Source organism: Zosterops lateralis (assembly GCF_965231275.1).
Source record: "Zosterops lateralis genome assembly, chromosome: 29".
NCBI lineage: Eukaryota > Metazoa > Chordata > Aves > Passeriformes > Zosteropidae > Zosterops > Zosterops lateralis.
Genome location: NC_139789.1, coordinates 6,208,760 through 6,314,441, shown reverse-complemented (window position 1 = coordinate 6,314,441; position 105,682 = coordinate 6,208,760). Strand labels below are relative to the sequence as shown.

At 61.2% G+C, this 105,682-nt stretch overlaps 7 protein-coding genes across 10 annotated transcripts; 2 read left to right on the top strand and 5 right to left on the bottom strand.

The window, feature by feature from the left end:
* Nucleotides 1-1,124: 1,124 nt before the first annotated feature.
* On the bottom strand, nucleotides 1,125-23,264 carry SH3GL1 (SH3 domain containing GRB2 like 1, endophilin A2). Of its 2 annotated transcripts, XM_083880011.1 has the most exons (10): nucleotides 23,166-23,264; nucleotides 8,513-8,581; nucleotides 8,337-8,409; nucleotides 7,665-7,808; nucleotides 6,150-6,283; nucleotides 5,073-5,231; nucleotides 4,578-4,681; nucleotides 3,790-3,914; nucleotides 3,249-3,302; nucleotides 1,125-1,868 (listed from the first exon to the last, which is right to left on the bottom strand). In XM_083880011.1, exons 1-10 carry the CDS (start codon nucleotides 23,208-23,210, stop codon nucleotides 1,672-1,674), a joined length of 1,104 nt encoding a protein of 367 aa, XP_083736137.1. In that variant the 5' UTR covers nucleotides 23,211-23,264; the 3' UTR covers nucleotides 1,125-1,671. The 2 variants fall into 2 exon arrangements, with proteins under 2 accessions (XP_083736137.1, XP_083736138.1); XM_083880012.1 differs by lacking the exon at nucleotides 3,249-3,302.
* Nucleotides 23,265-24,780: 1,516 nt separating this feature from the next.
* Nucleotides 24,781-38,166, top strand: CHAF1A (chromatin assembly factor 1 subunit A; the record flags this gene model as incomplete). The annotated part of the gene is made up of 14 exons (XM_083879767.1): nucleotides 24,781-24,829; nucleotides 25,013-25,815; nucleotides 27,490-27,546; nucleotides 29,322-29,563; nucleotides 30,019-30,079; nucleotides 30,504-30,572; nucleotides 30,915-31,138; nucleotides 31,272-31,440; nucleotides 31,597-31,677; nucleotides 31,755-31,844; nucleotides 32,049-32,313; nucleotides 33,065-33,540; nucleotides 36,543-36,630; nucleotides 37,886-38,166. 14 exons carry the CDS (start codon nucleotides 24,781-24,783, stop codon nucleotides 37,963-37,965), a joined length of 2,754 nt encoding a protein of 917 aa, XP_083735893.1. The 3' UTR covers nucleotides 37,966-38,166.
* On the bottom strand, nucleotides 38,143-44,997 carry UBXN6 (UBX domain protein 6). Its single transcript, XM_083879768.1, has 13 exons — nucleotides 44,960-44,997; nucleotides 44,908-44,926; nucleotides 44,761-44,859; nucleotides 44,332-44,492; nucleotides 43,982-44,046; nucleotides 43,715-43,840; nucleotides 43,381-43,478; nucleotides 42,984-43,059; nucleotides 42,814-42,898; nucleotides 42,076-42,295; nucleotides 40,987-41,117; nucleotides 39,914-40,059; nucleotides 38,143-39,348 (listed from the first exon to the last, which is right to left on the bottom strand). Exons 3-13 carry the CDS (start codon nucleotides 44,841-44,843, stop codon nucleotides 39,208-39,210), a joined length of 1,332 nt encoding a protein of 443 aa, XP_083735894.1. The 5' UTR covers nucleotides 44,844-44,859; nucleotides 44,908-44,926; nucleotides 44,960-44,997; the 3' UTR covers nucleotides 38,143-39,207.
* A 2,514-nt stretch (nucleotides 44,998-47,511) lies between these two features.
* On the top strand, nucleotides 47,512-56,798 carry HDGFL2 (HDGF like 2). Of its 2 annotated transcripts, none has more exons than XM_083879806.1 (16): nucleotides 47,512-47,640; nucleotides 49,162-49,238; nucleotides 49,321-49,459; nucleotides 51,014-51,193; nucleotides 51,530-51,646; nucleotides 51,788-51,859; nucleotides 52,088-52,229; nucleotides 52,766-52,841; nucleotides 52,930-53,215; nucleotides 53,658-53,752; nucleotides 54,115-54,185; nucleotides 54,535-54,605; nucleotides 54,748-54,849; nucleotides 54,948-55,161; nucleotides 55,809-55,932; nucleotides 56,098-56,798. In XM_083879806.1, the coding sequence occupies exons 1-16, from the start codon at nucleotides 47,569-47,571 to the stop codon at nucleotides 56,180-56,182; spliced, it is 1,923 nt and encodes a 640-aa protein (XP_083735932.1). In that variant the 5' UTR covers nucleotides 47,512-47,568; the 3' UTR covers nucleotides 56,183-56,798. The 2 variants fall into 2 exon arrangements, with proteins under 2 accessions (XP_083735932.1, XP_083735931.1); XM_083879805.1 differs by having other exon boundaries at nucleotides 56,095-56,797.
* Nucleotides 56,799-57,275: 477 nt separating this feature from the next.
* On the bottom strand, nucleotides 57,276-60,953 carry LOC310920041 (perilipin-3-like). 2 transcript variants are annotated; one of them, XM_083879728.1, is made up of 8 exons: nucleotides 60,738-60,953; nucleotides 59,789-59,846; nucleotides 59,393-59,588; nucleotides 59,024-59,106; nucleotides 58,497-58,932; nucleotides 58,199-58,389; nucleotides 57,990-58,112; nucleotides 57,276-57,901 (listed from the first exon to the last, which is right to left on the bottom strand). In XM_083879728.1, exons 2-8 carry the CDS (start codon nucleotides 59,837-59,839, stop codon nucleotides 57,557-57,559), a joined length of 1,425 nt encoding a protein of 474 aa, XP_083735854.1. In that variant the 5' UTR covers nucleotides 59,840-59,846; nucleotides 60,738-60,953; the 3' UTR covers nucleotides 57,276-57,556. The 2 variants fall into 2 exon arrangements, with proteins under 2 accessions (XP_083735854.1, XP_083735853.1); XM_083879727.1 differs by lacking the exon at nucleotides 60,738-60,953 and adding an exon at nucleotides 60,161-60,269.
* A 233-nt stretch (nucleotides 60,954-61,186) lies between these two features.
* Nucleotides 61,187-64,436, bottom strand: LOC310920359 (perilipin-3-like). Its single transcript, XM_083880274.1, has 7 exons — nucleotides 64,140-64,436; nucleotides 63,869-64,064; nucleotides 63,560-63,642; nucleotides 63,299-63,464; nucleotides 62,472-62,896; nucleotides 62,282-62,395; nucleotides 61,187-61,915 (listed from the first exon to the last, which is right to left on the bottom strand). The coding sequence occupies exons 1-7, from the start codon at nucleotides 64,164-64,166 to the stop codon at nucleotides 61,493-61,495; spliced, it is 1,434 nt and encodes a 477-aa protein (XP_083736400.1). The 5' UTR covers nucleotides 64,167-64,436; the 3' UTR covers nucleotides 61,187-61,492.
* Nucleotides 64,437-66,966: 2,530 nt separating this feature from the next.
* On the bottom strand, nucleotides 66,967-73,897 carry SEMA6B (semaphorin 6B; the record flags this gene model as incomplete). The annotated part of the gene is made up of 16 exons (XM_083880124.1): nucleotides 66,967-67,940; nucleotides 68,018-68,076; nucleotides 68,328-68,405; nucleotides 68,656-68,796; nucleotides 69,103-69,297; nucleotides 69,945-70,094; nucleotides 70,332-70,463; nucleotides 70,659-70,876; nucleotides 71,397-71,485; nucleotides 71,567-71,686; nucleotides 71,762-71,852; nucleotides 72,228-72,329; nucleotides 72,651-72,713; nucleotides 72,976-73,036; nucleotides 73,286-73,415; nucleotides 73,783-73,897. The coding sequence occupies 16 exons, from the start codon at nucleotides 73,895-73,897 to the stop codon at nucleotides 66,967-66,969; spliced, it is 2,718 nt and encodes a 905-aa protein (XP_083736250.1).
* Between the last annotated feature and the right edge of the window lie 31,785 nt (nucleotides 73,898-105,682).

The window sequence follows — 105,682 nt, the reverse complement described above, 5'->3', positions numbered from 1 at the left end:
TTGTGGGTCATCATTTTTTTTTCCCCCTTAAAAACCAGGAGAAACCATTACAAAACAAAACAAAACCAAAACAAAAAAAACAAGACCTAGCGAGTTGTCCCAGCTGTCAGAATCCACCCGAGGGGACTCTGGTGTCCCCGGGGTGTGGCCCTGGTCCCACCGGGGAGGGGACAGGGGGAGGACCCCCAGCACTCGGGTCCCTTGGGCTCCCTGCCCTGCTGGGAGCTGGGGAGGGGCTGCCCTGTGCCCCCACCCGGGGCCGGGGTCACACACGGGGCAGATCCTGACAGAGGAGTGGGGTCAGAGCTGGAGCAGCAGGGCCAGGGGAGCTGCAGCACAGCCCTGACACAGCCCTGGGGCTCACAGAGCGGGGCCCAGCCCCAGGAGGGGCAGAAACCACTTTTTGTAGCCAGGAAAAAGCCACGGCGAGCTCTGCAGCCAAATCCCAACCAGCACAGGGACAGCTGAGGGGTGGCAGAAGTGACACTGAGATGAGCCAGCCCCTTTCCCAGCAGTCCAGGGGCAGAGGGGGGCCTTGCTGGGCTCTGGGCAGGGTGGGGGCTCAGGTGAGGCACCTGAGGGCCAGGTGAGCTCCACAGGAGGGATCCTTGGGAAGGGGGGACGTGCAGAGCCCTGGGGAGAGGATCCACAACCTCTGCCCCACCACAGGACACCCCGGGCTGTGGCCCAGCTCCTCCTCCCCTCCAGATGATCCTCCAAGTCAGACCTGGGAGAGTTTGTAGCAGGAAAAGCCTGAGGTCCAGGAAAAAACCATGGGCAGAAGGAGCAGCCTCCCCTCTCGGGGCTGGGCTCTGTGGGGAGGGGCCAGGCGGGCAGGGGACATCCCTCCTGTCCCTCCAGGGTGGGCAGGGAGGGCTCTGAGAGCCCCAGGCAGGGCTCAGCACCTGCCCTGCAGGGCTGCCTTAGTGTTCTCGGGGTGGTTTAGTGTTGCTGTGCCCCAGCTCCCTCCCCTGACCCCTCTGGGATCCCACAGGGACCCCGGGGATCCCTGGGGATGGGGACTGGAGAGTGGGGCTGGGGCTGCCCTGCCCTGGGGCCGTGCCCAGGACACATCCCTGGTGTCCCACTGTCACATCCCTGTGCCCAGGACACATCCTGACTGTCCCACTGCCACATCCCTGTGTCCCAGGACACATTTCTGGTCTGTCACTGTCACATCTGTGTGCCCAGGACACAGCCCTGCTGTCCCACTGCCACATCTGTGTGTCCCAAACACATCCCTGCTCTGTCACTGCCCCACCCCTGTGCCCAGGACACATCCTGGCCCTGCCACTGTTCCATCTGTGTGCCCAGGACACAGCCCTGCTGTCCCACTGCCCCATCTGTGTCCAGGACACGTCCCTGCTCTCTCACCTGGCTCATCCGGGTGCTGGACCCAAAAGGAAGACGGGAAGTGGGGAGGGACAGGGACAGGGACAAGGACAAGGACAGGGCAGTGCCGGCGGCACAGCCGGGGCTGGGGGAGCGCAAAGTACCGAAGTTCAAGCACCAGAAGGACAAAAAAAAAAAAGGGAAAAAACAAAGAAAAGAACCAAATTTCCGGGGGGAAGGGGCCGCGGGACCCTTCTGGTTTGTTCCCTGGTAGCGCCTGGCCCCGAGGGGAGGCGGGAGGAGCCGGAATGAGCCGGGGACACTGGGGCCACCGCCCGGTCACTGAGGTAGCGGGACCAGCACTTCCACGTAGTTGAGCGGGAAGAAGCCGGACTGGCCGTGGATCATCCCCTCGTACCAGTTCTCGTCGATCTGGTTGGTGAGGGTGATGATGTCACCCTCCTTGAAGCCCAGCTCGCCGTCGTTCTCGGGCTCGAAGTCGTAGAGGGCTTTGCAGCAGGGCTGGTCCAGGGGGGCTGTGGGGACAGTGGGGACACTCAGCACGGCCCCAAACACCTGCCCTGGCACCGGGGATCCCTGCCATGGGCTGTGCATCCTGCCTGGATGGGCGGGGCTGCTTCCACCAGCCCCTCACTGCCCCTGCAGGGCTGTTATCCCTCTCCAGCCCCTGGCCCTGCACAGATCTGCCTCCAACTCGCCCTGTGCTGTTCCTGCCTGGACTCCCTGAATTCATTCCAGCCTCAATCTGATCACTGACAAGCCACTTGTCCCTCTGCAGAGGGGAGAAGCTGCCCTATAGCTCATGGAGGGGTCGCCCCACACCTGAGGGTGACAGGAGGGACAGGACCTGCCTCCCTGGGGCTTCAAATCCATCAGCAGCCCCCCAAAACTCAGGAGAAGCCCAAAAGTGTCATTCCCCCAGCTCAGCTCCAGGATTGAAGCTTCACCTTTTTGGCTGCAAAGGGATTTTCTGTGGGATTTCCTGCTGCTCACTCTGTGCACTGACATTTGGAGCTGGGAGAATCCCAGTGGGAAGGGACAGAGCTCAGAGAGACCTCCAGGGCCGGCAGGACCCCCCAGCCCTCCTCACTGTGCTGGGGCTTTGGGAATTGCAGCAAGGGCAGCCAGCACATCCAGCTGCTGAATATCCCTGGAAGTGTCCAAGGGCAGGGCTTGGAGCAGCCTGGGACAGCCCAGGTGTCCCTGCCCGTGGCAGGGGTGGGATGAGATGCTCTTGAAGGTCCCCCCCAACCCAAACCACTCCATAATTCCAGGACCCACAGCCAAGGAGGGCCCAGCACGAGAAGAGCCCTCAGCAATCACCACAAGCAGCAGCCCAGAGTGACGTGGATGGTTTTGAGAGAACTCCCCAAAGTACCAGGCTGCTCCCACCACCACCACCACGGCCCTGCTCCTTTTCCAGCACAAGAGCTCCAAGCCCCAGCCCAGCTCTGGGATCCCACATCACCCCACAAACCCCTGTGAGGCCCAGCTGGGACCACAAACTGCACGAGCTCCTCCCTCCAGCCTTCCACAGGGACAACGGGGAGCAGGAATGGGAGAGATCCAGGCTGGGGGCTTGTAAGAACAGGGAAATCCACTCCTGGAGGTGTCAGATCTCTCATGGGAAAGCCCCTGATCCCCACGGATCAGGACTTGCCTGGGAGCTGCTGCAGCTTCTCTGGGTGAGCCAGGCCCTGTTTTTTTTTGGGGGGGTGGAAAATCCCAAAAAAAATATTCGGGGAGAGCGTGGCTGGGTTAATTCAAGGGCTCAGCTCAGGCTCAGCACGGAGGGATGAGCAGCTCCAGGGAGCAGCAGGAGGAAGGAGGAGCAGCCAGGAGGGATGGGAAGAGGAGGGAACACACACAGAGCAGTGCAGAGGGAGGAAACTCACGGATACTCCTGACGGAGGCCCGGGACGGCTTGTCCGACCGGAAAGAGGCCGAAGCTGCTTCCAAACAAAAGAGAGACATGCTTCAACCACGGGGACACAGGGACAGGCAGGGATCTGTTAGGAGGGTCAGCAGGGCCCCCATGCTGTTAGGAACCCGCTGGGATCAGGGAGGGATGCAGACGGATGGATGGAAGACGAGGAGGGAGAGAGGCTTCAGTTTTTCCTGTCTGGCACTGACAGCGAGAGGCCCAGGCTGGAGACCCCCCTGGCACATCCCCAAAGCCAACACAGCGAAGGCTCCTGGGTCCCAGGAGGTAAGAACCCCCATCTGGAGGCATTCCAGAGGTTTTCCAGAGCCTTGGGCTCGTGCAGGAGCATCCAGCACACCAGGAATGTCCTGTGCAGGCAGAGCAGATGCCCCTCCTGCCCTCAAGGTTGCTCCATCCAGCACACCAGGAATGTCCTGTGCAGGCAGAGCAGCTCCCTCCTGCCCTGGGAAGCTGCTCCAGAGGCTCCAGCAAACACCTTTGGACAGCGTTACCTGAGACTTTGGGGGTGGGGTTGCAGGAGAAGCCCCCGTTGGACTGGTCGGTGTCCCTGAAGTCGTAGGTCTCCCTGGGCTTGGGTTTGTATTCCCTCTTGGGGCGTGAGGAGGCCTCCCTCATCCTGGGACAGGGAGAGGAGAGGTGGGTAAAGGCAGCAAAGAATGGGGCAGGGTGGGATCAGCACGGTGTTTGTCCTCCTGGGGGGCTGCAGGAAGGGGTTTTATTTATACAAGGATTTATTTATACAAGTCCCTGTGCTGGAGCCTTTGGAGGGTGGGACTTGCCCAGGGTTTGGGATCTGCCTTTGGGGAGGGCTCACACATCCCAGGAATTGCTATCCCAGGAATCCCATCGCTGTGGAATGCCCAGGAATTCAGGCCAGCAGAGGACACTCGTGCTGTAGTCTGAAAGCTCAGACTTGGCAGGATCCTCCCAGCTCCTCCCAGCTCAGAGCAGCCTCTGCAGTTTCTCCCAGGAGGGAAGAGCAGCAGGGCAGCACTGCCAGATCCCCGCCAGAGAGGGGAGGAAGAGGAAGGAGAGGTGGGACCAGCCTTCCTCAGCCAGGATTTGGGCTGGATCAGACACCAAACTAAATTCAAATCCCACCTGGAACAGCCAAAGGTTTTCAAGGCCAGGTTGGACAGGGCTCAGAGCAACCTGGGCTGGTGGAAGGTGCTCCATGAGCTTCCAGGTCCTTTCCAACCCCATCCATTGCTGCACTCTGTGATTCCAAGGGGGATTCGGGAGCCTCCAGAGGACCCACAGGGACCAGCCCAGGGCTCACCTGCGCTTGAGCTTGTCGGCGAGCTCGTCCAGGATCTGCACGGCCTGCCTGTGGTAATCCAGCTGGGCGTCCACCAGGGCTGACAGCTGGCTCACCTGCTCGATCTGGGCAAGAACCAGGCTGGGATCAGCACCTGGAGCCTCCTGCACTGCCCCCGGGGCTGCACTGAGCCGTGGGGAGCTCAGGGAGAGGTTTGGGATTTGGTTGAGGCTGAGCAGGGCATTTCCTGCCACTCGGAGTTTGCCATCTGGGAAATCCTTCCCAAACCCTTCCCAGCTGTGAAACCTCCCAAACTGATCACCCTGAGAGGCTGTTTGGGGCCAGGCATGGGCTCTGCTGGATCAGGGCTAACCAAAGCCCTGTCACCTCACCCAGCTCTGGGCTTTCTCACTCTGGGGAGAAGAGGAGTGGAAATTGGTGTGTAATCAGTGCCTCCCTCAGGAGATCCCACCCCAGGGACACAGAAACTCCCCAGCCCTCCGTTTCCACACTCACATCTGTCTCCAGGAGGTTGTGCATGCTGGTCTCTGCCACTTCCTTGGACTCCTCAAACTTCTCCATGGCCTGTCGCAGCTCCTCGTCGGGGATCTTCCCCTGGCGCTTCTTCTTGTAGTCGAAGTCCAGGCGCCTCCCCTCCAGCTTCTTGAGGTGGTGCTGGGGGAGGATGGAGACAGCAGGGAAGAGGGAAGAGCCAGAGGCAGCTCCAGTTACAGGCTGAGTTCACTGGCACCAGAAATCTGATCTCCTGTGGCTCCCACCTTTGCTGCAGGTGGGAGAGAGGCCCCGGGGTGTGGTGGGGGGATGATTCCAGACCCTTCGCACTGAGGAAAAGGCTGCAGGGCAGCCCAGGGTTGCTCCTCACAGAAGCCTTTTGGGAAGGTGAAGAGTTTTCCCGCTCCTCTGAGCTCCCCAGGAGCTGCAGGGATCTCGGGACAGCAGGAGTGTGGGCTCTGGGCACTGCACTCCTGGATTTTAGAGCAGGGATGTTTAAAGTAGCCCCAGGGAACTGGGGTACAGACAGGCACTGAGGCAGCACTTGGTGATTATTTCACCCAGGACACCACTGACAGTGAAAACTCCCTCAAGAGACCTGGCTTGGGAACTGGAGGTTGGGATGGATCCTGTTCCAAAGGCTGGACTTGACTGTGTGCAGCTCCCTGTTCTCCCAGTGAGACCTCAGAAGGCTCCTTGGGATGCTGAGACCTGAAGGGGAGCTTGGAGCCCAAATTTATCCCATCTGGGAGCTCCCAGCACTAAGAAAACCCATCTCAGCAAGCCCAGAAGGGGGTGTTGGGATGTATTCCCACATCACCCTCCATCAAACATGGCAAATGGAGAACCATTCCAACCTGCATCCAGCCTTTTGGGCTGCTCAGGAGCAGCGGGAGCAGCGCTGAGCAGGGAGGAAATACCAGAGAGTCTGGAGGGAGAAAACACACACACAGAGTGCAGGGAATTCCTGCCAGCCCCTGGTTCCCACCACTCCAGAGCAGACAGCTCCGTGCACCAACAGCCCCAGAGCACAGAGAGATGAGGAGGAGAGAAAATCATGGTGAGGGGAGGGATATTTACCTGGATCTCTTTCAGGTCCTTGTCACACAGGTTCTGCAGGGGATCAATGAAGTTCTGTTTGACCTCAATGTCCAGAGAGTCCTTCACCTCGGCCAGGCGCTTCATGGACTCACCAGCGTCCAGGAGAGCGTCCCCTGAGGGGAGAGCAGCAGGGAGAGGGGCAGGGGAGGAGGGATTAAACACAGCCCGAGGCCCAGGGGCTGCAGGAAGCCCAGAATCGTGGGATGGTTTGGGTTGGAAGGACCTAAAGCCCAGCCAGTGCCACCTCCCGCTGTCCCCAGGCTGGTCCAAGCTCAGAGTCACTCCCTGAAACCTGCTCAGTCCCATCCTTTCCTAAAGCTCTGGCCACTCTGACACTTTAGCCAGGGCAGGCTTGCAGCAAAAGCATGTTCAGTGCTGGCTTTTTAGTGCAGAGGAAACGTTTAGGGATGAAATTATTCCTGTGCAGCTTTGGCAAAACAACGGTTTCAGCAGTGCATGAACACAGGAAAACACAGGAGAGAGAGAGAGAGGGTCAAGGGAAAACATCTCTCCACTGTCCAGATGGAAAAATCAATAGACCAGAAGTGTTATTTCAATTGTAATAACTCTAAAAAACCTGGAAGGGAGGGATGGAGCTCCTCAATGCTGCTTTAAGGAGGCCATTAAGGAAACAGAGTTCAGTGTGTGCTCCTAAAAGCTTCCTCCTCCTGCTCTCCTCAGTCCCTGTGAGCCAGGATTGATGCAGAGCTCTGAGCTGGCCAGGGGAGGATCTCCAAAAATCCTCAGCCAGAGGTTTTTAATTTTCATGAGGCCAGGCAGCTCCTCCCTGGCCTGGCAGAGGCAGCTGTGCTGCCCTGGGACCATCGCGTGCGCTGGCCGAGGTTCCAGGGGATTAGGACTGATGTCAGCACGAGGCTTCACCTCCTCCTCCTCCTCCTCCTCCTCCCTGCCAGCCACACGTGGCCACAGGGAACAGCCACGCCACAAGACTTCCTTGGTTTCAGCCTCCCCCCCCCTGTGGAATTACAACAAGGTTTGGGTTGGGAGGGATCCTCCAGAGTTGTGTGAAACTCCCAATTTTGCCCTGTCACATTCCTGCTTTGCTGTTCAGTTTAGAGGGAAGGTTTTTATTTTACATGCAAATCTATCTCAGTGTGTGATAAGAAAGTGGATTGAGAGCCAGGATAGCTGGGATCACAGTGACTGAATGGTTTGGCCTATCCAATCCTACCCTCCATTATCCCAGCCTGCTCCAGCCTGGCCTTGGGCACTTCCAGGGATCCAGGGGCAGCCACAGCTGCTCTGGGCACCCTGTGCCAGGGGCTCACCCCCTCCACAGGCAGGAATTTTTTCCAATATAGCCCAACACCTCCTCTCTTCCCCTGGGAATCTGCCCACTCTGGAAGTTTCTGAACCCCTTTCAAGCCCCCCCAACACTGTTCAGTGCCACAGGGTTCAGCCAAACCCCTTCCAGAATCCCGAGTGACACCTGGGGAGTGAATCAGTCCCTCCCCGGGCCCAGGGGACACTCACCAAAGTTGGAATCCTCTCCCAGCTCCTTCCCATAGCGGATCATGCACTCCCCCAGCAGCCCCTCGGACTGGGGGTAGCCGGGGTTCTTCACCTGCCCGCGGATCTTGGACATCGTGTTCAGCATGGTCAGCTTGGCTCTGGAAGCTGAGCCACACAAACTCCTCAGCCTCTGCCACCTCTGCGTTCCCTGCATCCCTCAGCTGCTGCCAAATGGGGTTTTTTTTGTTTTGTTTTTCCTCCCCCCCTCTGCTACAGCCAGAGCCAAGAGGCTCCATTGTTTCCATCCCCCAGAAATATCCCTCGCTACGAGAAAAGGTTCTTTTCCAAGACACTAAAAGCAAAAAATAGTTTCCCCACGGCTTGGCCAAGGAAGGCCAAAGGAGTTTCCCCAGCCCTCCCAGGGTCCCTGGAGTGCTCCCTGGAGCAGCTGCCTGGAAAGATGCAGGGCTGACAGAGCCAGCCACCCTTTCCCAGCCCAGAAACACTTTTCCTGGACATTCCCAGAAAAACGGGTCCCCTCAAGGGCCTCTCTGGGCCTGAGGCAAAGGCTGCATCTGTTCTGTCCCTGCTCAGCAGCCTGGGCTCAGGGCAAGAGGGGTGCCCAGACCTCCAGCTGATCCAAACCTGGAGCAAAAGGGTTTCCCTGGAAAGGTGGGAAGGTGCAGGCCTCACCTGGGTTGGGCTGGAGGTACTCTATGGTTCTGGTCAGTACTTCTGTAACAGCCTTGCTGGTCAGGTCCACTTTCTGCAGGAGAGACCAGAGCCCAGTGAGGGTCAGCTCAGGCCTTCAGCCAATCCCACAGGAGCCACGGGGTGATTTTGGAAATTTCCTCTGGTTCCCCACTCACCTTTTCCATCTCCTTGAAGTCATCGTCCAGCTTGGTCCCTTCGGCCCCCCCGACCTTCTCGCTGACCAGCTGTGGAGAAAGGACAAGGGGGGAAGGTCAGGCACTGATTGAACCTTCCCCCCTCATGGAGGAATTCCCTGGGAGGGAAAAAAGAGCACAGGGATGGTCCACACAGCACCTGCCAGAGAAAGGAGGTGGCAGAAACAGCCAAAAAAACCCCCCAAACAGCCCTGAGCACCCAAAGCTCGGCTCAGCCAGGATGTTCCTCACCCACCAGCAGCTCCACAGCTCCCCAAAATCCCAGCCCACGGCTCCAACTGTGCCTGCTGCACAAAACAAGCAGCACAAGCGTCTCTCAGCTCTGTCTGGAGCCAAGGACTCTGTTTCACACACGGCAAAATCCAAGTTAAACAGGGAATGAACACACTCAGCCCCCGGCAGGCAGCACGGAAGAGCAAAGTCACCAACAGGACTGCAGCAGCTCAGGATCTGGGAAAAGGGGATAGAATTCTGGGGCAAGGGGATGGAATTCCTTGTCAGAGATGTTTGACCAGCTGGGGAGTCAGGGCTCATTGCATGGGAAGGTCTCAGCAGGTTTTTGAAGGGATCCCTCAGTCCAAGAACAGCCCCCGATCAGCCCCGCTACCTGCCCAGGGGTGACCAGTGCCTCGATTTACCCATCCAAAGGGTCCCTTTCCTGCAGCCCCAGGCAGGGGAGTGTTCCCTCCCAGCCCTGGGCAGGGGGGTGAGGGCAGCAGCAGTGCCTGGACACAGGAATTGGCCAAAATTGGAATCGTGGAATGGCTGAGGTTGGAAAAGACCTGCAAGGTCAGTGACCACAGTCACCTCTAACCCCTGTCCCCAAGTGCCACATCCATCTGTTTTCTGGACACCTCCAGGGATGGGGACTCCAGCACTGCTCTGGGCAGCTCTGCCAATGCCTGGCCACCCTTTTCCACGAACAAATTTTTCCCTGATTTCCAATCTAAACCTTCCCTGGTGCAACTTGAGGCCGTTTCCTCTTGTCCTGCTGTTCCCCGGGAGCAGAGCCCGACCCCCCAACCTGGCTCCACCCTCCTGTCAGCGAGTTGTGAGGAGCAATTAGTGATTATTTTGCCCCACACAACGGCAAATTCCCCATCCAGACATCCAAAGTGGTCTGGGAAACCTGGCACTGGTTCCCAGGGCTCCAAGCCTGCCCCGGGGCATTGCCAGGATTCCTCCTGTTTGTACTGAAAACTCCAGATCTGAAGGAACAATCAGGTTTGTTTACTCCGACATCAAATATTTGATTTTTATCGAGGCTTTCTTCCTCTGGAACACTCCTGCTCCCGTGGGGATACAAAATGGGGCTGGATGTTTTCTGAGGAAGAGGGGGAGGGATCCCTGTGGGGAATTATCCGGGTTCAGAGACACCAAACCAGGGGAGGGGAAGGGAGGGGAGGGGAAGGGAAAAAGAGATAGGAAAGGAAGGAAAGCTCTCCTGGTTTGCCCAGCTCTGGATTTCACTCTCCTGCTTTAATCCTCTGAAAAGGGACTTGGGACACAGCCAGAGTGAGCCAGGCTGGCCAATCCCTGTTCCCCATCCCTGTTCCCCAGTCCCTGCTCCCCAATCCCTGTTCCCCATCCCTGTTCTCCATCCCTGTCCCCCAATCCCTGTTCCCCATCCCTGTTCCCCAGTCCCTGCTCCCCAATCCCTGTTCTCCATCCCTGTTCTCCAATCCCTGTTCCCCCATCCCTGTTCCCAATCCTTGTTCCCCCATCCCTGTTCCCCCATCCCTGTTCCCCCATCCCTGTTCTCCAATCCCTGTTCCCCCATCCCTGTTCCCAATCCTTGTTCCTCCATCCCTGTTCCTCCATCCCTGTTCCCCCATCCCTGTTCCCCAACCCCTGTTCCCCATCCCTGCTCCATGTCCAGCCAGCCCCTGGAAGCAGCTCCAGGGGATTTCACCACTCCTGCAGGGGGAGAACCCATCAGAGTGTGATTTATTTCCTGCTTTCCTCGGCTGCCTGCAGCACTCCTGGTGCCAGCACACACCCCAGCCCCGAGCTGGGCAGGCACACTCTTCTCTCCAGCCTGGAGAAGGTGCCAGGAGCAGCTCCAGGCCTGCCAGGACAAGCCCAGCAGGGCACAGCTCTGCCCCAGCTGCCACCCCTGAGCCCTGCCAGGAATCCCACGGCCAGAACGGGATCCCTTCCTCCAAAGCTGCACCTCCAGAAGGCTGCTCTGCTCCCTGGCACACCTGGGGAGGGTGCAGCCATCCCAAACAGCTCCATTCCCATTTTTCCCCCTGGATTTGTGGCCTGGGAAGCTGTAAACAAGCCCTGCCAGGACTCTGCTCTGAGAATCCATCACCACAGCAATTCCAGAGGCTCCAAACCCTCTGGAGAGCCCAGAGAAGTGAAGGAAGCAAAACCCCCTCATTTCCAGACTAATTTAATCCTCCTTTTGACGTCCAAGAAATGCTGCTGGCTGCCCTGCTGGGAGGGAATAATAAGATTGAGGTTCTCTCCCCTGCTGGCTCTAATTAAACTGGGGAGGCGTCAGCACGGGAGGAAAGGAGGAGGGGGCTCCACCCCCACATCCCCAAACCCCTCGGGAGGGGACACAAACCAGCACAGATCCCCCAGACACGACCCTGGAAGGGCTGTCAACAGATCCTTGTTTAACCAGGAGCCAAATTCCCAAATTGCCACATTGTGCATCCCATGGTGCTGCCCCCAGAGAGCCTGGGAAGGATGGGAAGGATGGGAAGGATGGGAAGGATGGGAAGGAGGTCCCTGCCTCCCTCCGGGAAGTGCTGACCTCTCCAGGATCCATGGAAGGAAGGAAGGAAGGAAGGAAGGAAGGAAGGGTTTATCCATACATTGCTTGGCTTAAAGGAACTGCAAGGCAGTTGGTGGAATGCTGGTGCTGCAGATTCCAGCAGCCCTTCCCCCAGGAAGCAGCTATGGGGTTTTTTGGAGGGTTGTGCTGACAATTCTGCGCTTTCATTTCCTGAGCAGCCAGGAGAAGGTTTGGGATACACATCCCTGCTCCCCTGGCCGGGATCCAACCTCTCCCGAAGCCAGGCTGGGAAAGGGATGGCACCAGCAGACATGGAAATGGTTAAAAAAACCCCAACCAAACCCAAACATTCCCTGGGAGTGGGAGAGCAGAACAAGCCTGGCCTCCCTGGCCTGTGGATGGGGCACATCCAAGGGCTCGCCCAGGGAGCCTTGGGCCAAACACTTCCCAGAGCAAATATTGGCCCAGGGCGCTGCAGCTGGGTGGCACGGCCAGGGCAGATACAATCTGCTCCCAGCTGCCTGCTCCTGCCATTTCACCTGCAAATTCCACCCCAATTCCACCCCTGGGAGGGAGGGGAGGGCTGAGGCAGCCTGTGCACGCCAGCCCAGCAGCCAGGAATGCATCCCTCACTCCCAGCCCTGTTTGACTGAAAGGATCCAGATCAAAAATGCTCCCAGAGAGCTCCAACCTGAGATCAGAGCACGGGGAGGTGCTGAGCATTCCTGGGGTGCAGGGAGAGCATTCCTGGGCCAGCTGGTCCTTGGGGGAGCTCATCCAGAGGGATTGGACACTCTCCACCCAGGGCTGCTCCAGCCTCGCTCCACAGCTCCATCCTGGAGCTCTCAATCCACCCAGGGCTGCTCCATCCTGGAGCCCACAATCCACCCAAAGCTCCACAGCTCCATCCTGGAGCTCTCATTCCACTCAGGGCTGCTCCATCCTGGAGCTCTCAATCCACCCAGGGCTGCTCCAGCCTCACTCCACAGCTCCATCCTGGAGCTCACAGGGAATTCCCTCAGATTCCTTGGCCGGGACATGGGAATGGGAACAATCCCGACTTCCCCCCGTGCCCAAACCCACCGTGGGGGAAGATCCCAGAGAAATGAAAGAGCCCTGGTTGGAATGAGCTGCTGTGGGGCCAGGGTGGCCAGGGGAGAGGCAGGAACGCTGTGAGGGGATGGAGGGATGCACAGGGATCCTCCTGGCAGCTGGAATGGGGAAAGGAATGTGGGAATGCTGCAGCTGCTCCCAGCTCCAGGGTTTGGCTGGGATGTGCCTGGAGAAATTCAGGAGCACAGAGGATTTGGGAGCAGAGCTGGGCAGTCCCAGCTGGGGAATTCCTGCATTGTTGCAGGTGCAGAGGTGGAGAAAAAAATATGGTGGTTTTTGGGCTGCACCATCAGCAAAATGCCTGATAAAGCTGGGAAGGTGCCAGCAGCCAAACCCCCCCAACTGAGGAGCTCCTGGAAAGCTGGAGAAGGGGCAGATTCCAGCACAGCCACCCTGAAGGGCTCATCTGCCCAGCTCATGGATGAGGGAGCCTCGGTCCCTGTTATTTTCTGCTAATCACCAGCTCCTCCGCGGGATTTCACAGACCTCATTTTAATATTTTGCTCTCCAGCCTTTAAATATTTTAAAACGGAAAATTATCCCTAATTCCCTCAGCCTCAAACAAGCAAAACACACCAAGAGAAACCCAAAAAATCAGGTTTTTTTAAACTCTCTTTCTTTTTTTCCATCGCAGTCAGCCCTATTTATAACACATCAAACATTTGCCATCCTTGCAATCAAAACAGTTCCCCTACAGTCGACTGAAAAACCTTTTTCCTGCAGACTCTGGGGTATCAAAGCCTTCCTCTTCCTCCCCTCCACCCTCCCAACAGCGAGTTGCCCTCAAGAAATACAAAAACAAACCACAGAGGAGCAGCTCTGCCCTGGGTTTCCAGCCCAGGGGGAAAATCCAGCCCACAAACCCAGGGAAAAAAGGGGTGGGAATTGGGTTTTGGGTTTTGAACCCCCCAAAGCTCGGCACAGACACGGAGGAGAAGGAGTTAAGGAAAACCAGGGTTAGCTGGGATGGCTGGCACAGATTTGTGGGGTGCTCTGTAAAACCTAAATAGAGGCACCACCACCTCCCCAGCTCAGCAGGGCCTGGAGCTCACAGTTCAGTGACATTCAGTGACAATTCAGCTTCATTTTGGGTCATCCCCATCATCCCACGGAGCCAACGTGGCCCTGCCCAGCTCTGTGTGTGTGAGTTTGAGCCTGGGAACACAGCAAAGGGCTTCAGCCACTCAGACAGTGGGGCCTGGCAGTGGCAGGGCTGGAAAGTCCCAAAAACCTGCTGGAAAAACACCCCAGTCCAGCTGCAGCACCTGGAAAAGCCTGGGGGTTCTCCTGGAGTGCCCCACATGGCTCTGCTGCCACAGAGGCTCCCTGCAGGACCAGCTGGGCCTGGGAGGTGTCCTGGGCCATCCCCTGCACTCGTTTTGGAATGGTTTAAATGGGATAAAACCTGCTGGGCTCAGCCTATCCCTGGATCCAGCTCAGCCCATCCCAGGATCCAGCTCAGCCCATCCCGGGATCCCATCCCATCCCAGGATCCAGCTCAGCCCATCCCAGGATCCAGCTCAGCCCATCCCTGGATCCCAGCCCATCCCAGGATCCCAGCTCAGCCTATCCCAGGATCCCAGCTCAGCCCATCCCTGGATCCCAGCCCATCCCAGGATCCCAGCTCAGCCCATCCCAGGATCCCAGTTCAGCCCATCCCAGGATCCCAGCTCAGCCCATCCCAGGATCCCAGCTCAGCCCATCCCAGGATCCCAGCTCAGCCCATCCCAGGATCCCAGCTCAGCCCACCCCAGGATCCCAGCTTTCCTGGGCTCAGCCCATCCCGGGATCCAGCCCCGATTCCATCCCCAGAGCAGGAGGCAGCCGGGGCTGAGGTGAGCTGGGCACACCCACAGCACAGCTCACACTGATCTGAGCAACTCCTGACCTACTTTGAGGAGAAGAAAACAGATCCCAGTGTTTATTGTGCTGACTGGGGGAGGAACAATTACCTGCAGCACATTCCCAAGCTCCCAATGGCTGCCCCTGGATCCCTGGCAGTGCCCAAGGCCAGGCTGGACGGGGCTTGGAGCAGCCTGGGACAGCCCGAGGTGTCCCTGCCATGGCAGGGTGGGACTCTGTGACCTTCAAGGTCCCTCTCAACCCAAACCACTCTGACCCTGGGATTTCTCACATCCCCTCCTGGCAAACCAGAGGAGGAGGAGGAACAGCACCCAGAGCTCTCGGGCTCCAGCCCCTCTGAGCACATCCTGCTGCTGGCCCCCAGTGTCACCCCTGTGGATCCAGCCTGCCTGGGGCCACCTGGACACCCCACCAGCCTCTCCACTGTCTGATCCTCCTGACAACAAACAGCTCCCAGGGGCATTTCCCCTGTGTTATCCAACTCTCAGCCCTCTCCTGCAGCTCCTTCCCTGCGTTTTTCCCATTCCCATCTCCCAGTCCTGGCTGAGCCTGGCACTCAAAAGCCAGGGATGAGCTCCATGGTGGAACCACGGAATTGCTGCCTTGGGAAATACTCTGCCAAGGCACTCGAGGTGCTGGGGCTGCCTCGTGTGAAGGAAAAACGTGGCTGGGAACACCCCGAGCCTCCCACCCCCTCAGCAGCTGAGATGGGATGGGATCTCTCCCCTCCCCACAGCGCCACAGGAATTCCTCCATCTGGAGCAGGAAGGTCAGCCTGGAACAATGAGCAGCTCCTTCCCTTCCCTGCCAGGAGGAAAAGCTTCCCGGTGACCTCGGGGTGTAATCTCATCCTATGGAAAAGAGCAGGGAAAGAGCTGCACAGGCAGGAGCCACCTGCCAGCCCTCCTCCTCCTCCTCCTCCTCAGCATCGGGTGACTCATCTCCATCCCCAGCAGATGGGCTGCAGCAATGAGGACAGCAGGAATTAAAGGCAAACCCGGGATTTCAGCAGCAGCCAAGGGCACTCTGAGGATGCTCCGAAATGCAGCTGCTCCTTCCAGGCTTTGGGAATTCCTCCTCTGTGGGGCTGCAGGGCAGAGCTCACACCCTGCCTGTGACCCCTGGGCTACCAGGCTCCCTGCTTATCTCCCAGCTCCTTCTTCCAGCAGGCTCATCCCAAAGGATGGAGGTTTCCACAGGAGTCATGGAATGCTCTTGCTGCAGAGATGGGAGCACCTCCCAATAGCCATTTCCATCCTCTTTTCTTCTGTTGTCATTTCTCACACGCTCTGAACCAAAACCAGACACAATTTCTTATTCAGCTGGAGGGAAAAAAAATCACGGAATTGGGTCAAGTTCCAGGGAAAACACGAACATGTGGGGAAGCAGCAGCAACGATTTCCTCTCACACATTCCCAGTGACTTCAGCGATTGAGAGGAAGTTCACTAAACTGAGGGGGAAACGTGGAATACTGGCCTTTTACATCCAGACTTCCTGAGCAGCCTTCCCTGTGTCCTTATCCCAGTGAATCACAGCCTGGCTGCTCCAGAGCTGCTGAGCCATCACTCCTGGGCAGCTCCACCCAGCCCCAGCACCCAGGGGAGCAAAGGCAGCACATCCTCCTCGCCCTGGAGACTTGGAGCTGCTCCTGAGATGGGATGGAAAAGTGCAAAGCACTGAAAGTGCCTCCTAGGAACTGCAATCCTTGGGTTTTGGGGTTTTTTTACCAGCTGCAAAGATTCAGGAAGAGCAGCTTTGTCCTGCAGTATTTGGAGGGTGCTCTGAGGGATTCCCCCCCCCAAAAAAAAAAAAAAAACAAGGGGAAAAAGAGGGAAAAGGAGGGCATAAGACAGCTGTAAATCCCTGGAAAAAAAAAAATCCACCTTCCTGAGGTGCAGGGCACTGCTGGGATCACCCAAATCGAGGACACAGCAGGAGGTGAGAGGAGGAGCTGGGAAGGAGCCAGAAAACCTCTGGATTTGCAGGATGAAGGGAGAGAGCTGGGCTGGTGGGACACTGAGAGCTGGTGACATTCAGAGCTGTGGGGACATGGCTTTTCAACCACCAGGGAGATCAAAAAACACCCAAAGGAAGGCAAACTCCTGCTCCTGGCTGGGGCTGGGCAGGACAGCCCCGAGCAGAGCACGTTTCACACACACAGACATCAAAGGGGACACAAAGGGCTGAGGACACTGTAAACAGCCCCTTTCCCTTTGCTGGTTTCAATTCTAGGAAAAGCTCCGTGGCTATCGGGGCTGAGCACGGCATCCTAAGGGAAGGGGGAGTGACCCCAAACACCCCTAAAGCTGCCAGGATCAAACTCCTGCACCACGAGTTCCTCTCTCAGCTTCCCCAGGGACTCTCTCAGCTTCCAGCCCATCCAAGGTGCTGCTGAATCCCTTTTTTCCCCCCTCACTTCAAATTAAGACTCGTTTTGGAATGGTTTAAATGGGATAAAATCTCCCTGTCCAGCATTCAGCATCACTGGGACCTCCCTGCCCCTGCAGAGGTGGCCCAGAAATGCTGGGAAATGACATTTTGGATGATGTTTTATCCCAGCCAGGAGCTTTTGCCCCTTTTAGAACTCCCCCCCAGTACAATCAGGAGGAGCTTTACTGGGACAAGAGCTCCTCCAACATCTGGCACTGGGGATTTGTGCTGCCCCTGCTCCCTCAGAACCACGTCAGCACCGAACAAGATGGTTCCTAATCCAGGGAAAAAAAAAATCAGGGAATAAAAAAACCACCCCAGCACCTGCTCCTGCAGTGGATTTGCTTGGGGTGTAGGTAATTGTTTACCCCTTTTTCTGCCTTTTTCATTGTGAAAGTGGGAAAATTAAGTTTAAATGCAGCTGATCGTGGGATGCCAAATGAGATTTGGTCAGGAAAGTGGGTAATAAATTATCACTGGAGAAGAGTCTGGCCCAGCCAGGGGGTGCAGCCTGGGGTTTTCAGGCTCGAGGATGAATTATGAAGCATTTTCTCAATTAGGAAAAGCCCTTTTAAAGCTTTAATCATGCAAAATTAACCTTCTGTCTCAAAGACAGAATTTCATTATGGAGATGTTTAACTCATCTTTTTTTCCCTTTGTAGCAGAAAAGCAATTTAATTAGTGACAGTACCATGAACTTTATTAATAGCCAGGCATTAGGAGATCCTAAAAATTCCCAGTGGCTTTAGAAGGACTGGTTCTATTAATTAGCTGGTGGTGGCAAGGCTGGAAGGGGAGGGTTACAAGGCTTTTCTTGGAGCAATCCAGACTCTCCCGATGGATTCTTGGGCACCTCCAGGCACTCCCAGCCCCAAAACCAGGAGGAGGAACCCCCAACACCTGAGCCTGGGCCAGGCACAGCCCTTTCCTGCCAGAGGAACCTTCCCTGAAAAAGCCACTGAAGGGACGGGGCTGAGGGGAACAGGAAATCTGTAAAAAAAAAAATATTAATTATCACTTTTATAATCACAGGGAGAAGCTGAGATGGGCTGGATCCTGCACTAAATCCTGCCATGGAGCAGATGAGGAAAAGGGAAGCTCTGGGATGCTGTGGGGCTTTCCCAGGGCCATCACTTGGATCTTTCCCATCTGATCCAGGGAGGAAAGCTGGGACACAGCTCAGAGGGGGCAGAAAACACAGAATCAGCCTCCTGCCTGCTCCCACTCAGGCTGGATTGACCCTGCAGTTAAAGATGGGAAAGAGCAGGGACAGCGACCTCAGAGCCTTATGAAACACCCACCAGGGCTGAGTTTCCTGTGAATGAGTTCAGCTGGAATTACACAGCCCAAACCCGCCAGGATTAGGGATTTATTTTATTCCTGGCCTTTTCAGCAGCTCCCCCATCCTGCCTGGGGGAAGCAGCAGCAGGATCAGCCCCTCCACATCACAGCAGACACCAATCCCCCCTCCCCAGGGACAGGCTGGGGTTTGGCTCTGGGATTTCTGCAGTCTCGGGCAGGAGAAGCTGAAATTCCCACAGGGATGGGGCTGGGAGCCCTGGCAAAAGGCTCTGCCATATGCAGGGATGGGGGAGAGAAGGAAAAAAGGAAAAAAAAAAGTGCTAAAGAAATGAATCAGCTTTTACAAGACAGGCTGCCTGAGCTCATCCCCATTTTGCTCTTTCCCAGGAGGAAAGAAAGCAGCGGCAGGGAAAAGGGGGGGAGGAAGGATTTCCTCCAGGAAACCTCAGGAACTGCCATCCCCTGTGCAAGCAGCTGGATAAATCCAGGATTTCAACCCAGGGTTTGAGGCAGAATGACATGGATTCAGCATCCCAGGGCTGAGTCACAGATCCTGCCCTCAGAGTCCCCCAGCTGCAGGATAACACTTTCCCTGGCTGACATCAGCCACGGGAAGGGGAGCAAAAGGAGCAGGATATGGAGAGCTGGAGTTCCCCAGCTCTGTCTTCTGCCTCTGCCTTCCAGGAATCACAGCCCCTGTTACTGTCAGAGCTGTAAAAACGACCTTAAATAGGGGGAAAAGCCAATTTATAGGAAACAATCCTGGAAGAATGAAACCTGGTTGGTTCTGGGGCTGCTCAGCTCCAGCAATGATTCACCAGCTAAAGCAGGGATGAGGTTTTGATGCCAAATCAGACCCAGGAGAAGGAGAGGGAATGCACAGGGAAATATCCTGGCTGCAGGTTTTCCTCTGTGAGTGTCCAGGCAGCATCAGCCAGGCCTGAAGGGAGGCACAGGCACCTCATCCTTGTCTCCAAGAGCTCTGGGGACTCTCAGCCTCTGCTTTCCACCTGCCACAAGTGGAACCACGGAATGGAAAAGAGCTTTAAGACCACTGAGCACAGCCCAGCGCCAGGCCACCCTGTGTCCCCAAGTGCCACATCCACACGGGTTTTGAACCCTTCAGGGATGGAGACGCCACCACCCCTGCCCTGTTCCAATGCCTGACACCCTTTTCCATGGAAAAATCTGCATGAATATCAAATTTCAGCCTGGCTGAGGCCGTCCCCTCCCTCCTGTCACTGGCTCCCTGGCAGGCTGAGCCCTGCCCCTTTCCAGGGAGCTGTGCAGAGGAATGGGGACTCCCCTGAGCCTCCTTTTCCCCCGTGGATGTGCAAACACATCAGCAGAGCAGTTGCAGGCAGCCAGGGGAGGATGCTTTGGGATGGATCCCGGGTTAACTGTGCAAAGATAAACCCAGGAGCTGCAGGGCATCCAGCCCAGGTTGATGTTAACACAGAAACATCAGCTGCTGCAGGACAGAGGTTGGCAGGAGGCTCCAGGCTGGCAGGAGTCAGCAAAATCCCTCGATTTCCCAGCCCAAATTCCCGTGTACAGATAAGGAGCTTAGAGCCTGACGCTGGCAAATCCCTCCCACAGGAATTCCCTGCTCCCCTCTTTGCTCAGGGGGTGCTGAAATCCTGGCACAGACTCCCAAAAATGCTGTGGCTGCCCCATCCCTGGAAGTGTCCCGGGCCAGGTTGGACAGGGTTTGGAGCACTCTGGGATAGTCCAAGGTGTCCCTGTCCATGAAATGAGCTTTAAGGTCCTTTCCAACCCAAACCACCCCAAAAACACCTCCTGCCTCCTGCAGAGGCCAATGGGAGCAGGGCTGAGTTAATATAAAAAAAAAAAAAAAAAACAACCCCAAAATGAACAACGACAAAACAACAACAAAAAAAAGAGCTTTTGAAAGGTTCATCTGAGAAAGGGAAGGAAAACCCCACATCTGAAATGTGCTCCCATGTTTGAAAGCGGAGCAACAAAGTCACCGCAGAGAGAACCTCGGCTGGGGAGGGAAGAGAGGAAACCCAAAGAGAAGTGAAGGAAATCCCAGTTCAGCAGCTCCAAAAGGCCAGAGAAAAGGGGAAATGCCCTCTCTGCTGGCTGTGCCCTCAGTGCCACACAGGCTCTGGGAGCTCATCCCTGAGCTCAGCTCGGAGCAGAAGCCACGGCAGCACCTGGGGGAAGCTCCCAGGCCATGGAAACCATCCCAGGGCATGGAAACCCTTCCCTGCCGGCCCAGGGAGCTCAGGAATGGCAGGTCCTGCTGGGCTGAGCAGATCCTGGGCCAGGCAGGGAACAAGGGGCTATTTATGGTCAAAAATACCTCTGGAAGCCTTGAGAGCTGTCATCAAACTCAGGGAAACGGGTGTGTGTGTGTCAAGGGCTGCTGAGTTTTAATTAGCACTTGCCTTTTCTCCTTCTGGATGAGGAGGAGGAGGAGGTGGCTGGGCTGTGCCCTGGGCCAGCAGGAGCTCCGGGGCCAGGCAGGCCTGGCAGGGTTCGGGCTCAGCTCACACAGGCTTTGGGAGCACGTTAATCCAGTTTGGGGTGACAGCAGCGCCCAGGGCTGAGCCCCAGACTGGTTTGGGCTTGGAAAGGACCTTAATCCCGTTCTGTCCCACCCCAGCCACGGGCAGGGACACCTCCCACTGTCCCAGGGTGCCCCAAGTGTCCAACCCAGCCCTGGGCACTGCCAGGGGGTGGAAGGAACCCAAACCCTCCCGTGATCCAAAGCTGGGCTGGGAATCCTGGTGCTCCCACACCTGTGGGCTCTGCCAAGGGATCTCACACCAACCCCTGGATTTATTCCCCTGTCCCCAGAGAGCTCTGGGGCTGCTCCTGCTGCCAGGAGAGCCTGAGCCAGGCTGGATCACCCCAGCCCTGATGCTGCTCCCCATCCCTGGGGACACCCCCAGAATTCCCTCTGGGATTCCCCTGGGAACAGCAGCCCGTCCTGCCCACTGCCTGGGCAGACTTGATTTCAGGATTTACATCAGTTTGTACAAAACCCAAACAGTGCAAAACGAAGCTTTTTCTACACCAGAAGATCCCTGAGAATTCCAGGCTGGATGAAACCTTGGACCAGGCAAGGCAGGGACTTCCCACCCTGCTCCATCTCCAGGCTCTGCTGCTGCTGCTTCTCCCCCTTCCCTCTAAATGTTTCCTTATTTTTTTTTAGAGACCAGTTCGCAGTGAACAGGCAGAACCTGTTCTGGACACACTCTGGAGCTGCTCCTCATTTGCCAGCATGACTCGGATTTTTTTATTTTTTATTTTATATTTATTTTCTAGGCTACTCCAGGCTCTCTCCTGCGTGTGGGCGCCCGGCTGCCTCACCCAGGGGAGAACGTGGGCTTGGAGGAATCACAAGGATGAGGCTCAGGAGCCAAGCCCTGCTCCTTCTGGATCCTGGACAGGGATCCCAAACCCTCTGGGCTCCCTCTCTCCCCTCTCCTGGCCCTGTTTCTTTTTTCCTTTCAATTAAGGGCAGACGTGGAACGAAACGTAAACGTTTTAGGAAAGATCTTCCACATGTTGGGCTTTGGCAGAGTCTGGTGGGTTTGAAGGGAGCCAAAAAAATAACTAATCCTCCCCTTCCTTCAGCCAAGGGCTGAGTGGGAGCAGAGGGGGGAAAAGGGAAGAAAAGGGGGGAAGGAAAGGGAAGAGGAGACAAAAAAATGGCCAAACTGGAACCAGTGACTTCCAGTTTCCAGTCAGAGCATCTCTAAAATCACAGACACCTCTGCCCCTGCAAGGGGGTGGCAGCACCTCTGGAAGAATTCGTGATTCCTCAAAAAAAAAAAAAAATCAGGGTTTTAAAATGATATAAAATGACATTTTTGGGATTAGGAACATGCTAGTCCTGAGTCACTGAAGGGTTTTCACCTCCTGCCACCACCAAGGCACATCCTGGCCGGCAAAATCCTCCCACGCCGAGTTCCCAGCACGACCTTTCCTCATGGAAATCATGAAAAAACCCCACCTCACCATCCTTTAGCGGGTTTGGTGGGAAAAGGGGTGGGGGATGACTCCAGGAATTGGTTATTTTGCTTTGCTGGGTAAATCAAAGGGGATTTGGGGGAGCAGAGCCGAGGAAGGAGGCGACACACGTCGCACACAGGGGTGGGATGAGCTGAAAAGGGTTTTAAAAACTCAGCGATGGAAAACACGATCTGTGCCAAATTTATCTGGAATTTAAAAACAGGGGGCAGGAAAGCAGCAGCAGCAGCAGCAGCAGAGGGGGATTCGTGATTCCTGAATCATTCCCAAAACACATTAAAAAAACAAAAAACAACTCACGACTGTTAACAGGAAACAGCCTGGGAAGGATAATTCTGCTGGGGGGGGATTGGGAATGTTCACCCCTTGTTTGAGGGCGAGGGAAAAGGTGTTTATGGACCTTGTTTGAGGCTGATTCCCACAGGGAATCGTGGAATGGTTCGGGTTGGAAAAGACCTAAAATATTCCATCCCTTTCCTCCACAAACCCCAGCCCAGCCTGGCCTTGGACACTTCCAGGGATGGGGAATTCGGAGGGAAAAGCTCCAAGGACGCGACACAAACTCCGGCCTCGATCCTGGGGCTGCAATTCCCGACCCTGAGGAGCTTTTCCCGACCCTCCCCGGGGCCCTCGGGGCTGTCACCGAGCCCAGAGCCCGGCCCGGCTCCCGGGGCTCCTTCCCGGGGCCTCCTCCCTCCGCTCCGGTTCCTTACCGGGGGTTACCGGCAATCCCGGCCCTTCCTCCGGTTCTCCCGCTCCCATTCCTTCCCTCGGGGGGCTACCGGCAATCCCGGCCCTTCCCCCGGTTCTCCCGCTCCCGTTCCAGGCCTGGCCTGTCCCGGTTTAACGGGCGGGTCGCCCCCCACAAGTGCCCCCCAATGGTGTCACCGTCCGGTCCCCGGTGAAGGAGTTTCCCCGCCCGGTGTCCGACCGGAGCATCAAGCCCGGGCTGCCCGAGGGGTCCCAGCCCCGGGATCACCGGGGGGAAGGCGGAGATACGAGCCCGGGACACCGGGGGATGCACCGGGATGGGGATAACGGCGGGGACTGGGCACCGCCACAGGCCGGGACGGGTTTTCCGAGCCGGTAAAAGGAGAAGAGCGGCCTCCCCGGAGCCCAACGGCGGCGCGGCGGAGTGCCCGGTGTCTCACCTGGGTCGCTTTGTAGAACTGCTTCTTCAGCCCCGCCACCGACATGGTGCCGGTGCCGGTGCCTGGCCGGTGGCGGCGGCGAGGGGCCCGGTGTGCGGGCGGCGGGACCTGCAGCGGGGGCGGCAGGAGCCTCGGGAGCCTCAGGACGCTCCGCCCGTCCCAACCCGGCCCGTCCCCGCCGCCGCTTCCGCCGCCGCCCGGCCCCGCCCCCGCCGCCAACACCACCGAGAGGTCAGCGCGCCCCCTGCCGGCCGGGCGGAACCAACGGGGAGAATCGCTCTCCGACCGGGCGGTGGTGTGGGGAGCCGGCTGTGGGGCAGTTCTGTATTTCTCCTGAGGGAATTCAGCACCGCCCGCGGGGAGCGAACCGTGTGTGAGACACGGGGACAACCGGCCCGGGATCCTCGCGCCGGAGTTCTGAGGGGGAAAATGGGGCGATGAACGCTCTAAATGGGAAACTACGACTCCCAGCATCGCTCGCGGCAGCGGGTGCGCCTGCGCGGTGCGCCTGCGGGCTCTGATTGGCCGCCGGTGGCGCCGCCATTTCGCGCGTTGGCTCAAGGCCCATAGTGGCTTGGCGGGTAGCAGTGCTGGCTCCGCCCCCTCCGCCCGGTGCTGCGGATAGGCCGGGCTAGAGACCGGCCCGCTACGGTCCCATTACCGCCCGGTAAACGAGCAGGCCTCGGGTCCAGCGGCAAACACCCAGCGGCACCCCGCCGGGCCTCTACAAAGCCACCCAATCAACACCCGCAACGCTCCAGATCGACACCCTCCTCCACCAATCAGCGGCGCCAGCGGCGGCAGCTAATCAGAAGGCGAGACGCAGCAGGGGAGTGCGGCCCGGCGGGTCACGTGGGGCGCGCTCGGCCAATCAGCGGCCGCGGGACGCGGGGTCGCCCCGGCTCCCGCCAAGTACGAGCGGGACGGGCCGGGCGGGCCCGGGAGCGGCGGGGGCTGCGCGGGCCGGGCCGGGCCAGGCTGGGCCGGGCTGAGCCGCCTCGGGTTCGGCCGCCGCCGCCCGGCACCGCCGCCAGCCTCGCCGGGACAGGGACAGGTAGGGCCGAGCTGCGGGGGGTGCGGTACGGCCGGGGCGCGCGGTGTTTCCGGCGGCGGTTGGGCCGCGGGGTGCGCGGGGCCTGCCCCGGGTAACAAAGGAGGCGCCAGAGCCGCCGCCGCGCCCCGGGGATGGGCCCGGGCCCGCCCTGCAGGTTCAGTGGTGGAGTTACAGAGCGGTTTGGGTGGGGAGGGATGTGAAAGCGCACCCTGTGCCCTGGCAGCGGCACCTTCCACTGCCCCGGGCTGCTCCAGCCCTGCCGGGGGTCCCGGGGCTGCTCGGGGCACCCCGAGCCAGGCCCTGCCCGCCCTCACAGCGGGGAATTGCCTCCTCGCGTCTCTCTGGTGCAAACCCGCGCTCCTGGGGACATCCCTGCTCTGCCCAGCCGGGGGGACACTGGCTGTGGGACCCGGGGGGTCCGGGGTTCCTTTGCCTTGGGGGTGACAGTGGGACCCCTTTGTCCTCCCTCCCCAGCCCTGGGCTCTGCCTCAGCCCTCCCAGGGCAGCAGCAGCTCCTTGGGAACAGTCCTGAGTGTTGATCTGTTGTTTTCTCCCATAGCCATGGAGTGCAGAGACAAAGCTGCTGTTCCCCCACGGAAGCTTGTCCAAGGTAAGGCCCTGTCTCTCATCCTGCACAGTTTTCACAACGTTTCACGCCTCATATTGTGAAATACATTGGCTTGGCTGTGATTAAACCATCTCTTAAGTGGCTCATCTCAGTCTTAATGCTTCAAAAATGAATAAAACCCTCTGATGTTTCCTGTCTCTGAGTAACCTGGTGTTGCTGTTGCAGCTCGGCTGCCCTTCAAGCGCCTCAATCCTGTGCCAAGGGAGAAACTCGACGTGGATCCAGAGGTCAAAAAAGCCAAGAGCTCCCCAGGTGCTTTTATTCCAAGCAAAGATCCCTCCCTGGACACCTCTGGTGCCTCCCTGGACAACGTGGAGAACGACTGCCAGCTGGGCTCAGACGGGAATTTAACTCCAAAACTTGTGAACGGGAAAGGCCCCTTGGACCATTTTATCCAGAAAAACCCAGGGGGTGACACGAGTGACCCTGGGGACCTTCCTGACCTCCCCAAGGGCTCTGGCCACAGACTGGAGGACAGCACAGAGCTGGGGGATGCAGGTCCCAGAGCTGCTGCCACCGACTGCACCACAGGAAAAGAGCTGAGCTGCCTCAACTCCCGGCAGGGCAGCCCAGCAGGAAACTCTGGGGAGGCTGAGGGCTCCCCTGCAGCTGCTGCAGCCCAGGCAGAGGAGGATTCAGGGGCTGGGATCCAGCCACACCCGGGGCTCACACCCTGCAAGGACGTGGCGGGCAGGAAGGGCAGCCAGGGCGAACTGAAGGATTTGCTCTTTGAGGGGAAAGTGCCCGTGGTGCTGCTGGAGGACATCATGAGCCTGAAATCCCCCCAGGTGGCCTCTCTGGACAGCAGTGCCACATCAGGGAACGAGGCCCTGGAGTCGTCCCACGAGGGGGACTCTGGACTGAGCCATTCCTCGCTGAGCTCTGGCTCCTCACCCGAGGTGCTGCTGGTGGCACAGCCCAAGAGGAGCAGCAGCAGCCCCTTGGCTGCCTCCACACCTGCCAGGAAGGTGGGTCTGCTCTGTTCTGGGGCGCAGGAGGTGCTATGGTGTCACCTTGGGGGCCCTGGGCTTGTGGGAAAGGTGGTGCTGGTTAAACACTCTGTTGTCGGTCTTTGGGATCTTTAAATCCGACAGTTAGAGGGTTTTATCCTCCCTGCTGCTGTATTTACATCTGTTTAATGAAATTCCCACTTGGTGTTTTGCTCACAGCTTCCAAGAGCAGTTCTGTGCTTTGGGTGCTGTTTCCCAAGCTCTGCTCATCTCCCCTGGAAGCTGCTGTGAGAATATTCCCCCAGTGCTGAGCTTTTCCAGCCCAGAATTTCTGCAGCTGCCATGGAGAAGCTCTGGCACAGAGCAGCTGTGGCTGCCTCATCCCTGGCAGTGCCCCAGGCCAGGCTGGTGGGGCTTGGAGCACCCTGGAGACACTGGAGGGTGTCCCTGCCATGGCAGGGGTGGCACTGGGTGGGCTTTAAGGTCCCTCCCAACCCAAATCATTCTGGAATTCCGTAAAAAAGCTCTGGATTAGGGGGTTTTTGGTCACCTGTTTCAGTTTGGCAGCTCTGCTTCAGCAGGAGACCCCCAAACACTCTGATTTTTGGGGCAGTTTTGACAGAGAAGCCTCCAAGGGCAGCAGCAGGAGCTGAAACACCCCGGGGAAGGTTCTCCCAGCCCTCTTGTCGTGTTTATCAACTCAAACCATCAATCCCCCCTGTGTGAAAACTCACAGTTCTTCCATCTCTAAAGCAAACAGACACACTCAGGCAGGCATGAAATATTTCCCAGTGCAGCAGAACAACAGAAATCCCTCCTGGTGTAACCCAGTGCTGCCACTGGGGCTGGGTTTGCTCCTGGGTTTTGCTCTCCAAAAATGAGGGTCTGCAGCCCAAGCCGGGAGGCCTGGCAGGTTTGTTTTTCCTGGGAGGAAACAGCTCTGAGGAGCTTGACTCAACTTGACAGAATTGGGGTTTTTTGTAGCAGATAAATATAGAAAATAAAGCAGTTGGGCTGTGTTAGCCTGTTAATCACAATTTGAATGTGATGCTGTGAATGGCAGCAGGAGGGATCCAGTAAATAAAGTCACAACGTGCTGAAATATTGATAAATTAGGCCTTTAACCAGCCTATGGACAATGATCTTAAGCATAAAACGCCTTTTTCTTCCTCCTAGAAATAAAATATGAATTAGAAGTGTGCCCTGTTTGGAATTTAGGGTCAGAGAGCTGTTACTGGGGGAAGACCAAGTGCACTGTGGTGACAAGAAGAAACAGTGTTCAGATGTGCAAAACCATCCTTATATTCATAAAGTTACAGCTAAATATCACAGAAAAAAACCCAAAAAAACCCAAAAAAAACCCCCCAAAAAACCAAATAAACCCAAGTTTAGCTGGAAGGAAGTGACTTTGGCATATTGAAATGTTCCCTGTGGTTCAGAGCAGCTTCACTGGGATATTCCCAAAATGATCCCCTGGGGCTGAGGGGACCAGAGGGGTTTGTCCAGGGTGAGGTTTTAATGGCTAAAGGTGCCCTGGGATGGAAATGGGGAGGCTGGAGATGCCTGAGCTGTGTCCCCATTCCCTCCTCTGGGGGAATTTGGAGTGTCTGCGTCTGCATCACAATTTTGTGTCATTCAGGCTGGAAAAGGAGCACCAGGATCTCCTCTAAAACTTGCATTTTTTCATTCCAGGTACCTCAGAAATTCCACAGAAGTTCCGCAGAGAAGGAGAAGCTGAGATTGCAAAGAGTAAGGCATTATTTCCCTGACACCCAAACCTCCCCTGAGCAGCCAGAAAGTCTTTCCTTTTCTCCCAGCCCAGCTGGAACAAATCTTTTGCCTTTTTTCCTCACCCTGAGGAGTGTGGAAGAACCTTTAATGCAGCAATTAAAGTGCTTGGCTCTTTCCAAAGCTCCTGAACAGAGCTGTGGCTGCATTTGGGGCTCTTTGGGAAGAGATTGGAGAGGTTTAAGCCCCAGAAATGTTGGTTCTGTTTTTATTAATCCACTGTGGCATCATCCCTGAGGATGTCACCACTGGATGCCACCACTGGGAATGCTCAAGCTCCAGGTTCTGTTTGCTCTGCTGCAGCTCCTCAGGAAAACTCTCCTAATTCTGCTGCCAGTCACAAAATGCTGGATTTGGAGGAGGCTGTGAGGGGTCACTGGGCTTTGCAAAATGGGATTTTTGGGGCTGTTTTATCTGCCCCCTGGGGAGAGGTTTGTGCTCAGCAATTCTGCATCTCTCTCAATGGCTTTGTTTATAAACTTGTGTGTTTTATGTAAGTAAAACTCCTTGGTTTTTTTCCCCAGTGCCCCATATAGAATCCCAATCTGTTGTTTTTCTTCCCCTTTTCTATATCTGTGTTAAAAATAGCAGGGCTGGGAGGAGAATGGAGGCTAAAAACGATGCTGGGGGATGAACTAGACCCACCAGTGGGGAGCTGTCAGCTTCACACCAGCTCCCCCAGCACATTCCATGACTCAGGCTGACAGTGTTGTTTCCCTGCCATTGGCACCATTTGGCTGTTTTGGTGCCTTTCTGCAGTTATTTTGTGTTGTGGCACCTCTCAGGAAAAAGCCTCGATGTCAATGAGGGGAGATGTGAAAAAAAAATCAATAAAAGAAAACTGAAAATAGCCAGGGAGGAGTTGGGAGTGTCTGGGAAAGAGGCAAAGATCCTCCTTCTCCTGGTGACATCACAGGAAAGCTTTTCCTCTTTAATTTGACTTTTTTTTTTCTCTTTTGTGTCAGCAGTGCCACGGTGGGAATTGCAGTTTGTTTTGGGGAGGAAACAACATGAAAAGGCAACACTTCCAATAAAATCTTCCCCTCATTGTTCCCAAAGCACCCCTTGAACAAGCTCAGGGCACTGGGGGTGTCTGATGGTCCAAAGTGGAAGAGAACAAGGGGGATAATCTCCACAGTTTGGACTTTTATTATTATTCCCTGAGATCATGGACTAGCCCAGCTTGGGAGGGATGAGGAGCATCAAAATCTGATTTCTGTGGTGGTGGAAACCACCAGAAAACCCTTGTGGGGTTTAAGATGTCAAATCAGCTCCAATTCACTCGTGGCAGTGACACCACTGTGGCCTTGTGGTGACACCACAGCACGAGAGCTCAGCTCAGGAGAAAATATTTTATAAAGAATCTGAAATCTCCTGTTAAATAAGGGAACAATTACGATTTTCTATTTCCCATCTAATTTTCCACAATGCCACAGTGGTAACGAAGATGACTCAACACAAAGCCTCCTCTGAGGAATAAAAACACCTTTTTTTTGTTAAGAAAAAGGAATAATTAAAGCTTTCAGAGAAAAGGCAGCACGAGGAAGCTCAGCTGGCACCAGGGAGCTCCCACCTGCTTTCCTGGGAAAAAGATAAAGGTCCCCCCCTTTGCAGGAACTTTTGTGGCGCTGCAGGTCAAGCAGGGGGTGGGTTAGTTCCCTCTGTGGGGGTTTTGCTCAGGGGTTTGGCTCCAGAGAGGAGCAGCAGCTCCCTGAGGTGTCCCCTCTGTGTCCCAGGACCAGGAACGCGCCGACAAACTCCAGAAGCTGCAGGCAGAGAGGGAGGAGAAGGGGAGGCTGAAGGAAGAGGCAAAAGCTGCGAAAGAACGAGCCAAGGAGGAGGCCAAGAAGAGGAAAGAGGAAGAGAAAGAGCTGAAGGAGAGGGAAAGGAGGGAAAAGAAGGAGAAGGAAGAGAAGGAGAAAGCGGAGAAGCTGCGGGTGAAGGAGGAGAAGCGCAAGGAGAGGCAGGAGGCTCTGGAGTGAGTGCTGGGGGTCCCTGTGCTCCTTCCATCCCTGCCCTGGCCCTCCCAGAGGCTCCAGCAGGGCCTGGGGTGGCTCTGAGGTGCTGGAGGGACTCTGTGTCCCCATCCCAGCAGTGCCTTGTGCTGCTCTGAGCTTCCCCTCCTGCCCTGCCTCCCCTGTGCTGGCCCTGTTTGCTGAGCAAGTCACCTGTGGCTTTGGTAATCCCTCCAGTCTCCTGGTGCAGAGGGAAATTTGAGGCAGCCTATTAACTTTGTGGCTAAAATGGGTCAATATTTGCTCTAGAAGGAATGAACAAAGCCTTCTCTACGCTTAACCAAGTGCGGTTTTTGGCTGGATTGACAGATGATCCTCTGGTGGGGTCTGGGGCTGGGGTTTCCCACCTCTCCCTCAGTGCAAATTAAAAATAAACCCCTCCTGGTGGGTGACAATTCACACACTCCTTGTTTTCAAGGGCAAAACTCGAGGAGAAGAGAAAGAAAGAGGAGGAGAAACGGTTAAAGGAAGAGGAAAAGGTAAAAAAAACCGCTTTCTCTGGCTTGTCTCTAAATTCTTTCTGGGACTGAGATGGTGCTGCTGGTGCCAGCTGGGATGGAGCAGGTCCCTTTGGGATGGAGCCTGTCCCCTCCCTCACCTGCTGGGGCTGCTCTATCCACATTTTTCCCTTCACACCTGTTGGTTCCTTTGCTTTTACCCCTCTCAAGTGGTTTTTTGTGTGTGTTTGTGGGTGCCCACAAGTGAACCCTGCCCTGGCAGTGACACTGGAACCCTGCCCGTGCCAGGGAGTGACAATGAGTGTTTTTGTTGAGTCACAGGAGCTGGTGACTGCCTGAACTTTGCTTTGTGCCTGAGGTTGAGTCATGCATGAGCTCACCTGGAGTCCCAGAGCTTTGTCCTGGTTCTCTGTGGTGATGATTTGCTTTTGGGTTGTCGTTTCAGCGCATCAATGCACAGAAAGCAGAGATCACCAGGTTCTTCCAGAAACCAAAGACTCCACAAGCCCCCAAGGTGAGAGGGGCTTACTGTGCCTCTGTGTGTGTTGGTCTCTCACCCTCATTTCTTCCTCAGCTGCTTCTTAAGTGGTCAAAACATTGGTTTTTTTTCCTTAATTTCCTGCTCTCAGAAGTGTAAAGCATTTTAAGAGCCCCGAGCAGAGCCTACAGGAGACATTTGTGGTTGGTTTGGTCAATCTCAGCTCTGCCTTGCCTGGGAGATCTGCTGGAGTCTTGCACAGGAAGGGCTTGACCTAAATCTTCACTTAACCTCAATCTCCACCTCAGCACCAGGTTTCTCTTACACGTGGTTGGTGCCTCAATTCTCACTGTCCAAACCCTGACATTGATGTTTCAGACCCTTGCTGGCTCCTGTGGGAAGTTTGCTCCTTTTGAAATCAAGGAGAACATGGTCTTAGCCCCCCTCAGCCGTGTTGCCCTGGACCCAGACTACCTAGAGCAGCTGGATAAGCTCCTGCACGCCCAGAACACTGAACTTTCTTTCCTGAGGGAACTAAAACATCGTAAACCACGAAAAACAGGGCCCACCTTGGTCAATGACAGCAGTGACAGCGTGAACAGGTCAGTCTGGGGGGTTTGCTTTGCTTCTGGTTTTATAAAATGAGCTGCAGAGGTGGGAATTGGTCCTGGGGAGGAAGGAATTGGCCCTGGAGATGTTCTCTGTGCCCTGAACCCCCTTTCCCCCGTGTTCCAGTGACGTGGTGGTGGTGGACACCTGCCAGAGTGATGCTGTCCCCGAGAGGGAGAAGTTTGGCCGGATGAAGCTGCTGCAGTTCAGCGAGAACCACCGCCCTGCCTACTGGGGCACCTGGAACAAGAGAACCCCCCTGATCCGGGCCAGGAATCCGTGGTCCAAGGACACTGTAAGCACCTCAGCCTGCTGCATTCTTCCCCCTCTTTGGAGTGAATGTGTTTGGCCAAGTTCTCTGGGATTTCTGAGCCATTTTGTTCCCCTCAGTTTGGAAACCCCAGGCTGTGTTTGGTGCAGTGATGGACAGAAATGTTGGCATTTCTTGCAGAAGCTGCTGGACTATGAAGTGGACAGTGATGAAGAGTGGGAAGAGGAGGAGCCAGGGGAAAGCCTCTCCCATAGTGAAGAGGTGAGGGTCCTGCACTACTGCAAAAATCAGGCCCCACTTGCACTTGGCAGTGTAAATTCTGATCCATTTCCTTGCAGGATGACGAGGAGGAGGGAGAGGATGAGGACGAGGACGATGGGTTTTTTGTACCCCATGGGTACCTATCTGAAGATGAAGGTGTGACAGAGGTAAGGCAGCTGTGTGTTCCTGAACTTCCATTTCTTTGCAGTGAACTGTTAATGTCAATATTGGCAAGGCTGAGCTCCCTCACGCTCCAGGAGCCCTGTGTGGCTCAGGGAACACCAGGCAAAGCTGAATTTAAAAAGCTCTTTTTTGTTGATTTTATTTTTCCCCTGGCATGGGTGTAACTCCTTTGTCTCCCGTGGCTGCAGGAGTGTGACCCAGAGAACCAGAAGGTTCGTCAGAAGCTGAAAGCAAAGGAGTGGGATGAGCTGATAGCCAAGGGCAAGAGGTTCCACGTCCTCCAGCCCGTGAAGATTGGCTGTGTCTGGGAAAGGGCAGCAGCAAAGGACAGCAGCACCAACACAGACCTGAAGGTGCTGCAGCAGTTCACAGCCTGTGTCCTGGAGCCACCCGTGCCAGAGGAAGAGCAGCAGACACAGAAATGTAGCAAAAAAAGAGCAAAAGATCAGCAAAGTAAGACCTGAAGGGCTGAACAGTGTTTCCACACTGTTGTGCTCTGGTTTGGAACGGAGTAAGGGGGATTATTGAGTGTTGAATTCAGAATGACCTGTGTGTGACAAGTCTGGAATCCAAGGAATCTCTGAGAGCTCTTGGAAAGGAGTTTTCTGACAGTTGCCTCTCCAAAGAGTCTCGCTCTGGGCAATCTAGGAAATAAAGCCAACCAGACTTGGGCAAGCTCAGATTGAGGATGGGTTTGAACCTGTTTATGTTTGCGGGAAAAAGGGTTTGGTTTCTGTGTTGGGTTCCTTTTCCTGGACCTGATAAACACAAGGACATGAATAACTCACATGAAGGCCAAACAGGGGCTGAGGATTTCACTCCAGGGTGTTGTTATCATTGAGGGTGAGTTTTCTACATCAAATTTAGCTGCTGTTACAATCGTGGACTCCCAGAGTGGTTTGGGCTGGGGAGGGACCTTAAAGATCATCCAGTTCCTGCCATGAGCAGGGGACACCTTGCACTTGCTGCCAGCCCCATCCCACCTGCCCTTGGAGCTTTTCAGGGATGGGGCAGCCCCAGCTCTAAAATCAATCCTGCTGGGTTTTTTCCCCCATAATTTATGACCATATATGTTGCCTTTCCCAAAAAAATCAACCCCGCTCCGGAGCGACCGTTGCTGATTTACATCCCCTATAATTTATGATTATTTATTTTGACTTTCCCAACATTTTGACCACGCTGTTCCCCCTTTTTCCCCCTTCAGTCCTGGCCCACCTGCTGCCCCTGCTGCACGGCAACGTGCACGGCAGCAAGGTGATCATCCAGGAGTTCCAGGAGTGCTGCCGCCGCGGCCGCTTCAGCGACGTCACCGAGGGCAGCGACAGGAGCCCCCCTCAGTCACAGCACCCCCTTCCTCCTCCTGGGGAGGACAGCGGGGTCCCCTCCAAGGCCAGGCTCAAGAGGATCATCTCAGAGAGCTCTGTGTACGAGAAGAGGCCCGAGTTCAGGATGTGCTGGTACGTGCACGCCGAGGTGCTGCGCAGCTTCGGCCACGAGCGGCTGCCCGTGCCCTGCCAGTGGAGCTACGTCACCCAGGTGCCCTGCACGGGCAGGGAGGAGGGGACAGGGACAGGGACAGGCCTGCCTGTCCCCCAGCCTGCCCCCCCAGCAGCCAAGAGGAAGGCCACGACAAGCATGTCCATCACCAAGTTCATGAAGAGGCCCAGGGATGCCGAGCAGGTGAGTCGCTGGAGGGGCGTTTGTACCCCTGGGGCGTTCCCTCAGCTCAGCCTGTTATCCACTGTCCTGCACCAGAAAAAACATTTTTTTATAGGGAAAGGAGTGAAATGATGGGACTAAAAGAGATGGATTTCTTTTATGTGTGTCTGCAGCTTGGACTTCTCTGTTCCGTTGGAAACGTTGCTCTCCTGCTGTTCTTCCATTCTCTGCTGTTTGGCAGTGATTGCAGCCAAGCTGTGAATAGTTGGAGAGTCTGCCTGGCCCGGGTTTTACAGCTGTGTGCAATTTGTGTGCAGGTTTTATGTGTGCCTGTGGCTGCCAGATGTACAGCCCGAGCTGATGACTTACAGCAGTTGCATGTGAAGGGATTAAATGTGGTTCCCAAGTGCTGCAACTCAGCCCAGGGCAGTTTGTAAAGGCTCCAGCTCATCCTGACACACATAAAGCTGGATTTCAAGGGCTGGTTTAAAAATACAATCATTCATAGGGACAAGAGGAGGTGGAGTTGCAGTGGTTGCTGCTTTGGGAGTTGTGTTGTGGTTTTCCTGTTGTTGCTTCTGCTTTTCAGGGCGACCACAGGTAGGGCTGGAGCCTCATCATGGCTGAAAAATGGAATCATGGAATTCCAGAGTGGTTTGGCTTGGAAGGGAACCTTAAATCCCCTCCAGGGCCACCCCTGCCATGGCAGGGACACCTCCCACTGTCCCAGGCTGCTCCAACCTGGCCTTGGGCACTGCCAGGGATCCAGGGGCAGCCACAGCTGCTCTGGGAATTCCTTACCAGACCCTCCCCAGCCTCACAGGGCAGAACTCCTTCCCAAAATCCCACCCAGCCCCACCCCTGGCAGTGGGGAGCCATTCCCTGTGTCCTGTCCCTCCATCCCTTGTCCAAATCTCTCTCCCTGTTTGCACAGTTGGGTCCCCACAAAGCCTGGGGGATGCTCTGTTGAGGTTTTAGCTGCTGGAATTCAGGGTTATCACCCTTTTGCCTCCAATCCCAGGGCAGGGCAGGGTTTGAAATCCCTGCCAGGGGATTTATTCCTCCTTCCCCGTGCTCCAGGTTGGGAAAGAGCCCCAGGACGGTTTGGGTTGGGAGGGACCTCAAAGCTCATCTCATTCCACCCCCCTCCCATGGACCACAGATGAGGCTTTTTGATGCTTTTTATGCTTTGCCTTCCCAATTTATTCTTGGCTTTTTTGGCTTTTCTACTGAAAAAAAAAAAAAAAAAAGCTCAGCATTCAGGTATTGATAGAGATCAGAGACTTGTGAGAGAAGCTGTTCAGCCCCCAAACTCCATCTGCTTGGGGTTTTTTTTTTTTTTTCTTGTACACTAAATAAAGGCAGAGATAAAAAGTCTCTGCTTGGCACCCACTGGAAATTCAGCTTATAAGGGAGCAGAAATAGCAAAACAAAGGCTTTTTAGGAGAATTACATCAGCAGCCTGAATGCTTCAAAGCCTCTGTCAGAGCTGTGCAGGGGAGGGAGCAGAGGTGTCACAGCCCCGAGAAATCTTTTTCGTTCCCCATGTCTCAATCAGCCCCAGCTCAGGTTTTAAGGTCCCACCCAAGGTGTGGAGCCAGGCTGGGGGGGCAGAGCTGCCACATTCCCACCCCTCTGGCACGATTTCCTCTGCTGGGGGAGCTCACACACAGCAGGGTTTGTGTGAGTGAAGGTGCTCTTGCATAAGCTGTGGAGAGGAAAAGTGCTGTGCTGGAGTGGGCAGCACCTGCCCACGTGTGGGAGGGGTTTGATCTGAGAGCTGGGACTTTATTGAGAGATGGGAATTGAAAATTTTCTTGGCTTGGAAGAGTTTTTAGGGGATGGGCAGGGGAAATCAGGGGTTTTATTCCAGTTCCAGCTGAAAGGGAAAAATAAAACCTCAACAGACCCTCAAAGCTGGGCAGGTCCAGTTTGTGTCACCCCTTGGGTTCCGTGTTCTCCACTCAAAACAGGGAAATTTGGGCTTTTGCCATGGCAGGAAAAACCTGGGCAGTGAGGGGAGAACTGCCAGCACTCCCTGAATAAAACCTGGTTTGATCCTCAAAGACCAGGAGGAGTCGGGAGAGAACGAGGCCCAGACTTGACAAGCAACAGAAAATTCTCCATCTTCAGAAAGAAGAGAACACCCAGAGGGGCTCAGGAGGAGGAAAGGGGGTTCAGGAGGAGAAAAGGGGGCTCAGGAGGGACCTTGTGGCTCTGCACAACCCCCTGACAGGAGGGGACAGCTCCTCTCCCAGGGAACAGCAGGACAAGAGGGAACAGCCTCAGGCTGCACCAGAGGGGGTTTAGGTTGGAGATTTAGGGAACATTCCTGCACCCAAAGGGCTCCCCAGGGCTCTGCTGGAGTCCCCTCCCCTGCAGGATGGGGATGTGACACTTGGGGACGTGGTCACTGGTGGCCTTGGCAGGGCTGGGGAGCAGTTGGGACTCGCTGAGCTTTGTGAGCCCGTGACCCCATAAAAATAACAAACAGAGAGGGGGGAGTGTCACAGTCAGGGACACGAAAAGAACCACACTCACCCCTCAGGTAGAAGCAGGGAAAAGAAGACAGTTTGTTATGATTTAGGGTTTATTTGGGATTTGGTCAAGGATTGGTCAATGAGGGGAACACCTCTCTGACCCCAGTGGGCAATACCAAAGTCCATCACCGAGAGGAATGAAAACAATATGGATTGTTTTGAGAGACTTTGCAGGAAGGTGTGTAAACCATCATCAGAAGGCTTAGTTAGCATTATGGCAATCGGGGAGAGAGATTTCCCTTCCAGCAGCCCAGCAGGAGTGTCAGATCCCCTGCAGGCTGAGCTGTGGGGGCTGCTCTGCTCGTTGCGTAACAGGGGAGGATCCTGGAGCAGGAGCCTGGCCTGGTTCCCACTGTCTGTGCCACTTGTGCCACTGCAGATCAGGACTTTTGTCACCCCCAGTGGCTCAGGGGGCCGGGAACTGCAGCTTTTCCTGCCCTCCAGGTGTCAGGCTGTCCTGGCTCACCCCGTGCTCTCCCCCAGGCCGCAGACATGGACGGGTTCCAGGCAGACACTGAGGAAGATGAGGAGGACGACGACTGCATGATTGTGGATGTACAGCCAGGAAAAGGTGGGCAGGGAAATGGGGGCCAGGCTCTGGTTCTGTGGGAGCTGAACTTGGGGTCTTTCTGCCCCTTTTTTCACCGTCCTTTCAGCTTTTCTTTCTACAGATTTTGTTCTAGGCACTCCTGCTTTTTTAACCTTTTTTTCAAAGATGATTCTTTGCTATTTATGGCCTTTTCTAAGCTGCTCTTGGCTTTTCTACCCTCCTTTTCCCTCCCATTGCCTCAGTGGCACGGAGCCCTCGTGAGGAGCCAGCGTTACCTGGTTGTTTTTGAGAGCAGAAATGAACATGAAGGAGAAATATTGGAAATATTGGAAATATTTCTGCTCCATTTGCATGCAGAGCCCTCCCAGGCCTGGCAAGGTCTGGGGTCCTCACCCCTCTGGTGCCACCTCAAAAGCTACAAATTGTCTGAAGGAAACAACAACATCAGGGAGCAGCTTTGCTGCTTTTCTCCACGACCTGAGCAGTTTTTGTGTCCCAGTTATTCCCTGGCAAAGGCCTTCAAAGCCCCTCTGCTGCAGCATCTCCTCCCAGGCTGGGGACGAGGACATGGAGCAGCTCCTTTCATCTCCAGGAGCTTTTGGAGGTGCTCACACAGATCAGTGAGCTTTTGGAGGTGCTCACACTGACTCCAGGCACGCTGCTGTGCTCTCCAGAGCTCTGGGTTTGTTTTGTTTTTTTTTTTCCCTGCTGACAATGGAGCTCTCCCACCCTGTGAGTGTTTGAAATCCTGTGAGTGTTTGACCCATCCCAGGCATTATCTGGGCTCTCTCAGCTCCCAAAACAGGCAGTTTGGGCTGCTTTGACAAGAAGCCTGGCTTTAATCTTAATAAGCTTCTTTTGGTTATTATTACCAGGCTCTGGGATGAAAACCTCGCCTGGGGTTTTGTCACCTCTTGTTCTGAGGGTGGCACTGAGCAGCTTTCCCTCCCTCAGGCTCTGCTGACAGCACAGGCAGCTCTATTTGTTTGCCTCTGCCTGACTCCAAAGCACTGAAAAGATTATGGAAATCCTTTTTATGGTTGAAGTGATTTTTTTATTATTATTATTAATATTATGGATTGGTGATATTAAATATGAAGCCAGTGTTAAAAAAACAGTTTTTAAATAGTGTTGAAAAGGAGACTCACAACAGATATGCAGGAAGCTAAGACAGATCAAACATAAAGTACTCAAATTCTACTGGATTAATGAGAATATTTATTTAAAAAAACCAAAAACAAACCAAAACAAACCCAACACATTCTCTCCTCTGCAGGTTCTACAGCTTCAGAATCCAGTGGCACAAGAGCTTCTCACCAGGACAGCAGCAGGGTCAGCCCATCTAATCCAAATTGAGACTTTTAAATGCCTACTAACTCCTCTGTATGTATGTAGAACGAGCTAGACATTTTTTTTTAAAACCTTGTGTATCTTTGACCAAGATACTTGAAAGTATTCCACATTTCTTGTAAAGAGAAGACAGCACTTTGTTCTGCTTCAGACCAGATGGAAGCTTAAATTTTTAGTTTTAGCTTTTTAGCTTTTTTTTTTTTTTTTTTTTTTTAATAAATACTGCATATTAATCTGTCCTTAAATAAAGCATTATTGAAATTTTGATACTTCTTTGTAATGGAAGGTATCTTAAGTTATCTCTAAAAGCAGCTGAGGGCTTTTTGGAATAAGCTTTTTGTGATGCCACTGGGGAATGACTGTTGATAATGTTGTACAGCGTGGCCTTGGGTATAAAATGATGTACAATTATATATGAATTTATGCTCTTGTACCATCCTGTTTGTGGTCTTACTTGCTCCAGAGAACAGCAGCAGGGGCTTTACCTTTGGAAAAAAGGTAAAATGCATCATTTCTCTTATTTTGGGACAGGTCAGGGGTAGATTCTCAGTCTCTTGTCTCCATCAGAGCTGGGCTCTGTCCCAAGGAAAACTTTGAGGTATTAAAGGACTGAGCTTTGGTGAGACACAGAACAAACCTGCTGGGGCTTTCAGCTTTACATGAATTAGTTCTTTACAAGATTGTCTGTGACTGGGGGTTTATTCTCCTCCTGAGCAGCAGCAGCAGGTCCTGCTGTCACTCTCTGGGCTGTGAGGGGACAAAGGGGGGGATGCTGCCCCAGTAACACCCAGTGCCAGACTGGTTTGGCATCTCACACCTACAAACAACAGTGCAGCTCAAACAGCCAGGCTCAGAACAGAGTCTTCTTTAAATAATTCCATTTAATCAGACTAAGTAGTGTTGTAACTTTATCCAAAGAGCTTCTCTCCAATGGGAGTCACAGTGCACAGAGGCAGGAGGGGAAGCCGAGCTCCAAACCCAGCCCAGGCACCAGCCCCCACTCCCTGCTCCACCACCTCCTCAAGAACACCTCAGGCAGCCAGTCCCTGCTCCAGTTTGGTGTCCAGAGCCCCTGGGAGCAGCTCAGTGTCCCTGGGGACAGGCCACCCCTGGGAGAGGTGACAGGAGCTCCCGGCCCCTCTGCAGAGCTCCACCAGCAGCACCTCTGAGCCCAGCAGCTCCACCAGCCTCGGGGGAAGGAGGGACAAGTCTAACAAAGCCAGCAGCACTGGAGAAGGGCTATTTATTTCAGGAGAGAGTCCTGGCACCGTCCAGCAGCTCGGGCTTGAGGTGGCAGTGCTGATCCTGTTCCTGCTCTGCTGCTGCTGCTGCCTCCACATCGGCCATGACCGCGGCGTCCCAGGCCAGGCTGAGCAGGGCCGAGGGCACCTGGGCACGACAGGGAGGGCTCTGAGCACGGCCAGGGGAGGGTGTGACACACCAGGAATCCTGCAGCCCACCCCAGGCCACCCCAGTAATCCTACAGCCCCTCCAGTCCCACCCCTGCCTGGGGCAGGGACACCTCCCTGCTGTCCCCAGGGTGTTCCATCCTGGCCTTGGGGACTGTCACAGGGTTTGGGGCAGCCACAGCTGCTGCTCTGTGCACCCCTGGAGTTTAGAACCCCCTGTGTACATTCACAGGCTGCTCAAACTGAGCAGGACAAGGGTGGATTCTGCAAGCAGCTCCTGCTTTGGGGTTTCTGTTCATCCCCTCCCTCACCATCACTGCACAATTCCCCCATTCCCAGTCCCTGGAGCTGCTCTGTGCCCCAGAGGACTCTGCACTTCCCTCCACACTTCCCAGGCAGTTTCTGCTTTGTTTGTGCTTAAAATGAGGGCTCAGAGAACAACTTGGGGCTCTGAAAGGATTCAAACTCCCCCAGCTCTGAGCAGCAGAAGACTCTGACAGCCTCAAGATGCTCTGGAAGGTACCAACAATATTTTTTTCACTCACCAACCCACATTCATTGAAGGCCAAGTTCTCATCAGTCAGTTTGAGACCTCCAGGTCCCAGGAGCTCAAAGGGCAGCCAGTCATCTCTGAGTGCTTCTCTCACAAAGTTGTAGAGCACAGACACTGATTCTCGGGCATAAAAAGTCCCTGCCATGAGAAAACAAGGTGAGAGAGTCTGGCATTTACCAAAATCTAACCTTTTGTGGTCGGTTCCGTGGGGCTTCACCTGCTGATGCCGACTTGATCAACGACTTCCCTGACACACAGCCCAGCCTGATTTAACTGAAAACTATAAAAGCACAATCCCCAAAGAAAAATACTCAATTGTTGGGACCCCCTGCCAGCCTGTGACAAAGAGCTGGGAAAGCCTGAAATGATTTTTCCAGAGTTCTACCAGGAAAATTTGAAGAGCATTTAATGCTGTTGTACAGTCTGACATCACACGGGCTGCAGCCTCACGCTGGCTGCTGTCACACACTGATCTAATGAGTCCAGCTTGTTTCCAGAGGCCTGGGAAGAGCAGACTTTTAATTAATGATGCCTTGAGATTCTTCCTGCCTTAAAAACCCAGCCCTGAGCAGGGGAAGGTTTGGAGATGGGAAGAGCTCATGGACAAACGTTACCCCACTGTGGTTTTGGGGTGGTTTATTCCACTGTTACCCACTCCCACGACAAGTCCCCTCCTCAGAAGCTTCTGGAGGTGCCCCCAGGAAGGGAAAGTGTTGTGATTCTCTTGGAGAATGTTTTTTTCTCCCTTTTTTACCCCCTGGAGTCTCTTACCACTTAGAGTGACCCTCACTTCCTTCTTTGACCCCATGGGCTGTGGTCCAGCCATCTATTCCCTGACCAGGAGGTTATAAATTGTCTCCACTTCCTTTGTTCTACCTCTTTTCCCCCTGGAAATTCGAAGAATAAACACCTGGGACAAAGGTCCCGGGGAAAGAGCCTCTTCTGAGATCTCTCACCTCGTCCTTGGTATAATTCCCTCCAAATCCTCTTAATAACTGAGCTGGCTAAATCCCCCGGGAGGAAAGGGCAGGAGATGAATTTATACAGGACAGGAGCCCATCTCACCTTGGAGGATGTATCCATCGGGGAAACGCACCCGGAGCAGGGTGTAATTGTATTTCCTCATCTCCCTCTGCTCCTCCTTCTCGCGCATGGCCCTGGTCCTCAGCATCGCCGCCTTCTCCACGGCCTCTGTCCTGGGGGGACAGACAGACAGACACCCCTGTGTGTCCCTGGGGGAGAACCACGAGCTCCTGGCTCTCCTCCCCTGCCCCTGCAGCCTCACTGTCCTGGTTGTGGTGTAGGATGTGCACACAGTATTTATTCCATCCCCATCCCCATGAGCTGTTGGAACCAGGTGGGGCAGTGTTTTCCCAGGCCCCTCCTTTGGGCTCTTCTGCTCATGGCCCATCAATGCCTTGCCCAGGACTCACAGGGAACTCCCTCCAGGAGCTCTCTCTGTTTAATGGGCCATCAAGGAGCCACTGCACGACTCCTCATCCCATTGGGAGATGCTCCCAATGCCCAGGGGGAGGAGCCAAGCATTCCCACCTGGAGAGAATCTGGGATTTGGGACAGGACAAGCAGCCCTGAGCCACTGGATTCCCAGAGGAGCAGAGCTCCCAGACCTTTCTGTGGGATCACTGCTTCAGGAAGAGCCCCTCACCTGGGCTGCTCCCACTGTGGGGATTCACCAGAGTGAGACAGACTTAATTAGCATGTTTGGTTTGGTGACTATGGTTCTTTGGTGAGGACAAATAGAACTTTGAGCTTATGAGAAGATGAGATTAAAAACTTGCTTACAGAAGAAGAATAATTAATCAACTCTTTACAATAAAAATGTTAAAAAATGTATGAGTTGCTTGTATATTTTTTTAACCTAATTATTGTAATAGAAATCATTAACCTCACTAAAATAGTATATAAGTTCTTAAAAAACTTGAGTAAAATCAAATTTTAATCATAGTCAGTCTCCCCATCTCTCCTTCAACTGCCAATATCCCACCACACCTGCTCAGGTTGTGTTCTGACTCTGCCAGTGCTCTTTTGCATTATCGCATTAATTTTATTTTACCTTTTTACCTTTCTCCTTATTAAACCGTATTTCTGACTGGGAGCCTCTCACTCATTTTGCTCTCAAACCACAACACCCACCTGAGCCTCTGCTCCCTGCGCAGCTCCTCTGCGGTGAGGCTGAAGAAGTCTTGGGGCAGCTCGAAGCGCGCGGCCGCGGGCGACGGCCGGAACACGGTGAGCTGCCGGTGCAGCTGCGCCCGCAGGGGCTCCGAGCCCAACAGCTGCTCCTTGTGCTCCTTCAGCTCCTCCAGCCTGCCCAGCATCTCCTCCTTCAGCACGTAGAAATCCTCCGTGGTCTCTGTGGGGGTGAGGATAAAGGGAGTGAGGGTCTTGGAAAAGATCTCTGGGGAAATGTCACGGCTTTGACAAGGAATGAGGAGGGTCAGAGAGAGGGTGGTTTTGTCCCAGGCGTGGAGTAACATGTGGGGATTCACGAGACAGACTTAATTAGCACATCTAGTCTGGTGACTGGGATGCCCTGGAGAGGACAAACAGAACTTTGAGCTCATGAGAAGATGGGATTAAAAACCTGCTCACAGAAGAAGAATCGATCAACCCCCTACGATGAAGATGTTGAAAAATGTATGAGTTGTTTGTATGATCTTTTAACCTAATTGTTGTAGTAGAAATTATTAACCTTACTGAAATGGTGTGTAAGTTCTTGGATAAACCTGAGTAAAATCAGATTCTGATCATAAATCAGCCTTCCTGTCTCTCCTTCAATCCCTGATAGTAATGAGCTCTGTGGAGCTGTCAGCAAGCAGAGCTGCCCCCCAAAGCCCCCCAAAACTCCACATTAACACTGTGAGTTCTTGCCTTGTCCAGGAACAGGCAGCGTTTTTGTCTCAAACCCAACAGCCTGGAAAAATTTGTGGGTCCCTTCCAAGCAGCTTATCCTTTCCTGGAAGAAAAGGACAGAATTTAGGTGGAGTTTGCTCCAAGCAAAGGCTTCCCAGGGCTGAGCAGCTGCAGGAGTCTGAGCTCACCTGGAACACCTTGTTCTGCAGTTTGATTTTCCGGTATTTCTCCTCCTCTGGGTGGAGATAAATGTTATCCAGGTACCTGCAGGAAGGGGAAAGCAGTGCCTGGATCAAAGCACTCCAAGGTCAGAGAGGAAACAGAGAGGAAACAGAGACCTCACAGTATTTCTCCCAGAGAAAAAAAAAGCTGAAAAACCCATGAAAATAAAATACATCAATGCCTCAAACCAAACAACCAGCAGCTCCCAAACCTCGTGGATCAGTGGGACCAACCCCTCCAGGATTCTGACACCAGATCAACTGACAAATTGGGTGGTTCAAGAGTTCAGTTTTCTTCCAAAAAATGAAAAAAACACTTTTCCAGAGGCAGAGCAAGGAAAGGGAGGGGATGAGGGGCACTCACTTGGCCATGGTCTCCACACACGCCCGGACCTTCTCCCGGTCCTTGTTGAAGGTCTGGATCTCCATGATGGAAGCAGCCACTGGGTCCACGGAGAAATACTGGGGACAGGGAGAGGGAGAGGGGCTGCTCAGGGGGGAGCTGAGCCCAGCTCAGCCCAGCTGTTCCCCGTTTGCTGGAGATGATTTAACAGGTAAAGTGAAATTATCCTGGGGAAGGTTTTACAGGTGGGTTGGCGAGGTCACTGCTGGAGGGGACCCAGGGCACAAAAAAGGAGTTTGGGGAGGGAAGGGAAGGAAAAGAAAGGAAAATAAAGAGTTTGAAGGGAAGCACTCACTGCCTGGATGGCCTCTCGGAGCTGCTTCTCCCTCTGGTCTTTCCTCACAACAGCCCCAGTCAAGGGGCAGGTGAAATAAACCCCCGAGACAGAGGGAGCAGCCGCCCCTTCCTCCTCCTGCTGCTCCTGAAGGAGACAAAACCAGACACCAAACTGAGCACAGGGAGGATTTGGGGGGGTCCTGTTTATAAACACCCCAGCAGAGCCACTCAGGACAGGGAGAGCCCCCGAGAGGGGCTGAGCAGGGGAAGGCAGCACCTCCCTCACCTCCTCCTCCTCCATGGGGAGCCTCTTCTCTCCAGCAGCCGCCTCGGCCATCAGCTCCCTCCTCACTACAGCAAACAGACAAACAAACAAACAAACCACAGCTGGAGCAGAGGCTCAGGGCATTCCAGAGGCTTTTGGGACAGCCCAGGGGAAGGAAACACACCTGTCCAGGTGCGGTGTCCCAGCCCGGGAGAAGCAAACACCTGCCCAGGTGCGGTGTCCCAGCTCAGGGGAAGGAAACACCTGCCCAGGTGCGGTGTCCCAGCCCGGGGCTGTGCACTGACCCCATTTCCATGCCGGGTGACCCCATTCCCAGCACAGCCGCCCCAACCCGCCGGCCCCGCTCCTACCCTGGCTCTTTACGGCCTCCTGCGAGGAGGAGCTCGGTGTTTTTCCCCGGGGCTTCACCTCCAGCCGGGCCAGCGCCGCGGCCGCCGCTCTCTGCGCCTCATCCGTGGGGGCCTGGCGGGGCCTGGGGGCCGCCTCGGCCTTGGGCTTGTCCCTGGGGGGCCTGGAACGGGACATGGGGCCTGGTGACCACCGGTTCCCGCGGTGACACCCGGGCGGTGCCGGTTCCTGTCCCGGTCCGGTACCGGCCGGCGGAGCCTTTGGGGCGGCGTTACCGGCGGTGCCGGTACCGGGGGGTCCCCCCAGCCCCCCAGCCCGTTACCGGAGGGTCCCCCAGCCCCCCCAACCCCCCAGCCCGGTACCGGAGGGTCCCCCCAGGCCCCCAGCCCGTTACCGGAGGGTCCCCCAGCCCCCCCAGCCCGGCCCGGTACCGGGAAGGCTCCGAGAGCTTCTGGCCGGGCCCCGCCGTCCTGAACTTGAGGTCGGCCTTGATCTCCTGGAAGAACTTGCGCATGGCGGGGCCGGGAACGGGAACACCGGGACAGGAATACCGGGACAGGAACACCGGAATAGGAACACCGGGACAGGACAGGAGCAGCAGGACAGGACAGGAACACCGGGACAGGAGCACCGGGACAGGAGCACCGGGCCGGGACCGGGGCCGCCGCCGCCCCCCCCGCGTTTCCGGCCCGCCCGCGGCGTCACCGGAACGGGGCGGGACCGGCCCGGGGGGGGGGCGGGGATACCGGGATCGGCACCGGGATCGGCACCGGGATAATCACTGGGACCATCACCGGGAACACCGGGGGCTGGCGGCACCCGCGGACCCCAAACCAGCACCCCCGGAGCCCCGAGCGGGACCCCCACAAAGCCCCGGTTCCACCGGCGGCACCGCGGAGCCCCCCGGAGCTCAGGATACCCCGGGAACGGCCCCGGGAACAGCCCCGGGAACAGCCCCGGGAGCGGCCCCACCGGTGACACCGGCACAGGGACACACCCCGGGGACACCGAGAGGCACAAACTCCTGGATGGAGGCTGGACACACCATCAAGTGTGGGAATCATGGACTGAGACACGGATCTGCCCTCCACGGACATTACAGTGGCACAGGAGAGGCTGAGGAGAACATCCTGACACTGCTGGGATGGGGCAGAGCTGGGACACAGCACGGCCGGGACACGGCACAGACCTGGAATATGGCACAGCTGGGAGACACCAAGGCCAGGACGTGGCACAGAGTGGATATGGCACCGTCGGGATGCAGCATGGAAGGGACATGGCAAGGCCAGGATGTGACACAGCAGGGACATGGCACAGAAAGGACATGGCACAGCAGGGACGTGACACACCAGGGACAAGACACACCAGGGATATGGCATAGCAGGGATATGGCAAGGCCAGGACAGGACACAGCAGGGACAGGGCACACCAGGGATGTGGCACAGCCCAGCAGGATCAAGGCCTCACTCCCAGTGTGACAGGGAGCACTCCCAACACCCCCCGACACCCCGACACCCCCTTCACAAACCCCCTGCAGTGGGATTTCCCCTCCTCACACACCTCCCACTGCCCCCAGACCCCTGGGAATGATTTCTCCCCAGGACGTGGGCAGTGGTTTGGGTTTTGCTCTCAGTGGGCACCGGGAGCAGCCTGGTGTGGGCAGGGACTGTTTCCCTTCCCATGACCTTTCAGAGAACCCAATTTCACTTAAAACCAGGTTAAACCCCAATCCAGACCAGCTGCACAGGGTTTGCTCCAGCAGGGGCTGAGCCCAAGTTTGGAGCCCAGAGGGTTGGATTCCCCCAGGTGGCCCCAGTGACACTCCCGGTGGCCTGTCCTGGCCCAGGGACACGAGCACCCACCACTGTCCCCAGCCAGGGAAGGAATTGGGGCAGGAACTGCATCCCCAGGCCGGGGGGCTGAGCTGGGGGCAGTGGATGGGGCAGGATCGGGATTTGTGCCACCCAGAGCCCTGAGCCTCATCCCACAGCCTGACATCCCCCAGTCCTGTCACCCCACAGCCCTGTCACCCCACAGCCTGACACCCCTCAGCCCTGTCACCCCACAGCCTGTCACCCCCCAGTCCTGTCACCCCTCAGCCCTGTCACCCCACAGCCTGTCACCCCCCAGTCCTGTCACCCCTCAGCCCTGTCACCCCACAGCCTGTCACCCCCCAGTCCTGTCACCCCTCAGTCCTGTCACCCCACAGCCTGACACCCCACAGCCTGACACCCTCCCATAGTGTTCTCCCTCCCCTGATCCCAGCCCCGCATAGCCCCGGCCCCCCTTGGGTCCCAGTCCCCCATTCCTGACCCCCCTCAGGACCCTGTCCCCTCTCAGGTCCCAGTCCCCCAGTCCCTTTTCCCCCCTCAGGTCCCAGTCACTCCAGTCCTTGTCCCCATCCCTGTCCCCTCTCAGGTCCCAGTCCCCCCTCAGGTCCCTGGCCCCATTCCTGTTCCCCCTCAGGTCCCCAGTCCCGCCTCAGGTCCTGCTCCCTGTCCCCTCTCAGTCCCCTCAGTTCTTGTCCCCCCTCAGGTTCCAGTCCCCCAATTCCTGTCTCCTCTCGGGTCCCAGTTCCTGTCCCCAGTCCCGTCCCCCCAGTCCCCATTCCTGTCCCCCCTCAGGTACCTGTCCCCCCAGTCCCTGTCCCCTCAGTCCTTGTCCCCATCCCCGTCCCCAGTCCCTGTCCCCCCCAGTCCCCTCAGTCCCCTCAGGTCCCTGTCCCCAGTCCGTGTTCCCGGTCCCCTCAGTCCGTATCCCCTCAGTCCCCCCAGTCCTCTCAGTCCCCTCGGTCCCCTCAGTCCCCTCAGTCCCGGTCCCCCCTCAGTACCCTCAGTCCCCCCCAGTCCCCTCAGTCCCCTCAGTCCCGGTCCCCCCTCAGTCCCCTCAGTCCCCCTGGTCCTCTCAGTCCCCTCAGTCCCCTCAGTCCTTGTCCCCATCCCCGTCCCCCCCACACTCCCCTCAAGCCCCGCCCCCCCAGCGCCCCCCGCTTCGGCGCCTCCGGCGGCGCGGCCCAATCCCGTTATCCCGCCGCTCCGCCGCCTCACTCCTATTGGTCCTACACTCTGAGCGACGCGCAGTAGAACCAACCAGCGGCGCGGCGGCGGGCGGGGGCGGGACATCCTGCGTGCCGTGCGGTGCGGGCCGCCCCCGCCGCCTGCCCGGTGCTGCCGCGGCCTGGGCTGGGCCTGCCCGCGCCCGGTGCCCCCCGGTGCCGCCCGGTGCCCCCCGGTGCCGCCATGCCACACAGCTTCAAACCCGGGGACCTCGTCTTCGCCAAGATGAAGGGCTACCCGCACTGGCCGGCCCGGGTGAGAGCGCGGGGCCGCGCCGCTGAGGGGGGACGGAGCGGGGAGAGAAGAGGGGCGGGCGGGGGTCCCGCACCGGGATGGGGACGGGATCGGAGACGGGATGGGGACGGGCACAGACCCCTGTCCCCACCAGGAGAAGGCCCTGCCGGGATGGAGATGCCATAACGGTACCTGTGCCGGGATGGGGATCCCGTACCGGTTTGGGGACACGGACCGGGATGGAGGTGCCATAACGGGACCTGTACCGGGACAGGACGGCCTGTACCGGGATGGGGAGCTGGTACCGGGGTGGACGTGCTGTAACGGTGCCTGTCCCGGGATAGGAGGGTCTGTCCCGGGATGGGATGGGTGTCCCGTTGGGGATGGGGGACCCATATCGGGGTCTGTCACCGGCCGTGACCCGATGGTGGCACTGGGGGACCTGTCCCAGCACAGAGCGGGATGTGGGGTCACAGCCCAGCCCCGGTACTGGATTGCAATGTCCTGTACTGGGGTTGGGTCCGGTACCGGTGCGGGGTGTCCCCTTCGGGGATGGGAAATCCCATCCCAGCCCCTCTCCTGGGATGGGGCCCGGCCCTGCAATGGGGTGTCCCGGACTGGAACAGGGGACCCCAAATCAGCGGCTGTGCTGGGATCGGGGTCAGAGATCCCATATGGGAGCTCCTGTGGGACGGGAGCTCAGTACCGGGATGGGATCCTGCACTGGGACAGGATCCTGCCCTGTGGGGCTCTGTCCCCTGCTGGGGGCACTGAGGGGACACTCCGGGTGTGACACGGCTTGGGGGCTGCTGTGGGTGCTCACAGTGCAGGATCAGCGGGTGCTGCTGCTCTTTGGGGGCGTTATTTGGGGTGCTGGAGTGTTTTGGGGACAGGGACAGCGTCGTGTCACGGTGCTCCTGGAGAACAGGAGCTGCTTTGGGGTGTGCTCAGCTGGGGGTGCTTTGGGGGGCTCTGCGGGGTCCCCGAGGGCTGGCACAGTCACACACTGCCCTCGGATGGGAAGAGCCTGGCAGGTGGAGCCATGTGGGATTCGGGGAGCTCAGGGGTCTGAGCTGACACTGCTTTGGCCGCACCTCGCCGTGAGACCCGGGACTGCCTCTCCTGCCAGCACAGCCCCTCTGCTTTTATCTCGCTTGCTTTTTTGGGGGAAAGGGTCCTCCCTCCCAGCCCCGAAGACCTCCCCAGCACCCCCTGCTCACCCCGAGTCTCCCCTGCCCCACGGAGCACAGCACAGAAGACGGGGCTGTCCGGCCGGCCTCCAGCCAGGACTGACCCTTCGGCCTCTCCTCCATCGCCCCACGGCCCGGCCACGGATCCCCCGGGGAGGAGCACAAAACCCCACAAGATCTCGGTGCCGGATCCTCCCCGTTGTGCTGTGGTGGTGGAGAATCCCCTGCAGGGAAACTCGGATCCGTGGCCGCGGGTGCCGGACCCGACGCCGCTCTCTCTCCTCTCTCCTCGGGGGCTTGAGGACTTGTCAGCGCTGTCTCTGACCTCCTGCTGCTTTGGGTTTCCTTTCAGATCGACGACATCGCTGACGGCGCCGTGAAACCCCCCCCGAACAAGTACCCCATCTTCTTCTTCGGCACCCACGAGACGTAAGAGCTGCCTCGTTCCCCTCCTCTCTCACTGGGCTTGGCCTCCAGCTCCAGCCTCACCTCTGCTTTGTCTCCTCTCCAGCGCCTTCCTGGGCCCTAAAGATCTGTTCCTTTACGAAAAATACAAAGATAAATACGGCAAACCAAACAAGAGGAAAGGCTTCAACGAAGGCTTGTGGGAAATCCAGAACAACCCCCACGCCAGTTACAGTGCCCCTGCGGTGAGTGTGGGCTGGGCAAGGGGCTGGGGCTGTGGCCCTTCAGTCCCTCCCTGAGCTGCTCCTCCTCCTCCTCTGCTTCTCCTCGCTGCTGTGCCGATTGCTTCCAGCTTCCAGCTTGGCTGCCTTGGGGTGGAATTGGCTCCCCTTCTCCTTCCCTGCCCTCTCCCTGCCTCAGGAAGGCTGCTCTCCTCACCTTCCTCCATGGAGGGGCTTCCCTCGGGCTTCCAGGAGCGCTGGAAGTTCCCACTTGCTCTGGAGGAAGGTGGATCCAGGGTGGTACTTTGTGCTGCTTGCCCAGAATCGTGGAGATTCTGTTTGCAGAGCAAGAACTCGAGGCTTGCTTGTCCCTGGCTCCTGGATCTGCTTGTGGACTGTTAGAAATTCCCCTTCTCCATCCATTCCTGTGCCCTCCAGTGGGATTTGGAGCGGGCTGGGCCAAGGGAACAGCTCTTTGTCAGCTGCTCATGGGGGCATCTCAAGACCATGATTGGAATCCAGTTTATTTTGTAAAGATCATCACAGGAGGAGTTGGCTTCATGGGGCTGAAGAGGCAGAGGAAGGTTTATAGGGTGGGCTACAAGGTCAAGGTGGTCCCTGGAGGGTCAGCAGGTGCAGGGAATGAGCCCCCCAGGCCATGCAGGAGTGAGATTTGAGGGGCAGGGGTTGGGGAATGGGCCACCCAAAGCTGTGGATGTAGATTAAGGTGAGGCTGGGGAGGTGCTTGAAAACCTGGAGATTGGTGGTGGTGAGGGAGGCAGCACCTGCCATGGCCAGAAATCCTCTGGGAACTCCATCAGGGCTGAGGGACCCAGCGAGGCTGAGGGCTCACCAGCACCCACTGCATCCTGTGGGGAGCAGGAGAAGACACTGAAGTTTCCTTTGAGACCTGAGTGAGGTGCCAGGAACAGCCCAGGGGTGAGGAGAGGCTTTCCAGCAGCTGGAAGAACCCCTGCTCTAGGAATGTCAGTGCTGCCACACGCAGAGGAGCAGCCCAGAAGATGAAGATGAAGCTGGGGTGTGACGTCCCTCCTGATGGGCTGGAGAAACAAGGAGACCTCCAGGGAGCAGGACACAGGAGATCCCACCTGGGAAGAGCACGGTGGCCACCTGGACTCCTTGTGTGGACCTTTCCCGTGGGGAAGAGAACAGGAAGAGGACAGGAAGATCCAAGTGGAGGCAGAAGGAGAGGCTGAGCACAGCCACCCCGGCTTGTCTGGCGCCGTCAGGGCAGAGCAGGGCTGGGCTCTGCTCCAGGGGCTTTGGCAGGGTGTGAGGATGGGGGGGCAGAGGGCAGCGAGGCAGCAGCACCCCAGGAATGTGTCCTGGGTGCTCCCAGAGTGGGCTGTGAGGGCTGTGGAAAAGGGTGCAGCATTCCCCAGGAAGGACGGGTGCCATCCACAAGGATCTGTGCTGGGAGGGGAGGCTGCCCTGCACTGCTCTGCTCACCCACCTCTGCTCTCCTTCACTCCCCACCCTCAGTGCCCCCTTTTCCTCCTCTCCTGCCCCCTAAAAATACCCCACAGGCCCCCCTAACCCCTGTCCTCCTGCCTTTAGCCCGCCAGCTCCTCTGACAGCGACGTCCCCGAGAACGACCCCATGGCCGGGAGCGACGCTGGGGACGACGAGGACGACCCCGCCATGGCCACGGTCCCCACGGAGAAGGTGGACAGTGATGAGGACTCAGACAGAGGCAGCGACCACAGCGGGCTCAAGAGGAAATCCTTGGCCATGAAGGTGAGTGTGGGGACAGGAGGGTGGCCCAGCCAGGGGACATTGGAGAGTTTTCATTGGAGCCGCCTCAGGAGATTGTGATGGGGAAACCAACTCCTTTTGGATTGTCCAGTGGGAAATGGGGCCCAGCGAGGTTTGGGGGGTCTCAGAGCTGTCTCCCGATGGCTTTGGGGTGGCAAATCCTGGTGAGGTTGGCAGCCTGGAGGAGGATCCAGAGCTGCAGCTCTTGCAGGGCTGGTTGGGAAGAGTTGGGGAAAGCCCTTCCCAGGAAATAATTGGTTTCCATCGTGGGTGGAGGAGGAGTGGGCTTCCCTCACCTTGTCACCTCTCCTTTGGCAGATGCCTGTGACAAAACGGCCTCGGAAATCCTCCAGTGACTTGGATCAGGGCAGCCCCTCTGTCACAGAGGAGGAGAACTCAGAATCGTCTTCTGAGTCAGAAAAAAACAGTGACCAGGTGAGAGGATTTGGGGACACACTGGCCGGGTGGAGGGGAGAACATCCCTGTGGGAGTGGGGCAGAGTCTGGAGGGAACCTGACTGGCTCAATATCATGGTGACAGTGTTCCACATTTCCTCGTATTTCTGTTGTCCTCCAGGATTTCACTCCTGAAAAGAAGCCAGTGGCCCGGGCTCCACGGAGGATGCCAGCAGCAGGGAGGAAGAAGAAGGTAAAGGACCCCTGATCTGAAGAGTGCTGGAGAGAAATCAGAGTCTGTGCTGTGGGGAGGGAGGAGCTGGGGCTGGAGCACCTGGAGGGACCTCGCTGATCTCTTGGTGACCTGCTGGGGCTCGGGATGCTGGGATCCAGGACACGGCTGGGTTTGGGGGTATTGCTGGGATTGGGGCAGTGCCACCCCACTGCAACCCTCCATCCCAGCCCTGCTCTCTGCCTGCAGAAAGTGGAGTCTGGCTCTGACTCTGACTCCAAAGTGGACTCGGATCTGGAGATGGGCAACGCCACCGTGGACATGACCAAGTCAGACTCGGACTCAGACTCGGACGTGTCAGTGAAAAAGGCACCACGGGGCCGCAAGCCAGGTACCCCTGGGGCTGCCCCTGCTCCTGTTCCTAGTCCTGCTGCTCCTGCCCCTGGTCCTGCTCCTGATCCTGCTTCTAGTCCTGCTCCTACTCCTGCCCCTGCTCCTGCCCCTGACCTTGCTCCTGACCCTGCCCTTGCTCCCGTTCCTGCCCCTTCCTCTGCTCCTGCCCCTTCCCCTGCCCCTTCCCCTGCCCCTGCCCCTGTTCCTGCCCCTTCCTCTGCTCCTGCCCCTTCCCCTGCCCCTTCCCCTGCCCCTTCCCCTGCCCCTGCCCCTGCTCCTGTTCCTGCCCCTTCCTCTGCTCCTGCCCTTTCCCCTGCCCTTTCCCCTGCTCCTGCTCCTGCCCTTCCCCTGACCCTGACCCTGCTCCTGCCGCCACCTGGGGATGGGACTGTTGGAACTCGGGCATTCCCAAGCCTCTGGGGTCCCATCCCCATTTGTGAGCACATTCCAGAACCCCTCTTCCCCCACAGCTTGAGGCTGTTTTAACAGAGAACCTCCATGGTTCCTGCTGAACATATCCCTGTTATCTTACAGCCGAGAAACCCCCTCCCAAACCCCGGGGCAGGAAACCGAAGCCAGAGCGTGTCCCCAGCAGCTCCAGCAGCGACAGGTGAGCTCTGTGGGTCACTGTCACCCCTGGGCTGGGCTGGGGGGTCACACAGGAGTCACACAGAGCCCGCCCTGCCCTGTCCTGGCAGCGACAGCGACAGCGACGTGGATCGCATCAGCGAGTGGAAGAGGCGGGACGAGGAGCGGCGGCGGGAGCTGGAGGAGAAGAGGAAGAGGGAGCAGGAGGAGGAGATCCGGCGGCTCCGGGAGCAGGAGAAGGAGGAGAAGGAGAAGAGGAAGGAGAAGGCAGAGAAAGGCGAGGAGGTGCACTCGGACTCGGACAGCAGCGCCGAGGATGAGGCGGCCAAAAAGGGCCGGAGGGGCCGGGCCAAGGCTCCGTCCTCCTCGGACTCTGAGCTGGAGCAGGAGAAGGAGGTGAGTGTGGAGCTGTGCGGGCTGGGGGGTGCAGGGACAACCTGTCACCTCCATGTCAGGCCATCAGGGACCTCCAGGAGTGGCAGGGATGTGCTCTCATGGTTGTGGGTTACCCTCCAGCTGCCCACATGGCAGGGCTGGGACGAGCTTTATGTTCCCTTCCAACCCAAACCATTCCGTGATCTCCAAGATGCTCTTCCACCACGGTCATGGGGTTTGCTCCACTGTCCCCCTGGAGCCTTTGGGAGCATGTGGGGTGCCATGGGGTGACTGTGTGCCATGGGGTGCCCCTGGGCCCTGGGGGTGGCAGTGGGGTGACCGTGGGGTGTCCCTGGGCCCCGGGGCTGGCTGTGGGGTGGCTGTGGGTGCTGTTGTGGCGTGGCCATGGCTCTGTCTGTGCTGCAGTGGGGAGGGCTCTCCCTGCATTGTTCTCTCCTCCAAGGTAAAGAAGCCGGCGAAGAAACAGCCCTCGGAGTTGTCAAGGAAACCAAATCAGAAGGAGAAGAGGGGCCGAGCAGAGGAGAAGCCACGGAACAAGTCAGCATCTCCACGTCTCCCTGCCTCCCCTTTCCTCCTGGGAATGGGGCTGTTCCTGCACGGCTCCAGCCCCGGCACCCCGGGGTGGGGATGGGGCTGGTGGGGCTGCAGCACCTGCAGAGGGGCTGGGCTGGTTCCTCCTCCTGCTGAGCTCAAGGGGCTGGAGGAGCTGTTGGGGGTTCCCAGGACTGAGATTCTGTGGTGTTTCCTTTCTGGTGGGGCATTTCCTGTCAGCATTCCCGGGAAGCTGGGCACAGGGTGGAGGGGTTTTGGGTGCTCCAGGCAGTGCCATCCCCCACTTAGCCCAGTGGTGAGCAGGGGGTTCACCACAACCATCTTGCCTTTTCCTTCCCTTCCCACAGACCTCCCAAAGTGGAACGAGGCCGGAAGAAATCCGAGCCCATCCCCGAAAGGAGGATGGAGAAGAAAAAGGGTGAGAGAGCCACTGGTTCCCATCACAGAGGGATGGAGGAGAGGGAGAGGAGGGCTCCAGGGTTGGTTCCCCCATCCCTGGGACAGGCAGGGATCAGTGAGGTTGTGCCAGGGCTTTTCCCAGCACTGCTGTGACCCCAGGATCACTTCCCTGGCATCCCCTCTCTGTCCTGGCACACCCCAACCCATCCCCTCCAGAGACATTCCTGGGGCTGTGCTCGACTTTGGAAGTGTGGCAGGACACAAAGCCCTGCCTGGGAGTGACTCCAGGCCCCAGAGCAGATCCTGGGCTCTGGGCAGGGCTGTGGGCTCTGCTGACACCTCAGCCTGTGTCTGTCCCTCTGCTCCAGAGCCCACAGTGGAGGAGAAACTCCAGAAACTTCACAGTGAGATCAAGTTTGCGCTGAAGGTGGATAACCCGGTGAGTGCCCACGGCCTGGGACATCCCTGCTCGTCCCTGCCTGGCTGTGACACCCAGGAATGCTCTTCCTCCTCCCTCTGGGGGTGCTGGGAGGCCCCAGGTGCCCCCAGGGCAGCCCCTGACCCCGGTGCCATCCCTGCAGGACATCAAGCGCTGTCTGAACGCGCTGGAGGAGCTGGGCACGCTGCAGGTCACCTCCCACATCCTCCAGAAGCACACGGATGTGGTGGCCACGCTCAAGAAGGTAGAGCAGAGAGGGCTGAGCCCTCGCTGGGGCCAGCAGGGAGCTTTGCCTGGCCCCAGCCCTAATAAGGGGGTCCCTCCTCCTGCTCCCCGGGGCAGATCCGGCGCTACAAAGCCAACAAGGACGTGATGGAAAAGGCGGCCGAGGTCTACACCCGGTTGAAGTCGCGTGTGCTGGGACCAAAGATGGAATCCCTCCAGAAAGCCAACAAAGCCGGGCCCGAGAAGGACAAGGGGGAGGCAGAGAAGGGCCAGGAGAAGCTGTCGGGAGCAGAGACACGGAACGAGAAGGGGGAAGAGGAGACAAATGCTGGTAACATCCCTGAACGTGCCGGGAGCATTCCCTGCCCTGTCTGGGCACGTCACAGTCCCCTCCTTGGGGCATGTCCCGTCCTGCTGGGGACAAGGGACATGAGGGGGAGGCTGTTGGCCTCCTGGGGGAGGGATCAGCACCTGCAGGTCCTGCTTTGCTGCAGTGCCAGGAGGGGGAAAGGGCTGGGTGGGGAGGGCAGTGAGGGCAGAGGGCAAACCTCGAGCCCCACACCCAGGCTCTGGGGGCCTCCACGCTGGTTTTTGGCCCAGGATGGCTCCTCCCTGCCAGCCTGAGCTCTGGTCCAGGCATGAGGGAACGTGGAGATGTCCTTGGACACTGAGTCAGGCTCTTGCACAGGGAGTGGTGACTGGGATCTTCCACCCTCAGAGCCAGGTCTCAGTCTGGGGCCAGCCTGGTGATGCTGCAAGAGCCTTCCCAGAGGAACTGGCAGGGAAAATCCACCCTGACGGTGCCTCTGGGCTGTGGGACAGAGGTTTGGGGGCCCTTCTTGCAGCTGTGGGGGTCAGCCCAGTCCTGGGGTCCCCTCAGGCTCAGCTGCATGTCCAGGGACAACCTGTGGCCACAAGGGTCAGGATGGACGAGGGGATCCAAGAGCCTGAGCCCCTCTCTCTCTCTCTTCCCTTCAGACCTGTCAGGTCCTGTGAATGGTGAATCGCTGTCCCAAAAGTCAGAGGGCACAGAGGAGAAGGACAAGAGCCAAGGGGCAGGAGCTGGGGAGCTGGAGGCATCCACAGAGGAGCCCCACAACAAGTGAGTGTGGTGGGCAGGGCTGGGGGCTGCAAGGCCCCTGTGATCACTGGGATGGTTTGGGGGCATCCTGGGGGTTGTGGAAGGGTTCTCCCAGCTTGGGAAGGAGCTGGGACGTGGCAGAGGGGCAGGGGGCTGAGCTCTCCTGCCCCTGCTCTCCCCCAGCAGTGTCCAGGACTATCCCAAGGCCGGGCCCGAGCGAGCTCGGGGGGAGTCGGAGGCTGGGGATGAAGAGGAGGAGGAGGAGAGCTGAGGAAGCAGCTCCCACCTGCAGGAGGAGGAGGAGGAGGAGAGGCTGGAAGGGAGAGCAGCCTCTGCCTCGTCCCCTGCCCGAGTCACTTGACCAAGTCCCACGGTAGCCGATGTCCTTGGTCCTGCCCCGTGTCCCGTCCCTGCGGAGGCACCGCCCGCGGGGGGCTGTGCTGGTGTCTGTATTTGTCCCCCCTCCCTCCCACCACCCTTGTTTTTAATTTTGTTTTTGGTTGTTTTTTTTTTTTTTCCCTCCCCTCCTACCTAATTTCTTGTGATTTCAACCGACATGAAATGAAATATAAAGGGTTTTCTAATGAAAAACAGAAGGAAGCCCAGTGTCTCTTTCTTGAGGCATCTCTGGCTGGGACGAGGGGAGGGTCTTAACCCCCTGCCCAGGGTCAGGGCTGGAAAACACCCCGTGGGTCCCCCAAATTCCCTCTGACCAGGCTCAGGCTCTCAGGGGCTGCTCAAAGCCCCTTTCCCCACCATCATCATCCTCTCTCCATCCAGAGGCAGCTGCTGGAGCGGGATCCCTCTGCCCCAGGGGTGGCAGCAGGGCTGGGCACCAACTCCTTGGGGTAAAAACAGGGAAACGAGGGTGTGTTCTCCCCTAACTGTGCCAGGGAGGAGCTGACCTTGGCACCATCCTGCCCACGCTGGGCACAGCTCAGTGCTGGTCTCTTTTGCAAGGCTCCGGAGCTTTTGTCCGTGTCCAATAAAAGAATTCCCGGCTCCACCCGGCGCCGCCTCCTCTTTGTGCCCCGGGCCCGGGGGAGGCTGCCCCGACCTCCCCTCGCAAGAACTGCCCTGGGGACCTTTTCACTTTTTTCTTTTTCCAGCACTGATTTCACACTGGCTCCGTAAACAAGAACCCAAAATAAAGCCCCAAAACATCCCCCAGTGCCTCTTGCCCAACTGCTGGGAAGTGGGAGGCCCCCACCCCAGGACCCCACTCCTGATCCCACTGCCAGCTCCTCTCCTCCCACGGGGGCAGGGACAGGCTGGGGGGGCTCAGGACATGGGGGTCTCCAAGTTTTGAGGAGGGGGTTTTTCCTCCAGAGCCCAATTCCCCCCCCAAAGAAGCCTCAATCCAGTGCAAAACTAACCAGAATTGTTTATTTCTTGTGCTGTTTCGACCCTACAAGGCCGGGGGGGGGGTTGAAGGCACTGAGGACAGGGGGGGACCCCCAAGAGGCACTTGGGGCAGCCAAGGCACGTGAACTGCAGGTCCCCAGCCAGGGGACAAGAGACAGAGCTGGGGCAGGCAGGGGGGTCCCCACAGAGACAGGCACAAGGTGAGGGGTTAGGGGGGTTCAGCAAAGGCTCCTAACGAGGCTGTTCTTTGGGGGAAGAGGAAAGCGGCTCATAATTGTTGCTACTCCATCTCCAGCTCCGCCGGGCGCTTGCCCGAGGGGGCGAAGGGTCCCACCAGCCACGTCAGGGGGGCGTTGGAGGCCACGTGCTCCACCAGCTCGTCCATCAGGCGCCGGGCAGTGCTGGCGTGGCCGCGGGCTCGGGCCAGCACCGGCCCCGTCACGTCCTGCAGGGACCTGACCGAGGCCAGGGCCGCCCGCAGCTCCTCCACGTTGTGCCGGACCTGCCCCGCCGTGTCCTGCACGCTGGCGGGGAGGCCCTGCAGGCTGGACACCAGGGGCTGGCAGGAGCTCTGCAGCTGCTGGCTCAAGCCCTGCAGCATGGTCAGCGTGCCCGACTCCACTGCCTGCAGGGGGGACAGCAGGGGGGTGAGGGCAGGGCTGGGGGACACCCCGGGGTCACCCCTGGGGGACACCCCCTTGCCCTGCTCCTACCTCTGGCGGCAGCTGGTCCTTGCCACCGCCTGGCTGCTTCTTGTTCCACTCCAGCCACAGCTGCTGCAGCTTCTCCTGCCCTCCCTGCAGCCTCTGGTCCACGCTCTGCTTCAGGTTCTCCACCTGGGAGAGGGGCACAGCCAGGCTGGGTGGGGAGGCCACCAAGGGACACCCCAGGGTGGCACAGGGGGCAAAGGGATGGGGCCTACCAGGTCGAGGGTGCGCTGGAGCTGGGCCAGCAGGTCCTGGCTGCTCTGGCGGGCGCTCTGCAGTTTGCCCAGGGAGTGCTGCAGGGCTCGGTGCCTCAGCTTGGTGGAGAGGGAGCCCAGGCGCACGAAGTAGCTCTGCTGCTGCCTCTGCTGCTCGGGCTCAAAGCCCTCCACGGCCGTGGCCAGCTTGGCTGTGGGACAGGAGCTGCTCAGGGGGTGCCAGCACTGCCCTCACCACCCCACAGAGCCCCCCCTGCTCTGCCCCAGCCCCTCTGGAGGGTTGGGATCAGCTGCTCACCCAGTTCCTCGTCTGTCATGGGCAGGTAATGGTCCACCAGCTCCTCCGACTTGCCCAGCACGGAGCCCACCCCGCTGGCCACCATCTGGCCCACGGTGCTGACCCCGCTGCTGACCGCTGACCTGGTCATCTCCACGCCGCCCTGCACGGCCCCTTTGGTCATGTCCACCACACCGGTCACTCGGCTGGTCACCGCGTCCTTGGCTCCGGCCACTGCATCCCTGGCTCCGGCCACAGTGCTGGACACTGCATCCTTAGCCCCAACCACAGTGCTGGACACTGCGTCCCTGGCTCCGGCCACGGTGCTGGACACTGCATCCCTGGCCCCAGTCATGGTGCTGGACACTGCATCCCTGGCTCCGGCCACGGTGCTGGTCAGCACATCCTTGGCCCCCGTCACCGTGGAGGTGACCAGCAGTTTGGTGTCCGAGATGATCTGGGCAGAGAGACAAACCCCTGTTCAGCACTGGGGGGGCTCTGAGTGTGCTGCCCACCCCATCCCATCCTACCCCACCCCACCCCATCACCTTCTGGGGGGGCTGCTGCAGGATGGGCAGCTTCTCCTCCAGCTTGTCCAGCCCTTTGCAGGCCAGTTCATTGGCGGTGGAAACTGCAGGTGTGAAAAGAGGTGGGTTTAACACCCTGTGCCTCGCAGGAGCTCTGCCTGGGGCCAGATACCCCATCACCCCAAAATTCAGGGGACAAATGCAGGGAACCAAAATGCACCCCAAAATGCACCCCAAAATGCAGGGAATATTTTTACTTCCACCTTCTCCAGCTGTTTATTCCTTGGCCGTACAAACCAAAGACACAAACCCAAGTCCTCCCTCTCCCTCTGCCCCACCAGAGCTCGCTGAGACCCAACTTTGGGGGCTCCCCCACCCCTCCACACTCACTCTGGGGCTCCAGGCGGGTCAGGAGGGGCTGGGCCCCGCTCACGGCCGCCGCCGTCAGACTCTTCACCCCCTTCTCGGCGGCGTCGCAGACGGAGCGCACGCAGGGGTGGCTGCCCTTGGTGCAGCTGTAGGCAGAGGCCACCATGTCGTAGGCAGAGCTCACCAGGGGCAGGTTGGCCACGCGCGTCCCGATGCTCTGGGGGCGAGAAGGCTCAGGGTGATTCGGGGACCCCCCAAACCTCACAAGGAACGGGGTGTGCTGTGTGTCCCCCACACCCCGGGGTGGGTTTGGGGTGGTCCCACGGCCCCCCAAGCCCGTCGGAGGGTGGGGTAACCCCAATCCCTGTTTCCGGGCAGGGATCTCATCCCAAATTCCTCCCCCTCGCCCGCACTGACCTGTTGCTCGTCCGCCTTGGGCTGTGCCGGTGAGGGCTCGCTGGTGGCCATGGTGGCACTGGGGGGACACAGGGGGGACCGTGAGTGGGGTCAGGACCCCCCAACGCCCCCCAACGCCCCCCGAGTTCCCCCGAGTTCCCCCTCCCCGAGTTCCCCCTCCCCGAGTTCCCCCTCCCCGAGTTCCCCCTCCCCGGGACGGGGCACTTCCCACGGGGCTGGAAAATCCCGGGACGGGGCGGGGGGGGGTCCCTGGGACCGGGACCAGGACCAGGATTGAGACCGGAACCGGGACCGGGATCCGGATCACGATCAGAACCGGGATCAGAACCGGAACCGGATCGGAACCGGGATCGGAACCGGGCTCGCGCTCACCGCTGGCTGCCGGGCTCGGTTCCGCTCCGCTCGGTTCGGTTCGGTTCGGTTCGGTGGGGCCGGGGCTCGCCCCGCTCCTCCCGCCGCCCTTTATCGCCCCGAGCGGCCCCGGGCCCGCCCCGAGCGCACGTGACCGGAGCCGCCCCCGGGGCCCGAACCGGGCGGGGCGGGGCGGGGAGAGACCGCGGGGAACCGGGGGGGACCGGGGGGGACCGGGGGGGGGAGAGACCCCGGGGGGGGGAGAGACCCCGGGGGGGGGAGAGACCCGGGGGGGGAAAGAGACCCCGGGGGGGGGAGAGACCCGGGGGGGAGAGCAGAGAGACCCCGGGAAATGCCTGCCCTGACCCCCCCCGGGATCCCCCGGTACCGGATCCCCCGGGCTGGGCTGCACCGACACCCCCCGGGACCGGACACCCCCGGGCCGCTCCACACCGACCCGATTCCCCCAGATCCGGCTGCAGTGACACCCCCGAGCCCGGGATTACCGGCGGCGGTTCCCCGGAGCTCCCCCGGTACCGACCCCCGGGACAGCCCCTGCCCGGACCCCCCCCCGCCCCCTCCCCGGTGCTGCCCACACCTGGCCCGGTGGATGGGGCCGGTCCCGGTCGGTTCTGGCGGCGGCAGGAGGAGGATGGACAGTCCCGGGCCGGTCCGGTGTGGCCGCGCTGGGTTTGTGACGTCGGGGATACCCCGGGACAGGCCCGGCCCCCGGTGGTGACAACTGGGGCAAAGTTCAGCTCCAACGTCTGCGGGTCACAGTCCGGATGGGCTGGCAGCCCGGGGCTCCCTGTGGCACCTGTGGCACCTGTGGCACCTGTGGCTCCTGTGACACCCTGTGGCACCTGTGACACCCTGTGGCTCCTGTGGCACCCTGTGACACCCTTTCTCCCAGCACCCCGTGGAATCCCGTCCCCCTGTCCCACCCCAGGACCCCCTTTTTGACCCCCCTCGGGTCCCCCCCCGGCTCTGCCGCCCGTTCAGAGCCCCCCAGTGATCCCAGCACAGCACTGCGAACTCTGAGTCATTTTAAGGCAAAAAAAACTTGTTTTCTTCCTTTTTAAACCGGTTTGAAGCTGTTAAGACACGAAATCCCGGCGCTGCCGGGGCTGAGGGCAGCCCTGGATCCCGGACAGACTCACACTCTGTCCCTCCAAGTGCCACCACCCCCACTGGAGTCCCCAATGGTGACACTGGGGTCCCACCCGGGTCACCGTGTCCATCATCCCGTCACTCCCAGTGGGATCGCGGCTCGTGGCCGTGGCTGGGAGCTCCCCCAGCCCAGTGACACCAGTGACACCAGTGACACCAGTGACACCAGTGACACCAGTGCCATCAGTGGCTGCAGAGCCGGGAGGGGACATCCGGCGCTCCGTGCGTCCCCCCCACGGTGACACAGCCCTCCCACTTGGCCATATCCACCGGGACATCCTCGGGGTACTCCACCAGCGCGGGGGCGAAGGGTCCCAGGATCCAGGGCAGGGGCGTGTGCTGCCCGACGTGCTCCAGGAGCCCGTCCAGGCTCAGCTGGGCCCGGGTCACCGCGTCCCTGCTCCGCGCCAGCACCGCCCCCGGCAGCTCCTGGAAGGAGCTGGGCCTGCCCAGGGAGGCCTGGAGGGTCTCCACGCCGTGCTGGACGTGTCCTGCCGTCTCCTGGACGCTGCTGGGGAAGGCCCGGGCGCCGGCGGCCAGGTGGGAGCAGGTGGAGTGGAGCTGGTGCAGGAGGCCCTGGAGCATGGCCAGAGTCCGAGGCTCCACCTGCGGGGAGGGCAGTGGGGCAGTGGGGGATGGACCCCAACCCCTCCTGGATGGACCCCAGCCCCTCCTAGATGGACCCCAACCTCTCCTAGATGGACCCCAGCCCCTCCTGGATGGACCCCAGCCCCTCCTGGATGGACCCCAACCCCTCCTGGATGGACCCAGACCTGCACCACCCTCCGTGGCTGTTGTTCCACCCCTGCCCCAGGTGTTATATCCCTGCTCCAGGTGTTATATCCCTACTCCAGGTGTTCCACCCCTGCCCCAGGTGTCACCAGCCCAGGTGTCCCCTTGTCACCTCGAGGGACTCAATGGCCGCTGTCCCTGTCCCCTCCATCTGTCCCCCCAGGGTCCCCCCAGCCGTACCTCGTTGTCCTCCATGGGCACCGTGTCCTGCTGGCTCCACTCCAGCCACAGCCCGTGCAGGAGGTCCCGGGCGCTGTGCCGGGGTCCATCCGTGCCCCGCTGCTCCTCCTCGATCTGCGGGGAGGTTCAGCCAGCTGGGAGCACACCCGGGGCGGGCACGGGGCTGGGAGGGTCCCTGTGCCGTCCTTACCAGGCGGATGAGGTGGTGGAGCTGGGCCAGGAGGCGCTGGGCGCGGAGCCGGGCCCGCTGCAGGTCCCCCAGCGAGCGGCGCAGGGCGCGGTGGGGCAGCCGGGCCGACAGCGAGCCCACGCGGATGAAGTAGCTCTGCCACCTCCTCTGGTGCTCCTGCACGGCCACCTCCGTGTCCCTGGTCACCTCTGCCACCTCCGTGTCCCTGGTCACCTCGGTGTCCCTGGTGACCTCCGTGTCCCTGGCCACGTCTGTGTTGCTGTCCACCTCTGTGTTGCTGTCCACCTCTGTGCTGCTGTCCACCTCCGTGCCCGTGGTCACCTCCGTGCCCGTGGTCACCTCTGTGCCTGTGGTCACCTCTGCACCCCTGGTCACCTCCGTGCCCCTGGTCACCTCCGTGCCCGTGGTCACCTCTGTCCCTGCCCCTGTGGACCAGGGCTGAGCTCAGCGTGGCTGTGCAGGGCCCTGGAGGGAGCCCAGTGCCAGCAGCCACAGGATGCTTGGCCACCAGCTCCTGTGGAGATGCCACCCCAGGCCAGGTGTCCTCTGCGGTCACCTCAGCTGTGACACGGGGCCAGCTCTGCCTCGTGTCACCCAGTGCCAGGCTATAAATACCCGGGACTATATTTGCTCTTGGGTTTCCGGGTGAGAGGTCACCCAGTGCCACCCCGTGCCCTTCAGACGGGGACTGTCCCCTGTGTGGGGTCACGGTGGCCTCAGCCCTGTGGCACCACTGTGGGGCCACCACGTGTGGACAACGCCAAGGCAGCACCGAGCACCAGGGCAGAGCTTTGCACCCCGAGATTTGGGACATGGGGGGCACTCACCCAGCGCCCTGTGTGTCCCGGGGAGGCACCGGCCCAGCAGCTGCTCCGACGTGCCCAGCACTGTGTCCACTCCCGTGGCCAGCAGCCGCCCCACGCGGGTCCCCAGCAGCGCTGAGCGTGTCCCTGTCACCGTGCAGGACAGCAGCTCCCTGGTCCCCGCCACCACCTGGGAGGGGACAGCGCGGGGACAGGGCGGGGAGGGCTTGTCCCCTGTCCTTGCTGGGCCCCAGAGCCCTGCCCGTGTCCCCCGGGTGACTTTACCCTCTCGGGGGGCTGCTGCAGGATGGGCAGCTTCTCCTCCAGCTTGTCCAGCCCTCTGCAGGCCAGTCTGTTGGCGGTGGAAACTGCAGGTGTGAGAAGAGGTGAGTTTAGCACCCTGTGCCTTCAGGAGCTCTGCTTGGGGCAGGGTTTTGGGGTACCCCAAACCCTGCAGCTTCTCCAGCCCTTTATGACACAAACTGGGGACATGAGACCAAACCCTTCCTGTCCCGCTGCTCCACCAGGGACGGTGAGAGCCACTTTTGGGGTTCCCCCACCCCCGCGGGGTGCTGTTCTCCCCTCCACACTCACTCTGGGGCTCCAGGCGGGTGAGGAGGGGTCGGGCCCCGCTCGCCGCCGCCGCTCTCAGCGTCCTGAGCCCCCTCTCGGCGGCGCTGCAGACGGAGCCCAGGCAGGGGTGGCTCCCCTTGGCTCTCCCGTAGAGCGAGGCCGCGGCCCCGCAGGCGCAGCTCACCAGGGGCAGCTCGGCCACGCGGGTCACCGCGCTCTGGGGGGGGGACAGTGAGATGGGGACCCCCAGAGATACCCACAGACCCCCCAAAACCCCCCGTGCAGCCCCTACCTCGGTGTCCGGCCCGGGCTCCGACATGGCAGCGCCGGCTGCGGTGGGGAAAGAGATTTGGGGGTCACAGGTGGGGACCCCCTGGTGGGGATGAGACCCCCAGCACCCCCAGCCCCTGATCCCTGAGGGAGGAGAGGGGCCAGCTCAGGGCCCGATGGGAGCGGCTGGAGGGTCCCGAGGGGCTCCTCAGACTCCTGAAGGGTCTGGAGGGGTTTGGGGGTGGGCTCGACCTTCTCCCCTGCCAGAAATGGGGGGTGGGTCCCCTCAACCCCCCTGGGATCCCCCTACCCCCGTCCGGGATCCCCACACCCCCTTTGGGGCCAGGGAGGGTTTTTTGGGTGATTCAGCAGAAGGCGGACTGGAACTGTCTGTCGCAATCCCGGCGGGACGCGCCGCCGTCACCGTCACCGTCCCCTCGGGGGGACACCCCGGGCCCGCGGGGACCGGGACAGGCGGGACCCCCTGAGCCTGGAGGGGACCCCCGACCCCCGGCGGCCCCTCTGCCCTTTGGGGTCCCCCCGGCACCCCCGGCCCGGCCCTGCGCCCTCCGGGGGGCGAGTTCTGGGGGCTCCAGCCAGGTCACCACCCTGGGGACCCTGAGTTTGCTCCCTTGAGTTTCCAGGGGTGTCCCTGGGGTGTCCCTGGGGACCTCAGGACCCCCGACCTCCCCCGGAGACCCCCAGGGAACCTCCGGGCTCCCCCCGGGACCACCCGGAGCCCACTCGGGACCACCCGGAGCCCCCCCGGACCGTTTCTGGAGCCCCCCGGACGCCCCCGGCCCGGTTCCCGCCCGTCCCGCCCCCGCCCGGCCCCGGGCCCGGTACTCACGGGGTGGGGGGGCGTTTCTGTCGCGACCCCCGGGGCAGATCGCGACACTGGGCCCCGCCCCGCCCGGCCCCGCGGGGCCCCCGGGAGCCAATCAGAGAAGGGGCGGGGCCGGGTATCAGCCAATGAGGAGGGAGGGGCGTGGCCTGGAGGGCGGGGCTTGGCCCGTGGCGCGCTCGTGGCGGCGCGTGGGGACGGGGGGGACACGGGGGGGACAATGGGGACACCGAGGGGACAACAGCGGGGACATCCCGGCCCGGGCGGCGGCCACCGACACCCCGACACCTCTCACGTGTCCCGCCCCCACCCCGGTGTCCCCACGCCCGGTGTCCCCACGCCCGGTGTCCCCTCCCCGCCCTGTCCCCTTGTCACTCGTTCCCGCCTCGAGGGGCTCGATGGCCGCTGTCCCCCCCCCTCCAAGTGTCCCCATCCCGGGTGAACAAACGCCAGCAGAGCCGGTGGCCGCCAGCCCGGGTGTCCCCAGGCCACGGGACAAATGATCCTCGTCCCCAACCCCAAGGCACCCAAGGCCGGTGTGGCCACACCAAGTGTCCCTTTGCCAGATGTCCCCACCCCAGGGGACCCCCCCAGGGTGCCAGGTGTCCCCCAGGCCAGGGGACAGCAACGCCTGGCGGGGGGCAGAGGGCGACACTCGTGGGGAGGAGAGGGCCAGGAAGGGGACAGGCGGGGACAGGCGGGGACAGGGCGGGTTTGGGGTGACACGGCGCTGGCACTGCCTTATCCCAGGGGAATTGGGGATGGGGGCCTTGGTGGGGCCGGGATAGGGGTGGGTGTGAGGGGAGGGGGCCAGGGGTCCGTGGGGAGGGGGCGGAGGGGGCACAGGGGTGCTGGGCGCGGGTGGGTGCCCGTGAGTGTGTGCGGGGACTGTGGGGTGCCCAGGGCGGGGGTGTCACCCTCTGTCCCTGTCCCCCCTGTCCCTGTCCCCTCTGTCCCCCCTGTCCCTGTCCCCTCCCCGGCCGGTCCCGCCCCCCGGGGTGGGGTGGGGGTCGTTAAGAAGGCGCCGAGGCGGCGGCGGGGGAGTCGCCTCCGGTAACGGGGTGTTTATTGGGGCCGCGGGGGTACAGCCCGCGGGCGGCCTCATGCATGGCCGCTGGGGGGGCGGGGGGGCTGCTCCCGCCGCCCCCTGCCCTATTTACAGCCTGCCACCCCCCTGGGGACCTGCCATCATCCCCCTGGGGACCTGCCACCCCCTGGGGACACGCCACCCCCCCTGGGGACCTGCCACCCCCTGGGGACCTGCCACCCCCTGGGGACACGCCACCCCCCCTGGGGACCTGCCATCCCCCCCTGGGGACACGCCACGCCCCCGCCACGCGACACGCCACCCCCGGGTGGCCGCCGGGCAGGGCTGGCACCGAAAAGGGCCCCCTTTGCCAGCAGAGAGTGGGTTCGGTGGGGACCCCCCGGCCGTGCCCCCCGCCCACCCCGGCTGTGCTTTCCTTTCAGGAGGGGGGAGGATGGGGAGCCCCCAGGCCGGCGCTGGAAGGGGTTGACCCCAGGCTGGGGGTGGGCGTATGTCCCATCCCTGATAACGCCACATTCGAGGGCCCCGGCCCCCTTTACACCAAAAAACCTTCACCGGGTTCCGTCACCAGGAGCGGTGCAGCCCCGGCCGGGTGTCCCGGCCACAAACAGCCCCCGGGCCGGGGGGGCACAGCCCGTGCCCGTGTCCGTGTGTCCGTCCTGCTCCCCCCAGGGATCCCCTCGAGGCGCTGCCGCGGGCCCTGGGCCCAGCCTGGGGAGGGGACACGCTGGGCTGTCCCCGCGGCATTTGGGACAAAGCCAGACCGCGGGGCGCCGCCCCACACCGGCCTCGGACACCCCCAAACCCCATCGGGGGGCACCCAGGGGGTCCTTTCCCCCCTTTCCCCCCCTCAGCCCACACCCGCGGCTCCTGCCCGGCCGCCCCTCCCTGTCCCCAGGGCGCCGGGGGGCCCGTCACTGTCCCGGCCGGGGGGCGCGCACCCCGGGCGGCGGGAGCCTATTTTCCCGAGGGAGTCCGCTCCACGCCGTAGCGCAGGAGGTGCTGCAGGTCCGTCAGCGGCCGCGCGTTTCCCGGGGCCCGGCCCGCCCTGCCCCGCCCGTAGCCCCCGCCCGCCGCCGCCTCGCCGCTGTTAAACGTGTGGTTCCTCTTGAGCTGCGCGCCGGGGCGGCCCGTGCCGTTGTTGGCGTTGAAGTTCAGCTGCTCGGGGTGCCAGGGAGGCCCCTCGGTAAAGTCTCCCCCCTCCCCGCTGGGCGCCGAGACCACCCGGCGGCGCTCGGGGCTGGGGTGCGGCGTCCCCCCGAAATCGCCGTAGGAGCTGCGGGGGGGGCGGCGGGAGGCGGCGGGGGGGCGCTGCCGGGCGCGGGGACCCTCCTGAGGCTCCCGAGCCCAATGCCCGTCGCCCGAGGAGTCGCTGAGTTCGGCCTCCAGCTCCTGGTCCACCAGGATGGCGTGGCAGGACAGGGGGATGCCCCGGGGCGCGCGGGACGAGCCGCCGTGTCCCCCCCGCCCCGCGCCCGCGGCGGGGCCCGAGGAGCCCCCAGGGTCCCGCAGGGCCGCGTTGATGATGTTGTGGCTCTGCTCCCAGGTGCAGTTCTGGAGCGCTCCGGGGCAGCGCTTCTGCTGCAGGGGGGTTTGCTCCGGCGTGGGCAGCACGCCCGAGTCCAGGTCGTGCTGGGCGACCTTGGCCAGCTCCTTGGGCCACCCGTTGGGCATCAGCGGGGCCAGCAGCGCCCCCCGGGCCCGGCGCTCGCCCAGGCGGCTGACGCTGACCACAGACTCGCTGTGGGCCAGGATGGTCTCCTTGTCCTTGCGCCGCGCCAGCTCCTTGCGGTCGCGGTGCCCGATGAACCAGCACACGCTGAAGCCGGAGATGACGGCGCCGATGACGAAGGCGGCCACGGAGGAGATCACCAGCAGGTTCACGGACACCAGCCCGTCCGGCTCGTCCACGAAGCTCTCTGTCACCAGGCCTGGGGGTGGGGGACACGTCAGGGACTGCGGGTGTCACCGCCCTGTCCCCAAGCCCAGTCCCGCCCCCCGGACTCACCCTCGCACTCGCCCAGGTGGGAGGTGCTGCCGCCGGCGATGTCCTGCTCGAAGGTCACCCTGGGGGGCGAATTGGGGGGTCAGTGGGTCCCAAATGGGCTGGGGGAGTGTCCCAGGTCCCGTCAGTGAGGCATGAGGTTGTTGGGGCTCAGAGATTGGGGCTGCAGGACCTGATGAGCTCTGGGGACAGCACTGTCCCCTCTGAGTGTCCCCAAGGCAGCGTCAGCTGGGACTGGGCTCTGGGGACACCACTGTCCCCCCCGTGTGTCCCTCACTGTCCCCCGTGTGTCCCCCAGGCCGGGCAGCCTCACCTGGGACTGGGCTCCAGGAAGACGCAGGAGCCCTCGGGTGTCCAGCCACAATAGGGATCCCGGCTCCCGAGGCAGTTCCTGCAGGGGCAGAGGTGTCAGGGTCAGCCCTGATGGGGGACACAACCCCCCGACCCCTGTGAGACACTCTGTCCCCGCACCGTGCTGTGCCTCAGTTTCCCCAGCTGTGCCTCAGTTTCCCTGGCCGTGCCTCAGTTTCCCTGGCCGTGCCGAGCCCTTCCCGGCCGGATCCCAGCCCAGGGTGAATTCCCAGGGTGTGAGGTTGTGCACAGCCCCCTCCGGCCAGCCCAGCCCCGCCCCGGGCACTCACTTCATGCAGCCCGAGTGCTGCTGGCAGCGGGCCACGGGCACCCTGGCCACGCACGGGGGGAAGGCCAACAGCAGCGACCCCGCGGCCTTGTCCAGCTCCAGCCCCAGCAGCCGCCGCTCGTCCTCCGTGTCCCGGCCACACCTGGGGGCAGGGCAGAGCTCGTCACAGCCCCAGCCCTGCTCCACAGGGCCCGTACAGAGCCTGTCCCCATCCAGAGGAGGTTTTGTGATCCATTCCCCTCACCCATCTTCTCCATCCATCCCTCCATCCATCCATCCATCCATCCATCCATCCATCCATCCATCCATCCATCCATCCATCCATCCATCCATCCCTCCATCCATCCATCCCTCCATCCATCCATCCATCCCTCCATCCATCCATCCATCCATCCCTCCATCTCCACCCACCCCATTTATCGCCCTCTCTCTGCCCCCCTGCACTCACCTCCCGGGCTGGTAGGTCTCAAACTCCTCCAGGAAGACGCTCTGGCTGCCGGGGGCAGAGGCCGTGGGGCTGCTGGTGGCGTTGGGCAGGATGAGGAACTTGAGCACGGTGCCGGTGCTGGAGCCCAGGAACACCACGGTGTGGTTGGCCCAGGGCCCCGCCGCCGTGTCCACCACGATCTTACGGAGCTGGTACCTGCGTGGGGCAGGGAGGGAGGGAGGAGTGTTGGGGTGTGGGGGGCCCAGGTGTCGCCAGGGAGGGGGAAACTGGGGCAGGGTGAAGGACCCAGCCCCACAACCCCATCTCCGTGTCCCTGTCCTCATCTCCGTGTCCCCATCTCCAGCCCCACATACCTGTCCCCGCCCTCCCCTCCCCATCCTCCCCTCCCCATCCAGGTCCCTGTCCCTGTCCCTGTCCCTGTCCCTGTCCCCGTCCCTGTCCCTGTCCCTGTCCCTGTCCCCGTCCCCGTCCCTGTCCCTGTCCCTGTCCCCGTCCCTGTCCCTGCTCACGGCCCAGCTGCCCTGCCGGCGGGAGGCTGCGGCCCGAGAGCGGCGCTTGATTAATTCCCCATCAAGCAGCAATTAAGGCAGATTTAATTAGGACGAGACAATCTCGACTGCAAAGTGTATGAGATTTATCAGCTCTCCCGGCGCTCCCAGCGCTGGCACGAGCCGGGAAAGGCAGCACGGGAGGCTCTGGCCAGCCCCTTCCAGCCCTCCCAGTGCCCCCCAGCGCCCCCCAGTGTCCCCCAGCGCCCCCCAGCGCCCCCCAGTGCCCCCCAGGGCCCCCCAGCGCCCCCCAGTGTCCCCCAGGGCCCCCCAGTGCCCCCCTCGGGCACCCACCGGGTCATGGTGCGGAGGATCCAGGGGCCGTTGCCCAGGGCCGGCACCGCCTCGTCCATCAGCGGGTGAGTCTTGACGAAGTTGAGGATCTCGTCGGGGAAGGCGCTGGAGGAGTTGTAGCGCATCCCCGGGGAGGCGCAGCACCCGGGCCTGGGGCCAGGGCACGGCTCAGAGGCGCTGTCCCCAGCCTGTCCCCAGCCTGTCCCATCCGTGTCCCCATCCTGTCCCCAGCCTGTCCCATCCGTGTCCCCAGCCCTGTCCCCAGCCTGTCCCCAGCCTGTCCCCAGCCTGTCCCCAGCCTGTCCCCAGCCTGTCCCATCCGTGTCCCCAGCCTGTCCCCAGCCCTGTCCCCAGCCTGTCCCCAGCTGTCCCCAGCCTGCCCCTCACCGTGGCTTTGGCACCATGTCCTCAGGCACAGGTGTCCAGATGGACTCGGGTGATTTCTGCTCCCGGAACCTTCCCTCGAAGACCGCGGCCACCTGGACCATGTCGAAGGCGCAGACGGCGGAGCCGGGGATGCTGTGGGGACACGGCCCTGGGGTCAGCACGGGGGAGGCCCCAGGGAAACCCAGAACCCCAAATGCAAACCAGTCCATTTCCTGCCCAGGACCCATCCCAGACCTCACCCACCACCCATCCCAGGACCCAGCCTGGATCCCCAGCTCAGATCCCACTGAGCCAGGGGGGTCCTGGCAGGGCACAAGGGGCTCTGACCTGTTGGTGGGAGTGGAGAACACGGCCAGGACCACGGGGCGCCCGTCCAGCTCCAGGATGTCCGTCACGGCCTGGATGACGTTGAAGTAGAAGTGGGAATCTCCCGGCACGGAGCAGTTGAGCCGGGCCTTGAGGAAGGACGTCCACTGCTTCTCCAGCACCCGCTGCGAGCCCCCCATGTCGTTCTTGCACACCCGGGCCACCCGTGACACCACCACCTGCGGGAGGACACCCGTTGTGGCCCTGCGTTTTCTTGCTTTCAAGTGTTTGAGTCTTTGCGGCCTGATTCTCACACTGCTTGATGTAAATTATGTGTATTTTTAGAAATTATCTTGTGTTTTGTCTCCTCTCTCTTTCTCTGAGAGGAGAACTTGACTGATGGTCAGAGTGACCAATGGGGTCAGGAGGCTGTGACCCTCTTGGGCCAATCCTGGCCTTCTGTAAAAAGTGTATATAAAATAAAAGTATATATAAAATAAAAATAAAAATAAAAATAAAAATAAAAATAAAAATAAAAATAAAAATAAAAAATCTTTCCGTGTCCTCACCTGCTGCTGCCTGCTGTCCTCTGTGAGGGTCCACACATCACAACCTGTGACCCCTCTGAGTGAGGAGTGACAACCCATCAATCACCTCCCAACCCCAGTGGCCGTCCCCGTGTCCCTGTCCCCACCCCGAGTGTCCCTGTGTGGTTTGGGTTGGAAGGGAGCTCAGGGATTTACCCGGGACCTGTCCCACCTTCTCCAGGTAGTTGAACTCCATGGCGATCTCCCGGAAGAAGAAGTAGACGTGGCTCCTCCACTCCACGGCGTGCACAAAGTAGGGCTCTGCGGGGACAGCAGAGGGGTCAGGACGGGCTCACAGGGGACACGGGCCGTGTCCTGGCACAGCCAGGGGTGGGGACACACCCTTGAACCACTTGGAGTCGTGTTTGACCGTGCGCAGGGTGGGGCTGTCCCCGAGGCTGCGGTAGATGACGGCGTCGATGGCCAGGAAATCCGTCACCGTGGCCGTGAAGAGCATCCCCCCTGCAGGGGACGGGGCTGTCAGTGGGGCCAGGGGGACACAGGGCACCCCGTGACCCCACTAGGGCCACCACCGACCTGTGAACAGGGCCACGTTGGCGTGCTTGGGGTCGTAGGGACACCGGGCCATGCCACTGATGTTGTCCCCGACGGGCTCCAGAGTGTCCATCTGGAGAGGGGGAGAGGGGACATGGGGACACAGCCGGGCACGGGGGGACACGGGGTCCCTGTCCTCTGGGGGGCTCAGGATGGACTTGGCACACACAGGGCTGAAGGGGCTGATGCTGCAGACCCTTCCCATGGTGTCCCCTCACCCCAAAACCCTTCCCATGGTGTCCCCTCCTTCCCTGGCCCTAAAACCCTTCCCATGGATGTCCCCTCACTCCAAAACCCTTCCCATGGGTGTCCCCTCACTCCAAAACCCTTCCCATGGGTGTCCCCTTTTTCTCTGACCCCAAAACCCTTCCTATGGTGTCCCCTGACCCCAAAACCCTTCCCCTGGCCCCAATCCCCCCGTCCCACACGGGATCCCCCTGGGGCTCACGCTGTAGTTGGCGCAGACGGGGTTGAAGGCGTTGGTGCCACAGACGAAGAGGAGGCTCTCGTTCCTCACCAGCAGCACCTTGACGAAATTTCGGCACTCTGCCTGCGCCGGGAGAGGGGAACGTCACCTCAGCACCCCAAAACCCCCCTCAGCTCATCCCAGCCCACCCAGCACTGCGAGGGGGCGGCTTGGAGGGGGCTGTTCTCACCCCAAAACTGCATTTATGGGAGCTGGGAATGGGATTTCTGGGATCCCAAATAATTAATGACAGATCAAATTATCCAAGAGGCAAATGAATCAGAGATAAAACCACTGGGAGGGGGTGGTGACACTGGGGAGGGGACAGGGTGTGACACGGTGACAGGGGGTGCTCAGTCCCCACCCGGGGGTCCCCCCACGGGGTGCAGATCCCCCAGCCCGTACCTCGTGCTTGCCCTTCATCCTGCAGATGCTGATGTCGTGCTGGTTGGAGCGCCACGTCAGCTTCTGGTGGGGAAAACCAGTGTGGGGATGGAGAGAAGGCAACGGTGTCCCCCTGAGACCCCCCTGAGGCCCCTCAGAGCTCTCTAGGACCCCCCAGGACCCCCCAGGACCCCCAGCACCCCCTGGGACCCCTCCCAGCACCTCCTGGGACCCCCAACACCCCCTGGAACCCAACCCCTCCAGCACTCCCAGGACCCCTCCCGCATCCCCAGGGACCCCCAGCAACCCCAGGACCCCCAGGACCCCCAGGACCCCCAGCACTTACCCGGTGGTAGCGCATCTCAGCGGCCCCACTGGGCTCCAGGCTGACCCTATAGACATTGTCCCTGGGGAGGAGGAGGGGGGACACAGGTGTCACCACCTCCCTGCTGGGATGTGACCCCCCAGCCTTGGGGGGCTACAGGATCCACCCCACCCCCCAGGAAGGTTTGGGGTGGACAATGAACATCATTGGGGTCAGTGACAGTGAACCCCCCAACCCAATGCCCCACTTTGGGGTGCCCTGGGCAGGCAGTGGGGTCCCCCCAGCACAGAGGGGTGGGGCGGGTGTGGAGGGGAGGCTTTGGGGTGCAGACCTGTCCCCGATGAAGAGGGTCCTGTTGACCTTGAGGATGCGCTGGATGTTGAGGCGCTGGGAGCCCCCCCCCTCGGGGCCCCCCGGGCGGGCGGTGCCGTGGCCCAGGAACACGGGGTAGTGCTTCACGTCTGGGGGGCACGGGGGGTCACACGGGCACCCCCACACGGCCCCCACCCCCCAGCACCTCCCTGCTGCCTTCAGCCCCAAATCCCACCCCATGGTGCCCCCCCCGCCTGCCTTGACCCCTAAACCCCCAAACCCCTTCCATACCCCCAAAAGTACCCCAAAGCCCAGCCCTGCCCGTGAGTGATCCCATCTTCATTCCCAAACCCTCCTTTTGGGTCCCCCACTCCTGCCCTCACCCCAAATCCCTTTCCATCCCCAAACCCCCTTCCCTTTCCATCCCAAATCCCTTTCCACCCCAAACCCCTTTCCATCCCAAGCCATGCTCCCCCAGTGCCTCACCCCTGTCCCCCCACCCCGGGGGTCACTCACAGTCCGGGGGGGCCACGGCAATGGGGCCGGGCTCCTCGGGGAAGGTGCCCCTCGCCGTCCTCTCGGCCACCAGCAGCAGCAGCAGCACCAGGGGGACACGGCCTGGGGGTCCCATGGTGGCCCCCGCCCTGGGTGGGCACCTGGGGGCAGGGGCAGGGCTGGGGGGGCAGCACCCACTGGGGTGAACCCCCCCATCCCCTGGAGCACCCCAAACCCTCGGGGGTCTCTGGGGGTTGGGCCACACAGGTGGTTTGTCACCTTTGTCACAGGTGGGGAAGTCATGCAGGTGAGGTGGCAGGGCTGGGGACACGGGGACAAGGGGGATGAGGACACCTGGACAGAGGGACAGGGGGACACGAGGACACGGGGACACGGGGACAAGGGGGAAGCCAAAATGTCACTCCCCGTCCCAAAAGGCCACCGGGGTGTCTTGGAAAAAACTCCGGGGACACTTGAGAGTGTCACAGCCCCTCCTCTATACAAACAGCCCCAGGGCCACCTCCGCTGTCCCCTCACCGGGCTGGGCCACCATCCCCACCCTGTCACCCGTCCCCGAGGGGCCGGCCTGGGTAATTAGCAGGGAATTAATTGATCACTAATTCCACGGGCGCGGGGAGCGATCGAAGCGGCGCGGGGACACGGTGACATTGTGTGTGTGGGGCCTGGGCGGTGCCACCGCGGGGGGACACGTCCCCAACCCCTCTGTGGTGTCACCAACCCCCGGTGAGACCCGGCCCTGTCCCCTCTGTGGTGCCACAACCCCCCGGGGACATCTGACCCCGACCCCAGGGCAGGAGGTGACCCCGGTGGGACCTGACCCCGGTGTCACCGCCCCTGGGGACAACTGCCACCGCCCCTGGGACACCCAGCCATGTCCCCACCATCTCAGGGACATCCAAACCCGTCCCCACAGTGCCACACAACCCCAATGACACCCAGATTTGTCCTCATTATCTCAGGGACGTCCCCACAGTGCCACACAGCTCCCGGTGACACCAAACTCTGTCCCCAACACGCAGGAAAAAATTGTCACACACGGCGCCACCCGAAAGCCACCAAGGGATGGGGGGACCCCAAAAAGCCCCCCCCGGGGAAGGGCTCAGTGAGGGTCCGCCCTCTCCAGGGGGGGTTTGGGGGCCGGGGAGGGGGTTTCAGGGGCCGGGGAGGGGGTTTTAGGGGTCGGGGGGTCCGGTGTCGCCGCCCCCAGTGACAAGGAGAGGGCTGGGGGTAACCGGAGCCTCCGGCGCCGTAAATGCGGCCGATTGTGCGGGGAAAGAAAAGGCGGAGGGGAAAGGGGGGCGCAGCGAGGAGGGGGCGCGGCGGGAGGGGAGGGGGCACAAACAGGGGCCCATTCACAGCGGGGCGGGGGGACGGTCACCGCCAGTGTCCCCCGCGGGGAAACTGAGGCAGCGGGTGGGGACAGCGGGGGATGAGGCGGGGGGGGGTCTCCGCTTGGATTTCCCCGACACGGAGCTGGAGAACGGCCCCGGGCGTGTCCCTTGTCCCCGTCCCTGCTCCGTGCCTCAGTTTCCCCGTCCCAGAGCTCGCTCACACAAAGATTTGGGGGGGGCCGGGGGGAGCTGCGTGACCTGTCCCCCCCACCCCTCCCACCCCCCCAAAAAAACATCTCGGCGACCCCCGGCCCTGGGGGAGTGGGGCAGGACAGGGCGGGGACCCCCCAATGTTCCCCCTCTTGCTGCAGTCCCGGGGGGCTCCGGGCACAGCGGGACCGCCCTGACCCCACAGAGGGGGGGGGGTCCCCTTGGAATGTCCCCCCACTCACCCCCCAGCTCCCCTCTCTGCCCACCTGAGCTGCTCCGGCCGCGTGTCCCCACCGTGTCACCTCCGTGTCCCCACCTTGTCACCACCCTGTCACTGCCGTGTCACCACCGTCCCCTCGGCCGGCCCGGGGGTCGCAGGGCTGGGGGTGGGCGCCCCCCCCGCTCTGGGGGGGAAAGGGGGGCTCGGGCTCAGCTGTCCCTGAGCCAAACCCCCCGCGACCCCCCGGGGGAGGGGCCCCGCGCCCCCCGCCCGCGCCAGGTGGGAAGGTGGGGGTGATGTCACCGTAACCGGAGCCACCAGCCCCCCCCGCCCCGGGCAGCTGTCACCGCACACGGGGGGGGGGGACAGCCTTGGGACCCCCGAGCGGCACCGCAGAGTCCCCGAGGGAAAACACCGGTGAGACCCCCCGGGCACAGAGGGGGGACACAGGGGGGACAGAAGGGGGACAGAGAGGGGACAGAGGGGGGACAGAGGGGTCCCCCCCGGCCTCAGAGGGTCCCCCATCCTCAAAAACCCCCTGGAAGGCGATGGGAAAGAGGGGGGCACCGGGAGAGGGGGGGGGACAGGGGGAAAGGGGGACACTGAGAGAGGGGGACACACCGGGAATGGGGGGACACCAAGAAGGGAGGGACACCAGGAAAAGCGGACAGACAGTGGGGAAAGGGGGGGGACAGTGGGAAAGGGGGGGACAATGGGAAAAAGGGGACACCGAGGGACAGGGACACACCGGGAATGGGGGGACATGGGGAAAGGGAGAATTTGGGAAGGGGGGACACACTGAGGAATTGGGGGACAGGGAAAGGTGGAGCACACCGACAGTGAAACCCCTTAAAAATACAATTTTTTGGGATATAATCTCAATATCCACATCCCACTCCACCGGTCTAATACCGGATTTTGGGATAATTCCCTTCAGAAGGGGCCCAACGCTAATAAGAAATCATTAATTAGATATGCTAATGAGGCCTTTACCCCCCCCCCCCACGTGCTCCAGCCCCTCAAAATGGGCCCCCAAAATGCCCAGAGCGTCCCTTGCAGAATGGGGTCACACAGTGCCACCCCCATTGGCACAGAGGGGTTTGGGGGTCACCAGCAGCGTCCCCCACCCACCACAGGGACCCCCCAACCCAACCCAATCCAGTCCAATCCCAGCTGCTGCAGCCGCCGGGGCTGGGGGCCGATCCCCCCCCGGGTTTCCGTTCCGGGCCCGGTTCAGATGGCAGGGCCAGGAAGCAGCTGTCCCCACGGCGGGGACGGAGCAAATGTCACCCCGGCCACCTGGCCTTGTCCCTGTCCCTGTCCCTGTCCTGTCCCTGTCCCTGTCCCGTCCCCAGCCCTGGGTCCCCCCTTTCCCAGCGGCACCTCCCGGGGACAGCGGGGGGACAGCGGGGGGACACCGGCCCCGCTGGGGGTGGCAGGGCTGGGGGTCACCGGGATGGCAGGGGGGACACACAGCAGCCCCGTTTACCTCGGAGCTCCCGGCGGCTCAAATGTCCCCCCGGGCCTCCCGCTCCGGTTACCGGCTCCGCTTTCAGCTGCCGTTTATAGCCCCGGTGCCTGTCCCTTGTTCCGCGTCCCTGTCCCCTCCCCATCGCCCCCCGGGTGGGGACAGAGGCGTCTGGACCCCCCCCAGGACACCGCAAGCCACCAAAGGCGTCTGTCCCCACCGGGGGACAGCGGGGACCCCGCGGTGACCTCGGGTGGCTTTGTCACCCACCGTGGGTGGCCCCATTGCCGGACACCCCCCGGTGACACCCCTGGGTGCCCGGACACGTCCGTTCCCGCCGGGCCGGCGGTGCTGGTGGCCGGCCAGAGCCGCAGGGCGATTTGCATATTAAATACAGCCTCATCTGCATATTAAGGACGGTTTCCTAGCGAGGAGCATCACGCGTCACTCCGAAATAAACCGGGGGACTGGGGGGGGGACAGAGGGGGTGGCAGACGGAGGGTTGTGGCCCCCCCAGTTCCCAGCCTTTGTCCCCTGTCCCCAAAGGTGTCCCCTCCCCCATTCCCAGCCCTAGTCCCCTGTTGTCCCCCAATTCCCAGCCCTTGTCCCCTCCCATCCCCCAGCCACCTGTCCCTACTGACACCCCCCCCATGTCCCCCCAAAGTCTGTCACCTCCCCTTGTCCCCAAAGTGGCACATCATCCCTGTCCCTCCAAAGCCGCCATCCCCCTCATCCCCCGTGTCCCCAAAGCCCCCCATGTCCCTTTGTCCCCCAAGGCACTCACCCCCCTCGTGCTGTGCCACCCCAGGGGCTCCGTGTCCCCTGGATGTCACCCTGCCACCCCTCCCTGTCACCCGCATGTCCCCAGGGCTGTGGCAGGAGCGGATCCGGCTGCTCCGAGTCACCTCCGGCCTCGTGCCTCAGTTTCCCCTGGGCGGGGGCAGAGGGAAGCCCCTGTTCCTGTTCCTGCCCCGGGCCCGGCACCGCCCTGGGGATCCCCACCCTGCCAGCCCCGGGGTGTCCCCAGGGATCCCTGTCACCGCGGTGCCACCCCCTCCTCATGGAGCCCTTGTCCCCAGAGTGTCCCTCTCCCCTCCCCGGAGTGTCCCCTTCCCCAGGACCCCTGTCCCCGCGGGGTCCCTGTCCCCCGGCAGGCAGAGGGACACTCTGGGGACAGTCCCATGGGAGACCCTGCAATAACAACCCGCCGTGTTTACATCCGGCCCCAGGCGGGAACCTGCAATTACATCCCGGGACACGGAGCGTTCCCGGGATGGGAGGCTGCTGGACACACCCACACGGCTCACGGGCACCCCAAAAACACCCCAAAACACCCCAAAGACACTCCAAAACACCCCCAGCCCTCCGAGAGCAGCCCTACAATGACATCCCACTGACCCCAGAGCCCAACGAGCTGGAGGAGGCTCCGGGGGATGAGGACCAGGGTCGGTTTTTAAGCCCTGATAAAATTGGGTTGTTGGTTTTGGGGTTTTGTTGACGTTCAGGTCCCCCCTCCGCTGCTCCAGGCAGGAAATTGGGGTTTTTCACTCTCCAGGCCCAGAACCAGCACTTCCCATCCAGATCATCTTCAAACTCTTATTTGTATTTAAATAAAGTTAAATATCCTCTGGGTTCAACGGGGCAGAGAGGGGCTGGGGGGTGGCAGGTCACCTCAGTTTCCCCTCAGTGTCCCCTCAGTGTCACCGCAGCCTCTCCATCCCCAGCATCCCGCTGTCCCCAAGGTGACGATGGCCCTGGAGGTGGCACTCAGGGTGGCCTCGACTCCACCTCCCAGGAACGCCGGGGGATGGGGACACTGGGGGATGGGGACACCAGAGGGGACACACGGCCACCACTGGCGTGCCCAGAGGATGACAAAGTGACAAGTGGCTTCCGGTGCCAGGGCGTGGGTGACAACACTTCACCCCGCAGCCTCTTCCTCCTCCTCCTCCCCTGTTCCACTCCCTCCATCCCGCTCTGGCTTTGGGAAGTGTCCCCTGTCAGGGCTGGGGTGACCCCCCACCCCTCTGTGAGCCCCCAGACCCACCTGGGAGCCCCAGGGGGGCCTGAGGGGGGCTGGGAGCTCGGGAGGGGGGCTGGGAGTGCCCGGGGACAGCGCAGAGCGTGGGATGTGGGACCAGGAGTGGGATGCAGGATGTGCAGGGGGATGTGCAGATGGAGTTTGGGATGTGGGATGTGGAGTGGGATGGGGGCTGGGAGGCAGGGTGGAGGATGGGGTGGAGGATGGGGTGGAGGAGGCAGGCTGGGATGCAGGATTCAGGCTGGGATGCAGGATTCAGGCTGGGATGCAGGATTCAGGCTGGTTTAGGGGACACAGGGTGGGATGCGGGGTGGGATGCAGGATGGGCTGTAGGATCCAGGATGGGATGCAGGATGGGATGTAGGCCAGGCCGTGGGATACAGGATGGGATGCAGGATGAGATGTAGGATACAGGATGGGCTGTAGGATGGGCTGTAGGATCCAGGAGGGGCTGTAGGATACAGGCCAGGCCGTGGGATGCAGGATGGGATGCAGGATCCAGGATGGGATATGGGATGCAGGATGGGCTGTGGGATGCAGGCCGGGCCATGGGATGCAGTATGGGCTGTAGGATCCAGGATGGGATGCAGAATGGGATGCAGGCCGGGCCGTGGGATGCAGGATGGACTGTGGGATGCAGGATGGGCTGTGGGATGCAGGATGGGATATGGGATGCAGGATGGGATGCAGGCCAGGCCATGGGATGTAGGATGGGATGTAGGATCCAGGATGGGATGCAGGATGCAGGCCGGGCCGTGGGAGGCAGGATGGGCTCTAGGATCCAGGATGGGATGCAGGATCCAGGATGGGATGCAGGATGGGATACAGGCCGGGCCGTGGGATGCCCGCGGCGCACAGAAAGAACAAAGGGCCATTGTTTGTTCCCAGCGCCGCCTCCGCGCTGCCGCCTCGCCGGAAGGTCCGAGCGGCCTCACCGCCCTCGGAGCTGCTCCTGGTTCTCCCGGCACAGCCCGCGGCGCCACCAGGCCACGGCTGCCACCACCGCTGTCACCTCCGCCCGCGTCACCGCCACTGCCACGGCCACCGCCACTGCCACGGCCACCGCCACCACCGCGGGTCCTCGGGCAGCAGCACCCAAAGCCCCAGGGCAGGACGTGTCCCGGTGTCCCTGTCCCCTGCACGGCCCCGCCAGGTGTGCCAGGTGCCAGCTGTGCCCGGGGGTGTGCACGGGCTGGCACGTGTGTGCGGGGGTGTCACCGTGTGTCCTGTGACATGTGTGTGTGTGTGCAGGTGTCACACGTGTCACCGTGTGTGCCAGTGTGTCACTGTGTGTGTACAGCAGGTGTCACACATGTCACATGTCACTGTGTCACCGTGTGTGCACCGTGTGTCATGTGTGTGTGTGTACAGCAGGTGTCACACGTGTCACACATGTCCCTGTGTGTGCACCAGCTGTCGTGTGCAGGGCTGGCAGAAGGCACCGGGTGTCACACACGTGCAGGAATGTGGCACCAGCTGGCACCCGAGTGTGACAGCATGTGGGCACTGGGTGGCACCTGTGTGTCTGTGCAGGGGGTGTCACACGTGTCCCTGTGTGTGCAGAGAGTGTCACACGTGCCCAGGTGTGTTCATGGCTGTCACACATGTCCAGGTGTGTGCAGGGGGTGTCACATGTGCCCAGGTGTGCTCAGGGCTGTCACACATGTCAGGCATGTGCTGTCACACGTATGCCCAGGGCTGTGCACACCGGGCTGGCACGAGGGATGGAGCACAGCAGGGCCGGGTTATTTTTGGGTTATTTTCGGGTTATTTTGGGCCCGTGGCAGGGACGGATCCCAGCTCCCACCTCCCAACCCTCCGCCCCGACACTTCCCGGTTTCCCGGCGGGAGGCGGTGGGTGGGGAGGGAGAAATGCCCGCCCTGTCCCCGCAGGGCCGGGGTGACCCGCGGGTGCTGCTCGTCCCATCCCGGCCTCTCCCCGCGCTGCCTCCCTCCCGTCCCGCTCCCGGCTCCGTGCCTCAGTTTCCCCAGCCGAGCCCCCCGCAGCCCCCGCGGTCCCTCCCGCAGCCGCCGCTCCCCCGGGGCCGCCGTGTCCCCTCCGGGTGTCCCTTTCCCCGTGTCCCCTCCGGGTGTCCCTTTCCCCGTGTCCCCTCCCCGTGTCCCCTCCCCGTCCCCTGGCGGGTCCCCAGACCCGGCTCTGAGCGGGGCCCGGCGCTGCGGGTTTGATGGGATTATCCCGGCGGGCGGATTACACGGGAGGAGTGAGGATCAGCCACGGCGCATCGGCACGGCCACTGTCACTGTCACTGCTACTGCCACTGCCATTGTCATTGTCACTGCCACTGCTACTGCCACAGCCCTGTGCTACTGCCACTGTCACTGCCACTGTCAGTGTTACAGCCACAGCCACTGTCACTGCCACTCTCATTGTCACTGCCACCACCACTGTCACTGCCACAGCCACCGCCACTGTCACCGCCTTTGTCACTGTCACAGCCACAGCCACTGTCACTGCGGCGCCACCAGCGGCCCGAACTGGGCAGAACTGGGAGCCAACTGGCCTCCAGGTGTGACACCAAGGCCCAGCACAGGGGTCCCCAGGGAGCGGTGCCTTCAGCAGCCGCTGTTTAATTAACTGACTGCTGGGAGCAGCACAAGGAGCCCAGAGGGATCTCTTTATCCCCCCCTTTTTTATCTTTTTTTTTTTTTTTTTTTTTTTTTTTTTTTTTTTTTTTTAATTTGACAAAACTGTAATTAAACAGGAAGCGAAACCCCGTTAGCACACGGCAGCCCCTGTGGCACCTCCTCAGTGCCAACCCACTGCTCTTCCTCTGCCTCCTGCTCCACTCAGGGGATCCAGCCCCTCATCCAAACCCTGGATGTCCCCGAGGCCCGGCTGGAGGGTCCCCAAGGCCCGGCTGGAGGGTCCCCAAGGCCATCGTGTCCCATTTGTCGCTGGCTCAGGCACTGCCAAGGGTCCAGAGCCTCCTCCGGGTGCTCCAGCCCCATCCCGGGGATGTGCAGCCCACCCTGGGCTGTCCCCGAGGTGGCACCGGGGGCGGTGGGACACAACAGGTGAGGCAGGAACAGCTCCCAGGTGGAGCCGGGGCCGCTCCTGCTTTTCTTTACTCGTGTTTGTGTCACCAGAAGGCGCCGGGTGCCACCACAGCGGCACCGCAGGGAGAACCATCCCCGGTGACCCCGGCCTGGCACAGGGGGGACAGAGCAGGGAAAAGCCACCCCTGGGTGACACCGAGTCCCTGCCTGGTGGGACCAACCCTGACACCAGCCGGGACCCGGCCCCCGGCGCGGGAGATGCTCCAAGGGCCCGGCGCAGCTCTTGCCTTTAAATCGCATCCAAACTGGCAGGTTTAATTAAAAATATTCCAGCTTGTCTGGGGATACAAACCGCATCCGGCACTGCAGCAGGATCTGCATCCAGCTCCGGGCAGGGCCTGGCGGCCGGGCTGGGCCCCGCCACCCCCGGGGCTGCTGGGGCAGCGCTGGGCTTTACTGGTTTAACTGGGAGCCAAACCGTGAGCCGGGCTGGGCCAGGCAGAGGGGACAGGGACACCCAGCGCGGTGTCACCGGCCTGGGCTGAGCCTTGGGGGTTCTGCTGGGGTTTGGGGGGACACAGAGGGGGCAGGACCTTGGGCTGGGGGGCACTGGGGGGACACGAGGGGACAGCTCTGCCGTGGGGGGCGCAGGGTGATCCTGTGTGGGGTCACTGGGCTGGACTGAGCCATCCCCCCCTTTGTTTGTGACACCAAAACCATCGGGGGGTTTTGGGATGGGGGGATGAGCCCCCCAGGGTGACACAGCGGCGGCCCCGGAGCTGCTGGTGGGGCTGAGCTGCCCCCTCTGCACCCCCAGGGCTGACCCTGAGCCCCAGGGCCACCTCCTGTCCCCCCCCGGGCACAAACTGTCCCCAGTGCAGCCACGTGCCCCGGTGACAGCGGTGACCCAATTCCCGTGTCACCCCTGGGCTGTGATGGCACCGAGCTCAGCACCGCAGGGCCCCCAGGATGGGACCCCAGCACCCAGCAGGGACACCAACAGCACCCAGGGGTGTCACAGGGGACACATGGCACTGCCCGGACCCAGAGCTGCCCTCAGCCGCATTTTTGTGGAGCTGGGGGGGGACACACAGAGGGTCCCCAAACCAGCCCGGCCCTTCCCCAGGGCTGGGTCTGCAGGACAGGGAGCCCAGCTGTCCCCTGTCCCCCCAGCTGTCCCCTGTCCCCCCCAGCTGTCCCCTGCCCCCCAGCTGTCCCCTGGCCCCTCCAGGTGTCCCCTGCCCCCCCAGCTGGCCCCTGGCCCCCCCAGCACATCCCTGGGGCAGGATCGGCCCTGCTGGACCCAAAGACACCCAGGGGGCACCTGGGGGGGACACGGCGGTGCCACCATCACCCCCCCACCCCGGGCAGGCAGAGGTGGGTGTCCCCATTGGGGGGGGGGTCACCCACGGCAGGTGTCTGAGACCCCCTCGGCACCCCATGGGTTGGGGGTCCCCTCTGTAACCCCCCCCCAGAGCTCACGGCCTGGTTTGGCGGAGGGAAACTGAGGCACGGCAGGAAGCAGAGCTCACCCAAGGTCACCCCGCGCCGATGGCACAGCCCCGTGGGCATCGCCCCCCCCGCGATGGAATGGGGGGTGCTGAGCCCCCTCCCCAAAACCCCTGAGCAGGGACGGGGCTCCCCCCTCCCCTCTGCCCCATTGGGGGGGCTGGGGGGGTTTGGGGTGCCCCTGTGTCCCCCCCCCCGCTCTGGGACAATGGGGGTCAGGCTGGGGGGGGCAGGGGGGGCTGGGTGGATTTGGGGGTTCCCGGGACACCCCAAGTGGGGGTGACAGGGGAGGATTGGGGTCAGACCAAACACCCCCAGCCCTGTTATTTTAGGGTTCCCCCTGCCCAAACCTGCCGGCGGTGCAGCGGTGCCGAGCCCCAAAAAAGGGGGACTGAGCCCCCCGGCCCTGCCCTGCCCCCCCCCCAGGCACGGCGGGTCCCCCACTTTTACCGGCTGCCCCCCCCCCCCAAGTCTTGTCTCCTCCAAGTTCCAGCCCCGAGACCGATCCAGCCCCCCCCCCCCCCGGATTTGGGGGTGCTCTGCCCCCCGCCCCAGCCCTGCGGGATTATTTGGGGGGGGGGGCACAACCATCAAACCCCCCCAGGCTGAGCCTCGTCACTGCCCGATGTCCTTTCTGGGGGCTGCACTGGCCGGACCCCCCCCCCCAATTCAGTGTCTGTGCCCCCCAATTCAGAGACTGCCCGGGGTGGGGGGCACAGACCGGCCCCTCCTTTTCTCACCCCCCCCCCCTTCCCCGGCCAAAAAAATATAAATAAATAAAACAACAAACCCTGGCTGCTTCCCAAAGAAACAGCGGAGGCAAAACGGAGCCCGAGGAAGCCGAGACACCCCCCAGACCCATCCCCATCCCCATCCCCATCCCCATCAGCTCCATCCTCGGCCCGGGGGGGCTCCGGATCCCGCGCCCATCGCCGGCCCGGGGGGCGTGGGAGGGGAGGGGGGGTGGGATGGGTGATGGGTGGGGGGGACTGGGGGGGGCTCAAGGGGTGCGGGGGGGGCTCAAAGGGTGCGGGGTGAGGATGTTGGGGGGCACCGGGGGCAATGGGGGGAGCAGAGGTGCCGCGGGTGGGGGCAGGAGGGTGCGGGGGGGTCCCCGGGGGGCTCAAGGGGTGCGAGATGGGGGTGCGGGATGGAGCTGGGGAAGGATGGGGATGCGGGATGGGGGTGCCGGGATGGGATGGGGGGGTGGGATGGAGCTGGGGGAAGGATTGGGGTGCGGGATGGGGGTGTCGGGGGGATGCGGGATGGGGGTCCCTGGGCTGGGCTGGGGGTGCAGGATGGGGGTCCCTGGGCTGGCTGGGGGTGCAGGATGGGGGTCCCCGGGCTGGGCTGGGGGTGCAGGATGGGGCTGGGGAAGGCTCGGGGTGCGGGCGGGACCCCCAGCAGAGCCGGGGCGGGGATGGCGATGGGGGATGGAGGGGCTGGGGGGGCTCAGCCTGTACAAAGGGGGGACAGCGGGGGGCGGGTTGGGGGGCGCGGGGGGGGGCCCTCCAGCCCGTGACCCTTCAAGGTTCCGCCCGCTCCGTTTAACAAAAGCGCCGCTTCCCAATGCAGCAACAGCAGCGGCGGGAGGGGGGAGGGCTGGGGGGGGGGGGGCACCCCCTTTTCTCCCTCCCCATCCCCCCCACCCCAACCCCAGGAGGGACAACGGATGGAGAAATAAATAATAAATAAAAAATAAATGAATAAAGCGGGACGGGACCGCACCGGGCGGGGCGGGGGGGGCATCACCGGCCGCGTTCTTACCTCGCCGTCCGGGGGGGTCCGGGGGGGCTCCGCACCTGCGGCAGCGGCAGCGCCTCGGCCCGGCCCCGCTCGGCTCGGCCGGGGAGCGCCGGGACCGGGGCCGGGCGGGGCGGGGCCGCGGGGCGGGGGGGCCGGGGCAGGGCCCGCCCGGGGGCTGCGGCGGCACCGGGGCCGCTCCGGCGGCAGCAGCAGCAGCCGCGGCGATGGAGGAGCCGCCGCCGCCGCCGCCGGCGCTCCCGGAGCGGCTGCGCCCCCCCCGCCCTGCCCCCGCCCCGGGGAGGCGGCTCGGCCCGGCCCGGCCCCGGTGGGGAGGGGGAGCGGGGGGGCCCGGCCCCGCCTGCCTCGGTGTGTGTCCCCCCCCCCAGGAAAGGGGCAGCGCTCCCCCCGCCGCTCCCGGGCAGGGGAGGGGTGGGACGGGCCCCCCCCCGGTCCCTCCATCAGTGTCGCCCATCCCGGGGGGGCAGGAGGGGCTGGGATCGATCCCCCCGCCCCAATCTCCTGCCCGGGTTTCTCTCCATCCTCGGCACCAATGGGGGGTTCACACCGAGCCCCCTCCCCACCCTCGGGCTCTGTTTCCCCCCCTCCTCTGGCACTGAGGGGGCTGAGGCCGATCCCCCCTCCGCCGCTGCCTCAGTTTCCCCAGTGTCCCGTCCCGGGGAGGGGCTGCGACCCCTTTCTCCCCCAGGTGATTCCCCTCCATCGCTGCCCCCGTCCCCAGGCTGGACCCCCTCCCTCCCTGCGAGCCCCCATCCCCTGCCTCAGTTTCCCCCGGCCCCCAGGAGCTGCTCTGGGGTTCTCCCCACCCCAAACCTGCCCGCCCAGGAGACCCCAGGATGGGCCTGGGGGGCACACGGGGGTCTGGGGGTGACACACAGGGCGGGGGGGGCCTCGCACGGCGTTGCTCCAGTCGTTTTGTCGCTTTGTCCCGGTTCTTTTAGCCCCAAAAAAACCCAAATCCGGGTAAACCCCGTGCCCGGGGCCGGCAGCAGGTTCGGAAGGTGATTCACCTTTTCCTGCATCCCCCGGCCCCTCCCGGTTCCCGGGGCAGGGAGGGGACACGGCCACCCCCGGGGGGGACACTGACCCATGGGGGGTCTCCAGGGGAAGGAAACACGGCGGTGACTCAGCGCCTGAATCAGCGTCCCCGGGGGGCAGCGGGGGGACAGGCCGGGCCCTGGAGCTGCGGGCACAGCCCCGGCCGGGCGGGCTCCGGGCGGGTCATTGCCGGCCCTGCTCGGGGTTAATTCCTGCCGGCACCGTCCGGGGGGGGTTTGCTGAACCAGCGGCACCGTCCTGGGGCACCCCGATAGACCACGGGTATCCCAGTGCACCCCGGTATTGTACAGCGCCCTGAAATCCCCTGGTGCCCCTGATCCCACTGCACCCCGACACCCCATGGCATCCAAACACCCCCTGGTACCCCATAGCACCCTGAAATCCCTTGGTACCCTTGATCCCACTGTACCCTGACACCCCATGGCACCCTAATGTCCCGTGGTGCCCCTGATCCCACTGAACCCCGACACCCCATGGCATCCAAACACCCCCTGCTACCCCATAGCACCCTAAAATCCCTTGGTACCCTTGATCCCACTGTACCCTGACACCCCATGGCACCCAAACATCCCCTAATCCTCTGTGATCCCACTGCACCCCAACACCTTATGACACCCTAAATGCCCCCGGTACCCCATGGCAGCCTAAAATCCCCTGGTGCTCCTGATTCCACTGCACCCAAATATCCCATGGTACCCTAATGTCCCCTGGTACCCCATGGCACCCGAATATCCCCTGGTACCCCTGATCCCACTGCATCCATGGCGCCCCACTGCACCCCAATGTCCCCCTGCCATCCCACAAGGTCCCACGGCACCCCAATACCCCCTGGCACCCCAATACCCAGTGGCACCCCAATACCCCCTGGCACCCCAATACCCAGTGGCACCCCAATACCCCACGGCACCCCAATAGCCAGTGGCACCCCAATACCCAGTGACACCCCAATACCCAGTGGCACCCCAATACCCCAGGCCCTGGTGGTCCCAGGACTCCTCCCGTGCAGGAATTTTGGCCGCGGGTTCGGAAAACAGCGGCCCTGGGAGGGCTCTTCCCACCCGCAGCCTCCGGATCGGGATTTATTCCGGGATTTGGGGATTTGTGTGACCTTTAAGGGAACAGCGCAGAGGAGTCGCTGGGCTGGGGCAGATCCCCCCGGCCGCCCGTGGGATGAGCGGGGCCGGTCTGAGCCCTGGGGGGCGGTGGGCTCAGGGGGTTCAGGGGGCTCAGGGGGCTCAGGGGGCTCAGGGGGGTCAGGGGTGTGCCAGCCCCCCAGCCCGTGCCCCACCGGCTCCGTGCATGCCGAGCACGCGGGTGGGGCGTGACCCCCGGCCCGGCCCGGCCCGGCACGCCCCGGCCCGGCACGAGACCCCAGTGCCGCCCCCGGCCCTTCCTTGCTCCCTGCGGGGGCCCAGGGTGAGGGTTTGGGGAGTGGAGCGTTCACAGCCCCCCCCGGGCACTGACAGATCCCTCACCCCACCCTGTGACAGACACACACAGCCCTGAGCCCCCCACCCTGTGATGGACCCCACAGCCCTGGGCCCCCCCACAGCCCTGGGGCACCCCCACCCTGCGGGGAGGGAGAGTGGGGGGCAGAAGGAGCCCGTCCTGAGGGATCCTGGCATGGCAGAACCCCTGGATCAGAACCCCTGGGTCAGGACCTCTGCACCAGGACCCCTGGGTCAGGGCATCCCCCTCCCTGTGTGTGTGTGTGGCTGTGCACACTCATGTGTCCATGTGTACACCCACAGACATGTGTGTGTCCCTCCATATTCCATGTGTGTGTCCACCAATGTGTGTGTCCATCCATGTGTCCATCCATGTGTCCATCCAGGTCCCCATCCAGGTCCCCATCCGTGTGTGTGTGTGGCTGTGCACACTCGTGTGTCCATGTGTGCACCCATATACAGATGTGTGTCCGTCCATCCATCCATCCATCCCTCCATCCGTGTGTCCATCCATGTGTGTGTCCATTCATCTGTGTGTCCATCTGTGTGTCATTCCATGTGTGTGTGCCCACACAGGTGTGTCTATCCATGTGTGCATATCCATCCGTGTGTGTGTGTCCCTCCCTGTCCCCACCCCTGTCCCCCTCTCCCGGCCTCAGCCAGGGCCACCACAGAGCCCCTGTGTCCCTATGCTGTGCACTCCTGTGCGTGTTTGCACACGAGTGAGTGTTTGCACACGGGTCTGTGTTTGCACACGGGTCTGTGTTTGCACACGAGTGTGTGTTTGCACACGAGTGTGTGTTTGCACACGTGTGTCCCCGTTCCCGGAGCATCCCCCGACCACTGCTGGCCCTGCAGCTGCCACTGTCCCCCCTGTCCCCCTGCCCCCCCGGTCCCCTCTGTCCCCTCTGTCCCCCCGGTCCCCCCTGCCCCCCCAGTTCCCTCTGTCCCCCCGGTCCCCCCGCAGCTGCCGCGGCCGTGCCGGTGCCGGTGCCGGGGTCGGGGCCGGGGCTGGGGCTGGGGCCGGGTCCGGCCCTTCCCGGCGCGCGGGCGCTCGGGGAGGAAGAGCGGTAATTAAGTTAATTTGCACATGCAAATCATCCGCAGTTGGAATCTGTTAATTTTATAATTTGATGTTTAATGTACATATCTGCTGTGTTTTCCCAGGCAGAAAACCCGACGTTTTGTGGGTGTTAATGACGAGGGCCGTGCCCCGGGCGGGGGGACAGGGACCCCCCTGGGCTGGGGGGGCACCGGGGACCGGCCCCCACCGGGAGTGGGGTCGGTGTTGGCCCCAAAAAGGACCGAATTTGCCCCATTCTGGAGGCGGCGCCTGCCCAGGAAGTGTTTGGGGATGAGCCCAGCCCTGGGCTGAGGAGGATGTGGCGGCCCCGGAGCGTCCCCACCCCGCGGGGTCACCGCTGGCAGCGCCCCAAAATACCGGAGACACGGAAACAGCGTCCTCTGCCCCTTCCCCACCGCCCGGGGGGCTCTGCTGCCTCTGCCCCTTCCCCACCGCCCCGGGGGCTCTGCTGCCCCTGCCCCTTCCCCACCGCCCCGGGGGGCTCTGCTGCCTCCGCCCCATCCCCGGGGTCCTGTCTGAGGGTGGGGAGGGCGGTAAAAACTGGGGCTGTGTCCAGGCTGAGCTCGGCCCCAAATACTGCCCTGAGCTCGGCCCTAAATACTGTTCTGAGAGTGAGCATCGCCCCAAATACTGCCCCGAGCCTGAGCTCGGCCCCAAATACTTCCCTGAGCCTGAGCTCGGCCCCAAATACTTCCCTGAGGCTGAGCATCCCCAGGGCTGGGCACGGCTCTAGGGCTGAGCATCACCCCGAGTTCAGGCATCACCCCGGGCTGAGCATCTCCTGCAAACCGAGCATCACCTCATCCCTGGGGCTGAGCAAATCCCGGGGATGAGCAATCCCCGGGGCTGAGCAGCTCCCCAGGGCCAAACATCACCCCAAACCCGACCTCCCCCCCAAAAACCCCAACCCCCCCGGCTGCCCGGGCTGGCTGAGGCCGCCCCGGCCCTGTTTATCTGCAGGACCAGCTGGGGCTTTGCATGTGCCGGATTTGTGGGTTCCCTTTGAAGCTGCGGCTGCCGCCGGGCCCGGCGGAGATAAGGCGGTTCCCCGCAGCCCCCGGGGCTCGGAAGGACGCGGTCACCCTCCTCCTCCTCCTCCTTCCCCGCCCGGGAGCTCCCCCGGTCCCCGGCAAGGCGGGGAGAGGCCCCAGGGGAGCAGGAGGGGAGGGTGATGCCACCTTTCTAATGAAAACTAATTGCCATTAATCCCGTCTCATTGTTTACTCGGGGCTGATTTAAGCACATTTCAGGCAAGACTGAGCAGTTGAACATTTCTAATGTATTTTTCTTTCTGCTTTAATGACCTTGTTGCTGCCACCTCCCCGCTCCAGGAGGGGACTGGTGACTTCACCGAGTTCATGGGGACAGAGAAAGACCCTCCGTGGCTGCTCTGGGGGGGTCGGGAAGGGGCTGAGCTCCCCTGAGCTGACCCGGCTGGGTTGGGACAGCCCCTTGTCCCCATCAGTGTCACCCAACCAGGGCTGTCACCTTGTACCCCAAAGCCAAACCCCCCTGGCTGCTCCCCCCACGGCTCTGCCATCCAGATGTGCCCCCTGGGACCCCATTCCAGCTGTTCCTGCTGTCACCCCAGGGCCATCCATCCCTCCATCCATCCCTCCATCCATCCATCCATCCCTCCATCCATCCATCCATCCATCCATCCATCCATCCATCCATCCCCCATCCATCCCTCCATCCATCCATCCATCCCTCCATCCATCCATCCATCCCTCCATCCATCCGTCCATCCATCCATCCATCCATCCCTCCATCCATCCATCCCTCCATCCATCCCTCCATCCATCCATCCCTCCATCCATCCGTCCATCCATCCATCCATCCATCCATCCATCCATCCATCCATCCATCCCTCCATCCATCCATCCATCCATCCATCCATCCATCCATCCATCCGTCCATCCATCCATCCATCCATCCCTCCATCCATCCGTCCATCCATCCATCCCTCCATCCATCCCTCCATCCATCCCTCCATCCATCCATCCATCCATCCATCCATCCCTCCATCCATCCATCCATCCATCCATCCATCCATCCCTCCATCCATCCCTCCATCCATCCCTCCATCCATCCCCCATCCATCCATCCATCCCTCCATCCATCCCTCCATCCATCCCTCCATCCATCCCCCATCCATCCATCCATCCCTCCATCCATCCCTCCATCCATCCCCCATCCATCCATCATCCATCCATCCATCCATCCCTCCATCCATCCCCCATCCATCCATCCATCCCTCCATCCATCCATCCATCCATCATCCATCCATCCCTCCATCCATCCCCCATCCATCCATCCATCCCTCCATCCATCCGTCCATCCATCCATCCCTCCATCCATCCCTCCATCCATCCCTCCATCCATCCATCCATCCATCCATCCATCCATCCATCCATCCATCCATCCCCCATCCATCCATCCATCCATCCATCCATCCATCCATCCATCCATCCGTCCATCTGTCTGTCCATCCAGCTGTTGGCCCCGTGCTGTTCCAGCTGTTCCAGCTGTGCTCCCAGGGGCCGGGTCTGTCCCAGCCCACTGTTCCCCCCCAGTCCATGGCCCGTGCCCCCCACACCCCCCCCATCCCCGTGGCCCCCCAGCCCCCACCGAGCCGGGGATATTTTTATCCTCCTCTCAGCTCCCTCCTGCTCCGGTTCCATCCGGAGTCAGTGACTTTCACAGCCTCCTTTATGCCAAGCCCAGAGTTTCAGTTCTCCCTCCCTTCTGGCACTGAACCAGCCCCGGGGGGAAAGGGGGGCACAGGGGGGTGTCAGTCCCCCCAAAACCCCTGATGAGGGGCTTTGGCACAGGGAGGAGGTGCCCAGTCCCTGTTCCCTGCTCGGCTTTGCTCCTTTCTCCTCACCAGGATAAAACCAGCGAGATTTCTGTACCGAGGAGGAGGAGGAGCAGAGTCAAGGCTTTGGGGTGGGCAGAGTGAGGGGTCACAGTGAGGTGATGGGGGGATGCCTCATGTCCCCTCCCCCCCCCCCCCCAATCCCAGTCCCCCCTGACCCTTCCCCTGAGCCTCTGACCTCGTGCCTCAGTTTCCCCAGTCATAAAACACACCAACAGACCCCCCAAACCCAATCCCAACCTCCCCAAAAATGGCTCAGGGGATGCCTCATGTCCCCCTCCAACCCCAGTCCCCCCTGACCCTTCCCCTGACCCTCCCAGCTCATGCCTCAGTTTCCCCAGTGACCCAACACACCAACAGACCCCCCAAACCCAACCCCAACCCCCCAAAAATGCCCCTGGGGGTCCCAGGGCCCCCGTGTGGATCCCCCGGGCGGGGCGGCTCTTCCCGGGGACAATCCGGGCCCGGCTCCTGGCCCGGGGCCCGGCGGGGATGGTGATAATTGTGATTTTCCCCTCAAGCGTGGCTAAACCCGGCCCCGCAGCCCGAGCCAAAGCCTTTCCCAGGGACAAACCTGGGGATGGGAGATCCCCTCCCACAGCCAGCAGAGGATTTCACCCAAAATAATGGCACAGACTGGGCCCATCCTGCAGTTCCCTGGGATTTTTTTTTTTTTTTTTTTTTTGCCCCTTCCATCAGTTTTTTCCAGCTGCATTTTCCAGCTTTCAGCCCAGTCCTGGTGTTGTCTCTGGACGAGGATAAACCCTCAGGAATTGGGGTTCTCTTCCTCAAAAAAGATTCATTAATTCAAGGACAATCAGAGTCGAAAAAGCCGCTTTAAAAAAAAAATCTCTTTATTTATGCCATTATTACAGCACAGAGTAAAAAACGATGCGCTCCCGGCTTTGAAGTAGAGCAAACAAACCGCCCGAAATGGTTAAAAAAACCCCAATTAAACGGCGAAAATCCTGCCCTTCCTCCCTGCCTAAGGACTGGAGTTAAGGTCAGCTCTTTCCTTCCTTAATCTGCGAATTTTTTATCTGGATAGCAATTTTCCCTGGGCTGCCAGGCGCTGGGTAAACGGCCTCTTTTGTCTTTAGCCCTTCCTTTCTCCTGAGGAAAATGGAATCCGATGAGGTTTTTTTTGGGGGGGGGGGAGTGTTTTTTTTTTTTTTTTTTTTTTTTAATTTAATTTTTTTTATTATTATTATTATTTTATTTTATCTATTTTTTTTGTGTGTGTGTTTTTTTGGTGTTTTTCCTGTGCCGGTTCCCGGTGCCGCTGAGGCTCCCCCGGCGCTGCGGGAGCTCCGGGGACCCGCCGGTGCCTCGTTGAAGGTCCCTGTCAGTGCCCGGGACACGATCCAGGAGCGATTTGTGGCTGGAAGGGCCAAAGCGGCGCCTGGCGGGCCCTGCCCGGGGCTCCCTCGGTGTTTCCCAGGGCCCCGCACGTCCCCCCCGCTCTGTCCTTTGTCCCCGAGCGGGTTTTGTGTCCCCAGAGCCCCCGGGGAGGGTCGCGCAGCCCCTCTGGCCCCTCCGAGCCCCGATCGATGCTCCGGCCGCTGTGAACACCTGGCGGGATCTGTGAACACCTGGCGGGATCGACGGACACGGCGGGGAATTGCGGGGATGGGGAGAATCCCCCCCTGCAGCCCCCACCTTAACCCTGTCCGTGCCGCGGGGTCACCAGGGCAGTGCCACCCCCCCCACCCCCGGGGCCTCCGGTGTCACCGCTGTCCCCTGTGCCACCCCCCGCCCCCCCCCGAGGCACCCAGTGTCACCGCTGTCCCCTGTGCCACCCCCCCCCGGGCCCCCAGTGTCACCGCTGTCCCCAGGGCAGTGCCACCCCCCCCGGGCCCCCAGTGTCACCGCTGTCCCCAGGGCTCTGCCTGTGCCTGCCCTTCCTCCAGGGCAAAGAGCCGCACAGAAAATCCACCGAAATCTCCCCAAAACGCACCAGGTGGTGGCACTGGGGTCACTTCCCTGAGTGGGGGGACACTGAGCTGCCCCTTCCCAAATCCTTTCCCAGGTCCCCCCCAGGTCCCCCCCAGGTCCCCGGGCTCAATTTCCATTTCCACCGGGCAATTCAATCACTAAAAGGCGATTTGACACTTTAAATTCACCCCGAGCAAAGGGCTGGGGGGGCTCCCCACGCTCCCAGGGGCTCCGGGGGGTCCTGGGGGGCTCCGGGCTGTGGGAATTCGATAATCCCGCCCCGCCTGGAGCAGCAGGGAAGGAACCAGCCCAGGGGAGCCCTGCAGAGCCCTGACACAGCTCGGGACACCCATGGGCCCATCCCGGGGGGGATCCAGCCCCCCCAGGGGTGACAGGGCCGGGGGATGCTCGGGGACAGCGACATCCCGTCCCACCCCGGGCCATCGGCTTTCGAGGAAAAGCGACGCGGGGAGAGGGAAGAGGAAGCTGGAAAAGCTCCAAGATCAGCGGCAGCGATAGGAAACCATCAATTATCCCCCGGCTGCGGCGGCCGCGGGCCCGAGCGGCCCCTCGGGGGGGGAGCGGCCCCGACCCCCGGCCCCGCCATCGCTACCGGGAGCTGCGGTTCCTCATCAATCCAAGGGCACTAATTAATTAATTACCGGCGCTGCTCCCGCGTCCATCACGGCCCCGGGGGGGCACCGGGGGGTACAGGGGGGGCCCGGGGGGGCACAGGGGGCTCGGAGCTCCGGGAGGGGCTCAACCCCCATCCCCGGGCTCAGCACGACCGGGAGGACTCCGCTCCTGCCCCTCATCCCCCTCCGCCCTCCCGGCATCCCCACCGTCTAATTACAGCCGGGATGGAGCAGGGAGAGATGGCTCGCCGTTAATTAATAACTCGTCACGGCTCAGAGCAGGCGGGGAGCCGAGTCTAGAGAAACCGGGCGCCGGAGGATCAGGGCGCTCAGGGTTTGGGGTGCAGAGGTGGGGAAGGGGGTACAGGCCCCTTTCGGAGCCGGAAAGGGAGCGAGGAGCTGAAAAAACCCGATTTTAAATAATAAATCCCGGCTATTAGGAGAGGCTGTACCTGGGAGCGCCGGGCAGCGCCGGCGGCCAGCGGGGTAATTAGACCGCGGCTGAAATGATGAAAAGATATCCGCAGGCTTTGAGGCCGAGGCTTTGAAGCTGTAAATCCTGTGAAGGCAGAGCATCCCCGCGCGCACCCGCCGGGAGAGATTTACCCGGGACCGGCTTCCCTCCATCCGCCTGGTGCGCGGAGCCGAGGAGAGAAACATCCCCCTCCCTGCCGGGGGAAGCGATGAGGCCGCAGGGACGTTCCTGGGGACCCCAAATTGTGTGTTCCCCAACTGGGGAAGGGTAACCCCAGCACTGCGAGGGATGGGGCTGGTGGCTCAGCCAGAGCCTGTCCCAGTGCTGAAATGGTCTGTGCTGGGAATGCCAGAGCCTCTCCCAGTGCTGAAATGGTCTGTACTGGGAATGCCAGAGCCTGTCCCAGTGCTGGGAATGCCAGGGCCTGTCCCAGTGCTGAAATGGTCTGTACTGGGAGTGCCAGAGCCTGTCCCAGTGCTGGGAGTGCCAGAGCCTGTCCCAGGGGGTGTTGGAGCTCCTGGGATGGAGTGAAAGGTCCCACTGGGCACAGGGGGTGGGTGGGCTCACAAAGGGAGGCCAAAGGGTGGCTGGGGGGGTTCCTCTGGCCTGGCCGGGGCTGTTCCCCCAGCACATGGAGAGGTTTGGGTTTAAAACAGCCCTGTCCCAAGCTGGGACAAGCTGGGATGGTGTTGGGGACAGGGGGACAGGGGTGTGTGCTGGGGACAGGGATGAGTGCTGGGGACAGGGATGAGTGCTGGGGACAGGGGGACAGGGGTACAGGGATGACTGTTGGGGACAGTGATGAGTGTTGGGGACAGGGGTGTGTGTTGGGGACAGACCCCCCTGCCCGTGCCCAGGGACTCACCCACCCACCCAGTTCAGCCCCCAGCACTCTGTGGCTGTGCCATGTCACCCCCAGGGATGTGACCAAGCTGAAGGTGCCACCTCCCCCAGAGGGACCCCAGACTGGAACACCCTCAGCTTTGGCCTCTCCCCGCCCCAAACCCCTCTGCCCTGGATTTGGGCCGGGGATGCCGCGGGGACGTGGCCGGACAGGCAGAGCCCGGCAGGGGCCGCGAGCAGCTCGGCACAGGGGGGTAATTAGCAGCTTTAATTCCAGATCCTCATTAGGGGCTGGCACCCCCCTCGCTGCTGCTCCGCGCAATTAGTCGCTAAGTAACACGGGGATATTTATACCCGGCACAGACCGGGGTGCTCGGGCTGGGACCGGCCTGGCCGTGACATTTTGGGACAACCAGCCCTTGGCTTTGGAGGCCGAGGAGGGTCCCAGAGCCGCCCCGGGGTGCTCAGTGGCACCCAAGGGTGGGGGCACCCACAGGGACACGAGTGGACACGAAGCCGCATCCCCCCAGCTCCGAGGGGCTTTTCTATGGGGGGAAAAGATGTTTTATCTTCCCTCTGACCCCACCCTAATTAATTGTTTTAATTAAGGCGATGCCTCCTCCGCTCCCGGCTCTGCCATTTGCCTGCAGGAACGTCGCTAATTACGGCGAGGGCGCCGCGCCGGGGCTCGCTCGGAGAGAGCTGGGAGGGGATTGTCAGCGGCCAGGGGGCTAAAAATACACGGGAAAAAGGAAAATAAACGGGCTGGGAGATGCAAATCCCCCTCCAGGCAGCGGAGGGAGTTTAGGGGTCCCCTGTGATGAAAAGGGGTGGCCGTGGTGATGGGGGGGATGAGGTTTGGTCCCTCCAGCCGCCCCCTCCGCCCTCCTGAGGGTCCCGAATCCCTCCTGGTGTCACGGGGCCGGAAAACGCTTTGGGAAAGGGGCTCTGAACCCCGAATTCGCCCCGCACGGCGCTGGCGGGGCCGCCTCCCTCCCGGCTTTGTCAGCAGCCGCCGCAGCCGCCGGGAGCCGCGCTCGGCTCTTTAACAGCTTTCATGAATTTTAATGGGCAGTTGCTGCTGGATTTCTCCTCTTCCCGCTGCTTTCCCGCCCCCCGCAGCCCTTGGGTCGCCCTTTTCCTCCCCCCGGGGGCTGCTCAGGCTCTCGGCATCCTCTGAGTCCCCCCCAAATCCTCCCCAGTGTCCCCCGGTCCCCCCAGGGAGGGGTTTGTCCCCGGCAGAGCCGGGTGTCGGTGACAGTGCCCCCGGCCCGAGGGCTCGGGGCACCCCGGGGGCTCTTCCCGAAATTCCGCGGCTGCAAAAGCTCCGGGGACGCCACTCCAGAGCCATCCGTCTTTATCAGCAGCCGGTTAACGCCTCCCCGAGGGACCCATAGCGGAGGGAAGCAACTTAATCACCGTCACGGAGCGAAGAGCGGGGGGCGCGAATCCCCCGGGCCGCTCCCGGCTCCTTCCCGGGGGCTCCGGTGTCCCGGGGCTCCCACGGGTGACAGTGTCTGTCCTGGTGTCCCCGGGGCTCCCACGGGTGACAGTGTCTGTCCTGGTGTCCCCGGGTGCACCTGGTGACAGTGTCTGTCCCGGTGTCCCCAGCTCCTCTGATGGGGTCTCTGGTGGTTCCCTGTGGCAGCATCGCCCCCGGGCTGGACCCTTGTCCCCAATGGTCCCTCCGGGTTCTCCAGGTCCCTCCTGGTCCTTCGGTTCCTCCAGATCTGGTTCTCCAGCCGTGTCCCTCCTGGCCCCAGGCAATGATGGGCCCCTCTGATGTCCCCTTTGGTCCCTTCTGGTCCCACAATGACATCTGACATCCCTCCTGGCCCCTCCTGGCCCCTCCTGGTCTATCCTGGCCCCTCCTGGCCCCTCCTGGCCCCTCCTGGCCCCTCCTGCTCCATGATGGCCCCCCATGGAAGGCAGTCTGGATGTTCTGCCCTTTTCCCGGGGGATTTGGAGCGTGGGGCCGGGACGCTGCAGAGCAGAGGGGTTTGGGTGTGGAGGGAAAGGCCACAGGGCTGCTCAGACCCTCCTCAGGCACAGGGACACTGGGGTGTCACCAGGGCTGGCCCCGAGCACCCCCTGAGCTCCCACAGTGGGGGGAAATTTGGGGTGTGGGTCCAGCCCTGCCAGACCCCGACAGCCCTGGCTGTGGCTCCATCCCAGCTCCCAGCAGCTTTCCCAGGGGCTCCATCCCCATCTCCTTTGGATCTGGGTCCCACTCCCAACACAAAGCGTCGCTTCGAAACGCCTCGTGCCTGCCAAAGGGATCGAAATAACATTTTCTGGCGAAGATTTCGCTTTGTTTTTTTTTTTTTTTTTTTTTTTTTTTTTTTTTTTTAAAACGCTGCTTAGAAATGGCTCGGCGCTGTCGGTGCCTCTCCTGCCACCGCCAAATTCCTGAGATTTTGGAGCCGATCCCACCTGGCTCCAAAATTTCCTCTTATTCTGGGAGAAATCTCCCGGCTCCATCCCCCGCCCTGAGAGCCAGTGTTGGACCTGGGTGAGATTTGGGAAAGATAGAAACAAGCTTGGGCTCTGCTTGGCTCCCTGGGCTGGGAAAAAACTTGTTCCAGGAAGATGAGTGGGAGCAGGGGGAAGGAGTGGGAGAAGATGGATCAATCCTGCCCAGGGATGATGCTGAGCCGGGTCCTGCTGCCCCAGCACATGGAGGGAGCCTGGTCCCACCAAAGAGCCTCTGTTCTCCAGCCCTGGTCATGGAACTGCCCTGCCTGGAGGAGGGGAGGTGGCCATGGCTATGAAGGGATAATGGCTGTCACCATGGGCAGGTGGTGGCTGTGGCCATGAGGGGAGGTGGCTGTCACCATGAGGGGATGGTGGCTGTGGCCATGAGGAGGCAGCTGTGGCCATCAGGGGATGGCTGTGGCTGTGGAGGGATGGCTGTGGCCATGGGATGGGGACTGTCACCATGAAGGGATGGTGGCTATGGCCATGGGGGGATGGTGGCTGTCACCATGGGGGGAATGGCTGTCACCATGGGCGGGTGGTGGCTGTGGCCACGGGGAGATGACTGTGGCCATGAGGGGAGGTGGCTGTCACCATGGGGGGATGGCTGTCACCATGGGGGGAGGTGGCTGTGGCCATGGAGGGAATAGCTGTGGCCATGGGATGGGGACTGTCACCATGAAGGGATGGTGGCTGTGGCCATGAGGAGGCAGCTGTGGCCACGGGGGGACGGTGGCTGCGGATTCAAGCACCTGATACAACCCCCAACAAGGCCACAACCATTTCCCCTCAGTCACAACCATTTCCCTGTGCCAACACCTCCCTCAGCCCGTCTCCATCACCCCCAGCCCTGCCTCCATCCTCCCTCCTTCCTCTCCATCACTCCCAGCGCCGCTCTCATCTCCCCGGTGCCTCCTCGCCCCCATCACCCCCAGCCCCTCCAGCACCGCCCCGGGACCCCGCGGGTCCCCCCGGCTCCCGCATCCCCCGCGGGCCGAGGGCGCCGGGGAGGAGCGCCGGGAAGCGGCGCGGAAGATCAAGAGGAAAATGATCAAAGGAGGGATGTGGGTGAGCGCTGGCAACCCTGTCACCCTGGAGACGGGAAGCAAAATATTTGGGCTAATAGCACTCCCAGGGAGCAGGGACTGGGCGCTTCCCATTGTCGGGTGACTGTGGGGATGGGGCAGCGAGGGGGGAATTTGGGGTATCGGCGGCTCCTGGGGGGAATTGGCCCCGAGGCAGCGCTGGGTACCCGGCCGGGGGGAGGCTGAGCCGGGGGGAGGCTCTGGCTCAGGGGTTCTCTGGCTCTCAGATATTATTTGAGGGGTTCTCTGGCTCAGGGATGCTGAATTGGGAGGATGCTCTGTTTTGGGGATGCTCATTTGGGGGATTCTCTGGCTCTGGGATGCTCATTTGGGGGATGCTGAGCCGGGGGGATGCTCATTTTGGGGTTTCTCGGCCAGGAGGAGATGCTCTGGCCCAGGGATGCTCTGGCACAGGGATGCTCTGGATCAGGGATGCTCAGGCCCAGGGATGCTCAGGCACAGGGATGCTCAGGCACAGGGATGCTCAGGCCCAGGGATGCTCTGGTTTTGGGATGCTCTGGCCCAGGGATGCTCTGGCCCAGGGATGCTCAGGCCCAGGGATGCTCAGGCCCAGGGATGCTCTGGTTTTGGGATGCTCTGGCCCAGGGATGCTCTGGCCCAGGGATGCTCAGGCCCAGGGATGCTCTGGATCAGGGATGCTCTGGTTTTGGGATGCTCTGGCAGGGATGCTCTGGCCCAGGGATGCTCATCCAGGGCGATGTTTATCCAGGGAAAGCTCTGGCAGGGGATGCTCGGCTGGGGAACTCAGGGAGGGTAAAGGTCCCGCAGTGCCACCGTGCCCCAAGGCCCGCAGCAGCAGCCTGGGCTGTGCCGGCCCTGCTCTGTCCCCTCCCGTGTGGCTCTGTCACCTCCCTGGGCTCAGCCTGTCCCCAGAGGCAGCGGCTCCTCCCTGAGCCTTCCCCCTCAGCCCCGGGGGTGCTGCTCCTGCCCGGCCGGGAGGGAAACTGAGGCACGGAGAGCTCAGACAGGCAGGGAGCGCCGGGGAGGGGCTGCAGGAGCAGCAGCAGATCTCTGTGTACACAAACAAACACACTTTCCTTCTTTAATGTATCTTTTTAATAAGCTCAAGCAACTGGTTGAACAGAGAGAACACTTAAAATTAAATCCAGCCTCAAATATCTCCAGTTTTAACCCGCGGGTGTGTTTGTAACCACGACTTTAAGGCACTGGGAGAGCACTGGGTTTGTCACCTCCCACCCTCCTGCTTGGGGACACCCGGGAGAGGTGACAACAGGGCCCTTGGTGGCCCTGGGCCACCCAGCCACTGGCAGATGTGGGTCCTGGGGGGGACAGGAGGGTGGTAACAATTATAATGATCCCAATATTATCAATATTGATAATAATGATATTATCAACAATGATAATAATGATGCTAACAATGATGATGACGACAGCAATGATAATAATAATAATAATAATATTTATAATATTTATTTTTAATAATAACTATGCTGAGGCTGAAAGCACCAATATAATTAAAAATATAATTATTAAGGGTAATAATTCCCGAGCTGGCAAAGGGCCTTTGCCTGGTGCCCACAGGGCAGCACCTGCCGCGCCGCCCGCCGGCCCCGGGAGCGCGATGGAATTGGAGTGACACGGAGGAAAATCAATCTGAACGAATGAGGTCACCTGCCCCATAAATAATTCATCAAAGGCGCGCGGGAAACACACCTCGGCCTGGGGGGCGGGTGGGGGAGAGGGACGGCCCAGATGGGTGATGGGGCTGGGATGGGTGCTGGGGACTGGGGGACAGGGGGACAGGGGTGGGTGCTGGGGACTGGGGGACAGGGGGACAGGGGTGGCTCTTGGGGACAGGGGTGGGTGCTGGGGACAGGGGACAGGGGTGGGTGATGGGACAGGGATGGGTGTTGGGGACAGGGGGACAGGGGTGGCTCCTGGGGACAGGGGTGGCAGTTTGTCACAGCGGTGGGCGCTGTGTCCTGGCCCAGCTCAGCCTCGCACAGGACACAGGACAGTCCCCGGCCCCAGCGAGGCTCAGGGTGGGCCTGGCACAGACCCCCGGGGTGTTCGGTGGGTGCTGGGCCCGGTGCTGGACCCCCATCTCTGGGAAGGAGCCCCGAGGTCCCTTTGCAGCCCCCCAGGAGCCAGGAGTGCCCCCCCAGGGCCCAGAAATGCCCCCCCAGGGCCCAGCTGCTGCCTCCAGCTGCCCGGGGACGTGGCAAAGGGGCTTTTGTCCCCCGGGAGCCGCGGGCAGGTGCTGGAGGTGAGGACAGGAAGGGCAGCAGGCGCTGGGATTACAGCGGGAAGAAAGTGCTGCAGTGTGAGCCCGGCAAGTGTTTTAATTCCCTTTAATTCCCTGGACTCGTCCCGGGGTCACCAACCCTCCCCAGGCTCGCAGGGCTCTTCCCAGCCTCCCTCCTCGGAGCTGTTTTGGAGGAAAGCGAGCAAAAAGGAGCCCAAAAATGATGGAAAAAGAACATCTTGAAGCCCTTCTGCCATCTGTTGTGCTTTCAGCGCAATTAAGCAGGCAGCAGCCGTGCCAGGCGGCAGGAGCATCCCTGCCTCCAGCAGCCGTGCCCCTGCCAGGCCTGGGGATCCACCCCCGGGGGCTGCGGGTGGGTTTTGGGGTGCCCGGGGCAGCTGCCGGGCAGCTGGGACCGGGAACAGATGTCCGGGCCGGGTTTGGCAGGTGCCTGGAGGGAGGCAGCTCCTCTCTCGCCTTGCCAGGGCTGGTGCCAGCCCAGCTGTCCCTGCCCGGGGGTCCCGGGGGGCTCTGAGCGCTGGGGGGTCATTGTGGGGTCATTGTGGGGGGCGGGAGGGGGGACAGTGACACCCTGACCGGGGGCTCCAAAACTGTGACACCCCAAAACCTCCCCTCCCGCCAGACCGGGGACACTCAGCCAGGGGATCCTGGTGACACCGGTGTCACCGCAGCCAGCGAGGCCACCACGGGCTGCCACAGATGGGGCTGAGACCCCGAGCATCCCCTGGGCCCTCCCGCAGCCCCCGGGGGCTCCCGAGCTCCCTCCGGGGGGGGATTTTCCCCGGCCCCCCAGCCCCGGGGTTTGTCACCGCCCCGGGGGGACTTTGCCCGACAACACCATTTTATCCCCCTGGTCTGGACGGGAACGGGGGAGCGGGAGAAGCGCCGCCGTCCCCGGGGAGCCGCCGCTCTTTAACGCGCTCCGAGCTTTAATGAGCGCCGGGAAATCGCCGCCGGCAGCCGGGCCCGGCTCGGATTGGGGCCCCAGTGGAATAGGCTGCACCCAAACGGGGAGGAAAAGGCTCCCGGTGGTGGGTGGGATGTGGGGAGCGGCCCCCGGCCCCCTGGGCTGGGCAGATGGCTCAGGATGGAGCCGGGGAGCGCGGGATGGAGCCGGCGGCGGCTGCGGAGAGAACAGCCCCGGATCCGGCTCAGATGGGGATGGAGGAGCCGCTCCCGGCCCCCTCCGCCTGTCCCCGGCCCCCTCCGCCTGTCCCCGGCCCCCTCCGCCTGTCCCCGGCCCGCTGGGACCCCCGGGCTGGTGGGGACAGTGGGGACAAGGTGACACTGGTGGCCTGAGCTGCTCTGCCCGCGGGCAGGACAGGGATGGACCCCCCACACCCTCCATGGCACGGCAAGGGCTGGGGACACGTGTGGCACTAGTGACAGGCGTGTCACCTCCCCCCGTGTGGCCCAGATGGCGCCGGGGGACAGCAGGGACAGGGACCCACCCAGGGGACAGCAGGGACAGGAGCCCACCCAGGGGACAGCAGGGACAGGAGCCCACCCCGGCAGTGCTGCTGTGCCAGGGCCGTTCCTGCAGTGTCACCCACCAGTTTTGGGGTGAAATCTCTCAGGATTTGGGTCACTGGTGTGGACAGAGCTGAAGCCACCACCCGACCCCTCCCCGGGGATGGCACCCACCCCTTTGCTGGGCCACTGTGGGTGTGGTGGCACTGTCACCCGGCACGGTGACACTGTCAGGGCACTGTCACCCGGCACGGTGACACTGTCAGGGCACCAGGGCTGTGTCAGCACAAACCAGCCCGGCCCGGGATTAACCAGCCGGCTCTGCTGCTAATTAATAACCCACTTGATTAAGAATTGTCAGTCAATATGTCACCAGCACAAGGACAGGCTCAGTGACCATGAGCTGGGGACATCTCCCCGTGGGGCCACCATCCTCCTCCTCCTCCTCCTCCTGCTCCTCCTCCTCATCCAGCACTCCCAGCTCAGCCTGATGGGCCCAATGCCCTGTCCCCCATTAATTGCCCCTTGATGATGTCATGGATCACCCTGATGACGTCATGGATCACCCTGATGATGTCATCAGCACCTCTCTGTCCCCTCGCCCCTCAGCGCTGCCACCACCCAACGGGCTGGGGGTCCCTCTGTCCCACGGGGTGACACAAGGACCCCTCTGGTGATGCCACTTGTCACTCCTGGTGATGTCACACTCACCCCGGGCTCCCCCTCAACAGCTTGGATGGAATTTGGGATCCTGAAGCCTTGGGGTGCAGCAGGACACCCCCAAAATGTGGGGGAAAGGCAGATCCAGCCCTGGGGAAATGGGAATGGGGGATCCAGATCCATCCCTGGCGTTAAGGGCACCGTCCCCACTGTCCCCAGCAGGTGACACGGGGATGTCACATCCAGCGGGGCAGGGAGCAGCAGGTTTGGGTGGGGGGGATCTCCCCCTCCCTCCATCCCGACCCCCCCAGCGCTGAGCAGACACGGGGGGCGGGCGGGGGGCGCGGGGCCCCCCGGGGCAGATGGAGAGTGGAGCAGGGAGCGGTAACAGCATCCCCTGGAAGGCAAACAGGAGCAATTAGCTGATTGCGGCCGTGGAGGGCTCCGGGAGCCGCAGCACTTTGTGCTTAACCTACATTGGCTTTTGTCCCGGCCCGCGCAGCCGGAGCGCGCCCGGGGCCCCTCTCAGCAGCCCCCAGCCCCAAATGAAGCAGCCGGGGCTCAGCTGAGGAGGATAAATGGGTCACACTCAGAGGGGACACTCAGTGACCCAGGGATGGAGCTCGGGGCCCTCCCGGGGAGGGAAAGCACAGGAATCTCTTCCCCGGGCGCGTCTCTCCGCTGGAACATCCTCCCCGTGCCCGGCGGGAGCGCTCACGGCCCCGGGAGGAGCAGCGCGGCCCGGCAGCTCCGGGGAGCGTTAATTGACTAACGGGGCGGGACGGGCCGGTCCAGCTGTGGCTGCAGCCAGATGTGCAGCGGGGAGGGCAGGGGGGATGCCCCGCTCGGGAATGTGAGCCCTGAGGGAGAACCAGGAGCAGAGTTTGGACACAACCCCTGGAATGAGGAGTCACAGCGCGTCCTCACAGCTCGAGGACAGTCCCGGCTACATTTGGGTACCACCGACACCCCAAACTGACACCTCCATCCTCCCTTTCCTTCCATCCGACTGCAGATAAAAACCCCCGAGCATCTCTGGGATAACGGGCCAGGAGAGCGTGTCCTGCTCGCGGTTCCCCTGCCAACATGGATTTTTTTAATTTTATTTATTTATTTTTTTTTTTTAAACCGGGATGCGTTTTTCCGCCTGGGCTGCCAGCGGGGGGTGGCTCGGGCCCGGGGAAGGCGCCGGTGACGCGGCAAGAAGGGCCCATTGTGGCCGGGCACAGCTGCGAGGCGCGGGCAGAGCGCGGGGAATGCAAAGTGCTGCTGGCGAGGGGAAGGGGAAGGGCCTGGGGGGATCCCCCGCCCCGACACGGGGGTTCCCCCACCCCGGCGACAATGGTGGCTTTATGGGGAGTGACACCAAACCCCCTGTCCCAGGAGCTGCCGGGGTTTGGCCACCGTGGGGACAGGACAGGTGGGTGTGGGGACACCCTGTCCCCAATCCTGTCCCCAATCCTGTCCCCAATCCTGTCCCCAGTCCTGTCCCCAGTCCTGTCCCCAATGCTGTCCCCAGTCCTGTCCCCAGTCCTGTCCCCAGTCCTGTCCCCCTGCACATCCAGCGGCTCAGAAAGGGCCGTTGGCTCCTCTTGGAGCAGCAGAAACCTGCCCAGGAGGGTGACGGGGACACCCCGAGGTGTGTCCTGCACTGAGGGGGGACAGAGAGCGGCTCCAGCCCTCCCCAGCGCCGCCCGGCAGCGGATCCTGTTTCCTGGCCGAGCTCTGCTGAATTATTCAGGCTCTGCCTCCCTGGGGATGCTCCCCGTGCCCCGGCCGGGCGTTACTGGTGTCACTGGTGTCCCTGGAGCTCTGGTGGGTGTCGGATGAGCCCCCCAGGAGGGGCGGTGCCCAGGGGGCCGCAGAGGGGCCGCGCAAAGCCCCGTTTCATTTCCCTGAAAGGAGAAGGAGGGACGGGGGGAGCTGGCCCGGATCCTGCAGCTTCTCCTTTTTAACTCCCTCTTTTCCTGCGGCGCCGGTTCCCGTTCCCGCTGATCCGCAGCGGCTCCTCGTCCCCCCGGCGGGGCAGGGACAGGGATTTGGG

Excerpts from the sequence above, each read along its gene's own strand:
- SH3GL1 (XM_083880011.1), bottom strand. The coding sequence starts at position 23,210 with ATGTCGGTGGCGGGGCTGAAGAAGCAGTTCTACAAAGCGACCCAG. Across the intron at positions 8,582-23,165 it reads AGTTCTACAAAGCGACCCAG|CTGGTCAGCGAGAAGGTCGG; the intron begins GTGAGACACCGG and ends CTTTCTCCACAG. Across the intron at positions 3,915-4,577 it reads GCCGACAAGCTCAAGCGCAG|GATGAGGGAGGCCTCCTCAC; the intron begins GTGAGCCCTGGG and ends TCCCTGTCCCAG.
- UBXN6 (XM_083879768.1), bottom strand. The coding sequence starts at position 44,843 with ATGCGCAAGTTCTTCCAGGAGATCAAGGCCGACCTCAAGTTCAGGACG. Across the intron at positions 41,118-42,075 it reads CGCAGGGAGCAGAGGCTCAG|GACAGAGGCCGTGGAGAAGG; the intron begins GTGGGTGTTGTG and ends CTGTCCCCCCAG. Across the intron at positions 40,060-40,986 it reads CGATGGATACATCCTCCAAG|GGACTTTTTATGCCCGAGAA; the intron begins GTGAGATGGGCT and ends TTCTCATGGCAG.
- HDGFL2 (XM_083879805.1), top strand. The coding sequence starts at position 47,569 with ATGCCACACAGCTTCAAACCCGGGGACCTCGTCTTCGCCAAGATGAAG. Across the intron at positions 51,647-51,787 it reads CAGAAAAAAACAGTGACCAG|GATTTCACTCCTGAAAAGAA; the intron begins GTGAGAGGATTT and ends GTTGTCCTCCAG. Across the intron at positions 53,753-54,114 it reads GAGGAGAAGCCACGGAACAA|ACCTCCCAAAGTGGAACGAG; the intron begins GTCAGCATCTCC and ends CCCTTCCCACAG.
- LOC310920041 (XM_083879728.1), bottom strand. The coding sequence starts at position 59,839 with ATGGCCACCAGCGAGCCCTCACCGGCACAGCCCAAGGCGGACGAGCAA. Across the intron at positions 59,107-59,392 it reads GACCCGCCTGGAGCCCCAGA|TTTCCACCGCCAATGAACTG; the intron begins GTGAGTGTGGAG and ends TCACACCTGCAG. Across the intron at positions 58,113-58,198 it reads TCCAGCGCACCCTCGACCTG|GTGGAGAACCTGAAGCAGAG; the intron begins GTAGGCCCCATC and ends CCCCTCTCCCAG.
- LOC310920359 (XM_083880274.1), bottom strand. The coding sequence starts at position 64,166 with ATGTCGGAGCCCGGGCCGGACACCGAG. Across the intron at positions 63,643-63,868 it reads CACCCGCCTGGAGCCCCAGA|TTTCCACCGCCAACAGACTG; the intron begins GTGAGTGTGGAG and ends TCACACCTGCAG. Across the intron at positions 62,396-62,471 it reads TCCACCACCTCATCCGCCTG|ATCGAGGAGGAGCAGCGGGG; the intron begins GTAAGGACGGCA and ends ACCTCCCCGCAG.